We start from the raw sequence: 144,179 nt of genomic DNA on the forward strand, positions 1-144,179 counted from the left end.
ATCCATGGGATACCCTTGACAGTGCCTGGATCACATGGGCTCACATTATCAGCTGACCTCAGACATGGGTTAGAGACCAATGTCTGAAACAAGCGAGGCAGGAGAGTCAGCTGCATGACGTCCATGGTTTGGCGGGGATGTGGTCTCCAATGCAAAAACACACCTTTTCATTTGCAGAGCGGTGAAGCTTCTTGTTGCAAAGCAAATGAAATTGATTCCCGATCATCTGGGCCCCATTCAGAAGCAATTTACTGTATGGGAGGCATCGCGAATGCATTGCAGGACTGATTTGCGGTTGTGCAGTAATGTATATGAAGTACCTATTAATACTCTGTGCAGCTCTTTGAAATGCCTAGGGGGAGGAGTAAAAGAGGCGCTTAGTGCTTTAACCAGTTTTCTCTGCACACTGAGTGGGTTCTAGGACAGTTCCCAGATCTGTGGCTCAGGAGAGTCTGTGGCTGGTCTGGGAACGTGGATCTTGGGTGGAGCAGTCAAGGCCACGGAGCTGTGGGATCAGAAGCACTATATAGGTGAATGCTGGGTCAGCTCTGTGTGCTAGGTGTTTCTACACGCAGAGGCTACAAGAGGTGGCGTGGCAGTTGTCCTGGAGGGCTTGGGAGGGAGTACTGAGTCAGCCAGCTGGCTCATCCAATGAAGGTGTATATGGTACACGTTCCTGCACATTGCCAGGTCCTAGAGTTCTAGTGGAACAGGATAGGCATGGCTTGGGTCTCACTGAGCCAATGGAGGCCAGGAAGAACAATATATGAGTCTTGTGATGGCTTCCTTCAGGGTAGAAGATGCTCCAAGAACATGAGCATGTTTACAAACACTCCTTTCCACCCCAACACACAAACACAAAGAAAGACAGAGACAGAAATATGCACGTAATAATTTATAATATTGTTTAATTTAGCCGTTCCATACTTATCAACCAAGTAGACAATTAGTGCAATCACAGTGGGTGGTACTTTAGGGTGGGTCAGTTTGTCCCAGGAATGTTATTATAAAACGCTGCCATGCATGTTGCTACCATAGGGTGGCAGCACTGAGGCGTGAAGCCATAGTGCCCTAGGGCAGAAATACTTGCTGGGTCCTAGAGGATGAGAAATAATAGGTACAGGGTAGATGATGCTGGTGAGCCAAATGGGACATGGTGCACTGCCCACGGCGACGAAAGGAAGGGGCACCAGGGCACGTGCTTCCAGGGAAGCCCCTGTACTGTCTATAACCCACCTGTCTTCCACTCTCCACAGGCAAGATGTCCTTCGAGGGAGCCAGGCTCAGCATGCGGAGCCGCAGGAACGGGGCTCTGGGCAGCACCCGGACTCTGTACTCCAGTGTGTCTCGGAGCACAAACGTGTCCTACAGTGACAGTGTAAGTCCACACTGAGGCCACTTGATGCGACCAGGGTTATTTAGTGACCAGTTTGCTTTCTGTAAAAACGTCGTCTCTCATGTCCTGATTGGTTTGTGTTTTATGAGTCATTTTTGGTAGAATGTAGAAGCATGTTCATTACTGTATTGTGTTTCGAGCATTTCTCTTTTAAGATGACAGTCATTTTAATAAGTCATTAGGAAAAATTTAAACACTATGTTCCTTAAATCATTTTTTCTGGTAAGATTTGAGGATTTCATATGAATACACTATATTTATATCATCAGCAACCCCTCTCTTTTCCCTCCAATTCCTCCTGTGTCCCCACCCACAAGCCCTTATTGAATTTAGACCTCTTTTTCTATATTGATTTGTGTGTATGTGTGTGTATGTGTGTGTATGTGTGTATGTGTGTGTATGTGTGTGTCTCTGTGTGTGTATGTGTGTGTGTCTGTGTGTGTATGTGTGTGTATGTTTGTGTGTGTCTGTGTGTGTGTCTGTGTGTGTCTGTGTGTGTGTCTGTGTGTCTGTGTGTGTATGTGTGTGTGTATGTTTGTGTGTGTCTGTGTGTGTGTCTGTGTGTGTCTGTGTGTATATGTGTGTGTCTGTGTGTGTCTGTGTGTGTCTGTGTGTGTCTGTGTGTGTCTGTGTGTGTGTCTGTGTGTGTCTGTGTGTGTCTGTGTGTGTCTGTGTGTGTATGTGTGTGTATGTTTGTGTGTCTGTGTGTGTGTCTGTGTGTGTATGTGTGTATATGTGTGTGTATGTGTGTGTGTGTATGTGTGTGTATGAAACCTACCGAGTCTCATTAGTGTTAACGCCCTATTTGCATGGCTCGCTCTCTCCCAAGCAGCCAAGGACTCCCTGGAGATCTTCATCTCCAGGTGGGGTTTTATGAAATTTTCCTCCATCCCTATTGGCATGTCAGTTACTGTGGACTTCGCAGGTCTTGTGCAGGCAGCCGTGTTGCCGAGAGTTCATGGGAGCAACATCTCCATCCTGCTCAGAAGACATTATCAAGCATCAGACATCCCAGACTTCTGGGTCCTACAACCTCTCCCCTCCCCGTTCTGGGACGTCCCCCAAGTGTTAGCTGTAGGGGTTGTATTGCAGATGCCCCATCTGGGGCTGGGCAGTCAGGAGTCACTCATTCCCTTCAATTTTTTAAAATCATGTTTTTAGTGTTGATTTCACTACCCATGATTGATGCTCTCGTTCTCACCTTGTGGCTTCAGGACTGAGTTGTGACGTCCATTCCTCGACTCGGTTCGGTTGCTCTTGCCTTCTGGCTGCTTCCTCTGGCCCATCCAGGAGAGGAGTCCCACCTTTTGTAGCACATGTCCGGCTGACTCTGCTGTAGGGGATAAGAAGTTAGGGCTGGTTTCAGAGCCTGCCTTGTGAGGTCACCAGTGAGGGAAGTGGTCTGAGGACATCAGCAGCCAGCACCTGATGACTTGCAATTGACCAGGAATCCTGTGGAAGGGAAGCTCCTAGGAGCCACACTGCATCAGGGCTGGACATTTTTGAGGATGGAGTTGCATGGATTGAGAGAGTACAGGTGGCTCTTGGGAAACCATTCTCTACATAGGTCCTTGGAGAAATGACTTCATGTGCAATAGTCCTGAGTGGGGAGTGTGAGGTCCTTAGCCTTCCTCCTCATCTCCAGTGGCTGTCAACTGTCATTTTGATTTAAGTTTTGTTGATCTGGTAGGTAGGTGTAAAGTGGTAGAGCTTTTATATATTTTATGTTTGTATGACTTTCCTGTGGGCTCCTTTTTCCCATATCTTCTCTGTCTCTTGCTGTTTTTCCTTTGGACCATCTGCTGTGTTTTGGCTGATTGACAGTCTTTCTGTATCTTGGTCACTATACATAACTATTGATTGCAAACTCTCTCCTTGTGAGGAATATGAGTGTTTTCAGATGTCTTTCTCTGTCAACGTAAGAGACATCTTTGGTTTCTAAAGGCCTGGGATGGTTCTTAGGACTAGTTCCCAGTTACACCTAACCACCTTGCCCAGAGTGGAGCGGCATTTTGGAAAACATCTCTTTTTTAAAAAAATCAGGCAGAAGAGGGCTGAAAATATGCATAGATAGCTTTTTTCTAATCCCAAACTATCATCCCTCACTTCTGTTCCCTGGTAACTGTGAATAGAGAAAAACATTGTGAGTGTGTGATGCCAATTTATACACAAGACAACGCTAAGCAACTTTTGGAAACATTTTCATTTAGTTAAACAGTTTGATGTATGTGTCATTAAAAATAAACTCAGAATACTCTGAAAGAAACAAAAGGAGCGCCATGACAACCTCCGGAGGAAGGCTAGGACATAGATAGTATTCGCTAATCCCAGCAGATCTGAGAGAACACACGAGTAACGCATTACTCCATATTTTTTTTCTTTACAGGATTTGGTGGATTTTATTCAGGCAAATTTTAAAAAGCGAGAGTGCGTCTTCTTCACCAGAGACTCCAAGGCCATGTAAGCTGCAGCTTTTGTCCACATTGGCTTCTGTGTTTCCGAGCACAGTCAGCAACTGTCGGCACAGTGAGCCCCTGAGTTCGTTACTGGAGATGGTTGCCTCTCTAAAGTCCTCAATGGCCTGTGATTAAGATGGCTCTGACACGCCTGCAGAATTTCCTGCTTCCGCTCTTCTCTCTTGTCTCTTAGCTCCAGCAATATCGCACTTGGTAAAGTCACTGAGAGAGACTGTCACTCCCTTCAGGGCTCCCATGAGCCTGGAGTCTGCCCTGTCGCCTAACCCTTTGCAGTCAGTTCTACACATAGGCTCCTGTACTACCTGAATGCCCCTTCCTCACGGCTGTGGTCCTGGTCACTTCCCTTTCTAAATAGGTGCTCCACTACATCAAGTCTTCTGTGTTTGGGGGTTCAGCTGCCTGCAGGAGAGGCCCCACAAACCCAACACACAGAGGTCTTTCATGATGTTAATGAGCAGAAAGGAAAATGAATGGGTTTGATCCTGTCTGTTACAAGACTAGGGACTCTAAGTGGTAAGAAACACTGACACCCCTCCCTATTTTGTTGTTACTGGACAAGCTAGATGACACAGGACAAAGATCACTGCTGAGACCCTGGGGTTGCCATGTGTGTGCTAAGCCCAGGTGGACCTTCGCTTTCATCCCTAGTGGATGTCTGTTTCTTGGGTGGTCCCTGGGGGAGGATGCTGGAACTTCTCCGCTAGGCACCTTTGAGACATTGTGTAGCCCAGAAGCTATCTGCTGCCACTCTCAAGGTGGGATTCCCATGGGTCCGAACTGTTCTCTTTGGCTCTCACTTCTTGGTCTGTGTTGAGTCCTGTGTAGAAACAGGAGGGACACTGTCCACAATCATAGCTCTTTGCAACAAAACTCTCTGTGTATCGGAGCTGTCAACATGGCAATGCCATGTGATTATTGATCCTTTGAAATGTGGCTAGGGTCATCAAGGAACTGAATTACCAGCTTTAATTATTTTTTGTTTAACTACAAAATTAAATACCCATGCATGGTTCATGGTCGCAATAAAGATGTGTGTGGCTCTGTGGGATTCGGAACTATGGTTCTGAAGATGCGAATTAGGATGCCAGTGCCCCCCACCCCACCCCACAGCTCTTTCCGGCTCTCCTCTCTGCTATCCCTGACCCTCCTCCACGTGTCTATACTCCCAATTCTTTTCTGGTAAGGCCCTTTCCCTGTTTCTAAACAATTCATGCAGATTGGTTCTTGGAGGGCTACCAGCCCATAAAGGAGCCAGACAACTTCTTTGATCAAAGGATCATTTAATATGTACCCCTATCCTTGGCAGGGAAAGGGGCTCAAGAGTCTACCTTCAGCTGTAGCAAGGACAAGTGGGCCATCTGCCACCCTACCGTGAGCTTGACTGGCTGGGGACATGTCCCAAAGGGTAGTGGATTGGCAGACAGCAGTGACAGGGAAGAGAGGAGCATGGGAAGCAGCCTTGTCTCGGGAAGTCCCCCAGGAGAAAGGGTTATGGAAATGGCTCAGTCCCAGCAGGCTCTTGTTTTCTTGGCTAAGCTGAGTGAAGCCCCTTGGGAGCTGTGCAAACAGAGGCAAAGACCCTCAATGGCACAGGATCAAGCTAGTCTGTAGCTTGATTTTTTTTAATAATTTTAGAAAAATGTTTATTATTTTCTCCGATACTTTGAACCAGGACAGTTTTCACACTCTGCAGTCATTAGGGGTTCTGTTATAGAGTTCAACGAGTTGAAATGAAAAGAGGGAGCTTGCTTTGAGGAGATAGGAATGAATGCCATCTAAAAGCAGGCAGTGGCCAGGTCCCTTGAGTAGTTAGAAACCATGACTAGGTTTGTGGGGACTCCAGAAGTCCTGTCTGTCCTTTTCTCCGCTCCTCCTTAGTACCCACAGAACTTTCGTGCGGCCTGGAAAGAGATGAGAACAGAATCTCTGCTTCCATTTCTGATTTTCTTCCCAAATTTCCAAGAAAGGAACACCAATGTCAAAACTGTCCCCGGGCCTGGTGACTGTGGGTAGCTGCTCAGGATTCTGGTGCATAAGCAGGGTCAACCCCATACAACTGTACAGATGGTGTTGGGGAGCAACGGCAGTCTCTTCAGGACCCAGGTCAAGTGTGTGCTCCCCAGGAGGGACCTAAAAGAGGAGGCAACAGCAACAATTTCCTGGACAGGAGCCGCTGCTGGTGAGGATTCCTGAGGATCCCTTTGCTCCTCATTCCTGTTTGCTCCTCATGGTAGCCTCTCCCTTGCAGGGCTTTGGTGCCTAGTCTGGCCTCAGTACTTCACATGGAGGGCTTAACAGAGAAGCCTTGGGCCCCTGAGACGCAGCTGAGGTCACCGCTTCCCGGCAGTAGAAACAGGTGGTTTGGTTGGGCCACAGATCATTGACTTCTGCAGTGCTCACGACCCTTGCCTGCTGAGCTGTGAGCTGCTTCTGCTGAGTGTTTAGAAGAAGTCACAGAAACGCAAGTCACCCTTATCCCCTCATAAATGAAAATTCGACTGCTATAGGTAGGGCTTGCCCTACATTTTGCTTTATGCCAGGCAAACTCAGTGGTGGTGAAGACCTTGAAAGACAGCGCCTCTTGTGGTCTGTGATAGTGGTGTGTATGCATCCTTGTATCCAAGAAGGAAATTAAAGTATCTACTTCACACAAATCGTTGAGAACGGTTGCAGATATAAATTATTTATAAGAAGACCAATCAATTTTGAGCCTGTTTGCTCATCCATTCACACAGTGTTTGCCAGAGGTCATTATATTTTTGGATCGTGAATATAAAGTATAGAATCCAGCCAGAAACAACCTTAACAAGATCTTCTCAATTGACATATCTTTATCTGGCTCTGACTGTTGTGGGAAATTTTGCTGCAGTTGACTGAGTATGTAGGGTACAAAGATGCTAGAAGTGGGTGCACCTTCTACACTGTCCCCATGCCCTGGAATAAGTCCACATCTTGGGCCATATACTTTATTGTGAGGATGGAGACACTGATAACAGTGGATATTGGTCTCTTAGCCTTGGGCCAAGGATATAAAATAGGACATTGCGCTTTTGGCTATCCGTGATGATGTTGGATAACATTGTCTGGCTCCATTGTTCCCTTGCTCTGTCCTTTTGGACTGTTGTACTGGTCAAACATTTACCATGTATCTTTAAACCTCTTTCAGCTTCCCATCGTGCATGTGTGCCCCCTAGTGGACAGTTAGTATTGAGTTCTGTGTACTTTCAGTGGGAAGACCTAATGCTCACAACTGCAGTTTTCCTTGTCTAGATTGAGCTGTTACTGGCCCAAAGTCATCTAAGCAGTTAATATCTGGTAGAGAATGGTGGTTTCTAAGCTCTGGAGAACTTTGGACCCTTGCCAGACATGAGTATAGCTCATGGGAAGAACTTACCTCTCCTCAGAAGAGCGGACTTGCTGGGCATCCGGTGGGGTTGGCACTGAAGCATTAATGTCTGCATGTTCCTGGGTCGCTGTGAGTTAGCTCAGACTCATGTGAGAAGCTGAGTTCTGGTTCCCAGATACCTGAGTTCCACCTCTTACCAGTTTCATGGCTTCTCACAGTTAATGGAGGACAGGAGTCCTCTGCCTCTCTGCTCCCAGCACAGGGCAAGCTCATTGACAGACAGATAATTAGCAATGGGAACAAACCACGAAACTCTTTTCTAGACAATCAGCCAAGATGAGGGAAATAGTCTGGGAATAAGAGACAAGGATAGAATTTCTTGTTGTGCTGGTTGAATTTTATAGCGCGTATTTTATGCTAAGATGTGACAAGTCATTTAAGCAGACAAAAATCCGTTCCTTCCCCAGGGAGAGCATTTGCAAGTGTGGCTATGCCCAGAACCAGCACATCGACGACACCCAGATCAACGAAAATGAGAAATGGAACTACAAGAAACATACCAAGGAGTTTCCGACGGACGCCTTTGGTGACATTCAGTTTGAGACTCTGGGGAAGAAAGGCAAGGTAAGCCCCCATGTTCTGCTTTAGTATATGGACTAAGAGCTTGGGCTGCCTTAGCTACCTTAGTTATTCAGTAGCATGGAGGTGGGGGATGGGTGATTGTCAACAAACACTGCAGGAAAAGTCAAGTTGACAATGTCTAGACTGTACTCGGTCCGAAAACTCAGTAGCTAAGGGCGGCATCATGGCTGGAGCTGTGGCTGACCCATGTCATGGGTCCCTGTGACATCCCTGAGCCTGTTAGAGGAAGGGAGAATACTTTTGTGAGTAGTCCCTTTAGCTTTGGGCAGCATCCCTAAGCATATACTGTAGCTCCAACGAAGGCGACATTTCTATATATCCATGAGTTTTGCAAGGGTCTTTCCATTAGAAACTGCTCTTCCCCAAGGGTTCCCATATTCTGTTTCAATGATAGCCTGTCAATCCACAGGCTGGATGTCTGGACCTTGACCCCATGAGTCCGCATCTCTGTCTTGATAGTCCCTGAGCACACGCAGCTCCACCCACTATCTGGGGCTCTGCCTCATGATGGGTCAGTGAGTCTTCCCACAGGCTGCCCATCTCCTCCTTGGCTCATCCAGGTGTGCCAAGATGGCAGCTTGAGGACCCTTCATCATCTCTTGTCTACCCAGCTTCCAATACCTCAAGGGCCAGGTAAAGATTCAGGGTCTCCATCCGGCTTGTGGAACCATTCGGGGTCACTCTTCCCCCATGTCTTCCTTCCACTTTCCGGTGAGGCCCTGGCAGCAGCCCTGCCTAGGACACCCTATCCCGTGCCCCAGGTGCAGTCACCCACCCAACACCCCAGGGGCAGAGTACACAAACCTGGCGCTTTTATCCTGCCCCCACAGTATATCCGCTTGTCCTGCGACACAGACTCGGAAACCCTGTACGAACTGCTGACCCAGCACTGGCACCTCAAAACACCCAACCTGGTCATTTCAGTGACTGGTGGTGCCAAAAACTTCGCCCTGAAGCCACGCATGCGCAAGATCTTCAGCCGGCTGATTTACATCGCACAGTCTAAAGGTACGCTAGCACTGAGAATATCCCGGGATCATTATTCCTAGGCCACTCTGTATTTTGGCTGCAAAGGACAAACTTTGCACATGCTACTGACCCGCAGAACCCAGACAGTCCTAGAACTATGGAAGTCTCTGTGGGTATGTGCCTGTGAGTGCAGGTACCAGCAGAGGCCAGAGGAGGGCGTTGGAGCATGAGATGCAGGCAGTTGTGTGCAGCTCTTTGGGTACTGGGTATTGAACTGGAGCCGTCTACAAGTGCAATACGCACTCGTAATAGCTGAGGCATCTCTCCAACCCAGAGAAATATAGTTGTCATTTTATTATTATAAATACAATTCTCAGGCGGATGGAAAGATAAAATTATCTGGCTGGCAGATTTACAGAGTAACTCTCAGTTGGGGTTAAGGTGTTAAACCTTGATTACAAAAAGAATAGTTCCCAGTAGTTTTATTTTATTATTTGCACATATAAATTTTAGTCAGAATATTCTAGTAAATAAAATAAGGCATTTTAATTAGATTTTTCTTTAATCTTGGAGATCATTGGTGTGCTTTTGGGAACAGAGGCTGCAGGCTGCATCACTGTGAACACTGTGTAGTTGTGTGACCCAGATAATGGTAGCTTTGACTTCATATGCTCAACTTAGCATGCTCTCTCTTTTACTTTTTTAATTTTAAAAACTTTCAAGCGTTACAGAAATATTTCAAGAATAATATGATGAACATAAGTGTATGTGTCTAGACTTACTGATGGCTGGTATTTCCTGCATTTGTCTTCTATAAATATGCCTTTCTGAGTTATTCTTTTATGAATTTTATTCCATGACTATTTTATGAATATTTGTGTTCTAGGGTTTGGGACAAAATGATTTGAGAGTGGGTTGCAGACATCATGACTCCTAGCCCCCCAATTCATTGGCCTGCATCTTCGAAGAGAAGGGAAGTCCCTTTACATATTCCAGTGCAATTTCCCAGCCTGGGACAGGGACCGTTTACATTCCCTGACACTGGTAGTTGATTGTGCCTCTTTAATGGCCTTTCTAAGTAAGACTTTTTTTTTTCTTCGTTTGGGTTCCAAATACCCTTAACTTTGCATAGCCTTCTGTTTTCCTCCGTCAGCACTGGCTCTCAGCCTCCGCCCATCGCCACACTTCCATGAGAGCACACCAATAGCTTTGTAGATTGAGTCTCAACTTGGGTTTGGTTGATGGTTTTCTCATTAAGTGAGTTCAGTTTACCTGGACATTTTTGAAACTTCTTTTGCAAAGAAGCATTGATTGACAGAACTGAGGAAACACACTTTATCTTAGATAGGAATTTTCCAGTGTCTGTCCAGAGCGACAGTAGGACCTGGGAATAGAGTAGAAGAAAACACACGAAAGTCCCTGGCCCTGGATCAGCACGACGGCTGAGCAGGTGAAGGAGCTTATGACAAGACTGACAGTCTGAGTCTGACACTGGAGCCCACAGATAGGAAAGAACTGACTGGAAGTTGTATTCTGACCTACAACTGTGCTGTAGCAGAGATGCTCAAGCACACGTACACACACACACACAGATATACACATATCACACACACATATACGCATATTACACAGATATACACATACACACATATCACACACACACACAAATACACCCACATATACACATATTACACAAACAGATACACACATATCACACACACAAATATACACACATCCACACATATTACATAAACAAATACATACAAACATCACACACAGAGATACACCCACATATACACATATTACACAGATACACACACATATACACATATTACACAAACAGATACATACATACACACATATCACACACACACACACACACACACACACAATGTGAACAGAATAAATGGCCTTGGCCTTGAAGACAACTCATTTCTAACTAAATTACAAAGTTGACTCTGTTAGTTTAGTCAGAGCAAAAAAAGCAATATTTCCTGAGTCCTTGGTGTTGGTCATGTTCAGTTACCATATTTTAAGAAGGAACACTGAGAACTAGCTTAGGAATTCGGCATGAACCTTCTAAGGGCTACAAGGCGCTTACGGATTATCAGGTCTTTGATGTGGGAGGTGACCGATAACCTAGTTCTTCCTTGTCAAATATGGCAGGGAAACTAGACAATGGAGACAGACAGCAAATGAAAGGACTTTCTAACAACTAGAGAAGAGGGCTGCCTCAGGACTCTGAAGACTTCTATTGCTAGAGCTGATAAAGGGTCTCTGGAGGTGGTAGAGTACACGTGTACACACACACACACACAGTGGAAGGTTAACTGAAGGGGAAGTTGTCATCCATGCTAGATTGAGACTTTCAGTTAGGGTAATGGAGCTGCTTTGGGGTCATCCATGCTCCTGTAATCAATGAGCTCATTGGACCCAATGGTTCCTTTGGTCTGTCATTGGCATTCTGTCTATACAGCTATTTGTGTCTCTCCAGGAAAAGTTCATACAGCAGGCACATGGCTGCCCTAAGGCTAGTGTCCTCAAAGTGGAAACTTCCCTAAGGATGGAGAATGTCTCCAAGGTGGGGATTGCCCTATGGATGGAGACAGTGTTCAAGATAGGGGCTATCCTAAGCATGGAGACAGTGTTCAATGTGGGGACTGCCCTAAAAGATGGAGGTTGTCTTCAAGATAGGGGCTGCCCTAAGGATGGATGGAGACTGTGTTCAAGATGGGGACTTCCAAAAGATGCAGAGTGCCTTCAAGGTAGGGTCTGCCTTTAGAGTGAGGACTGCTTAGGCAACAAGTTACACGATAGTCATTTCCATTATATTAAATAATTTTTCTGTTGTCTGGTGCTGGGATCTGAACCCATGGTCTGGCATGTGCTAGTGAAATACTGTCTCTGAGCTACAGCTCAAACCTGTAGGTCTTTTGTTTCTTTTATTTTCCATTAAAATCCAGAAAAGTGCTTGACATTGCGAAGATCATCAGATATAAACCTTGAATAAAAATATACACAATTATGTAAAGCAAAGCAGAATTGCTGGGGCTACGAAGGGCCACCCTGTTCTGACCAGCATGAGGTCTGGAGAGAGAGCACACTGCCCTCTATGGTTGCACTGCCCAGCTCACTTACTGTCATGCCAGGCATTCGCTGTTCATGAAAACAATCCCCTGGAGACTCATGAGTGCACCTTCTGTGGAGTTGAGAATGCATATCTCGAATGGGGCACTGAACCTGTGCTGTCTAGCACATGCCCCTCAGGAACCCCCAGTGACCTGGGATTCTCTTCCTGTTCACCATGTGGTCCCATTCCACAGTCCGGCTCTCAATGTAGCATCTTGGAGCTCATGGCAGGAAGGTTCCCTCAGGAATCTAGAAACACAGGACCGAAACCTTACTCAGCACCTGGTCTCCACCTTCCCTCATCCACAGGTGCTTGGATTCTCACGGGAGGCACTCACTACGGTCTGATGAAGTACATAGGTGAAGTGGTGAGAGATAACACCATCAGCAGGAATTCAGAAGAGAACATTGTGGCCATTGGCATCGCAGCATGGGGCATGGTCTCCAACAGGGACACCCTCATCCGGAACTGCGATGATGAGGTATCTGTGGGGCAGGGAGGCCTGTGAGGTTCTGTGGGAGAAAGACCAGGGCAATGGCTATGACCTGAATGCTGGGGCTCTGTAGTGGAGCCAGATGGTGGGAAAGCCTGTCTTATGAGAACAACCTATAGACTACGGCCATTAAAGACAAGGGGGAGGGGGTATTCTTAAGGAATTCTGAAGCAGGAACTAATAGTGGAGGCATTTTGCCATTAAAATCTGTCCCCAGAAAGCTCTTGTTAGATCTGGGTGCACTGTTTTTATGATTTACGATCCAAATCCATCTCAAAAGAGTTCACCTGTGGGTATAATCCTGCACTACTATGCCGGATTCTTAGGAATTCAGATTTATTATTGTTCTCCAACCTTAACCCAGTGTGGAGAAGGCTGAGACCCACACCACCAAATGTTTCCAGAGAACTGATTTAGAAAGTAGCAGACCTCCCTCAAATTATGTCCAGAATGCACTATAGATATATGATATCTACTGATATATGTGTCAGGTGTGATGTTTTGGAAACAGTGAGAAGCTACCCAAGTCCTACTCAGGAGATTTGGGCTAAATGTTCAGAAATCTATATTTAATGCAATCTTATTCCATCTGTGGCTCACTAGGTATTTAGATGGTAAATGTTAAGGGCTTAGTTTTTCTTAAAAAAAAAAAAACATCGTTCACTTTCTTGTCTCTGTAGCCATTCTAGAGACTAATAAGGGGTACAGGAACCTAAAAGTCAAATCTGTGGTCTCCACAGAGCTATGTCAGGAGTATGAAAACTGTTTTTGGAAGGTGCCAACAGTTACATTAATAAATTCATCCTAGAGAATTTAATATTAGGGCAAAGATTTCATTAAAGCATTTTGTAATGCCCAAGAATTGGCATAAATCTAAATATCCAGCAACACTTGGGACTCGGTGTTTATTATTAGATATTATAATCTAGTAATATTTATCATTAAAGAGGGAAGCCCAGACAGATCACCACAGAAAAATGAAGAATAACCACGGAGGTAGGAAAATACTCCTTCTGAGGATGTTTTGACAGTATGGAAATGCTTACCAGTGTGAAATTATGAAGTGCACAGATAATAACTAAATGCACATAAAATCTTGATGACAACAACCCACGCCTCTTAGAATTAAGTATAATTTACATTTTCATTTATATGCTACAGTCTTCATTTCTGTAGAAAACATAGTTTTCTAGAGGCTTAAATTATACTGCTAGTTTTTATCCCTTTTTTACTTCTGATGACAGTCTTCCATGACAGCATGATTTTGCAGCAAACTCTTATGATATTGCACTTGGCTTCCTGGTTTCTCTAATATTTTCCTGGGCGACAGTGTTTGGTCTTTTGTATAAAACAAAACGTTGATAACAATCTCATTGGCCACATCTTCTGACACAGGCTCACGGGGCTCATTGTAGCGCTCACTGTTATGGGTGGTACAGGACGGAGGCTCAGCCAACCTGAAACAAGGCCACTGTTTGAAAAACTTATGCCATCCCTCATTTTAGATCTGTTTCAGAGAATTTTCTTAGTTTTCATCATCTTTTATTTTTTTAAGTGTTTGATCTGTATTCTACTTTTGAGTCATGAGAACATTATGTACGTATGCACAAGACAGCAAATTTCTCTCTCGTTCTTGGTTTACAGTCTACCCTAGGCTGTGTGTGACCATACTTTTTCTACTGCAATTTTGGTGCTCTTTGTCAGTACAGTCACAAGAGGTCACATGCAGCCAACACAAGTTCTCTCGCTTCAGTAGGGTCATCATGATGCCACCCTGCATCCCGAAGACAAGTGTCCTTGTGCTTTCCAGGGATATTTCTCTGCTCAGTACATCATGGATGACTTCAAGAGAGACCCTCTTTACATCCTCGACAACAATCACACCCACTTGCTGCTAGTGGACAACGGATGTCATGGACACCCCACAGTGGAAGCCAAGCTGCGAAATCAGCTGGAGAAGTACATCTCCGAGAGGACCAGTCAAGGTCAGCCGTTAGGAACTGGGTGGCCAGCGTTCATGGTGACAGTTGGAGGCCAGCTATGCATGCATGGCTGTTGTGGTTGCAGCTGGTGCTGCATGGCTAGCCCTCTTGATCCTCTGTCTTCGCTGCTAAAGAGGAGTTTGTATTTCTCCTCTTTCTTCAGTATCCCAGGAGTGTCTCTACAGGGGTCATTGACATGTCCTTCAGCGTGCTGAAGGCAGTGACAGATGCCTTCTTTGCCTTCTTATACTCTTGCTTATTCATTTAGGAAGCCTGCTGGCTTTTTTTTCCCTATAGGCATTTGTAAAAAGTGAAGCCCCTAATGGAAAAATACGTATTTAAGAAGCAATGCAGTTAGGTAGATTGTTGAGGACCGGCCTCGACAAAAATACTTCTTACCAGGGTAGGGGTGTGGGAATTGGAGAAATATAAGTAAAGAATATGAAGACGCATAAAAGATAACAGAACAGAAACCATAGAAAGTATTGGGAGGGCATACCAGGGACTGAAATCCTGAAATTCACCCATGCTTATTAAAAAAGGAGCAGAAGTACATTTGCATATCCTGACCACCTGTCAGGATGGCATGGACTTACTAGAATGAAACTTAATCTCAAAAGAACCAAGCAATCTTCTTCTGAATTAGGATATGTCACTATGCCTATCAAATCTCCAAACTCTCTGACTGTCAGACAAGGTGGAAACGGGCCTGCATTTTTTGGCCTCCATGGTAGATGAATAAGAAAAAGAATAAAAGGAAATAAAAAGGACATGACAGTTCCTAGGAATGGTGGAGGACAAAGTTTATTATAGATATGCAGGAGAACATAGCCCAGAGGCAGAGACATCTGGGAGAGTCCAGAGTAGACATAACCAGACAGAGCTTGGCCATGTGGAGAGAAGGGGAGTGGGAAGGGAGAGAGGGAAAGAGAAGAAGGAAGTGTAGCAGCCATGAGGGTAGAGGAACAAAAGGACAGGTAACCACAATGACTGCATTATATAGGGAAGAGCCTCTGGGAGAAGGGCAGCCCAGTTCCTGCGCTAGAGAGTTCAGGGTAGAGGGATGGATATGCCAGTCATACCCTGTAACAGGTAGGGCCTGAGGGATGCTGGGAGAACCTGCCAGCCAGTGTCAGCATTGATATATTAAATAGGCAACTCAGCCATTTGACCTGGGCTTGAGACTCAGTAGTAGGACAGAGATGTTAAGATTGTCACAACTGGAAGGCTATTTAATATTTTAACTTTGGCTCCTTCTTTGGATTACCAGAATAGAATCACCTAAAACACTAGTTTTGCAGAAACTGAGTGCAAAACCTTATCTGATAAGCTGTGTGTGTCTTCTTTTCCTGTGGACAGGGTGCTGAGAGGCATCCTGCTTGGGAGCAAGGTTGTCCTGTGGTTTAGTGACAGACTGCCTCACAGGACAGAGTCTCAGTTGTTTCTGCTTCAATGAAGACACAGCTTAGGAAGTTATTTATAGACTCACTAAACTCCATTGAGAAAATGCCTCATTATGCAAATTTGTCACCTACTCAGGAAAGCATGGGATTATACAAATGAGGGAGAGAATAGGAATAAACTTCAGCCCAGTCTAATCAAATCCACAAATGTGAATGAAGCGACAGCTCTAGCATTTTGAAAAGCAGTGACATATGACAGTATTACCCATGCCACACTGTTGATGGTCTGATGCACAGAGATTCCTTCATTGTGATGGATCATTTCAGGGCCAAGGTCAAATCCAAGCAGTTATTGCCCAGGCCATGAGCTCTCAGAGCCGATGCTCCTCTGACATGGGACGTCCTTCTGTATAAGTGTTGCTTTATTCATCGATGAATAAAGTTATTTTGGCCAATGTCTTAGCAGAGTAAAGTCAGGCAGGAAATTTAAACAGAGATAGAGAGAGAGTAGGCAGAGTCAAGGAAACACCATGTAGCTGCCAAAGGAGAAAGATGCCAGAATCTACCGGTAGGCCACAACCTTATGGTGATACATAGATTAATAGAAATGGGTTAATTTAAGATGTAAGAGCTAGCTAGGAATACACCTGAGCCATTGGCCAAACAGTGTTGTAATTAATACAGTTTCTGTGTGGTTATTTGGGTCTGAGTGGTCGGGAACCCAATATGCTCCCACTTCCTGCCACAACCCACTTCCTGCCACACCCAGCCCTCAAGCTGAAGTCCCAAACAGACTCTTTGTTCTTCTTTTACAGATTCCAACTATGGTGGTAAGATCCCCATCGTGTGTTTTGCTCAAGGAGGTGGAAGAGAGACTTTGAAAGTGAGTTTTGGCTTGGTTTTCTGAAAGGCTGGTCTACAGGCTTACCCAATAGAAGCACCCTCCCCCTACTACTGCCCCAGTTTTTGCGTTTCTCTAATCTTTTCAAACTAAATTTCCAGTTGGTGTATAAAGTGGGCCTCATTGTGACCTGTTCATAGATGGCTTTCCTTGTACTTTCCTCATGCTCAGTATTCTGTCCTCTTTCCCCACTTCTTTAGTCTCTTTCCTTCCCCCACATAGTCCCTTCTCCCTTCGTGATGTGTGTGTGTGTTTGTGTGTGTGTGTGTGTGCGTGTGTGTATGTGAAGTCTAGATTCTGCATGCAAGAGGAAACAAGGTGATTGTCTTTTCTTTTCTTATTAAACATTATTATCCACAGTTTCACCCATTTCTCTACAAATGACAAGACTTCATCCTCTATGACTGACTAAAACCCCATTGTGTATACAACCAATACTTTATCCACTATCTCTTGGGTGGCTAGTCTGGTTATATATCTTAGCCATTGTGAACAGTACCTTAGAGGACATGGGAGTGCCAGAGTCTCAAGTACTGCTGACTTAGATTCCTTTGGGTGTGTGCTCATGAGTGGTATACTGGGTCGTATGGTTGTTCTAGTTTTATTTATATTTTGAGTTACCTCTATATTAATCTCTATAGTCACTTATTAAAATTTGTAAGGATTGCTTTTCCTTGGCCCCTTCATTAGTGTCTCATTGATCATTTCTTGATGTTGGTCAGTCTGACAGTGGTGAGATAGACTCTCAAGGTAGTTCTGGTTTGTGTTTTCCTGATGCCTAAGGATGTTAAATATATTTTCATTTTCTTTGTTGGACATTTGTATCTCTTCTTTTGAGGGCCATCTGTTGAATTTAGTTGCCCATTTGCTGATTGTGCACTTGGAGTTTTGGTGCTTAACTTTTTGAGTTTATAGGTTCTAGATATTAATATTATGTCAGTTATAAAGATAGCAAAGATTTCTCTCCCATTCTGTGAGCTGTCTCTCCTCTTTGTTAATTGTTAACTTTGCTATGAAGGAGATTTTTAAATTTTATGCAATCCCATTTCTCAATTCTTGTTGCCATTGCCTGACCCATTGGAATCCTTTCCAGCAGGTACTTGCCTACATAAAAATTTTTGAAATGTTCTACTCGTGTTATTTGGCTCCAGTTCAAAGTTCCAGGTCATGTATTAAGGTCTTCAATCCATTTTGTGTTGATTTTGGTACCAGGCGAGAGATAAACATCTCTTTATCCTTCTTCAACTTTAAGAGATAACTTTTCGAGGTATGCTAATCTTTTTGGCAGTTTTTTTTTTTTAAACTTGAAGTATGTCGTTTCTGACTTTCCTGACTTGGGGTTTCTGCCAAGGTGTCCGATAATTCTAACGGGATAGCCTTTGTGAGTCGGCGTCTTTCCCTTCAACTTATTGTTTCTTTGTGAATTTGCGTTTCAGTTGTAATTTGCAGTGGTAAGATTTTTCCTGGCCATATGCATTTAGGGTTTAAAAGACATCTTGGATGTCCCTTCCTTTCCCTAGTTGAATTTTTTTTTGTTTTTTTTTTTTGGTTTTTTTTTTGCTATAATGTTCTGAGATGGATGCACTTAAGTTTTAACTGTAGCTCCTTCTTCTCTCCTGCAGATTCACAGATTTGGTTCTTTATGATGTCCCAAATCCTTGAAAGCCACGTTCATGAGCTCTCTTGACTTTGTTCTCTATATATCCTAAGGTCTTTCCTGAAGTAAGCAATGTCTTCTCATCAGGTCTTGTTCTTTTACTAGACACAGGCTGCTCCTCAGCTGAGAGAGCTAGGGAGCTGCACTCAGAATGGCAGAAGTAGCTTCTGGGGACTCCGGACTCCACATTCAGGAATCTCACACCTAAGTCATGCTGCCAACACAGAGCTCCTGGATGACTCTGCCCCTGTGACACTGAGCATATTGGCAAAGACTCCATTTCCCCACTCACATCACGGGCTCTGTTGTTACTGTTGCACCTGCCTGAATTTAGGCCTCTGGCTCCTTAGAAATGAGCATCAGTGACTACAGTGTAGCTAGTGTTTGGATACAGTGTTTCCAGCGATCTTTGTTATTGTTGTTATTAGGAATAAGATCTTATAAGAAAATAATGTTCAACTTCTCTCTTTATTATTTCCATGCCCACCCCCTTTCCTGGCTTTAATTTAAAACTGGGGTTAGAATAAGCAGACCTATACACACTAACCGTCTCTGGCCTAGTGACCAGAACACACTGGAATTTTTAGTCCTTGCTAGCAAAAATTTTCTAGAATTGTAGAAAATTTGGTCTTTTATTTTTTTTGATGTGACTTTTAGTTTATTCACTCAACAGATATTTATGAGATGTTTTGAGAACTGCTTTTGAGACTGCTGTTGGAGAAAAAAAGAAGCCATTCATGAGTCTTTGAAAAAAAATGTTTTTAAAGGAATTTCAGAGAACAAGTAAAATTGATCATTTTCTTTTTCAGTGAAACGATCACTGGATAAATGTGGACAAAGCAGCCGTATAAAGAGGAGGTGGGGAGAGAGGGTGTGAGATTGACATCCCACTTAGGGCTGAGCCGTCTGCTGTCTCTCATCCTCTGCTCTTTGCCCAGCTATAGATGGACTTGTCTCTGTGTTAATCACCATCCTCTGCAAAAAGGCGCTTCTTCGATAAGGCTTGACTGACGCGCTAATCTCTAGGTATAGCAGCGAGTCCTTAGCAGTCAGTGTAATCCTATGCTCAGATAGCAGAGTGACAGTCACAGGTTCTCTGCTAGGGCCTGGGTATCTCCTCACAGATTCCTGTCCCCAAAGACAGGATGTGGTTTCATCCTGTGGCGTAGGTCTTACCTCCAATCAGAAAGGGATTGCTAACTCCAATGACATTCATGCCTCTATTGCACCAGTGGGCCTGTCTTGCCAGGTCAGTTGCTATTGTAGCCCCCAGGATACATAGCTGGGTAAAACAAATGGTTACTTTTCTGCTCTGGTTGTGTGTGCAGTACTTCCCTGCAGTATGAGTGTTAGTCAGTAGAGATGAGGCTTCCGGGTCAGCATTAGCTTGGTTTCTCCTTGTTCCATAGCTCGTGTGGGTGGTGTCTTTAGCAATAGGCTTACTGTCAAGTACAATACCCAGTAGTGTTTGGGGGTCTGTGGAACCTCACTGGCCAACAACTCCCTAAAAGGTAATCCATTTCCATCCCTGGACTTTTAATTTATTAGCCTGTGGTGACTTGTAAGGCCTTTGTTGCTCACTTATTGGTTGGACAGAGAAACAGGGAATGACCTAGGGCGAGCTGGAGGAAGGGAGTGACCATAGTCAAAACGCACTGTCTGAAATTCTCTAAGCACCGATAAATGAGAAAAAAATAAAGAGGAGACAGAGAGTGGTAGCAGGTTAAAGAGGTAGAGAGAGATGGTAGATGAGAGAGACGGATTGGGAGCTGGCTGCATGCCTATTCTTTCTCTGAAACTTAAGATTTGGAAAGAAGATTTGTCCTAGAGTGAAGGCAAGATGTTTCTTTCGCCGCTGCAACTTAATGGTGGGGGTCTCCCCGTATCAACTGCGAAGAGTTGCGCCGTTTTTTCCCATTCCTCGGAAGCAGGGGCAGGAGATCGGGATGCTAAGAAACATCAAACCAATGTTTCTTGGGCTCCTCGGTCCTACATCTTTTAGCTGCCACCCAGCACTTGCGCTTCTGTTCCTCTTGAGTTCAGACTCAGAGTCTGGGGACGGACTGCCAGGCTGCTCCTCACACTCATAGCTCCATGCTCTTGGCACAACGGGCTGTGTCTTCTCCGTGGACAACTTTCAGCCTCGAAAGAAGGGGACTTCCAGGTTCTTCTGTGCCCATGTGTAGCTTGATCCTTTGATCTTGAAGTCTGAGCCCCTCTTCCACCTGCCGAAGTTCTTGCAAAGAACACATTGGGGCGAGAGGAGTTTGTGCAGAGAGAAAGTCTCTTTCGCTTTCTTGCAGTAAGTGAAGGGGGAAGGATGGAGCCGACACACTAACTGCTGACTGCTTTTAAAGTGTTCCCAGGGCACTGATAGCTTCCTTTAGATAAGTTATCGATACAACTGTGTGGGATCAAGTCTTCACAGTTGTCACTGATGTGTTACACCAGTTTGGGGAGTAAACAATTCTGTACGTAAAGCTATTTTCAAAGTATCCCTGAATGGAAGGTGTGAATTATTGCAGGGGTCCTTGTTGTAGAACATTTGGTTAACTGGGCAAAGAGGTGTTACATTGGTTTATGCTACATTTGTTTAACTATGTAAAGATGTGTTGCATTTGCGTTAACTAAATAAAATTAACCTGAGCTCAGAGAGGCGGGGTAAGCAACTAGTTTACAGGAAGGAGCAGAGAGGAGTACAGTATGTTTTGTTTTTTTTTTAATTTATTTAAGTTGGGGTGGTGTGGAAGGAGAGAGGTTTCTGGAGACAACAGCTAAGAAAGAAAGTTAGTTTGTTGCTACTCTCTCTACTCTAAGCTTTGACTTTCTAATTTTACTAGAATAGACTAGAATTCCCCTCCAGGCTACAGTCTGAGCAGTTGGGCCACTAGTAATAATAGTAGACTTTCATTTTCTCGGGATGTCAATCAACTGGCTCACCTCTCCCATTCATAAAGCCGCTGCAGTTGGTTCAGTGCCGGTTTGAAATCAAAGCTGCGGAGAGAAAAGCCGTAAGAGGCGTCAAAGCATCTTGTGATTTAAAGCCTCGGTCCTGAGCTGGACTGTGTTGTTCATTGCCAGCCCTTCGTGTGGCCAACTCTTTCTCCCTCTCATAGGCCATCAACACCTCCATCAAAAGTAAGATCCCCTGCGTGGTGGTGGAAGGCTCGGGGCAGATTGCCGACGTGATTGCCAGCCTGGTGGAGGTGGAGGATGTTCTGACCTCTTCCATGGTCAAAGAGAAGCTGGTGCGATTTTTACCACGCACTGTGTCCAGGCTGCCCGAAGAGGAGATTGAGAGCTGGATCAGATCTGTGAGTTTGGGGAAGATGCTGGGGGTTCCTGGGATGGAAGAATGTCTCGTGTTCTGTTGCTAGGCACTCTTTACTAATTCCCACAGAGCGGGACCTTAATGGCCTCCTTTAATTTATCTGAGAGGGTGGCTCGCATTGTAAACCTGATGGGATGGTGGGATCCAAGATGGTCAGAAAACAAGCCCTTTCTAGATTAAGCTCCATTGTCTAAAATTTGGAGCCTAGAAATATGGTTGAATTTCATCTCTACAGCTGAGAGACAGCACCTGCGCTGGACTAGGCCTTGACTAGCAATGGTTTGTACGATCTCCCTACTGAGACATTGCGTTTTTTAGATTTTTACACCAAAAGGTAAAACTGGTGGTTTTGGAAGAAATTTCTTGCAGGGATTTTTTTTTAAGTAACATCTAAGTCTATCACAGAATCAGGTGAATGGAGATGAAGATTGTAATTTATGGAAGGTGAAGGTAAAGTTGAACAAAGAGGCTGAGAGGCGTCCAGCCATTGGCATCCTTCCTTGTGCTGAGTCCCAGAGTGCGCTGGTTGAGCCCACACATCACGGTCAGTATGTGATAAACACTGGCCTCCTTGCAGCAGAGCATCATGCTCTGCAAACAACCGATATCAGTGAAGATAACTATCAAAGATTCGGTTCAGGAAGGTCAAACCTGCGGTCTATCTGGAGACAGTGAAGAGGTGGGGAGTGGCCAGGTCACTCATCCCTTGATAATCTTTCCACATGGAAATCCATAGGCAAGGGTGCTCTCTCTCTGAAGTGGAAATACTGTATACCTGGATAGTTTTAGTTAATTTGTTGCATGTTTATTGCCCCTCCCTATTTCCTGAGGTGGATAAAAATAATTCAGTAGCCACTATAAGGATACCCAGAGAGGTATAGAGAACTATTAGTTTGTTTACCTAGCACAGACCTGGGTCCATTCCAGTAGGTTTCCTTTTTAACCCTTCTACAAGTTGACACCTGTCGTCTGGTTCATGTTACATCCAAAACCCAGGACGGTCCTAATGGTTCCTCCATTCTTTGTGAGGGATTTGGATTTCTACTTCAAGGAAACCATCACAGGCATTTCGTCTTAAGCTAAATGTCAGGCTAATTTGGCTGCCTTTGATTATATTATCATTCCTGTGATTCATATCTAATTTATATTCACATCTAATTAAATATATTTATTTCTAATCATGTCAACCAGAAGACATACATAAAAATGGAAATTACTCTGGCATTTTAGCTATGTATTCATATGGAGTTGTGAAATTGGTACAGATTTCCCAAAAGACCAAACTTGAGAGTAGGATTATTAAATAATAAATATGTAAATCAGTGAACTATATAAGCAGCCTACCAATGTAGTCTTGAGTGACCACGTTAGTCATGTGGATGACTGATCACCAAAGCTGAACTCAATGTTTCTCTGTCTCTCCAAGAAATCCCTCTCCTCCTGGGAGGTCCCCTTCTCCCCAACAGCTTCTCACACTGTTTCCACACACATACTCTGAGCCCACCAAGACCTTGACTTTCCATAGTATCTGAATATTAGCCACGCCATATACCATCCATTCAAACATCAAAAGCTATTTCGTCTTCTGTTAATTAGATAGCTTCTTACTGTGTGTATGTCATGTGCTAGGTTTGGTTTGGTCACACCAAGAATTGTGTGTATGTCAGAAATAGTCTATGTCCTCACATAGGGAATGTAAGTTGAAAAATACTTTGTGTGAAGTTATTATAAAAAAATCATTATATTATTTCCCACTGGAACAGGTGTGCATCAGTTGCTGTTCTCTTTGCTGTGAACAGTGCCTGGCAAGGAATAACTTAAAAGAAGGATGGATCTATTTTAGCTCACAGTCATAGGGGCTACAGTCCATCGCAGCAGCGAAAGCATGGTGGCAAAAGCATGAGACAGCTGATCACATTGCCTCTGTAGTTAAGATGAGAGAGAGAGAGAGAGAGAGAGAGAGAGAGAGAGAGAGAGAGAAAGAGAGAGAGAGAGAGAGAGAGAGAGAGAGAGAGAGAGAGAGAGAGAAATGCCAATACTCAGCTCTTATTCTTCTTTTTATCCAGCCCTGGACCCCAGCTCATGGAATGATACCATCCACATTTAGGCTGTGTCTTCTCACCTTAACCCAAACTAAACAGTTCCTTATAGATTTGCCTAGAGGTTTGTTTTCTAGGGCGTTCTAGATTCTGTCAAGTGGACCACCATTATAAGCCAGCACGGGGTATTCTGAAGAAAGATGGCATGGATAGAGATGGATGTGTTATGGTGTGGGGCTTTGTGAAAGGCTCTCAGATGAAGTGATGTGGGAACCAGTATCTGAAAGATGAAAATGGTGGAGAGTGAATGGGGGGGTGAGGGTGGGCAGCACGATGGTGGGAACTGCATGTACAAGGGTCCTGAGGTGAGAAACTGACACATAGGAAGAACTGAGTGATGGCAGAGGGGGTACAATTGTGAGCAGAAGCTGAAGTGCTTACGAGAGTCCAGAACAGGCAACTCTCTGAGCACTGTTTTCAAGTTTGGGTCTTGATCAACTGTCATGAGATTTCACTGAAAGCCCAGAAAAAAGGAGAAAATAAGATCTGGCTTACATCCAGGAGCTCTCACGCTGGTTGCAGCAGGCTCAGAGAGGGGGAGGGAATCCAGTTAGAGAGTCCTTGGAACCCTCTCCAGGTCTGCTTCTGAGCTTTGTATCCATGGTTGTTTTCTTCTCTTTCCATTGCAAAGCCCAAGATGTCTTACCTCCATGGAGTTGCCCACTTCACATGTGCTCCATATCCCTGGGCCCTAGATCTGCCCCCTCGCCAATCATTTGTCTCTGGATTCCTTTCCTTTGGCTTGAGCAAAGGTTGCATGCATGGTGAAGAATCTTTCCTTCTTTGCTCATCTGTTTCTCTCTCTCAAAAGTCCTCATGGTTGCTGTTTGGTTGAAACTCTGGTTTATCTCCCTCCAACCACCAGGTGCATGTCTTCTGAACCCAAATCTTCATCATCACTCTTCTCAAGGAACAGAGGCCTTAAAAGTTCACCTCCTGATAACCAGACCCAAGAACTTTCTCAACCCCTTGCTACCTTCTTATAGCAAGACCCCAAGACCCCTGGCTTTTGCCCAGCCGAGATCCAGAAGGTCCAGCTCTAAATTTTGCTAGGGAAATTATTATCATCTATAACTGAAGCTAACCAAAGCAGACCTGACCCTCCCATAGAAGTTCTTCCAGGTAGAAGTTCATCCTTGCCGGTACCTGGACCCTTGAAATTAGATGCTTTTTCAAAGAATCTTTTTCAATTTTAAACACTACAGAAAAATCACAAATGATAATATATTTGTCTCTCAAAAAGGATAATTTAAGCTATTGATATCTCTAGTTCCAAGTCCTCCTGCTTCTTGTTTGTCATTAAACTATTCCTTCCTCCCTTTTCAGACTTTATGACCAACCACACTTAGGATTCCACAGTCTTCTGTTGTCTGTTCTGCATTCACTTACCAGGAAATTGGTATCTTTTGTGTGTTAGGCTTGGCTTTTTTTATTCACATATGCACATGTATATGCACATGTACACACACATACATACATACATACATACACACATACACAAATTTCAAAGTAGTAGAAGGGAGGTCTGTTGGGAAGAAGGAAGGGTTTAGAGAGAGAGGAAGGGAACAAGAGAGGGTAATAGGGGGTCAGGATCAAAGTATATTGAAAAGGTTCATTAAAAAGTATATTAAAAAGGTTCATACTCATAGTGCTCAAGACCAGTTGGTTGACAATATTCTTTCTGACATATTACCAGCTCAAAGAAATTCTTGAGTGTCCCCACCTACTCACAGTTATCAAGATGGAAGAGGCCGGAGACGAGGTTGTGAGCAACGCCATTTCCTACGCTCTGTACAAAGGTAAGTGGAGTCAGTTTCCTGGGAGTACAGCCTTGGAGGGTAAGATGACTTCTCTCTAAGGTGAATTTCACAGAAGAAGAAATTTTATGTCATTAAAAGGCTGATCAAGTGTAACCAGGTCCTCTGCAAATGCTGTTTCTAGCAGTGGTTTAAAGGACTTTTGGAGTCTCAGACACCTTTAAATATGTTGTAAAGACTTTGCACCTACAGGAGTATGTGCATACATGCTTCACATGCACACATGCTCATGTGCCACACACACACACACACACACACACACACACACACACACACACTCTAACTCGTGATTCAACCTCAGGGACTCACATATCTCCTGAAGCTAATAACTGGCCACCAGGAAAAACAATTCTTTTTGGTCATTGCTGTCTTAGAATTCTATCAAAGTGAGCTAGGCATGATGGTGCATGTCTTGAACCCCAGCTTCCACAAGGCAGAGGCAGGTGGATTTCTGTGAGTTTGAGGCCAGTCTGGTCTACATAGGACTATAGGTCTGTCTTCCAGGAAAGCCAGAGCTACATAGTGAGACCCTTTCTCAAAAAAGAACTCCACCAAAGTGTAATTACCTGCAGTAAATAGCAAAGCCTTTCCTTCTGGATTAAAATACGTAACCAATAAATGCAAAGTTTACAGAGAAGATAGATAGATAGATAGATAGATAGATAGATAGATAGAAAAGAAATAGAAGAAGATAGTAGCTAGCTAGCTAGATAGAAGAGAGATAGAAAGTAGTAGATAGATAGATAGATAGATAGATAGATAGATAGGTAGATAGGTAGAAGATAGACAGATAAATACATAGATATATAGAAGATTATAGATAGATGATAGATAGAAAGAAGATAGAAATATAGATAATAGATAGATTGAAAAGAGATAGAAGATAGTAACTAGCTAGATAGATAGATGAGAGATAGAAGGTAGTAGATAGGTAGATAGATAGATAGATAGATAGATAGAAGATATACAGATTAATACAGAGATATATAGAAGATAGTAGATAGATAGATGATAGATAGAAAGTAGATAGAAAGATAGATGAGAAGAAAAAGAGTGGGGGAGAGAAGGGAAAAGAAAGAGACTAAGTTGGAAATTGGGCCTCTTAAGATCTGTCTCCCTTTGACCCACTTCCTCAAACTAAGCCATGACTCCTAAAGGTTCCACAGCTTCTCAGAACAGTGCCAGCTATAGACCAAGTGTTCAAGTCCAGGATCCTAGGGGGGACATTTTACATACAAATCATAACAAATACATTAATACAATATAATTCATTATTTTGTAGATTTAAATATAGGATAAGTCAGATACAACTTCAGAATATAATACTTATGGAGCCTCAATCTATAGAAATATCAATATATCCTAGTTATACTATGTTCATAGGTAACAAAGATATTATGATCAGGGGTGATGACTATAGGCTTCAGGGCATGTGCAATGCAGATAAGAATGAATGAAAATAGAGAGAGATTACAGTTTCCTCTGATTCCAAGAGACCTGCTTTGACAAGTGGCCTGGCTTCCTTATGTGTGGCTATGGTTTTCTCCCTGCCCACTTTCAGCCTTCAGCACTAATGAGCAAGACAAGGACAATTGGAACGGACAACTGAAGCTTCTACTGGAGTGGAACCAATTAGACCTTGCCAGTGATGAGATCTTCACCAACGACCGCCGATGGGAGGTAACAAAGCCTCTGGGAATATTCCTGGATTAGCATGGACATTGGTCTCAACAGTAGATGGTCTGTGTCCAACAAGGTCTTCAATCTAGAATCTTGTTAATGATTAATGATTGTTTTCTTCTAGCAGATCAGTGGTGTCCAGCATCCCTTTCCTTGATTGTAGGATGGGATAATGATGTTGACTTAGTAGGTTTCTTGCAAACAGATAATATAGCCAAAGACTCTAAATGTAAATCATCCTAAATGTATAATCCTGTTGCCAGGAGAAGAGAGAAGGTCATCTGGTTTAGAGCTATGGGTCTGCTGTCAGGAGTAGATGGGTGGAGGTATGGGGACTAGAGACGTGGGATTATTGATCTGGCTTCACTAGAAAGATCAAGACAGCAACTTTCTTTTGCCCCCTCCACACTCAGCCAAATTATGATAACAGATTTGTCGGGGGTGGGAGGTATGAGGGAAAGGTGGAATAACTTTTCTGAAGATATCCACCAGTGTCTTAGAGTGAGGCACCAGGAACTCCCTGCGTCAAATAAGTACCTCCAATACAGAAGTTACATGAGTAGTTAAAATCTATAATTTCCAGCAGATCACTTTTCTATATTTTCATGTTTTAAGACCCCATTTATAGGATACTGCTTGCACGCATCTAAAGTTCAATCAATCAGCCATGGAGGCTCTGTTCAGAAGCAACAGTTAAACCATCAGACAGAGATTTACAAGAGTGCATCTTTGTGATCAACTCTTCTCAATTAGTTGAAGTCATTATGGGCAGTGAGGTTATATTTGACTGTACATGTGTATGGATGGATTTGAAGGCTGACATAACTCAGCTGCCATCTCCAGCAGCCAGCTTCAGAAAGCGCCCTCACACAAACCACTGTATCATCAAAGACCAAGATTTGATTTACATTAACATATGATCAATTTTAATGAGAGTACTGAAAGTAGTAATGGCTCATGAATTTTTGAGTTATTCATCCCTTTAGCAAACATTGCCTTGCGTTTGGTCTTTGCACCATAATGAACCTTATTACACATCACAAGGCTTTCGTTAATGGAGGGCAAGGAGAGCTGCAAGTGCATTAATTAATTGGTTCATAAATAAATCCCTCTGTGTACATTGTTCTATTTAAATAAGGTCAGGTGGTAAATAAATAAACTCAGACACATAATAGCATTATACATTTAATTTTATTAACTCAGCTGAAGGTGGTTAGGATAAAGGACACAGTGGTTAAGAGTTTGAGTGCCATATTGGCTGTCTGTGTGTCCTTGGGCAAGGTTCTCAACTATACACTGGCTCAGTTCCCTTTTACAGTGCTATGCTGAAGCCAACTCATACTGGCTTGCAAAAATTAGCTGCTAAATTTTTCAGAGATTTGCGGGAAGTTACTTGTTGAATATAGTCATTATTAAAAATCAAACCGTTTAAGTTTACAATTTGAATAAATCTCATGAAAGCCCAAGGTAAGAAATAACCAAGCAAATAGCTTTTTGTAGAGCTAGAACATACATTCACTCTGAAAGCATGAAGCCCTGAGTTTAAATCACCAACAGTCACATAAAAATCTGGGCATGGCTGTGTGTGTCTGCAAAATCAGCATTGAGGGACGGAGACTGGTAGATTGCAAGAGCTCTCTGTCTAGACAAGCAAGCTAATGAGACAAGCTTCATGTTTAGAAAAAGGTCCAGACTCAGGACCATAAAGAGGTTAGTAACAGAAGAAGAGATGTGATGTCTTGCTCTGATCGTTGCATGAGCACAAACAGGGAGCACGCCTGCACATGCACACACATGTACCACGCACATACAAAGCTCCCTCCCCATGACTTCTTGGTTATTTTGCTGTACTTAGGAATTATGTTCGGGGTTACTTTTGTTGCTGCCACCTGCATTATATAGTGGTGTGATCCTCCATTATCTATTCCCAGTTTTGCATTCTGCTGTGTCTCAGTGATAGCTGAAAATACACTATGGCAGGAGTATGTGCACACTGGGGGTCAGCAGACACTACAACAGGGTCTGTGTTTTGCTCAGACAGCTATTGTTAAATATTTGTCAGGCTCACCCGAAAACAAAGGGAATTGCTGAAGTACCTACCTTCCCTTTTGTGTTGTTGCACTGATTGAATTAGATGGTATTTCTAGAGGACTTAGAACATTGGCTCCTTCTAAGCTCTGTACTCGTATCCACTTAACAGTCAATTTTACGACGACGTCACGCAGCCCTTTACAACGCACGCAGCAGTTTCCTGGCCACTTGCATCAACCCACAGCAGAGATGATCTCGTTTTGTTGACAAACGAATCAGAGCACCATGGATGTTAAAGGATGGGGGTTCCCGGTGGTGTCTGGAGGGCTACTCTGGAAGAGCATGGGGGACCTGGGTTGCTTCATTTCGTCTTCAACAAGCAGAACAAAACAAACTGAGGCTGAGATACAAAAATCTTGTCTGCCTCTTTGAGCTAGAGAATGGTAGGATCAAGATCTGGAAACAGAGGTGTGTCCGTCTGCCAAGCCTCTCCTTTCCCATATGCAAGTGGTTCTCAGTGTGGTCCTAGGACGAGTGACAGTGTTAGTGGTGTAAACTGCTGGGTGGTTTCTAACTCAAGCACACACACACACACACACACACACACACACACACACACACACACACTTAGAATGCTTTGAGTACAGCGGAGAAGATGCTATGTTCCCCAGGTGAGCCCTGCTCTGTTAATCCCAGAGAGATCTAAAGAGTGGAAGAATCCAAGGAACACTTAACAATTTTCCCTAAGCAATGAAAGTGAGTCTATGAAAACAGCCTAAAGACAGACACAAAACCCACCAATGCTGCCATTAAAATGAGGGCCAACCAAGGAACTGAGGGAGTTAAGCAGGCTGTCTTTAGGGTGGAATCACAGAGTCAGTGGGAACCAGGCCTGGGCTCCTGAGAATAGACATCATAGGCTTCCGCTGGAGGTTTTTATGTTGTCAGACTTTGTACCTTCCTCTTTAATTGCCAAAAATAGGATCTTAAAGGCCCTTTGAATCTGTGAGTATTGGCAATGAAGCTAACTCATAATAAATATCATGGCAATCATGTAATACACTTAAGAGCTGACACAATGAGCACCCCTGGATTGTGGCTGAAGTGAGCACTGATCTTTCTTTAAACTCTTAGCAAGGCTAGGCAGCATGGCTCCTGCCTGTCATCTCAGCATTGGGGAAGCTATGAATCCAAAGCCAGCATGGATTATGTAGTGAGTTCAGGCCAGCTTGGGATACCACACTAAGACGCTGTCAAAAATAAATAAGAAAAAAAAAAGGATTTCTGGAAAAGCTCTGTAGGATAATTTTTACCAAGGACTAAGAAAGTATTGACCCAGGGTCCAGTGACTCACTGCTGTGTCACAGGCCAGACCATTACTAGGCAGTATGTGGTTTGATGGGTTCTGTTTTGACAATTGCACTGGGAACTCTGTCACTGTAGAGAAGGTCAGAGTTCACCTAGGGAGGGCAGCAGATCCCACAGTGTGTACTGTTGCACCGGTAGTTGGTTCACAGTCAGTATCTACTGTAGATACCCACCGTTGGCTTCTGCTCCCGGATGCTTTTCATGCCGCGTGCCTGCGTCAGCACCTGGCCCGTGTTGCGCTTCAGTGGGCATGCTATCTCCACCTAAAAAAGAGCCCAGGTCACATTCGAAGGCTCCACCTTGGTGTTCTCCCACCTAGAGGCAGAAAAGTGAATTTTATTGTCAAAGCAGGATGGAGAGAGAAGCTGGAGGTCCTAGGACTCTGTGGCTGAAATACAGGAACACCTTGTGTTTTCTTTATCGATCTCACGGTACCTGCTCTCTCCTGCTCTTTCTCTTCAGTCTGCTGACCTGCAGGAAGTCATGTTCACGGCCCTCATAAAGGACAGGCCCAAGTTTGTCCGCCTCTTCCTGGAGAACGGTCTGAACCTGCAGAAGTTTCTCACCAACGACGTCCTCACGGAGCTCTTCTCCGCCCACTTCAGCACCCTCGTGTACCGGAACCTGCAGATCGCCAAGAACTCCTACAACGACGCGCTCCTCACCTTCGTCTGGAAGCTGGTGGCAAACTTCCGTAGAAGCTTCTGGAAGGAAGACAGAAGCAGCCGGGAGGACTTGGATGTGGAACTCCATGTACGTAATGGTGGAAACAGTGAAGCTGCCTGAATTCAGTTTTTCCGCTTCCATATTTCCGTTCCCCAGAATTCCGTTCTCTGCCTCCATCTTTCCCGTTCTCTTCCTGATTGCCGTAAAGCAGCTAGTAGGGTGGCATGCATTTTCTCTACCATCTTTTCTAAAAAAATAAAGTCACTGGTAAGTTTTCTAACGTCTCGCTCTAGTCCCTGGCTCTGTTGAGTTCCATCATTTCTAGATCACAGGGCTTGGGTGACACACTTTCCGAGGCTATTTGATGGGGAACAGGGACAAACAGATGGCTTTCCGCTCGTGGTTCAGCTCCCTGTTGCCCAGGTGAAAGAATGAAGGCCTGCCAGTCGTTCTGTGGATAAATGGAGCTGTGGAAATTTCAGCTAGAGCAGATGTGAATGCCCCGGGATTCCTTTCTGCGAATGGGCAGGTCCAGTTCCAGAACAGTCATTGCCAACATTTGCTCTGATCAGTGTTCCTGTGCTAGTGAGCGCCCCGATTGCCTCTCACCTAAAGGGGACCATTTGGGAGCATAGTGCAGAGAGCTGCTAGCAACACAGCCACGGCTGCCTGCTTGGCCCTGTGCCTTCTATTGGCCTCTTTCTTTCCTGACTTCATTTCCTCACTCTCTAAATAAAAAAACTTTGCTTAAATTCTTATCTCAGGATTGCTTCTGGGGAAACCTAAACTAGATTGTTACCATTTGTAGCTCTGAGATTTGTGTCATTAGCATTCGTAGCTGAGATTTTTAAGTGTGTGTGTGTGTGTGTGTGTAAATGAGCTCGCTGTGTGTTTGAATTGAAAGTGTACATCTTCTGTTTGACAGTATTTATGTTAAAATCTTGAAACACAGTACAAAACTGGGCCTCACATGTACAGTGTAGAGTTTAGTCAAATCAAGAGGGGAGCCGTAGGAGGGGACACACACACTTTCCATCGGAAAACATTCCTTGAAGATACAGAATCTTAAATATGAGCTAGACCTCCAATCTTTGAACGACAGCCCAAAGAAATGAGCACATTTTACTTGGTGACAATTGGATACAAGGCACAGGAAAGTTGGATTTTATCTGACCGCTTCTCTTTCCCCTCTGTCTGAGAAACTGATCTGTGGCATGGAGAAGAATCGCTCTTCTCTATGGTGCATCAGAAGTCATTTAGTCTCTGAATTGCTCTCGGCACTCCTCCCCCGCTTTTACCTTCCCATACAGTTGTACTTTGTCTTTGATGCTGGATGAACGATTTTGTGTCAAATCATACCATAGCCTGCTGAGCGACAGTGAGCAATGAGAATCGCACCACTGTGCTGCTAAAACAGACTCAGCCCCAAGCCCCAGAGGTCTCCGAGCAGAGGGCCTGTTTCTCATGCTTTCTGACCACCCCATTTTATTATTAAAACAGTGTACCGAAAGTGGGTTACATTTGCATGTGGTGACCCCATGTTCTCACCCCTCTCAGGATGCATCTCTCACCACCCGGCACCCTCTGCAAGCTCTTTTCATCTGGGCCATCCTCCAGAACAAGAAGGAACTCTCCAAGGTCATTTGGGAGCAGGTAAATGTTCAGGTCCACACTGAATTGATGCCAAATGCATGCTGTGTCCTAGGAGTCTGGTCTAACCTACACTCATGTCTAGTTTAAAATTTGGAGCATCTGGTGCCCAGGACCATGCCTGTGCCTCTGTTTGCACGTCCTTGGAGGTGTGCCTAGGATGGGTGGTCCCCGGAAAGGAGTCAGGTAGGGCCCTCCAGTCCACTCCTGCTCCCCAGGGGCCTCTGCATTATTTTTTCCCAAGTATAAGAAGTCCTGAAATTTAACTTAAGAAATTAATTTCTGATCCCCAAAACAATGTATACATACTATTGCCATTGCCCTTGGTTACTTCCCAGAGGTTGAAACTACCACATACCTATTGCTGAAGAAACTGCATACTTTGGACATAGGACCTGGAAGACTTGAGGTGGATGTGATGTGGAAACCTACTTCTATAGGTCTAGCTTCCATAGTGTCTGAAGGTGCTAGACAAGCGCCAAGGGAGGGGAGCAATCAACAGCTCTCCCCAGCTGTTATGCCCTTGAAACACAACCACGGGCAGAATGGCAAGATATATCCCTCAAGGTGCAATGGTGGTGCTAAGAACTTAGTGATAACCAGCATCTGTCTAATTGGACAGAAGGCCTTTACAACAGGAGGTCAAAACATGCCTGGCACTATAAACATAGCCAGCTGCCTAGGGGCTAAGTCATGGGTCTCGGAGGAGAGCCTCATACCCTGGTTTTCATAAACCAGTATAATTCCTAACTGCATTGTAAGTCCTTACCCTTCGACCCACAGAGAAGTGCACCCCTCATCAACGAAACTTTTCTTTCCAAATCTTACTTTGTTTTTACTAAATCATTTATCTGTAAATTTATTCACAATATTAAGACAAAAAAATTAAGCAAATCACATGGTCAATAGTTAAAATTCAGGTCTGGTCAGTTATTATAGAATATAGAATTTTTGGATCCTCGGTGATTTAACAAAAACGTCTAATGCTTTTAACAACACAGGCTTGCAGGAATTAGAATTCTATTGCAATGATTTGGAAATTTTAGAAGGTTATCAACTATGGTAAGAGACAACAACCTCAACCAAATTGAGATGGCATATTTCAAACTTTAATTAAGTACTACCCAGTTAAATATTCAATTCACATCTGAACTACATATACAATTTAAAAGGTTCCCTATATACATTAAATTAAAATTTATTTACTGATTAAAAAAATTAATTTCTTAGCCCTTACCTCACACGCACAAGGCCTTAGGCTTCCCCAGCACTAAGTAATAATAAGATTAAAATAAAAACAATGATCTCTTGCTTAATTCCATTATGAACCAGGAGGTAGGACCTATAAAAATTCTGCTTGAAGTATTTATGGAGACTTTTCTTTGTGGTTTGGTATGTCACGGTTTCTATAAATATGGATACTTGTGCTTCCGTATGCACTTCTGTCCTTGGCTGCTGAATTCAGACACAACCTTCAGTTACATGGCGCAGGTCTTCAATGTTCTTATTTTCCCTCCCTGCATCCTGGCTGTTATAGCATGATAACATCGAGATAAGGGGTCAGTCAGGCTTGCTGTCATCAGAGTCTGAATGCCCCCCAATACTTATCCAGGTATTTTCTTTTTAGACGCTGATTCTACCTCCAAGACCACTGATAGTTTACTGAGGTCCAAGTCTGTTCCAAGCTCATCTCAGACTTGACTTGAAATCACAATGCGTAGTTGACTTTGCCATCTCCTGCTTGTCTATACTTTTCAAAAGTTAATGTCAATGCTTCAAGAGACTATGCATTAACCAACATTTCCCCATCCCTGTCACCCCCACCCCCTGCGTGCCTCCAAAAGACCAAAGGCTGTACTCTGGCAGCCTTGGGAGCCAGCAAGCTTCTGAAGACCCTGGCTAAAGTCAAGAATGATATCAACGCTGCTGGGGAATCAGAGGAACTGGCCAATGAATATGAAACCCGGGCTGTGGGTGAGTAGCCCATAGCGTCTGCCAAGATGTCTCACCCAGAAGGCTTGGGAGGGAAATGGAAGTGGGGAGGGGCTGTTTTAGGTAAGGAGGGATAGAGGATCCTGAGGCCTTCCCAGAGAGCAAGACCCTTTCTGCCTGTGTCCAGAACCCGTCAGAGAGGGTCCTCCCTAGGTGGTGGAGGCAGCTGAATTCCATAGGCATGTAACAACACCCTCTGCATTAAAGAGCCCTGCCGACTATGTTGTGTCTGAAGAAAACACCCATGTAGCAAGGGTGACATTTGGTTAGCTTTCTCTCTGCCTTCTGTATGCCTGGGTCCTCATGCCCCATCTGTTCAGGGTTTGATGGGGGCCAGGCAGGCCAGGTTCCATGTCCACCAGCTGAGCCCAGCCCTCTTCTCCGTGACGATGCAGAGCTGTTCACCGAGTGCTACAGCAATGACGAAGACCTGGCAGAGCAGCTGCTGGTCTACTCCTGTGAAGCCTGGGGCGGGAGCAACTGCCTGGAGCTGGCGGTGGAGGCCACAGACCAGCATTTCATCGCGCAGCCTGGGGTCCAGGTAAGCGAAAGCCGGGCCTTGAAAACTGTGCCCAGGAATAAGTCTGACATCACATGCTACCAGTAGCATCAAGGACATGGCATTAGGAGTCCACCTTCCTCATCCTGTGTAAAAAAAAAACGTTGAGGGGTTCCCTGGGTGACAATGTGGAAGATGTGAAGACGTGTGCTTTTATGAAAAGCCTCACCTCAGGAGATGGCACAGGAATGCACTGGTCAACTCTCCACCACTGTAGCGAAATGCCCGAGGTGATTACCTTATAAAAAGCAGAGGTTTACTTTGGTTCACAGGGTTTGGAGGTTTTAGTTCATGTTTGGCTGTGCCATTGCTTCTGAATACATCATGAGACAGGGCATTATGGCCAGAGCTATGATAGAGGTACACACTCACCTCATGGCAGCTAGCAAGCAAGGAGGTGGGGGGCAGAGGAGGAACCAAAGTCTCTTCAAAGGTATAACTCCCAAGAGCCTAAGACATCCCCCTAGGTCCCATCTTCTTAAAAATCGGACCACCTTCCCAAATGTCACACTGGAAACGATGCCTTTAGGGATGGACCTTAGGAAAACATCTAAGACCCAAATCACAGTGTGGTGCCTAGCTTTAATCGTCAACTTGACATACTGTAGAATCATCCAGAAAGAGTCTCAGGAAGGCATTGTCTAGATAGGTTGGTCAGTAGGTGTATCTTTGTGTGTGTGTTGCCTTGATAGCCTTAGTTGATGTGGGAAGACCCTGCCCACTATGGGTGGTACTATTTCCTAGTTTTGAATCCTGGACCTTAGATGAATAAAGAAATCTAGGAGAATACTAAGTATATATTGATTTCTCTCTGCTTTTGATTGTGGATGTGATTGTGCTTCAAGTTCCTGCCTCAAGTTCTCTAAAATGATGGACTGTAATGTGGGACTGTGTGCTAAAATAAACCCTGTCTTCCCAAAGGTGCTTTTTCTTAGTTTTTTTGTTTGTTGGTATGTATTATTTTTACTTTTTTAATCACAGCAACAGAAATGAAGCTAAGACACATGGCAAGGAGGAAGAATTCTTTGGGCTTCCACAAAGCAAATAGTACAACATTGTAATGATGAGCTGTCTCTGGGTCCGCCTGCCTGGGTCTTAGCCCACTAAAGCAGATGTGAGATGATGGATCCCAGTTTCTATCTGTGAAATGGGCACAGTCATGCATATTAGGTATGTCTCTGTGACAGAATGCGTGACAGAGGCAACTTCAACGAGCACAGACATATTTGGGCTCACAGTTCCAACCCAGTGCAGCAGAGATCATGGTGCTGATGCTGCATTCCTGTGGATTAGAGGACACAGGGACTGGAAACTGGCTTAGGGGTAACTCTGCAAGTCCCTCCCTCCGTGGCCCACCCCACCAGCCAGACCTGAGAGCCTGTGGGGGATTTCTTATCCAAACAGCAGCAGCTGCGGTTGTCAGAGAGTTGCTATGGTGATGCCATGAAATTCTGTATGAAAGGGAAGGTCGGCCGTGTCAGCTGCTGCCACTGTGGTCATCACGAGTGATGGAGGAATCATGAGACGGGCGGGGCTGGTCCTGAGGCAAGTTAAGCAGGCAGCAGGTTAACTGTGCCCACAGTTGCCCAGGAACACTGTAGGTCTGATCAGGCAGGGATGGGAGGGAGAACCATGCCTGTACCATGTTTCATCTACACCATGCTTGTGGTGGTGGGCGTAATTCATTTTATTTTGAGGACTCAGGGCTCAGAGAGGTCCTGGAATATTTCCCATGCTTGCTTGCTAGGAAGCAGTGGCACTGGGATTTAATCCTCCGTGGATTGCCTCCAACTTCAGACTTTGCTTTACCCCAAGTGGCTGGTAAAGAGACAGACGAGGCTTTCAGTGAAGTGGTTTGCTCTGGAGGTGATTAGCAGGCAGTGAGTGGAGGGAGAAAGAAGCAGACATGATGCATTCAGAAGGAAGGTGGCCCTTGGAGCTCTTGGGAACCTTTGGGTCCCCTGTAGAACCTGGTGAAATTCTCAGGGCGTTTACAACTGCAACGTGCTGCTTGTTTGATGCTCTTTCTGGGGCTCTAGCTTGGCCCCTCCTCAGCCAAGCACATATCTGTGGAGTAGCCCCAAGAGGACATGGTAGGGAGCATAAGAGAAGCCCTGTCCTCTACCCAGTAGGAGAGCAGATGCAGGATTATGGCCATAGCACACCATTCCCAGCCCTCTTAGTGGCAATGAGTGGGCCCCAGTTTTCCTTTGCTCTGCCCTCTATATGCTAGGCCCTGCCTGGTTGGCTTGTTTTGTTTTTCCAGCTGTGGGCTTCTTTGATGTGGTCCGGTCCCTTATCCCCCACCTATCTTTTGGTGGTATTATGGGTTTCCAGTTTCCACTATCGTGGAAGCTCTTCCTGCCCCACCTTCAGGGGCTGGCACAGTGGTCAGGGGAATGTGTCTCCATGCATACCACCTCGACTCTATCAGTCTTTCCTTTCCCAACTTCCTTTTAGCTTCAGAATAAAAGCATCCATCTGCCTCCAGCCAGAAATCTCTGGGGACTCTACAGACTGCGTTGGCCCTGGCTTTGAACTTAGCAGTCACTGAAGACTCATACTTGTTTAAGCTTACACAAATAAGAATCATAGTAGTTAAAAATTCATAAGCTTAGTGAGTTTCACTCATGTAACACTCTCTTTTAAAGCCCATAGAATTGAATTTAGAAAAAAGACTTGAAAATCAAACAGAATTTTAAGTTGCTGCTTCACGCCTTAGGATCCAGATAACATTTTAAAATTAAAGACGTTAATATAGGGGTAAATATTTCTGGAATATGCAGAGATGGGGACTGTGTCCTGTCCTTCCTATACTTAAATCATCAAGGACTGTATTCTCTGTCTCTGTTTCTCTCTAGAATTTTCTTTCTAAGCAATGGTATGGAGAGATTTCCCGAGACACGAAGAACTGGAAGATCATCCTGTGTCTATTTGTCATCCCCCTGGTGGGCTGTGGCCTCGTATCATTCAGGTGTGGACTGGGGCATCTAATCGTGTGTGTGTGTGTGTGTGTGTGTGTGTGTGTGTCTGTGTGTCTGTGTGTGTGTGTTTGAGCATTTGCGCAAATGGCTGTAAGCCTAGAACTTAGAACATCCATTATGGCATCTGTGTGTGTGGTCTGGCTTCTTCCCTGGATTTTTCTGGGTTGGATTTCAAGCAGGTGGACCTGCTTTGGTATCTGAGGCTGAACTTGAATTTTCTGATCAACTAAAAAAGAAACAAAAACAAACAAAACAAAACAAAACAAACAAAAATAAGGGTTGAGTTTTGGCTGGGTCAGCATTTTGATCCAGTTTTCCCTGTTTGTTCCTTGTCTGTGGTGGGTAGTACTGGTGTTTGTGTGTGTGTGTGTGTGTGTGTGTGTGTGTGTGTGTGTATGTGTGAGTGACTGTACCATTGTATCTGAGTATATGTGAGTGTGTGAGAGAACGTGTGTATGTTACGTGTATCAGTAGGTGTGTGTGTGTGCGGATGGTGATTCTGCCCCACCTCTGGCTTGGTTCAGGAAGAAGCCCATTGACAAGCACAAAAAGCTGCTCTGGTACTACGTGGCCTTCTTCACCTCGCCCTTCGTGGTCTTCTCATGGAACGTGGTCTTCTACATCGCCTTCCTCCTGCTGTTTGCCTACGTGCTGCTCATGGACTTCCACTCTGTGCCGCACACGCCCGAGCTGATCCTCTATGCCCTGGTGTTCGTCCTCTTCTGTGATGAAGTGAGGCAGGTGGGCAAGGGTTGCGTCGCTCTCCCCAGGGAGGTGTGAGTACATGTCTGCTCACCCCAGATAAGACACTGACAGCACACCAAAGAGATGGTTCCACGCGTCTAGTGTAAGGAACCGGTGAGCTTACTGGGGTAACTGACGAGAGAGTGGCTGACTGAAAGGCAGCCACAGCATCAAAAGTCCACCCAGACAACTCACGAAAGCTGCAAATAAATTCTTCCTGGGTGACGGTCTATGGACCTGAAGGTGATTTTCAAATTCTGAGCACCGCAGTGGGATCTCTTAGCATTGAATTCACGCTATGTCCCGAACTAGTGTTTTAACTGATGGACAAGGCTCAGCCAGGGAAGGTGCCTTACTTAGCTTTGATTGCCATCTTGACGCAGCCTAAGATCACCTGAAGGGAGCCGCAACAGAGCAACCATCTAGATAAGACTGGCAGGTGAATATGTCTGTGGGAGGATTGTCTTGATAGCTAGTTGATGTAGGAGATCCCAGCCCACTGTGGGCAGCACCGTCCCTAGGCAGGAGGTCCTGGGCTGGATAAGAAAGCCAGCTGGGTATGAGCTTATAAAGAAGCAGTGTTCCTCCATGGTCCTGCTCCTACCTTAGTTTCCCTCAGTAATGGAGTGTGACCTGGAAGTATAAGTCAAACAAATCTTTCCTCCCCCCTCCCCCCCAAGTTGCCTTTGGTTAGAATGTTTTATCAGAGCAACAGAAATGAGCAAGGACAGAGGAGGGGGTTGGTTGAGAGACCTTGGCCTGAGTTCTTCCATCATCGGGAACCTTCTGTGTACTCACCTTCTCCACCACCAGGGGCAGCTTGCTGAGCAGCTGGGGACCTGGAGGCCTGACCATCTTGAACACCCTAATGCCTAGCAGTAAATCTTGCCACAATCCCTGTGGGTTCTTTATGGTCCATGTGTGTAGTTTCTTGGCATGTGTACGTTTTGGGGTCCTTGTTCCACCACTGAATCCAAACGACCCCAGGCCCCAAGGAGCAGGGACTTACTGAGGTAGCAGATGTTGAAGAAATTCATGTTGCTGGGAAGATGGCAATGTCCTGACCCACGATGGAAACCGGTCTCAGAAAGTTCTCTCAGATTCTGCTGTCATTCTGTTGTCTCTTCTGGATCTGAACCCTAAGGTTAAAATACATTCCATGGAGCAAGCATGTGCTAGGTATGCAGCTTGTGGGGTACTGACAGTTTGCAAAGCAGAAGGCCTGGTGGTGGAAGAGATTTGAAAGGGCAGCATTGCTGCTCTTTCCCTGGTAGGGCCCCCACTAGTCTAAGAACACTATGTTGACTTACATTCCCATGCCAACTCTCTCAGATAGATCTTTATGTGCATTCTCCAGGACTCCTGGGTTGCGAGGGATTCTGGGGGCCTGTTTATATATTCTCAGCATGGGTATGTCTTGATCAATTAGTGATTATGGGTGTGGGAGCTGGGAGGGGTCCTGGCACTGGTGCCCATGTGTACCTGTCTTCTTGACTAGTTGGTAAGCAGTGTGGAGGTGGAGGAAGAAAACCCCAAGACACACAAGATGGATTGGGTAGCAGTGTACTGTCTATAGTTCTGGAGGGTTAAAGACCAAGATGAGGGTATAGGACAGGTGGTCCCACTTAGTACTACGAAGAAAACAGCTCTGTTCTTTCCCCTAGCTTCTGGAAGCTTTCTGGCCGTCTTTGCCATTCTGTGCCTCGTGGATGTGACACTTTGACCCCTGGCGTCATGTCCATATGGTGTCCCCCCCCATATGTGCAGGTGTGCCCTAATTTCTCCACTTCCTGGGGACAACAGTCATGTTGGATCAGGATTCCATCTTGACCTGTCCAGTTCCATCTGCAGTGACCTAATTTCCAGACAAGGTCACATTCCCAGGTAGAGGGTTGAGGACTTCAGTCTGCGGGTGTCGTTCAGCCCACAACCCTTCCGTGTGGACTCTGTCTCTGCGGCCAGCCTTGACTCCCCGGTTCGGCTTCTGCTGTGTCACCAGCAGAGAGGGGCTGAGGGGTTCTGTGTGGAGATCAGCAGTTAGAGAAGAGCCTCCTGGGTTAGAGGGTCAGTTGACTTATGGTGAATAGGGAATTAAGTCATGAGGATTGGGTGGGACAGAGAATTAAAGGGTAAGGGAGAGTTACAAATAGATTGTAAGTGATGTATAGTAATTTGGCTTTTGGCGTCTTAGTTCTGCCCTTTTTTGGGAGGTGCATTTCCTGCTGAAGAAACTCCTGAGAGAAGCAGAAGCATGAATCGGGGTGTCTTCTCTTGTACTGACCCCATCAGGGAGACCTCTGAGTGCCCCGGGTCCTAATACACGCTTCCATGGTCCCCAGAACAGCATCAAGTGGGGTGGTCCACTTTAGACTTTAATTTGCTGTGTGTCTCTGAAGTCAGAACCGGTATCTTCTTGTTGCTGAGACTATTGTGTTAATACAGGAAGGGACATGCAGGGTGCCCCTAAGTCACTCCTGAAGGTCACCTGGTCGGCTACTGAAGCCAGAGAGGAGGGTTTATCTATACAGAGGGGGCCCAGTCCTCTCTCCCGTTTGTGCAGAGAAACCCAGGTGGCCTTTTTTTGGAATGGTTGATGAATGGTTGATCAATGGTCTGCCAGTCTACAGACCACTGCTGTAAAGCTTTGTCACTAGAGGGCGCTGTTTCCCTTCCTTTCTGCAGAACCTCGTCTTTGGATCCCTAAACTGGGTTGGTTTTCAAGGAAGAGGTCTGCAGACCTGTGCAGTCTTACCAGGCAAGAGTCACAGTTGTTAGGGAAGGCCCCCTAGACAGGACATTGTCTGTTTTAGATTGTATCTGGGCCTCAGATACCCAGTACTTTCTGGTGACGAGTGATGTCCCTGGCCCAGGGGAGGGTGCTCACACTAAGTGGGGATTTCTAACCTAGAGAGCCAACAGTGCACACACAGTTAACTCACTCCTAGCAGAGCTAAACAGCATGGTGGATGTTTGATTAAACGGTGGTAAGCTCTACCCCACCTTCTCTGAAAGTTCCTGTAGTTCTGAAGCCGCCACAGCGTGGAGGAGATGATGAACACATCCTGGGATTTCATGAGCGCAGCTTAGCCTTGCACTTACCGGAAATCTTTTTTCCCTGTAGTGGTATTCTAGTGGCCCAGGGTTCATGTAGCTATCATTCCTGCAATACGGGTCAGGCTTCTGGAATCCCTCAGGCGAGGAAGGGCTGGGGCAGTGCGGATCAGCATGTACCAGCCTACCAGCAGGGATGACAAGGAGAGCAGGTGGGCAGGGCCGGTGCCAACCACTCTCATCTTAGCAGGCCTAGAGTAGCCAATGGCTGTTGGTACCCCGAGGGTCAGCACGGCACCGACAAATGGATGCTCCTGTGTCCTCCCAGGCTCCTAACCTTGAACCAGTCTCCCCACAGTAGAGCATGGTCTGACCCAGGCTGTGCAGGCATGGGGGAGGTTATCATTCCATTATGATCTATAGTGATCCCTTCCTTTGTCCACTCAAAATGTGTGTCCTGCCTCCCTCTGCATCTCAGCTTGGGGGATATTGGTGGATCCTAGAAGCCCTTCACTCACAGGATGGGTACCTTAGCCACTTCGTCTAGGTGTTAGGGTCAGGGACCAAGTAGGAAATAGGATATCCAAGTCCCAGATAGACCCAGATGGATGAGTTCATGGGAACACACGAGTACTCATCTTTTATGGGAATCGGTACCATACCTCACTGAATCCACTGTTCCCTGTTTTGAGCCATCCCCAGGGTCTGGTCCTCAGGCCCCTAGTAGCCAGATTCTGAATAGGCAGGCAAACAGAAGGGTTACACAGCTAGGCCGAAGTTCTTCAGACCTACTTTATGCAGTCCAATTAATAATCTTTCCTCCATGTACACATTTTAAAGGTCTCACTAATCAAGCTGTTCTACTGTGTGTGCTCTGTTAAATTTTTTACAATAAACACACAAATTCATGAGAGTCAGGAAGACACTCGGTAACTGCACAGTCTGCACTGCTGTCCATGGACACCTGGCCGGTTCACACAGGTCACACTCATTCTCTGCGGCTTCATTTGAGAGGAAAGAACACACCTCCTTTTCTTGACTCTGAGAGCTGGCTCTCTGGTGCCCTGGGAACATGGGGTTCTGGTAGTGGGGTTCTTGACACCAACAGCCTCCAGAGTGCCAGGGAGAAGCTGCGTGGATATTCACGGGTCTACAAGCCTGGTGTCCCAGATGCCCATTCTTTTGTCTGCCCTCTCCTGTCACAGTGGTACATGAATGGAGTGAATTATTTCACTGATCTGTGGAACGTCATGGACACCCTGGGGCTCTTCTACTTCATAGCGGGGATCGTGTTCCGGTGAGTGGTTCCTCCCCCCTCCTACCTTCAGGGATTTTGGCACAAAAGATGGAGAAAAAAAATCTTGGACATCTCAAGTCTGTGGATGGACCAGCCCCACCAGAGATGACCACAAGAGGGTGTTGCTCCTGTCCAGTGGAGACACAAGTTGGCCAACATAAATTGCTTCTTCCTCCCCATCTGGGGGTTTTAACAATTTTCCTTTTGTTTTTCAAATAGGCTTTGGGGGCCACAATTAGAATTCAAGGAAAGGGTCCTGGGGATGCTGAGTGTCTTCCAATGTTGACTTACTTTCGCCCACTTAGCTTATGGCGCATGTGACTGGTCCTGCAGTCCCCCAGGTATCAGTGCATCCCTCCAGCCTCACAGCTAGAGTACGTGGGAAGACAGCTAAATCTCAAATGATGATCCAAGGCCCTACACTGAGCTGGGGAGACGGCTCAGTCAGCAACGTGCCTGCCATTCAAGTGTGAGGACTGTGTTTGGACCCACAGAACCTGTGTAAAAGCTGAGAATGACAGTACCCACCTGTAACTGGAACCAAGGCTGGGCAAGATTGGCAGGCCTGGGAGCCAATCAGTGAGTTCCAGGTTCCGTGTGAGACCCTGTCTCGAAAACCATGACAGAAAGCAACAGAGTGAGACACCCGATGTGCACACACACAAGACATACCACACACGCGACACACCACACACATGACACACCACATACACATGACACACCACACACACATGACACACCACACACACATGACACACCACAGTAAACTTTGAGACGCTATGCCATGCAACACAAATTCTCTTTTTCTCTCCACAGACTCCACTCTTCTAATAAAAGCTCTTTGTATTCCGGGAGAGTCATTTTCTGTCTGGATTACATTATATTCACTCTAAGGCTCATCCACATCTTCACCGTTAGCAGGAACTTAGGACCCAAGATCATAATGCTACAGCGGATGGTAAGAGCCAGCAGCACCAGTGGGCATCCTTGTCTTACCCACCGCGGAGTCCATGGCTGATGGGCGGAGCTTGTTCACAGTATAGGTTGCCTTCACAGTGGCTAGAAAGCCACTGGGGTTTCCCGACGGGTTCCATCCACTTTGCATCTCACTTCCATCGGAGTCTGAACAGCTCACTCAGAATATACATACAGAAGGGCTTTTATGCCGTTTTTACCATTTTTACAGATAGGCTGTTCTAGTTCAAAGAGGCAAACACCTTTCCCTAGAGATAAATGGTGAGCTAGACCCACACTCTGTGGGTGAAAGGCCATAGGCTTGCTTTACATCCACAACGGGACCACGTGGCAGGCTGGGGATGTTGCTTCCCGGGGCTGATTCTGTCTGGAAATCAGATGGGCCACCCACCGGATGAGCTCATGTGGACATCCCTTTCCAATGCTGAGGCTGAGTGTGCGGGTTTTTAACTCAAAGCACCTCGGAGGCATCCAGTCACCATGACGTCATGCTGTGTGTGCAAAACACAGCAGGAGAAAAAAGTCAATTGTTCCCGTCTCACAGGGGCTGCTTTTGTTTTCCAAAGAAGTAATTCTGCAAAACCAATTTGGGGGTTGAAAAAGAATGCAAATGCTGCCAGGTGTGGCTGGAGCCAGCTCCTCCAAAGCACAGGCCCTTTTGTGTTTGAGCTGGGCCTTCACTCTCAAAGCACCGAATCAAAGCTGTTTGGAGGTCAGCAAGCAATAGTGCAGGACTTGGGTGTCATTCAGGAAACATCTCCAGACCTAAAGGTGATGGTGTTTTATTTTTAGGTTAGTGGCTAAGGGTTGGGGACCGCAGCCCAGTGATAGAGCATATTTAACAGTTAACTCAGTCAATTGGTGTGAGATAAATAAGTGGCCAGGCAATTTGATAACTTGAATTTTCTGGGTCCTTGAGCCTCCCTCTGCCGGTCTCTGTGGCTGACTGGGAATGGCCAGGCTTCATAACCACCATGGGCACAGTTCTGACTATTCTGATCTCCTCCCTTGGCAGCTGATCGACGTTTTCTTCTTCCTGTTTCTCTTTGCCGTGTGGATGGTGGCCTTTGGCGTGGCCAGGCAGGGGATCCTTAGACTGAATGAACAGCGCTGGAGGTGGATCTTCCGCTCTGTCATCTATGAGCCCTACCTGGCCATGTTTGGTCAGGTTCCCAGTGATGTGGATGGTAAGCCCGGCTCTGCATGGACAGAGGTGGAGCTGGGGGTGACATCCTGTACCCGTCCCTAACCCTTTCACCTCTTCTCTTTGCTCCTGAATAAGAGCTTACCTTGTTCTCATGAAAATTTTTAAGTCTTTCTATTTCTTAATATTTTTTGAGACAAGATCCCTAGCCTAGGTTGTCTTTGAATTCCCTTCGTAGCCCAGGATGACCTTGAATTCCTGATCCTTCCTTCCCCTCACCCCATCCCACTGAAATTACAGACGTGTCCCATCATGCCTGGTTAGTGCTATGCTGGGGATTGAACCCAGGACTTCATGCATGATAGGCAAGCGTTCTACCCACCGAGCCCGCACACTCACATTTTTAAAAATCACGGCATTTCTCAGTTCCCAGGGTACAGCGGGACAGTCCTTGCTGACTCAGACAGGAGTGTTGTCAACTGTACCTCCCTGTATGCCACAGTGTCCAGGTTTCCATTTAGGCCTAAAGAGCACGTGGAAGATTGACGTTAGAACCTTGGGTTGAAGCTTTCATCCTTAGCTCACTGCTCAGAAGATGGAATGAGGCTGACGTTGGCACGGTGGCTTTATTGTGCCCACACTCAGACTGTCAATGTCAGGTATGGGGCATACGCAAATTTGTGTTTTGTATGGACTGTGTAGAGGGGCCTCTTGGATGCTGACAGTAACCCTGACTTATCATCCCCCCACCCTGCCAGCATGATCTACACTGATGGACTGTTTCCTTGAGCCAGGGCTGGACCTGGCTGGTGACCTTTCTCAGTACCCCTAGTTTCTCCTTTCTCCTATAGAAGTCTTTGTTCCTCAGCCAAAACCTCTTTTGACTGTGAGAAGCAAGTCTCTTCCGTGCAGGGGTGGAAGGGCTCTTGGGACTCTCTAGTTGGCACAGTGACACAGTTTGTCTGGAGGGGAGCTCTTCTTGCCGCTGGGTTGGGTTCTACCGAGGAACAGCACTTAGGGGACAGGCCAGGGCAGGTATGTGCGCTGTGTGCACATTTCAGTCTCTGAGTTCTGTCAGTGGCTGTCTGGCACACTGACACCTTCCTACACTGTGTGTGTGCCCAGGCTGTCAGGGCTAAGGACAGGTCTCTGGCGGGTTGCTCCTCCTCAGAACCAGAGTCTGTGGTCTTTCTGAACTCACACAGACCCATAGTGGCTAGTTCAAAGGAAAGGTCCCGACCTTCGTGGCAGAGCAGGCCTTCCTCCAAGGTCCGTGCTGGTCTCTTTCCCACCAAGACACAGTGGTGTATGTCAGAGCCCTTTTGTGACATTCCGCTCCTCTGCTGTACTAACTAGGGAAGTGTTCCACCACCGAGCTATATCCCCTACCAGTGATATGTCAGGTCGTTGATGTCCTTAGCAGACCTGTGCTACCATCTCTTGTCACTGTGACAAAATACCCAACAGAAACAATGTAAGGAAGAAAAGGGTTATCTTGACTTACAGTTCGAGGGTGCACAGTCAGTCCATCATGGCAGGGGAAGCGTGGTGGCAGGAGAGTGAGGTGGCTTGTCTCATCACATCCACATTCAGGAAGCAGAGAGGGGGAGGAAGGGGAAGAGATGGAGGAAGAGAGAGAGAGAGAGAGAGAGAGAGAGAGAGAGAGAGAGAGAGAAAGCGCATTCACTTCCTCCTTTTTATTTAGTTCAGGACCCCAGTCCATGGGAAGGAACTGCCCATGCTGAGGGTTGAAGTCTCTGGAAACGCCTTCATGCACATGCCCAGAGTCACATCTTTTAGGGGGCTCCAAATAGCGTCAAGTACCTGCTCTGACACTGTTGCTAGATGTTAGTGCTCAGCCGGCTTAGTTGATTTCACGATCCCACAGCGCCCCCATACAGAATGTTCTGATCCCCGTGCTCTGGCATCTGTGCAAGCTTTCCTCGTGTCCTCTGGATCTTTCTGATATGTGCGGCAGTCAGAGCAGCCCTTTGGTAGAGAATTGCTTCTATTACCGTCCTCTAACTGTGCCCATGGCTTTCATTATGAGCATGGTGAGCCAGCAACGCAGCCTTGCCAAGTTTCCTCTCCCAGGCCTCTGTCTCACTTACCTTAGCTTGTGCTGTTGCCACTGCTTTGGGTACCTGTCCCTTCCCATTTAGTCACACGGTTGTCGCTCACTCATCCTTGTGTTCATTTCAGAGATGGTTTCTCTGTGGGAAGCTGTTTCGGCGTCATCCGATTCAGAGTATGGTCCCGTTACATCTTGCCTTCCTTCTTTTGGGACTTTGTGCAGGTTGAATCTTTAAACTGACTGAAGAACTGGGGAGCTTGGATGCTTCTTGGAGCACAGAACATGGTCACACTCCCTGTTCTTGTTTCTGTTGCTGTGATGCAACATGCTGACCGAAGGCCATGTTTCCACTCCATAATTCCTCACCACGGGAAGTCAGGGCAGGAACTCGAGGCAGGAACCTGCAGGCAGGACCCATAGAGGGATGCTACTTGCTAGCTATCTCATTGGTTAATGCTTAGCTAGCCTTCTAATTCTTCTTAGGTTGTACATCTACTCTTCTTCCAGCTGCCTCGAGATGGTACTTGTCACAGTGGGCCGGGCCTTCCCACATCTAGACAGTCTCTCAGACATGGCCATACTGACCTTGGCAACCCCTCAACTGGGACTCCCTGAGATACTCCAGTCTGTGTCAAGTTGACAACTGCAGCTAACTAGGATACCTCCTTCCTTTAATCTTGGTCTTAATGAAGTCACGATTTCCCAGTGGCTGCTCAGTAGGCTGTCTGGTGGGCATGAGGCTCTGAAGCTTGTTCCCAAGACATCAGATGACTCTGATCCCACATCTCCCGGCCTGCCACCATCCTTGCTTCTCCAGAGGAACATCACTGACTTCTTGGTTCTGTGCCCACAGGTACCACATATGATTTTTCCCACTGCACCTTCTCGGGCAATGAGTCCAAGCCACTGTGTGTGGAGATGGATGAGAACAACCTGCCTCGCTTCCCTGAGTGGATCACCATCCCTCTGGTGTGCATCTACATGCTCTCCACCAACATCCTGCTCGTCAACCTTCTGGTCGCCATGTTTGGGTATGTCTGTGTCACACATTCAGGGGCTTCCTCTATGGGCTGTGCCTACGCCAGGCAGGCAGGACGAGTGTGGGCAGAGGTAATATCTACCTTGAGGAGCAGAGAGAAGAGGCCATTGGGAGCCTGGTGGTCTTTGGTGTTTGGGGGCCTTAAAGGGACCGTATTAAAAACAAAACAAAACAGGGTGCTCTGTAGACCGTTCTTTGACTGATTTGACACACCAGACAAGCAATGTGATCAACTCCCTTAAATCTAGGCAATGATTAGCATCACATCGTTCCCGGAGAGCAACTGAACCAACGACTGTTCTTGTTGCTGTGACAAATCACCTAACACAGGCAACGAGAGGGCAGATGGGCTTGTTTTGGCTTATGGTTTGAGGGTACAGCCTGTTGTGGTAGGAAGTCACGGAAGTCGGGGTGGGAGACAGGCAGTCACATTGAGTCTACTGACCGTCTTCCTTTGTATCTGCCAAATACCCCAACCCATGAACTAGTGCTACCTGTGTTCAGAGTGGGTCTTCTTCCCATGAAACCTCTCTTTAAGCACGCTCATAGACACTGCTAGAGATGTGTCTCCTAGGCGATTCCAAGTCCAGGCAAGTTGACTGCATTAGCACAATAGCTGCAGCACAAATCACCTCCAAGGTTCCTGGTATATGTTTTCTAAGTAAGACAAACTTATGCAAACCAATACCCAGCTACCAATGATACCTCGGATGTATAATCCAAAAGTTAAAGGTCCCAGGAGCGCCATTCATCCTGAACTTGGAAGGTGTAGCTATCAGAGGTTACTTGTGACACAGTTTGGTTTTAGCCTCCACTGGGGAACACTTGCCAAGATGCTCACAAGGCCTCGCATACAGGCTTGCTTCCATGGGTTTGTAGAGCTTCGTTTTGTCCAAGCCCCACATTGTTTAGCTATAAGTTTCTCACTTTCATAGAGTTTCTCAGAAGCACGAGAGATACTTGGAGGGGCATCTAGAACAAACCGAACTGATAGTTCTGCTGTCCCTCAATTGGTATATAATCTGCCTACCTGTTCCACAACTTACGTATCTGGCCACAACCCATATCAGCTGTTGTAATTTAAAGTTTGCCTTAGAATGGCGACGAATGATGGGACAAATCCACAATACACAGACTGTTGTTCTGGTTCTGATGGCCAGTTACGGTGCGGTATCTTTCTGAATGTTGGTTCTGGGGCATCTGCAAGGGACACCAAGTGTTCCTGTCACAACCCGAGTCAATTGATTTCCTTCAAGAATAATGTTTCTTATGACTCTTAGTGTAAAGGTACCCAGGGTAGAAACTTCAGAAGATTCTAGAAGAGGCATAACTGTTTTCCTAGCCATTTTAATGCAGGCCTTTGGATCCTCTGAAAGGTGGGAAATGGTCGAGTGGTTCTCTGCTAAAGCTTCCAAATCATTGTGATATAGGAGACAGTTAAATTAGGAACACTTATCTCCATGGCATCTAACATAGACGCAGATTTCTCGTGAAAAGAAAATCAGAGGTTAGAAGATGTCGAAGTCATGTTGCCTAAGCAACCACATGCTAAAAATGACATCTGGAGTCAAAGAGCCAACACTGAGTTAACAGCACCACACTTGATAGCCAAGTCTCAGAAACTATCCTGTCTCCTGCAGTGTTTCTAAGATTACATATAGTGTGCCCACTGGTGTGAGCATGTGTAACACTGGGCAGCTCTGGGGAAACTGACCACCAGGCAAATCGGCAGAGGTTGTGGTTCAAATGTGAGCTGTCCTCCACAGGCACACATGTTTGGACACTCGGTCCCCAGAGGGTGGCGCTGTTTTGTGAAACAACAGAACATTTAGTAAGGCCTGGCGAAAAGAAGTGAGTCTTTTGGGTCAAATCTCAGCTCTGCTTCTGGTGCCAGTTCCTTATTCTCCCTTGTACCCTCATTTCCACCTTCGCCCTATTTTTGGTCCTCTGAGATGTGAGCAAGTTGCCCGGCAGTTCCAGCTGCTCACACTGCTATGCCTTCTCTATCGTGATGAGCTGGACTGTGTTCCTTCAAACCATGAGTCAGAGTGACTCTTTCCTCTCTCAACTTACTTCCTGTCAAACCGCAGTGGTCAGAACAAGGGCCAGCGGCAGCCAGTGCCTCAGCACGGAGTGGCTGGAAGTCTTGGGATCTTTTGTGTTATGAGCTGTCATGGCAGCTGCCTGCCTAGAAGGCCCTCGTCTTTACTCTCTGACACCTGCGCTGCGGTCAGGAAATGAGGGAATCAGAGCTGTGCTGGAACTTTCCTGCTAAAGAGATACAGGTCACGGAGACCTGCACCTGTGTTCATGGCCGTGCGTGTTCAGCTTGCATCAGTGTCTTCCTGGAGGAGTCATTGCACCCCACCCAGCTGTCACTTCACTCAGGACGTCAGTGTGATGGCCCTTGTCACCTTCTCCTGGGTCCTCACCTCCTCTCAGTGACCCCTGGCTATGAGTGTGAGGGCACCGGGCCCTGCTGTGTTCTGTGAGTCGGTTGCTCACATGCCGTTTCTAATGAGCGCTAAGCTGTCTGGGGCTCCCTCCCTGAGCAGGTGGCCCCAGGATGTGTCATGCCTGTGTGAAACCACATCAAGGTATTTAGTGAAAAGCAACGGGGACCTCATCAGCTGCATTGCAAATATGTCCTTAGGGATGGTCCTGGGGTGCTGGGGACTGCCTAGACGGTGTTCCAGAGAAAAGCAAGAGGCACTAACAAATTTGTGATTCGTTTGCACAGCAGTCGTCCATGTTGGCATCTGGAAGGGAATGACTCAGGGAATAATGCAGACACATGCAGGTGCCAGGCCCCAAGGATGGCAGCCAGCTCTGGCAAGGACTCACGGAACATGCACATTTGGGCAGCTTCTAAGAGCCATCTTCTTACACCCTAGGACACTGCACGTCTGTTACCACTGTGTAGTAAAGCAGGCAGAAAAGAGTGCTCCCCCGGCACAAACGGAAAGTTTGTGTGACATCAGTGGTCTGAGGGAAGCGATGGAAAGACAGCAGGTAACTGTAATGATATTAGCAAACATTTATGGAGCTTTGCCTTCCAAGTGCCTTGTATGGGCCCCTTCACTTCATTACCAGACCTTGTCGGGGTGCAGCTTTCCGGTGACTTCACAGGGAAGAGGCAGGGCCAGGTCAAGTGTTTGCTGTGAGTGGAAGAAATAATTGTCAATATTTAATATGGTGGCACGTAGTATAATAAAATAGAAAGTGGTCATCAGGCCTTGCAGTACGGATCTGGAAGCCCAGCTACTTGGGAGGCTGAGGCAGGAGGATTTCAAGTCCTGTGTTTGGTTCAGTCTAGGTTGCATTGCTCTATGGCAGCGCTATGTACTAAACCAAATTGCTGATTGAAAGGCAGGTAAATGGAATCACTTGTGTCTTTCTCCCATCGGTTTTCAGTTCTGTGGTTGCTTCTCCCCACATCTCCCACGTCATGATTATTACAATTACTGTCTTTTATTTTGTCAGTGGCATCTAATCAGATCTTCTATGATCTATTCCAAATCCCCCTTCGCTCTTTCACATACCTCTTACAAAATAACAGGGCAAAGAGCTACCATTACTTTATTTTAGCTGAATGGCAATTCAGTTGCTTAATGGATGTTATTCTGGTCCAGACTGGCACATAGCACTATGCCTGCTTATGCCCATGGTGTGATGTTGAATGCACATGTTCAATGAGTAACGATTGAATGAGAAGTTGTGTCTCCTTCTCCTCAGACCACTATCATCTCTTTGTGCTGGAAACTTTGGGCCTCCTCTTTATTTTATTTTAAATAATGTATATGTGCATATGTCTGGTATGTGTGCGCTCAGGGGGAATGGTATGTGCACGTGAGTGGAGGAACCCACAGAGGCCAGAAGAGGGTATCTAATCCCCTGGAGCTGGAGTTACAAGCAGTGTTATGGGCTTCCTAATGTGGGTGATGAGAAGCGATTGTGGGTCCTCTCTAAGGCAGTATTTGCTCGTAAGCACCGAGCCTTCTCTTCATCCAAATCTTCTAGTTGTTTTGAAGTATATGAGTGAAAGGGTACTAGGATACAGCAAACATGTCAACATATATGCTGGGCAGACACAGAGCCCATGAGCCAGGGCTATCTCTAGGAATGAAAAAATTCTGATTAGACATTACTGGTCTGCTTGGAACGGAGGGGCCGTTAGTCCTCTGTGACACACTGAAGGAGCTGCTTGTTGGGTGAAAGTCTATCTGAGGGCCTGAGAGATGGCTCAGCACCAGAGTGTTCACTGCTTTTGCAGAGAACCAGGTTTCAGTTCCCATCCCCCACATGGTGGCTCACACCTGTGTCTAGCGCCAGGGCTAGGGACTCCAACGCCCTCTTCTGGCCACTGTGGGATCCTACACATACGTGGTACACATAAACTCATGCAGACTCCCACATATACACTTAGAATAAAAATAAATCTTTGAGAAAGGAATCTAGCTGAGAAGCCGATTTGGATTTTAATTTATTCTAAAACCTGCTGTTGTTTTCACATCCAGTTTTTCTTTATAATTTTCTTCAGACTGTGCATTCTGATTTGATCACTCTTTCTATTTTGGTTTTTACTACCAAATGGTTTTCATTACTGAAGATTTTTTTAAAGTCATTAAAACATCTGTTGCATAAGTCCTTCCCTCATTATTCTTACTCAAATCTCCCCCTAGCTTTTCGTGCATATTTAATTGTACAAAGAAGCCCAGCACTCATCTTGTGAGTTTCTTCTTTCTTCTTTTGAGAAAAAGATTCTTGTGACTCTTTGTGGAATTACTTAGGAGAAACTGGATTCATAATCCCCAGAAACAGCTTTATATTCACAGTGTTCAAGTATCTGTAGCTGTCAGTACACCTCTGTGGTTCTGTTTGCATGGGCCTTGCAGGCTCTTTGTCATTTCAGCCATTTAGGGATGTGAGCAAATGTTTCCTGGATTTTTTTTCCTATGATTTTGATTTCAGTGACTACTTTTTGCTATATCGAAAGGCTTTTTAAAGAGTCACTTATTCAAGTGTAATAAGTCTCCTTTGTTAACTGTCTCCCTTCTTTTTATTACCTCGTGGATGGTGGTTCCCTCCTCCCCCTCAACTCCTTATCTGTCATGTCAGCTCCTTCTTCTCTGTCTCCCTTTCTAACCAGAAAAAGATGTTCTGTGTTTCAGAAGGCTCTCCTTTAAGTATTGAAAGACTTCCCTTTTGATCTGGCGTTACGATGCATCATACAAACGATGGATTAGAGCAATATTGTTGGCATTCCACCATCCTTCTGCTCTGTGGTCATGGCATATCACCCCTTTAATGTGCGTCTGGATTTCATCTGTGCACCAGGCTCTCTGAGCTCCAAACATCTGCCAAAGGCTAGCAACATCTCCAATCTCAGCGAGTGTCTCCCTCCAAGGGGTTTCTGCTTCCTCTTCTCTCCTGCCCTGCTCCGCAGAGGGTATTCAGTTGGTCCTATGAGGTGACTTTCACTGTCACTACCCACCTCCAGCCCACTGAGATATTGACAGGGACGGCACCTTCCTAACAGGGTATCGGAGAAGTGGTGAGGAGGGGCAGGTTTTAGGGTCTCTTGAGGAAGATGCAGATGACCTGTGACGGCCCGGAAGATGTTGAGCTTTGTCTGAGTTGGTGCCTGAGGCTCGCCCCAGGTCACTCTGATGCTTGTGTCACTGAGAGCCATTTTCACACATCAGCCATAGAAGGCCTGCCTTTGTAGAATCTAACTTCTCTACAGATGTTAAAACTAACTTCTAAAGACTATTAAAAAAAATCAGAGAGCCGTGGTGGTAGCTCAACTGGTAACATAGTGCCTGCTATGTAGGCCTGAAGACCTGAGTTCAAGGTCCGTAACCTTCATTAAAAGCCAGGCATGGCAATACACTTGTCAATCCTGGTGCTGGAGAGGCAGAGACATGCAGATCTCAGGGCCTGGCTACTCAGCCAACCTCGTGAGTTCCTGAGTTGCAGGTCAGTCAAAGTTACTGTCGTAACAAAACGAAAAGTTGACAGTACTGAAAGAACACCTGAACTTGGCCTATCTTTTACACACACACACACACACACACACACACACACACACACACACACACACAAATACATGTAAATAATACAAAAATTATTATCTTGGTAAAGCAATTTGATACCATTGTCAGTTATCAGCCTTCCATGGAGGACTCCCATGTTGGTTTGACTGAATCTGGAGTGGACGTAAAAGAAAAAGAAAAAACCTAGAAGCTGCTGCCATCCAGGGAAGGTAGACCTCAGCTTTTAGGTGCTCATCTGGCTCCCTTATTATAGGTAAACGCGGGTTTTCTTCATTTCCCAGAAGCGCTGTTCCCAGGGTTTATCTTGCCCACGAGGCGCAGAAGAAATTGCCATTCTGACAGGAAGGCCCTTGACGTTTGGTTCTCCAGAGGAAGAAATGAAACAGTGAAGAGCAGGCTTCTTGAGGTGGAGAATGATAGCACAAAAGCAAAGATGTGATTGGCAGGCCCTCCTGCCTCCCTCAGAGGTAGGGATTGCAGAGCTTCCCCAGAAGGGCTTGGGCCTAATGGACACAAAGAAAAAGTGATGCCCGAGGCTTGTCCCTGCCTGGACTTCTCTGCTCTTCCCCGTCTTTCTCAGGCTGTGCAGAAACAAGCGAAGGGTTGCAAATGGCTTCAGTCTGTCAGTTCCTGCCCTACGTGATCTGCAGAACATAAAATGTGCTTCATTGAGTCTGAATGGCCAGTTCAGCCACGGCACAAATCTCGTTCCCAGAGGGCCATTCTTCAGCTTTTCTCTCGGAGCTCCCAGAGTGAGGACAAGAGGGGAGGCACTTGTGCTTCTTGACGTGCAGCGAGCATTGTAAAGCTCCTCCCTCCACCCAGACACAGCAGTGTCTTTTGTAGGAAACATCCAACAACAACATTTGATGCCTCGCAGTAGATGCAGTGGCTTTTGTTTTAGTTTTTGAGTTTGGAGCAATCGGGATCCATTTGGGAATGGCCGCGTGAAATCGTGAGGTGCTCTTAGAGCTAATGGTTAGAATAAAGATGGTTGTTCTGGCAGAAGGCAGAGGGCTGTGACTTCTGGCAGGTTCTTAGACCGAGTGTCACTAATCTGGGGTGCTTCTGTGGATCTGAGCCACTGCTGTGGCAGATGAGGCCTGTGTTCTTTGTAGAGAACAGAGCCAGCTGAGGGCCAAGGAAGATGATAATGACAGCAGGCGGAGCATTAGCCTCCCAGCAACCTGCCCTGCTTTGGGAAGGAACACCAGGCGAGCTATTAGATCCGTCTTCTGGATCCACAGTCCTGTTTGCTTTGTACCTAAAACTTCTACTACGAAACATAGATGAAAGGGTCAGGCAGGCAGCTCCTGGCATGCCTTAGGGAGCTTATGCATTCGGGTAGTCAATAAGCGTGGGTTTCTAATCTTCAGAGGCTTCATTGTGCTCAAAATGCACACTGCCCAAGTTGTCAAATACTTTGTAGTTAACCCAAAATGACAAGTCATTCAATTAAAACCCTTGAAACAGAGGAGAGCTATCATAACACCACACATTTTGCTCAACTGATGTAGGATAGATCTGGGGATAGATTGTTAGACCAAACCCCAGTTTCAAGGCTTCAATTTGCCGGCTCTTGCTGTGCCTCAGTTTTCCAATCTGTTTCTCATAGATGATAGCAGGACTTAGAGTTATTTACATATTAAATTAATCAGCATAAATAGGCTGCCTAGAATAGCATCCTATAGGAGCTGGGGATGAAGCCCAGATGGTAGAGTGCTTGCCTAGCATGTATGAAGCTCTGTGTTGGATCTGAAGCATCACAAAAGCCAGGTGTTTGTGGCTTATGCCAGCAATCAAGCCCTGAGAGATAGAGGCAGGAGAATGAAAAGTTCAGGATCATCCTCAGCTATGCAGTGAGCTGGAGGTGCTTGAACTATAGGAGAGCCCAGATAGATCAATAGACCGGTCCCCGGCGTATTGAAAAGTGTTTTCTATTTTATAGCCTGGGTGTTTTGAGAGCTTGAAAGTCATTACTATAAAGAGTTACAGGCAGAACGCAAAATTGAGATCATAATAATTACGTGCAGCACTCAGACTTCTTATGTGATGCTTGGGAAGTGGAAGGTCAGGAGGAGCAAGCCCGGCCGGGAGGCTGGAGATGCCACTCCTCCACGGAGTCATGATTTACGTGGGGAGACTGTCCCCAAAGTATGAGTTTGAGCCTCGTTGTTTCCACTTAACGTAGACAATTTTTCCAAAGCAGAAAAATTATCTATAAACATGATTTCAGCGGCTGCATAATGGAATCACACTCATCATCCATACCCAGGAGGTGTGCTCTCGGTGTTGAATGTGCAGGTTGTTCCCTTCTCGTAGGTAAGGGGCACAGGTGTCTCTCCCTACAGTGTATGAGGAGCCACATGTGTGTGTCTATTTCTGTGTATTTTTTTTCTACCTCCTTTTCCCTAGCTTGAACTCCCAGGAGTGAAGTCACTGGGTCAAAATGATGAAATTTTTTAAGGCTCCTTTAAAAAAATAAACTTTCATGTTAAGCAAAAAACGTTGCAGGCTGGTAATCAGCTGCTACACCCTCTTCCCGGCACTGTCCTGCTATTGCTGAGTTCAACATGGGGAAAGAAACAGAGATCAAAGTGAGTTTCTCAGTGCTCAGCAAAATTCAAAGAAATGGGAAAATGTATTTCTGGTTAGAAAATTGAGAGTCCGTGTCTCCGTTAAGAGACAATTTTTTTTTTTTTTTTTGGAAATGTTTTCCTTTTCTCTTTTCAAAACTGTGCCTTTCAGATTCTTCTAGGCTGTCGTGTTGTGTTTTTCACAGAGCTCACAGTTCCTGTAAATCTGTGGAGTCTGGCAGAGAGTTCCAACCAGCTTTCTGATGCCTTATCAAGAGTAAGAAGAGGGGTGTGAATTCTTGTCTGGTTAGTTCCCACAATGCAGCTGTTGAACGCCACCCCACCCCAAGTAGTATGTACTTTGCCCAAAGACACATGATCCCGAGCTGACTTGCTCAGATGAAACGCTTGTATGACGTTTCTAAACTGTGGATGAACTCATAAGTGGCCACCTTGTTCTCAGCTCCGTTAACTCCAACGGCGGCAGAGAAAGCTGCGTGCCACCAACCAATTGGCTTGTAATCTTCATAGTCAACGAGACAGCGTTGCTCCTTGGGTGGAGAGAGACAGCTCTTTCTCATCTTGGTTTCCAGAAATTGCGCATCTGTTAATTTCCGCATGTTCACCGAAGGGAAAAGGATCGACTCAGGACCCCCAGAGGGACAAAGGACAGGAATAAGGGACAAAGACAGGAGATGGACGATGAGAAAAAAGGGGAAGGGGACAAGGGAGAGGGGGAAGCAGTATTTGTCCTGGAAGGCAAAGAATTGTCTGGGGATAGAGAGGAAACAGACATGGCACATAGGAAAATGGCAGCTTATAGAGGTACAAGGGGAAGCCCACATTAAGATGATGTATTTAATTTTAATTAGACATGTTAATAAGGTGAATCAAAGGGGGATTTTAATTGATAGATCTTGGTAGTCAACCTCAGAAGGAAGGATTGACCAAATAAGGGAAATGACCTTTAGCAAGGCAGCGGGAGCTGGGGAGAAGGGCAAGGCCTGCCAGAGCGCGTGCTTGAGTGGGCCAGTGTCCCTTCATCTGCAGTTCACAGAGTCAGATCTGCCCTTCTGGACACACCACAGGGCAATCCTCAACATTCCTTTCCAAATATGACTGTGTATGTCTGTAACTAGAATCTGTACAGCTCCCAGATGACAGTCCCTGGTGACAGCTCTTCCTAGAGGCCTTCTCTCCTCCTCCTGCCGAATCTTGTTCCCCAGCCTTCCCTAGCCATGAGGGGCATGCATCCTAGGGGCAGCCATTGGACATCCTAAGGACAGCCATTTTGGCCTTTTGTCGGAGGCTCTTGAGAAATGCTAACAAGCTTTCTCCAGACTGTTTCAATTAGACACATAATGGTGATAAAATATTTCTGAGGGAATCACCTTCACTGGCCTCTTTGTAACTAGCACAATAACGGATTGATGAGCAAAGGTTATCATTGAAAGGTTTGTAAATCAAGATCACCTCGAAGCTCCCTGGACATTTTTCTTGCGATCAAAAGCAAAAAAGAAAAAGAGAACCAAAGCTAGATTCCCCACTGAGGTCAGCAGGTGGCTTGCACCAAGTTGTCTTGGCTGTGGTATCAACATGGATGCCTCCCACCTGCCTGGCCTAGGCCAGCACATGGCTGGCTGCCCAGTCGTGTTACCACCATAGGCCAGTGGTTTGATGGACAGTGCAGATCGCTAAGCTGTGTCTTCCCTCTCCCCTGCCAGCTACACGGTGGGCACCGTGCAGGAGAACAACGATCAAGTCTGGAAGTTCCAGCGCTACTTCCTGGTGCAGGAGTACTGCAACCGCCTCAACATCCCCTTCCCCTTTGTCGTCTTCGCTTACTTCTACATGGTGGTGAAGAAGTGTTTCAAATGCTGCTGCAAAGAGAAGAACATGGAGTCTTCCGCCTGCTGTGAGTGAGTTGCCTGGTTGGCACTGTGGTTCATTTCTGGCTGGGCTTGGGTTCTGGAGCGGTGGCTTATTTTGGCTGGGCTCAGCTTCTAGAGCAGTAGTTCATTAATGGTTGGGCTCGGGTTCTGTAGTGGTGGTTTATTTCCGACTGGGCTTGGGTTCTGGAGCAGTGGCTCATTTCAGGAACGTGTGGTCTGTGTCACTACAGTCAGTTCACTGTGTGGCTCTGAAGATCAGGTGTCAGGCGAGCCAATGTGTGCCTCAAGGGACAGGGTGGAGTAGGAAGCTCTCCAGGGCTGCTGGGTATGGCTTTGGGACAAATGTAATAATAACAACATAAATAAGGTATTTCCCCAGTAGGATTCATAGATAGTGTGAAGCTAGGAATTTGGTTTTAGAATTTCCTTCCTTCCTTCCTTCTTTCCTTCCTTCCTCCTTCCCTCCCTCCCTCCCCCCTTTCTCCCTCCCTTCCTTCTTCCCTCTCTCCATCCCTTTTTTCTTTTTCTTTTTTGTCCCCTACTACTTCTGGGAACTTATTTTGGGGGGGAAGTTTAGCCAGACTGCCAACAGGATGTAAGACTTTTGGGGTTGCTTTTATTAGTCAGCTCTCTATCACTATAATGAACCAGCTCAGATAATTAACCTATAAAGAACAAAGGTTCACTTGGCTCGGGTGCTGGGGATTCCAGCTCAAGGCTGGGTGGCTCACTCCGTTGCCTTGGGCCTGGCGGAGATTATGGAGAATACGTGACAGAGCAGATCACTTCTATCACTAGCCAGGAAGCTGTGGGCGACTCAGAAATGGGTCACAATATCGCCTTTAAGAGCATTCCTTTAATACCCCTTCTCTTGAAGGTGTCACCACCAACACCCCACAATGTCATCTTGGAGGGCAATCCTTTAACACATGGGAATTGAGGGGAAAACTCACCCAACTGGTATCATTCTACTTCTGGCCCCCAAATATTCATGTCTGTCTCACAATGCAAGACACGTTTCTTTCATTCTTCTGATCCCTGAAATCTTAACTATTATTCCAGTATTGTTCAAACATCCAAACTCAAACGGCTCATCTAAGACTCCACGAAAACTCAGGTCTGAGTCTTTGCAAGTACCAAAGTCACAGACTGCTAAGGGCCAGTGATGGGGACAGACACAGATAAGTATTTCTACCCCGGGAAGGAAGAAAGGATAGAAATCGGAAGGAGAGAGCAGCTCAAGGCAGATGAAAGCCCAGAAGGACTAATTCCAAATACCCAGGCTCCATGCCTGGTATCTGGGGAACACCAGAGCAGTGTGATCTCCCAAAGGGCTGCCCTGCCCCTGTCGTTTCACTGGTGGCAGTCCACCATGCAACTCTCCAGAGAAGGTTCCGTTTGCGCTTGTGGTCTCCAGTACATTGTTGGCATCTCTGTATTCCTGGGTCTCCATCACAGCACCTCTCTCACGGCTCTGTGCCATTCTGGTGCCTGTCCTTTGACGATGCTTGACTGTGTCTCTGGTCATTTGCCATAAGGTGTGTGATGAAATGGATATGAACTTCTACTGCCATATTTACGTGTCATGTTGGGCTGACCACTTCTCTTTGATGCAATTCCAAATATTATGACTCCGAATGTAAAAATGTCATTTTGCTAGATATGGTAGTCAGTGTTAATTATGGCAGATTTTAAGTGCAGAGAGCCATCATCTGATCCTTCACATCAAACTGGAGGCAAGATACTCATGGCTGACCTCCAGTTCTACCCTGAGACCTGACCTGCAACCTAACTTCCAGTATATATAGGCACCTCCAGTTCTCAAACAGCCTGCAGCAGGAAGGACCTTGACACTTAGCTTCAACAGTATCATCCCAAGACATTAAATGACACTTTGGGGGTGTCATTAACCATTGCACATGTGTGGCTGTCTTTCTTGATGGAAGTATTTTGACAGTTTGGATAAGTGGCTGTCTTCCTCCCCATCGTTTGGCCTTGGAAAACAAACGGAGCCATTACTAACTGAAAGAGTGGAAATCTTCGTGTTCAGGGTGGGAACTGCAAGTGCAGGTCTAGACGCTGAATGTCCTCCAAAACCACATCTGAATATCAGAGGCATCTAATGGCATGCCCAGGTCTCGGTTTGGCTCCTCCCTGAGAGCATGTAGACGAGAGTGTCTACAGGATCTGGGGGAAGGCTGAGGGGCAAATCCAAGCCTTAGAGAGGCTTACACATTTTTTTTTGTTCTTTGGACAATGAATAAAAGTCATAATCAGGAAGAGGAGCCAGAGAGATGGCTCCATTGACAAAAGCCTTGCCTCCCAAGTGAAAGTACTTGAGTTCAAATCTCTGGCACACATGTAAAAGGTCAGACATGGTGGTGCGTGCCTGTAATTCCATTGCTGGAGGCAGAGACAGGAGGGTTCCTATAGCTTGCTTGCCAGATATAACCCATCAGTGGGCTCCAGGTTCACGGAGAGACACTGTCTCAAACAAAAACTGGACAGTGGTTGAGGAAATCACCCAATGCTTGCCCGTTGGTCTCTACACACATGTGCATAGGTACACAGGTTATGTACACATAGCCTATATGAGCACATGAACATGCACACACACACATACACACACACACACACACACACTTGTATTTGTTGCAATGAGGATGACTTCGACTCAGGATAAAGACGAAAGCAGAGTCTAACATTCATTATTTTCTGGAATTGGAATGAATGTTCTACAGAACTGTTCATCACATTGACTCTGGTTGGGCATGGACTGTTGGGGACTAGATGAAATAAAGGTCCATTCTCTCGGGATCTAGTACACTAAGCCTGGGATCTCAGTGTCAGGAAGGGAGATCAACTCCTGGCTTCAGACTCGGCTTGAGGAGGAGGACAAAATGCATCACATGAGGCAAGTTAAGAACATCAGCTGGAAACAGACCCCCCCTCCCCCAACTAGCCAGCCAATAGGAAGGAGTTTCAGCTTCAGGAAGCAAACAGGTGTGTCACAAATGCTTGTTATTTATCCATCTCCCCAGGGAGACACTGGGAGAGAGATGCTCTATGGACAGTTGGAAGAAGCAATGGTACCTGTCCTCTTCCCACAGATCTTACTCCCAGGAGGACACTAAGAAACAGAAGGGCAAGGCCCCTCTCCTTAGTGGTGCTGATGCTGGAGAGGGAGCCAGAGCCCCGTTCCAGCCCACTGAGTCACTTCATGCTCCCTTGCTGCCTCTTGCAGAGGACTGATTCTAGAGACCACAGCGCTCTGCCTCTCCCAGGGACTCTGGCTGGCAGCCCATTCCTGAAGTGTATTTTGTGCTTGCTTCGAAGTGATGGGGAGGGCATTAATTCTGAAATTGCCCTTCTTTAGAGGAAAGACTATAAGATTTTTTTTCAAATAATTCTTAGAATGTCAGACTCCAAACTTTCTTTCTTTTTTGTCCCCCCTTGTTTGACAATACCTTCAAGTCGAAAAAATATATGCTGCTTGGTAATTGCATTTTTAGAAAATTTATTGTTTCTTTTCTTATTTGGAAGGCAATATATACTCTTTATATAACATTTGAAAGATACAGGAAAGCACAGGTAAGAATTGAGGGCAGATATGACCAGCATCCAGAGATAAATATCAATAGTTATCCTTGATTTCTGTGGGAATGTGTATTGCCTGAAGTATATAGTATGCAAAAAATTCATAGAATAATTGGTTCCTTTATACAGCTGATAATGCATCATAGACATGTTTATACGTATAAACAAATAATGTCTATGCTAAGAATTTTTAACTATGAGATATTCTAGTGTATGGATATACCATAGTTAACTTAACCAAGCCCTTATTGTTAAATATGTAGTTGGGTTAGGCTCTTCAAGAAAGATTTATTTTTAATTTTTAATTACACACACACACACACACATATATATATATATGTCTCCATTTGAGTATGTGCATATATGTGCAGGTGCCTGCAGAGGGCCCCTGGAGCTAGAGTGATAGGCGGTTGTGAGCTGCCTGACATGGATGTTTGGAACTGAACTCAGATCCTCTGGAAGAGCAGCTAACATTCACAGCCACTGAGTTGTCTCTCCCAGTCCTAGTTTGATTCTTAGTAATATATGAGGTTGTGATAAAAAGTGGTATATGTGCATTTTTGAGAACATGAATCATTTTCATGTTAATTCTAGAAGAAAATGTCTAGATAAAGAATATGTATTATCTCTCATTCCTTGGGTAATATCTCCCACAACCTTCTCATCCTCTCTTAAGTTGTAATAATGGATGGGCTTTTCCTATAAGATGGGTGGGTGCTTCTACATATTTTTGCTGGCACAGATATGTACTTTAGAGCCTGCTAATTTTTCAGTATACTTGGTGAAAATGCCAGACCACCATTTCATCTAGCCTCTCCCTCGCTGTTAAGGAAGCTGGCCATTTTTCTTGGCTGTTTGTCATTTTTGTTCTGGCTGTTGGTGTCCAGGAGCTTCAATCTTGTATTGTTGAGCTCTAAGATTTACTCTGAAGGAAAGATGTTGGAAACTACTCCAAAATGCACTTGAAAGGAAATAGGTTAGGAACTTCTTTGAAAAGTAATAACAGCCGTTTAAAGATAAAGGCATATTTGATTTTGAAATTTTCTCAAATCCAGTCACTCACGTATTACTCTGATCTCCAATTATTTTTTTTTTAGTCCAGTAAGGCATTAGAGTTTATAGACTCTAACATGAGAACGCACACATTTAAATGGGAAGTTAAGGGTAAAACCCACACAAATTACTGCGCTTCGTGGTGCATTAATTCCTGCACTCCGGAGGCAGAAGCAGGCTGATCTCAGTGAATCTGAGGCCAGTCTGTTCTACTAAGTGAGTTCCAGGATAGCCAGGGCAGTTACAGAGAAACCCTGTCTTAGAAGAAAGAAAGAAAGAAAGAAAGAAAGAAAGAAAGAAAGAAAGAAAGAAAGAAAGAAAGAAAGAAAGAAAGAGCGAAATAACAAAAGACAGACAAACAGAAAGAATGAATGATCAAAATAAGGAAAGAAACCTGACCAAACAAACAAACCACAAATCTATTTCAATTATTGTGTGACCACTTACACAAACATCTCTTTCCTGTTCCCATAAATTCCTGGAGTTTGGTATCCATTGCAAACATTAATTATCTTGATGATGTGGTTTCTCATTTGGCCTCCATCTGAAAGGCCCAGACACCATAGGAAATTGAAGTAAGAATCTCCATGGAGCAGGTCCCAGGCTAGTTTGTATAGTTGGCCCTGGCTTAGAGAAAAGGGGAAGAATGGAGGTAAGGCTTTCTTCACGGTCCACTCCCAGACCACCTGTCTCAGAGTAGAACCAATGTCATCAGATTGCCCTCCTCTGTAAATCTCCTGACTTTAGATTGGGAGTTCGAAAACCTATAGTAAGCATCCAACCAAATGGCTTAGTGTTTCCGTGTCATTAAAACAGAGGAGTAGTTCTCACCAAGCGTGGGCTCCCAAATCATTAGTGGACTGATCTAAGTCTCAAAAGACACAGGTAAGTTTCAAATGGATCTCTTTTTAGAATAAAAATTGCATTCTTAGTTTACACAGGCAGCGCCCACCCTCATTCTTGCTGAGAAGTCCATTAATATTCCATCGCTCTGCTTCTGTCACTGGTAAGAGACGGTAGTCTACTGCTGGAGATGAATCTGACTGTCTTAGTCCCAGAGTCTCTCAGATGCCTGGCAGGCGTTGGTTCAGGAAATGGAGGCAAACAAGACAACCTGAATGCTTTTCTTTTCTCATTCTTTCAGGTTTCAGAAATGAGGACAATGAGACATTGGCATGGGAGGGTGTCATGAAGGAGAATTACCTTGTCAAGATCAACACGAAAGCCAACGACAGCTCAGAGGAGTACGTCAGTCACTCACTTCTGTAACAAGGCACCCTTTGTATATATAAACTGGAAGGACAGAGATAGCTTATCTGAGCATGCTCAGTAAGGCGTGTTTCCATTGGCAAGTGACAGTACTACTGAAGCAATTGTAGATGATAAATACTTAGACATATGCCAGCCACAACTTCAACACAGGCAGAGACCACACCTCAGTTAATCTGATTGTTCCCCCTAAAGAACATGGGAAAGAAAGGGGTCCCAAGAGGCTATATCTTTCTCTTGGGACAGTGAGATGTCCTGTGTTCAAGGCACTGAGATCCGAGCTAAGCATTTAATGGCTGAGTTGGGTGGTAGTGCATGCCCTGAATCCTAGCACTCAGGAGGCAGAGGCGGGCAGATCTCTGAGTTCAAAGCCAACTAGGTTTACAGAGTGAGCTCCAAGACAGCCAGGTTTACACAGAGAAATTCTGTCTTAAAAAAAAATCAAGTAATCAAACAAAAGAAGATGAGGAGAAAGAAGGATAGGTATTAGCACCCATAGAGCCAAGAAACAAGAGCCACAGTTGCAGAAGGGAGTTCCAGGAAGACCCGGAGGTCATGGGTAATTGTATTATCTTGCAGGAGTGAGCTACCAGCACGTTTGTCTCTACAGTGTTGAACCACAGAGGTAGAAGGGGACTTATTACAAGCTATCTCTGGGAAGTGCTGACTATTATTTTTAAATTGTGTGGGACTTTCATCAATCCCTATGTGACCTAGTGACCTTTTATAAATCTCCATGTTGCACTTTTTCTAAGAGTTTAACACACCTCAAAATCTACTCTAACCAGTAGAAGTAAATGAGTACAACTAATCTCTTTGCTAGAATCCACACAACTACCAAAGCGTACAGCCTGCTCTTTTTCTTGAGACAGCGTAGATGCCTGTATTCTAGACTTCCCGTATTCTGGATATGGAGGAAGGCAGAGCCTCTGAGTCAGCTTTCACCACTCCCGTCAGCAGACATGCATGACTTTTCCGTCTGTCTAATTGGGCTGAGAAAGGAATTCTGCTTTGCTTGGAGGTGGGGAAGACAGAGAGGTCAGTGCAGCTGATGCTGGTCTGAGCCCAAACTGGAGACTGTATACAATCTGCCTTCTGTCCTTTGAAAGATAGAAGCAGGGCCAAAGAGCCTTCCCCAGACTCTTTCTCTTAGTTTATTTTCTGATTTCCTTGCAGGATGAGGCATCGGTTTAGACAACTGGATACAAAGGTATGACTCGGAGTTCCAGAAGCATTTATTGTATCTTTAAGATTTTAGCTATAGGGTGGTCAGAAAACAAAAGAAGACATTCATTGTTTTAAAAAAAATTAGACATGGTTCTGTTCAGCTGTCTGCACAACTCATCTAAGAGCTGGGGACTGGGGCAGAATTGCTTCTTAATCTCCCAGTCCCCTTGTAGAAGAGCCCAGAAGTGCCACTTCTGTTAGGTTTAACTGTCAACCTGACACAATCTAAAATCACCTTGGAAGAGGGTCTCAGTGGGTAACTGTCTAGATCAGGTTATCCTTTGGGCACGTCTGTAAGGGACTGTCTTAATTACATTAGTGGCTATAGGAAGACCCAGTCCACTGTGGGTGGCACCATTCCCTGGGTTTGGGTCCTAAACTGTATAAGAATAGAGAAAATGAGCTGAGGTTATGTGTGCATGCATTTTCCCTGCTCTTCCTGTGGATGTGGTGTGACGAGCTCCCTCCAGCTTCTGCCACTGTGAATATACTTAAGGTATACAGTCAGGTGTTTCGATGCATGTGTACATTGTAAAATGATTGCCACAATTCAGCATTGGAAGCCCTTTCCACATAGTGCAGAACCTCCCACATCCCACGGGCTGTCTCGCTGCCTCTACCTCCCTTTCTGTCACCTTCTCTGTCTTCCCACTCTGAACAACCCAAATTCCTTCCTTTCCACTCACAGAATTCTGGGGATCATGTTCTGAATTTTTGTTTCTAGAACAAGAATTTAGCATACTTTTGCCTTCCTTTTAAATTGACTTTATTTTTGAACAGCTCCATTGAGGTATCATTGACACAAATTCAATATATTTGAGGTATACAGTTAGATATTTTGATTCATGTATACACTGCAAAATTACCACCACAATTCAGCCCAGCTAATTTACATACTTGCATAGTTACTATCTGCATGTGTCCTAGGATTCACTGTAAGACCTATGATCTCAGCACATCTCATGTATATAGACGATATTAATGTCTAGATGGGTATTAAGATATGAATAATAGCAGTCGTTCTCACCTCCGTGTACAGTAGATCCTTTCGCATTCCTCCCTTCCCTAACCCTTTTGACTATTTTAGACTGACCATGCAAGTGAAATCACATGGGAGGGGTTACCCGTCTGTGCCTCGCTTATTTTACTCAGCACAGTGCCATCTGGACCACCTGTGTCCCTGCAGATGTAGGGTTTCCTTCCTTCCTTTAAGGTGAAAGTATTCTCCACTGTGTCCATGAACCACATTTTTCCTTACCTGCCAATCTGTCACCTGGCACTTGGGTTGTTTCTGTGTCTGTAGCTAGCGCTGCAGTGAACAGGTCAACGTGGGCTCATGCCTCAACATGGGCTGCCTCATGCTCCTGACTTCAGCTCTTCAGCTGGGTATCGGGAGTGGGGTAGCGAGGCCACTTTTAATGTTTCCAGGAACTTCTGTATTGTTTTCCATAACAGGAATACCAATTTTAACAAATTCGTTCCATTGTTTGTTTGGTTTTTTTCAGAAAAGGTTTTTGGTGAAGTCTTTGTTATAAGACATTACTTAACACCCCATGCAAACAGATCTAGATAGCTTTTACTTCCTTTTCTTACCTGATCACATGGGCTACAACTCCCAATACCGGTTAGAATAACAGTGGCGAGGGTTAGCAGTCTTGTCTGAAGATACTAGAGATGGTGGAGTATTGGAGAGGGTGATAGGATTCTTTCTCCAAAGTCTTTATTGTGTCTAAGAGTTCTTATTTTCTTAAGTTTCTATTGTGAAACAGATCTAGAGTTTTCTGCTGATTTTTCTACCTTCAATGCACGGATCATGTTGACTCTGTCCTCCATTTTGTTCATTTAGCTTACCACACCCATTGGTTTTCGTTTGCTGAACCATCTTTTTATATGTCTGTCTCTTTGTTTCTCAAGACAGGGTTTGTCTTTGAAGCCCAGGCTGTCCTGTGACTCACTATGTAGACCAAGCTGGTCTTGAACTCACAGAGATCTGCCTGCCTCTGCCTCCTGAGTGCTGGGATTAAAGGTGTACGCCACCACTACTTGGCATGCAAAGTCAGTCTCATATCCCAGGGATCAATTTCACTTAGTTGTGGTGCGTGGTCATTCTGATGTGCTCTTGAATTGAGTTCCTACTATTTTATTGATGTTTTTGCATCTTTATTTACTGGGATGTTGGCCTGGAGTTCTCTTCGTTGTCTTTATCAGACTTTGGAGCCAGGGTAAGGTTGGCCTCATACATGGAGTCTGAAAGCAGTTCCTCTTCTGTTCTGTGGAGAGTCTAAACGGGATTGGTATTTGTTCACCTTTAAATGTTGGATGGTAGATATTCTCTCGTGAAGTCACCTTCCTGCTCCTGAGCTGTTCTTTGTTAGGAAGGTTTTGAGGCCGATTCTGTCTACTTGTTTGCTCCTAGTTTGAGCTTTGTAGTCTTTAAAAATAATGATTCCATTTTAATTGTATGTGTATGTGTGCATTTTAAGTGTGTGTGTGTGTGTGTGTGTGTGTGTGTGTGTGTGTGCACATGCAGGTGGGTGCACATGCCACACTGTGGTGTGGAGGTCAGAGAACAACTCTTACGATCTGGTTCTCTCCTTCAACTATGTAGGCCTGGGGGATCAAGCTCAGGTCACCAGGCTAAGTGTCAGGTGCCTTTACCCGCTGAACCATCTTGTAGGCCCTGGGTTCTGTGATTTCTATTCAGACTCCTTAGGTTGTATGTATCTAGAGAAGCCCCTGGCTAAGTAAGGTTCCAGAACCACAGTGGCTAGCAAGCTGCCCTTGTGGGAAATGAAGAGGACTGGATGGAGGTGCTTATTTCATGAGGTACCTGTTTTATCTGGCATGTGCCTGATGGCCTGTGTCCAACCTGTCCCTGGAGCAGGAATTTTGTATCTACTGGCAGGTGCCTTTGTGGCCTTTGGCTAGCTAGGGGCAGCTAATACCGGTCTGCCCTTCACTCTTGTTGCGGGAGCCTGTTAGACTGTGTTCTCCCACATCTGAGGAAAATTCAGGCCTGAGCAGCCCCTGGTTCTTTAAATTCACATACGGCTACAACAGACACAGCTTTTCTTGCGGTCTAGCTAAAGATCTGTTGGTTCTGTTTACCTTTTCACAAAACTGACTCTTACTTTGGCTTATTTCCCTTTTGCTTCTCTGGGTCACTTCTTTTGCTCAGAGAGTCTTGTGCTCTCCTTGAAGTGGCTTATTATTGCCATTTTATTGGTAACAAAATCCCCTGGGGGAAAAACAGAACCCTTTTCCATCTCATTATAACCGAAAACAAAGTTATTCACAACTGACCTGAAGCCTAGAAGTGGCCACTCACTGCGCCGTTTTCAATGAGGCCGCCGTTAGCCACCACGGCTTCTCTTTGTTCTTCCTTCTTCTTTTTTTCTTTTAATTAAAGGAAGAGGCTCGCACTGGAAACGGGCCCAACCTCAGCACACATCCCACCCCCACCCCAGTAAGCTGGGAGCCGACTCCACAGGAATTAGAACTTGCCCATGCACTTTTATAAGGACATCAAGGTGGCTCGTGACTTAAAATGAGGCCACAGACCTCATATAATATGCAGAGTAAACTTATGAATCATTTATGTAAGTTGTATTTTGGAGCTTACCGTTTATGTGTTAGGAGGCATATGTCATAGCTTACTAGTATCTTCAAATTTTTATTAGCACTATATTTTTATATAGCAAAACTTCCTTCATATCTACTAGCAGTGTCTGTGCCCATTTGCATACATTCCTCCTGTTCTGTCATAGTTTGTTGGGTCTAGGAGGAAAGAAACCCTTTTGGGTGTGCATTTCATGAAGCTGATGTTGGTTTGTTTGGTAACCACTGACTATAAGTTAGCAATAGGCAGGGTCCACCTGCCTTCTGTGGGTTGCCTTTACTGGTGAACAGACTTGTCATTTCAAATGGAATGTTGGAAATCTGTCCTAAGACTGCGTTCTGTGTCTCTCCCTTCCCAAGCTTAACGATCTCAAAGGTCTTCTGAAAGAGATTGCTAACAAAATCAAATAAGCTGGGTGAACGAACGCTCATGGAGCGAAATCAAGGCGTGACAAGGTGAGTTGGCTAACGTCTTTCTTCTTTGCTCTAAAAATTTCGGTGTTTTAAGGATAGTTTTCAAATTGTGGTGGTTTTCCCACTTGTTTTATTGTCATATGTTATCAGCTTTTGACAATAAAGCATTGTACAAAACAAACCAAAAAAGTTAACAGTTTAGAGACATGGAAGTTCCTCCTCATGTCCCCCCCAGAGGGTGGCTCTAGAGCACAGATAGCCTACAGGGTCTGTGTAACACTTGCCAGCCTTGTAGCCATTTTCACATATTGGAATGAGGTCATACTGACCTAATATTTGCTATTTTTTCTTCCTTAATGCTTTATCATAGAAATTTTTGTGGAAATGTGCCTCAAATGTTCCTTAGTCTCATGGTTTCTTTTGTCTAATAGACAATAGCAATGCTGTGGGGTAGGTAGGCTGATCACCTTTTTGCTGATGAAAATGGTTCCAGTGAGACCTGGGAGGGTTGTAACAACAGCTCATTTGCACCGTAACGTGAAACTCAATTCATTGGCAAAATTGAACTCAAGGCTTTGCTCCAGCCTCTCGCCATTTGCTTTAATCATGTTTTCCCAGAACCGGTCCAAATCCTAGGCCAAATGATGAAAATTTTAGGAGCATGGGGAGGAGGGGAGAGAGGCACACAATTATGGATGTTCCATTAGTCTACATACAAGTAAATTGTAAGGAATAGAGAGACGTCGAGGAATTGCCTTCTCCATTAGTATTGACAGAGTGTGGCAGAAGGGTCAGAACTGCGATGTGCTAGCCCCTTGTGCTGGCCCTTAATGTTGACCTCTCGCATTCATGTCTAGCATCGGCGCCCTCATGTGGAGCCCTCACACTGACCCTTGTGCTGGCCCCTTGTACTGCCTCTCACACTGGCCCTTCAAGCTCATCCCTTGTACTGTTCTTTGGCACTGGTCTCCCGTGTCGCCCTTTGCCCTGACCCTTACTTATGTGCGGTAAGTACTTGGACTGTAGGGTTCCCCTCTGCAGAGAGGTCATGCTGCGGGGAGATCCTGATGTCTTTGGCCATTCATTGGTGTTACTGGGGTCCTGGCAGTCACAGCTCATATCTACAGACCTCCAGTATGGAAGACCCATACCTGACAGGATCTGAAAGCTGAGTGCCTCTTCCTGAATGTGCTGAAGAATTCAGCCTTGAGTACTCAGGGGGAATCCATTTCGACACCTTCACAATGATGTTTAATTTAAAAAGTTGAAGTTTAAAACTGTAGCATGATCAATAAAAATGCAGAGACAGATATTGGGGTTCAACCTGAAGGTCAGAAAAGCAAAATAGCCAGCCACTGGCTCTTACCTCTACCTCAATTTGAAATGGTAATCTAGCCTCTAGGAATCTCAGAATGAGACAATGTCTGAGAGCTGTTTCCTTCCATTTTATATTCCTCGCTAGAGCTGGGATTAAAGGCCTGCACCACTACCACCTGGTTTCTGTGGCAAACTAGTGTGGCTACTGGGATTGAGGTTGTGTGTCACCACTGCCTGGTCTGTAAGATTGACCGATAGGGTTGTTTTACTCTCTGATCCGAAGGCAAGTTTAATTTATTAAAATACAAATGAAATATCACTACATTACACTTTGGATTTTGAAACAGTTTTTTTCTTAATGTATGAACTGAAAAAAAACAGGAAGGAGCAGACAAAACAGTTCAAATGATAAAATAAATCTAAATGTGATTAAAGAGTTGAAATAATCCCCAAAAGTTCAAATCTGTACTAGTACCCATCCCCAGAAAGCTCTAATCTCAGTCTGCCTTTCAGCCCTTTGGTTGTGAGATGGGCAAACAGACTGCCTCCCACCCATCTACCCTGCACTTAGCTTTGGCCTTTGTTAATATGATCAGAACTAATGAAAGGGTGGATAAAAATGACCTTTGAGGGTGTGACATTTACTCTTGTATGTGTGTACCATGTGCTGGTGTGTGCAGCCTATGCACTGATACACATATTGAAATACACCAATATACATGAACACCCACACTGATACATATACTGATATACTAGCATATACTAACACACACAATAACATACTAACATACATTGACAAACATACTAACATATGAATACACATACTAACGGGCATTAACATCCACACACAGAATAACATACACTCATCCATACACTCACACAGGCAGAAAAGGAAACATATATCCCATGACTTTCACCTGGTGACATCTTTTGAAACAATGAATTTGTCAAATGCCATCTTTGTATTCTTTTTACTTCTAGGTAAGTTCTTTCTTGATATTCATAACCTTAAGAAAGAGTTTAACTGAGTGCCAGCCCTAAGTGTCTCAGACAAGTCTCTCAGTGCTTCTTTATCTAGACGGCTCAGGATCATTACCTTTCCCTGGGACAATATGACAGGGCAGAGAAAGTCAGTCTCAGGGTGAGAGCTGGGATGGGTGGGGTTGGGCAGGCAGACAGGTGCCTAGCACTTCTATCTTCATCCTGTGTCAGCCTTTGGTCCAATCTCTTGTGCCTGTTTTTTCGTTCTCCTACACTATGGCTAGAAGATTCCAGAGCAAGACTCAAGTAAGGCAGCCTCTCTCACCGGGGTGGGGAGCAGAGCGGGGAAGGGGGTAGGTCCTTGGGGGAGGTCCTGTTTTCCAAAGAATGGGCTCCTGACTGCATCATTTCCTTTCTTCTTGAAAAAGAAAGCAAGCTTTTGATGATCCTTTGCAAGTCATTTGAAAACTGCATTTTGATAAATGTTCTAGTTTTCAACTTGGCTATTCTATATTTTTGAGTTAATGGAGCAAGAGCTAAGCTAATAAAGTCCTTATTGGTTCTCTGAGACTTCACTTAGAGGGGATGAGTTGGATCTTACTCAGTGAACCTCCCATAGCTCACAGGGTCAGACTCCCAAACACAACTAGTGTCACAAGCCAACCTCTTGGTTGTGCTGGCGTGCTCACACCTCTTCCCAGTCCATTTTGAAACAGCCTAGGCTGTCAGAGAGCGGAGCCATGAAACTTCTTCAGAGTTCACCGTCTTCTTGTTTTCACAGGTGAAATCAGTCCTCTGGATTGGGAGGCTCACGGGACACTGATGGGCAGTGCTGCTATTGACCTCTGAAGGAGAACTTTCCAGGTTCCTGGGCCGATGACTCATTGTCACCCTCGAGGGCAGACATCAGGGAGCAAAGTGTGTGGAGGACTTTGGACGTGAAGAGGGTTGTAAAGGATCACGTGTTCCTCCGTGAGGGTGCCTGCACCTTCTTCATGTTAGAACTCGTGCTGGCATTGAGTATTCACGTGTTTGCACACCTTGAAGCTCCCCACCTTCGTCCCACGCATCTCCCATGACAGCCATCCTGGCCCTGATGTTACACCTGCACCGCTGTTATTTCCTGCTTTCCTCTTTCCTGCATTGTCTGAACTTATCGACTTATTGGTAAAAGGTCCTACCCCCACTCCAATCAGGCCGGCTTCTAAAATACTCTAGGGCAACTTCTCCTCACACACATTACAAAGGGCCACTATGGCAGTGACTTCCTCTTGGGTTCACCAGGACTTGGGTGATCATCTATTCTTACCAGGGTGAAAAGTCACCTAAGAGGAGTTCTTGCTTGTTTTGTTTTCGTTGGGTGTGCCCCTCCTCCACTCTTATTATTTCCCCATTAAAAATAGCAAATAGATAGTACAGGGAATTAGATGGCATAAATGCACATAAGAAATCTCCTACTCCCTCGTGTAATTATTGCTCACACTTCTGTGTGTTTGCTCAAGACTAGCTTTTTTCTATGCATGGTATACTTCACTTATAGAAATCTTAATCATCATCTACATATACAGTTTTATATAGGCCTTCTCAACAACGATTTTATCAAAGATGTTTCACAGTCTTCACAAGCAGTATCAGTAAGTCAGTAATATTCAAACCTCTAGCAATTTTCTTAACGTAGGTCATTGATAGCTGATTCCACTTGGCCATCGAAATGAACATTTTTGAGCATGAGTCTCCTTTCCGAATTAAGACCATCAAGAGACTTCCTATCTAGGATACTAGCTTTGGAATATTTGTTGATTATCAAATCGTTTACAAGGCTTTTTTTTCATCAGTGTATAGCGAAATAGAAATTATTAACTTACTTATAAGGCATAAGATATGTGGAGCTCTCTCTATTAAGACATAGTATTATATTTAACCCTACTTCAGGAAGATGCCAGCATTCTTGTTCAGGCATTGTGGAGTATGTGGGTGTTGGTAGAGACTTCCAGTGGTTATCTCAATGAGCGCTCTACTCTTAGCCGTCTTGAACCGTGGTCCCTGTGCTCCAAAGAGATGTGCTGGGAGAGCATAGGGCACTTTAGCATTTGTAGTTAGCTTTCCAGCTTTTCATAGACCATTCACTTAGCAACTGAAGGAGCGACCCTCAGCAGGAAGTCATTAAATGAATATTTAGATAGAAGAATGACGGAAGCATTAATCCAGATAGATGTATTTATTTTTGTTTGGTCTGGCTGGCTATTCACAATGTTAGCAGAGATTGGAGGAATAAAGCATGCCTATTACTTAAACCCATTCTGGCCTTACAGGGCTCCCACTCATCAGAGTTTCAGAAGCAGGGAGTAGATGGGATAAATTTACGTAATGAAAATGGCCAATGGAAAGCTGAACATTTCTCTGTTGGCGGGAGCAGTCCACATCCATTTCACCCCGATGAACAAAGTGCTTGCCTTGGCTGAAACCAACACGAGAAAGGGTCCATCCTCTCCATAGGGATTCTATAACAACACACAGACGGTGTGGACATTAAGTTCCAGGCCCTTACCTGCAACTCAAGCAACAAACCAGAATAAAAGAAGTAAATGAAACTTAAAATGCCCTGTAAGACCAATTAGCCTAATCTATCTGCCAATCCTCACTTAGTGAATGTGTCCGCGTGCTCATAGTTCCATGCCATGTCTCACTTGGCTTCAGACAGCAGTCTTTGCACATATTATGCTCCTGTTGACCCTAAAGAAGATTAGGCAATGCTCAGAGTCTTCTCTCATTCATTGTGGAACTATCAAGCCTCTGGGGTCTCCAATGGTTACTCTGAGGATGCGTGCTCATGCAACATTATTATTTCTGCTGTATCTCATGAAAATATCACATGTTGGCTATTTGTCAAATCAAAGGTGCTAGCTACATCCTTTCGGTCTGGTACTAACTGTAGACTTGCGCACAACTCCAGAGCATCCTACAACATGGCTTCGACCAGTGTGTGGGAGTATTAAACCATGGAGGAATTGTCCTGATCATGTGTGTGTGTGTGTTTGTGTGTTTGTGTGTGTGTGTGTGTGTGTGTGTGTGTGTGTGTGTCATTCTAGCGAGAGTGAAAAATAAAAGTCATTCCCTGAGTTACAGTCATTCCTAAAGGGATTGGGTGCGGAGACCCAGGGCTGATAACTGGGCCACTCTGGGTGCCAACAGAAGCAAGTGTGCTGCGGCTGCACTTGCCACCAGGAGATTTAGGTCCTGCGGTCCACAGTTTGGTAAGTGTATTAACTGCTTCTCCATTGCTGTGATAAAGCACCATGACCAAAAACAACTTGTAGAGGCGTTTATTTGGGTTATGGTTCTAGAGGGATAAGAGTCCATCATGGCTGTGGGCAGCGGGCATGGTGGCAGGAGTAGAAAGCTGAGAGCTCACATCTTGAACCATACACACAAATCAGAGAGAACAAGCTAGAAGTGGAGAGAGAATTTCAATCTCAAAGCTGGCCCATACCTTCTTCAGCAGCACACCTCCTGAACCTCCCCCAAATAACATCACCAGCTGGGGATCAGCTGATCAAAGCCACTAGTAGGTTTTGCTTAGCACACATCTGTAACCTAAGGGTCTCGAGCTTCACTGAACCAGAGGAACTCCATTGTGTTTCCGGTGTTTTATGAGGTCACAGGGCTTTAGATGTAGGCTTGCCAGCAGACTGACAGATTACCCTGGGCTAACATGGAGTCTTTCACCCACAATAGAGCCACCTGTGCCCAATATGGGACTAGGGTTGCTTGATATAGTTACGTCCCTGCCAGTGTTCCCGAGTCCTCCTGCTCCAAGGGCACAAGTTTGTCTCCAGGAGGAGTCAGGAAAATGCATCCTTCCCCCCTCCTGCTTCTCTGTGGTCCACAGGAGACTGATCATGTGGTTGTCATGGAAATGGTTGCTGCCTAAAGCCTCTGTCTTAAAAACAAGCTGCTCAGAACTCAGGCCCTTGGTCTGTGCTGGAACTGGGCATCCTTCTTCACCCTCTGCTCCAAGCGTGAGGACATGGGCCTTTATTCTCCCGAAGACAAACGTTTCAGTGTCTGGTGGCCTACCCCAGTTTTCTGAGCAGACACCTCTGAAGTTCAGCTAGTTAGGGTCCTGCTGGGCTATGCACAAAACATCCACATGGACAGCGCCAGTGCATTTGATCAGGTTGTGTTTTCCCCTGCAGAAGTCTTGTTTGTCAAGTTCCCCTCGCTCCTCATACATGAACATGTTTTTAAATGTCTCCTGTGAACACTTGCTTGGAAAGAGAATGACTTAAAATAATTGGGAGGAATTGGCAGGCTCTGCTTCTACCATTTTATAACCTTCTCGGGTAGAAGAAGTGAATCTAAGACAGAGTCAGCACTACCAATAGGTGGACTACTAATTAAATGCAGGGGTGGGGTTGAGCACCGAGGGACTCGGAATGAGGGTGGAAGATGAAAGAGGTCTCTCAGGATGCAGCCTGGCTGTAGCAATGAGACTGGCTTCCTCTGACCTCCCCTCAAGGGGATCATCTGGTGTTGGCAATGTAGAGATGCCTCGAGAAATAGGGTGGGTGGGGACAGGACATGTGTGAGGGATGATGAGTAGTGATGGCTAGGTGTCAGACAGCAGTGGGGCATTTGACATTGTCGGGGAATATTGTGAATGCAGGGAGAAGAGAGAGCTGCTGAAAGGAATAAGACAGAGGAATGTGTTGAGTGGAGCATGTTTAGGACCCCTTAAATTTGTGTGACAGTACAAATCTTTTTAGAAGATGTATATAGATCTCGGCTGACCTACGACTCAGGGGAGGGCACTTGTCCAATATGCATGAGGTCCTGGGTTTGTCCCCTAGCATCGTATTTGCATATTCATACATGCACGACACACACAGTGTAAAGTGGTCCATCAGATCAAAAAGTCACACGGAATCTTCTAGAACATGGGGCACATTATGCCAGGCTCTGAGGTCCTAGGTCTCCATCATGCTGAGAGACATATTCCTGGGATTCAGGGTGGGACCTCCCTTCTCTCTCAAACCTTCAGTGATCCCTCACTGACTGTCCTGCCATGTGTTCTAATAAATGGGGACTCAGCAGCCCTGCCTGATCTCTGTAGGCTCATTGTGTGACAGCTCATGACTATCTCACACCAAGCCAATTGTCTGGACATAATATCATGGTAGTTGCCGAAGAGTCTCTTCCCTTGTGCTTAGTGGCTTGTCTTCCCAGCAGGAACTGACCACTGGCCACACAAGCACTCCATCATCAAGATCAAACAGCTAGTATTGAGTTTATTCTTCATAGATTTTCCCCTCCTAGGTTTCCACCTCAGTAGATCTTCTAGAAGAAGCTGTAAACTCACTCAGTGACGGGAGAAGTTGTGTTCACTGGAAGCTTCTGTGCCCAAGGAAATCATATAAGCGCTATATCTTGATTTGCTTGTCTGTAGAATGGCCTCCTTTCCTCAGAGGGGTGAGAGGATTTGATGAGGTAGCTGGGAGGTTCTGAGTCTTGGAATGACATTTTGTTACAGCTTCTGTCAGCTTTCCTTACTTCCACCATTCTCAACTCTACCTCTTACTCAAAGTCTCTTCACCTTTTTTTCCCCTCTTATAAACTCTTAAGCTTATGTTAGATCCCAACTGTTGACAGAGGTTTCTGTCTTGCCAGGTTCCACAGCCACTCAGTTCCAAATAAACACACAGAGGTCTACAATAATCATAAACTGGTTGGTCTAGTAGCTCAGACTTCTTATTAACTTCTATAACTTATATTAACCCATTATTCTTGTCTGTGTTAGCCACATGGCTTGGTACCTTTTGCAGCGAAGCAGTCACATCTTGCTTCCTCTGTATCTGGGTGATGACTGCAAACTGAACCTTTCCTCTTTCCAGAATTCTACTCTGGTCGCTCTGCCTATACTTACTGCCTGATTGCCCCACCTATATTCCTGCCTGGCTACTGGCCCAACAGAGTTTTAAAAACAATACAAGAGACAAATCTTTACAAAGTACAAGACCATTGTCCCACAACACCCAACTTGAAAGACACCACCTCCAGATAGCCTGCCTTGAGAATCTCAACCCCCAGAGCAGTCTCTGGCATTTCTGTCCTGTGGAGCCTTCCTGACTCTTCCACTCAGGTATCCACTGGACACTCATGTTAGGTGAAAACTTCAGCACCTTGACAGACCTTTAACCTATTCCGCATCTGCCATCCTTGTTGGATGCTGTGGTTATTGGTCTCCAACAGAGTCTTCTTAGAATGCCTCCAGTGGGGATGGAGAGTTCTTGAGGGAGAGACATTGTCCAGCTTGTCTGTCTCATTCATTCTGTATGGACAGTGCGAGAGCCCAGGGAGGGCTGTGTGTTTGAACAGCACCATTCTTCAGCATGTCATGAGATGCTCTCCAGGCTCTTGTTCCTTCTCTTTTCTTGCTTGGTTGAACTATTTCTCAGTCTTATCTAAGCACACCCTATTTCCTCATGTTCACAGCCTACCCGTTTTTCTTCACATCAGGATAGAAGCCAGTCTATGGATTTGAAGACAACCCTGGCAGCCTGTCTGTGAGATATTGTGGTCACTGTGAGAATCTTGTGATAGGGTTCTCTAGGGCCAATGAAAGGTATCTGCAGAATGGGGTTTACTAGGCAGCTGGGAAGTCCCATAATCCACCATCCGTGGTGATTTGAAGCTCCTCCCTAAGTCCTGTCTTATGAATCAGGGATGAGAAGATTCACGTCCCAGTCCAGGGGCCAGGAAAGGTCGGCGATGCAGCTCACGAGCCAGAGAGGAAGTGCAACCTTTCCCTGTTCCTGCTATGTCCAAGTCTTCTGGGGATAGATAATACCTTCCACCCTGGTGAAGGAGATGTCTCTACTGATTACAGCAATGCATACACTAATCCTATCCTGCAATACACTCCCAGACACCCAGAGATAACACCCAGTCAACTGGAAACAGAAAACTCACCATCTCAGGTCTTTCTCCCCTGGATCAGGAGCTTTGACAAGATAAAGACTTGGGCTTTTTCATTTATATATTAATCCGCACACTTGACTTGTGAGTTGTACGTGTCATTGTGGTTGGATACAGCCCCGAATCTGTACTGAAGAGCGGTCTACCACAACTGTTATCCAGTTGTGAGATATGATGGGGCTTTAGTGAAAGGGACGTGGAAGCAAAGAGGAGGCTCCCAATTAGCTCTGAGGAAGAAGGCAGGGAGACATCCAGGACCTATGATAGGCAGAATGGAGTTTACTGACAAGGAAGGATTGAAGAACAGAGAACACGGGCTGGCTAGTGGTTGAGAAGTCAAGTTGTCATTGCCTCCCCTGGGCTCAAACTCCATCTCCGGAATGCTATGTAGCCCAGTCTTTTGCTATTTGGTATTGGAGCTCTCGGGTCCCTGGCAGTCTTTGCATGTGTGTGTGTGTTCTTGGAAGATGTTTCATGATGTGAGCCTGTGCAATCAGCCTTTACCTTTCATGGATGGGTAACGGAATGAAATTAACTGCTCAGGAACTGTCTAGGACATGAGGGGCCTGCGGGGCACCGAGGGCTGTCCAAGTGTGTGGGTACTGAAGCCCAACTTTTAACTCTCAGCCCCGAATGCGCTCTTCATGCAACAGAATGCTTCATTAGTATTTTCAAAATGACGAAACTTCAGTCCTCTACATTAAGAAAGGGTCCAGGAGCACTTTTAACTCAGATCGCCAGGAATAGCAAACGTAATGATTCTATGCAAATAGAAGTAAAATCCCACACGCTCTGGGTATGCACTAGGTCCTCTACATACATACTACATACATACTACATACATACTACATACATTTCGTGTGGGGTCTTTGTGAGACTCCTACCAGTCAGAGTGGGGGTGTCTCTGACTCTTACCTGCGCTTGGGACCCCTCTCCCCCCACCAGGTTGCCTATTTCAGCCTTATGTGAGGGTTTGTGTCTAGTCTTATCACATCTTGTTTTGCTGTGTTTGGTTGATGTTACTGGGAGACCTGTGACTTTTTCGAGCAAAATGGGAGAGCAGTGGACCTGGGGAAGAGAGGAAAGGGGAGAACATGGAGGAGTGGGGGGGGAAGGGTGGGCTACAGTCGGAACCTACAGTGTAAGAGAAGAATAAAGAGAAAAAAATTCCACACGCTCACTTGGCCCATTGCTTTCAAGTAAAATCTACGACTACTAGTAACAACCACAACAATAATGCTAATCAATGTTTCCTAATTGCTTGCGCCTCGGTGGTGAGATATTCCCGTCCCTGTTGACCATGGTCCTCTCCCAGCCTCCACTTTTATCCTCCTTTCTTTTAACTTCAGTGCTAGCAAATGCCTGTAACGCCTCATTCATGTTTTTTACATGAGTGAGGCATAGGGCAGCAATCATCCTTCTAAATGGATAAAAAGTCTTGAGCCTTACCGCTTTCAGCCCGATACGTCTCCTTATAGAGGCAAAACCACTGCCCAGTGCAATTTCCCTGGGACTTTCTTGATTTTTTTTTTGTGATGACTATCCTTGGTTGTCAGCTTGATTATATCTAGAATGAACTCAATAATGGCTGCGCACCCCTGTGAGGGATCTTGGCTTAATGATTTGAAGTGAGAAGGTCCACTTCTAATACAGATCTTTGAGGTGGGACCACACACATTTACTTCATAGCTTTCGAACTGGGAAAGCCCCACCTCTAATCTGGGCTACACATTCTGTTGAAAGCCTATATAGAGGACATGAAAGAAGGAAGCCTTCTCTCTTTGCCTGCTTCTTCGAAGGCTTGCTGGAAAGTGCATTCCTTCACTGGTATTAGAGCCTATTGCTTCAGGATTCTGGTGTATACTGAAGACCAGCCGAGACATCCAGTCTGGTGGTCTGACTAACTGCTGGATTCTCGAAACTTCCATTCATAAGCAACCATTGTTGGATTAGCTGTATCACAGCTTGTAAGTCATTGTAAGTCCTTCTAATAAATCTCTATATATGTATGAGTTTTATGTATATGTATGTTTATATGTGTGTGTGTGTGTGTGTGTGTGTGTGTGTGTGTGTGTATTCATTCTATAAGCTGTCACTCTAGAGAACCCTGACTAAAACGCCCTGAGACTGCAGATCTCCAGCATCCTTCTGGAAATGGGAAAGGGACATCCTAGGCAGCCAGCTGTCAGTTGCCAGATGCGTTCGGCAATGCCTACATGTTCTATTCTGAGTGAGCACCCTTACTCACCTGGAAATGATGAGACTCTGGAGTTCCTGGCCTGTGGACAGGAGATGAAAGGGACTTCCGTGTCCCAATGGTCTACCCTAAGGAAGAACCCTGGGGCAATAGTACACAATAACAGCTCGTGTTCTCTGCAGAGCCCCTGCCCTTCATGTTCCCCAGGTCAAAGTTCAGATGAGCTCCTGGCTCTGACCCTTGCTGTTCTTTGGCATCTCTGGAGGTTGCATAGCTCTCTCTCCAATTGTGGACCATTTCCATGTCAGGAAACAATTTCTCTCTGGCTCCTGAGAGCCTCTGCCTTCTAGCTCTGAAATCCTGAAGTCAGTTTTTTGGGAGGGGGTGGGGGTTAGGTTTGCTCTTCAGATCCTTCTGTAATTAAGTGGCACAGTTCATCAGCCTATTAGAAGCCAGGAGACTTTCATTACCAGAGCAGAAGTGCACATGGCTTGAACTTGGAGAGGTAGGTGAGTTCATTTCCATCGGTTTGATCGAGCACCCACCGCGTGCCTGGGCCTTAGATGGGTCTAGATTAATTCCCTGATATTTCCTGGTCTCCAGGATGTAAGGTCCCTTCTGTTGGGTTGGATTGTGATACCTCCTGGGGTTTGAGCTACCTCATTAGAAAAAGGAAGCCTTGAACGAAATAATCACTCAGGCTGTTCCCTCTCTGGGACACTAGAGTCTCATCTCTGGACGGAGGGAAAGGAGGAAGCCTTTGGTGAGAACATCCATCCTTTTTTTTTTTTCTTCCTGGTCACTGAGTCTTTCTGAGTTATTTTTGTAAACGAGGCCAACATTAGATGAGACAGACAGGAAATCCTTCTCCTCCCACCTGTACCCCTTCAGTCTGAGAGCAGGCATTCTTGCTCCACTAGTCAGCCATCTTTGGGGGTGTCGGGGGGAAGGAGTCGCTGCTGGTGGGAAAACGATGGGATTGTAGATGCTGGTGGCCAGGTGGACAGAGAGAGAAGGAGGTCAAACTGGCTGGATCTGGAGTTGAATAGATGGGTTTGAGAAGGGACGGGTGGAAGAACCTGACCCCGCTCTCAGGGTGTGCATGTATTCTCCGACCCTTAGCTCCAGCCTCGATTTCCACGTGAACTCTGACTGAGCTTACCCAGATGGTTGTCTGGACTGTTTAGATTGTAATGCTTTGACCAACTGGCTGGCTCTAGGGAGACATTGTCACTGTGTTCTCTATGTGTGTGCCCTTCAGGATGTACCTGACAATGCCTTTAAGATCCAAGCACCTCTCTTTTTTCTCTGATGCAATCTTTCTTGTTCACCTTGCACTGTTATCTTGGCTCGAACAGAGCAGCAGCAACTTTATCCCCACCCCCAAAGATGGATAAATAACAGAGTAAGGGTCCCTGCTCTCAGACAGCAGGGGGAAAGGCCTGAGGGGAAGGCGGGAAGTATTCCCAGGTTCTCTCTTTATAAAAGTAACACCAAGTCTCAAGTAGCAGCCTCTGAAAAGCCCTGGTGCTTATTCCCTCCGCTTTGAACGTCTCTGTAGTTGAGGCCAATAAAAATCTGACCAAATAGTGTTCATGTTTAAGACCCTTTAATAACTTCCTGTTGAATGGTCAGGGTTGTTGTAAAAAGTCGGTGGTTTGGCATGTTCCTGTTCACTTTCCCAGCCTTATCTGGTACAGGGCCCTGCCTCATCCTGAATGCCCAGTCTCTCAGTGTCTCACGAGACACTATTGAAAGGGCTTGGGATGCTATTGCTGACTACCCTAGAGCAACAGACATATGTCAGAACTCGCTTAGGCAAACTGCGTGACTCTGTCTAGGGCTCAGGATGCTATTAACGATTACTCTAGAGCAATAACAAGGCATTACTTTGGACAAACTGTGTGACTCTGTCTCTGGGGTGACGTACTTGTGTCTGTCCCAGAGCTCCTACTTCCTCTAGTCTGTCTGTCTGTCTGGGACTCTCTTGCCCTGCTTTTTTTTTTTCTCTCATTCATTCTGAATCATCCTTTAGTTCCTATATCAATACTTGCTTTTCCAAAGAGACTTTCCTAACTATCTCAAGTCCTATTTAATAATGATAACACCTTCTGGAGAAGGAAAGGCGAGTGTGCTGGATTTAAATGCTTTGGGCTCTGAGAGATCAATGTTCAGTAACACAATTGGCTGCAGACCTGGGTACAATGTAGAACTTTTGCATGTTATTCATGTTTAATGCAAAACCAGCAGAAACTCCAGCTGTGAGGGAACCACCTGTCCTTCATCCTGGAGTGTGTGTCTGCCAGCATCCATGCCACAGGAAGGAGAGGCCTCAAACCTGTCTCAGGTCTTGACATGAATTAATTGGGTTTAATTATTCTGTATCGTTTGGAGTTCAGTAACAAGGTGCACAGAAATGAACCACATGGGCAGGCCCCAGATGATTTTTGTGCCAGACAAGAGCCCCATTCCTGGACCACCTCTGTGATAATCTGAAGCGAGTAACAGCCTCTCCACACCTCCCCCTCCCTTTCTCCTCACTCTTTTACCTCATGTAGGTCAGACTGGCCTTACATACACTATGTAGCTAAACACGGCTTTGATTTCCCATCCTTTTGTCTCCATCCCCTGAGTCCTGGGATCACAGAGTACACTATCATAATTGGTCAATGTGGGGCTGGGAATTAGACCCAGAGTTTTCTATATGCCTTCTGTGACCATCTTTCTTTATTGTCTGTCTGTCTGTTTGTCTGTCTGTCTGTCTGGCTGGCTGGCTGGCTGTGTGTGTTCTCTTTTCTCCATTTCTGGTTTTTATCATTTTTCTTTCTCTGTCTTTACATTCTATTCCTTTTAAGACATCTACACTAATTTCTCCCATGATGTTAGCTGACTTTTATGGAGGACACAGTTCCAAACAGAAATACCCCCAAGGCTTAGAAAAGTATAGTAGAAAAAGAGCCATAATATTTAGATATGTACCAGTGCATCTCATGTGATACTGAGCAGGTCAAGAGACCCTCGTGTCATTATCGGAATTCATTTATTCATCCATTCAAAATTCATTTACTTAATTGCTGGTAATAAATCATGTCATTGCTGCCTCCAATGGACTCACGATCTGGGGAGGATGACAAATCCAAGGATCTCAAAGAGTGAGCAAGTCACAACACCAGAAGTGGTTGCTGTGGCCATGTCAGGCTGGTGGGGCAGGCAGAGGCGCAGGGGACAATCAGAGCAGCTGTGCATCGGATCTGGAGTCGGAGATGAACAGAGCAAGAGGCGGATCTGGCCTGAAGAAGGCAAGGTGAGAAGTTTTAGTGAATACAAGGAGAAAGCTCTTTGTGGCTCCTGTTGAGGTTTTCCTCATCTTTGCCCACATGACCGGCTCTGCTTCCGTGCTCAGGTTTACCACATCTGGAATGGTGGTCCTAGGAAGCTATGCTTCTGTGCTCAGGTTTACCACATCTGGATGGTGAACCTAGGGAGTTAAGCTTCCGTGCTCAGGTTAATCACATCTGGATGGTGAACCTAGGGAGCTATGCTTCCTTGCTCAGGTTAACCACATCTGGAATGGTGGTCCTAGGGAGCTATGCTTCCTTGCTCAGGTTTTCCACATCTGGAATGGTGGTCCTAGGAAGCTATGCTTCTGTGCTCAATTTTACCACATCTGGATGGTGAACCTAGAGAGTTAAGCTTCCATGCTCAGGTTAACCACATCTGGATGGTGAACCTAGGGAACTATGCTTCTGTGCTCAGGTTAACCACATCTGGAATGGTGGTCCTAGGAAGCTATGCTTCCTTGCTCAGGTTTTCCACATCTGGAATGGTGGACCTATGGCACTATGCTTCTGTGCTCAAGTCTCCCACATCTGGAATGGTGAACCTAGGGAAGAGTCTCTACCACTAATACTCACACTGGGAGCAGACACTGTAAGAGTTGACAAGAGGAGCCAGGTATCTGCCTTTCTGAGAAGCCTCCTTGTTGGTCCCAAGCAGACCACATCAGGACTGCCCTATAGGGCAACTGGGATGATGGGAGTGCTCAGTACAGCCCTTAACCCATAGGAGCCAGGTGGCTGCATTTAGACTAAGGGAGTAAGAATGGGTTCAGTGATAACACATGTAAGTCCAGTATTTGGGAAGCTGAGGCAGGAGGATTGTGAGTTTGAGGCCAGCATTGTATATACAGTACGTTCCAGAATGAGCCTCCTGGTTGGTTATTAAACAAAAAATGATCAGGTCTGGAATCAGACATACACTACAAAAAAAAAAAAGAAAGAAAAGAAAAAAAGAAAAAAAAGAAAAAAATGGATTCGGCAGGTCACACTTACATATTTGTGCACACACATACATTATGTAACAATAATAACCAAAGAAAAAGGCTATCAGTTTGAGAGTGAAGGAGTTATGGGAGGATCTGGAGGGTGAAAAGGAAGCAGAAAGTGATGTAATTATATTTTAATTAAAATGTATATGAAACAACTTAAACTAAAAACAAAAATAGCTTTCTGAAACCTCGCCACCCACATTGGTCTCTGATGGTGTTGCTCAACAACCTAAATTTGACAAAAACCCCAAAATAAAATAAGGAGGTAACTTTGAGGCCACCAACTATTGAAGATTGAATACCGTCACTGTAGAGAGCTAGACTGTTGCGGATCAAAGCCATATTATCTTGGGCTTCCTTTAGCTTCTTAATTGTCATAGCTTCCCCATCTCCGTATCCCACTGAACACCCTTGTGCCTGTCAGGTAAGCCATTTCAGAATGTTAACAGACGAGGCCCAGAGCAGATTCCTCTGCTTCACTATAACCTTGTCAACCCTATGCCTCCACTAAGGTATTTTTTTAAAAAAATCCTTTGATTTATGTCTTTCTTTTGTTCTGTAACTATAAAAACTTCACGACACGTTTCCACGTTGGGATGTGTTACTTGGGCGACTCGAATCGGCGTTCCTGGGAAATGGCCATTCGTATTTGTCTCCAGAATAAACTGTTTCTTATTCTCTTTGAGAACTGGGTTTTGCAACAAGACGTGTGACCTTTTGATGCACCGGGGGTTGACCTGGCACCGGACATGGTTACTGAAAGTGTCTAGGCTGCAGAGTGTCTTCAGATGGAAATCATTCAGCTCCTTATTTCCTTGGCCCTGACCCAGTGTGCTGGCGTGCTTGCTGACAGTGAAGATGGAGCCACACAGGGGACTTATTTTGTCGTCCAGTCTGCAGCTGCATGAAAGATCGGAACGGAAGGGTCGGTGGGCCATTTCACCACATCCTTTCCCCTTCTCCCCCGAAGTATTTGTAGCAGATGGAGGGTGTGTAGATTCCATACTGGAGGCTGGAGTCAGTACGCACACATCACCAGCTAAGCACCAGCACTGTGAATGGTGTGTTTGTTTTGACTTAACCCTCCTCCATCCCAGATGCCCCTGGAGGAGAACAAATTGATATCAGCGTACATTAACCAGACTCAGCAATTTGGGAAGTGCCTGAGCCCACGCATCCAAAGAATGGGGAGGATTGAGAAGAGTGATAACGCGAGCTAGACATCACAAGTCTCGGAGACACAACTGGATCAGAGGGCTGAGACTGAGCTCTGGGATGCCTAGCTGCCTCTGCTTCTCCAGGCTCCTGATTCTCCCTGTATAATCCACTGGCTGATGAGCTGGAAGACAGGATTTTTTTTTTTAGGGTGTTAATCCACTGCCTTCTCAGATTGCCAGGTCTCTAAATAAAACACAGTTGAAAGATTGAATTTCTGGTTCTGCTCACTGGCATTTGTGGCTATCGGATTCCGTATGCCAGTTGCAGAATGACGCATGGTACTATTGGGCATTTTAAAGAGAAAGAGATCATCTATAGTAAATATCTGGGGTATTTATCCTAGTCTTGGGACATTCAGCTTGTTTGTTTTTTCTTTTTCACAGCAGTATTTGAGGTGATCTTATGAGTTCATTATACACATGCCTTTTTCTCTCCCTCTTTTAATGCTCATACTTAAATTCCATATTTAAGCCAAACTTTTGTTTCATAAAAGAAACAGTATTTGACCTGTTTTAGAAAACCAAGAATATGTGGCTATTTTTGTTTTGTTTTGTTGTTGTTGTTGTTTTTGTTTTTCAGGAAAGGGTTTCTCTGTGTAGCCCTGGCTGTCCCGGAACTTGCTCTGTAGAGCAGACTGGGCCTAACAGAGATGCACTTGCTTCTGCCTCTTGAGTACTAATATTAAAGGTGTGTGCCAGCACCGTCTGACAGACATGGAGCTTATTAAAAAAGTAGTAATCCTTGCCTACCACATGTTAGCTGAGAGCGGAAGACATCATTCATGACTTTTGAAAAATAAACCTTTTGGCTTGTTTTTACCAACACCCTGATCTTTCTTTATTTTCATATTTCAAAGAGTAGGCCTCTCCTATTATTTCTTGAATCTTCAGATCTTCGGTGTCTGACTGTAGAGAATGGACACTTGGCTCTTTTCTGTCCCAACCCCAAACTCGCCTCTGTTCAGCTAAATTTCTCCATCTCTTCATCCTCCCAGGAAAGCCACATTGCAGTTTTCCCATCTGTTCCACAGCCATAGAGGTGTGGTCTGTGTGATCCTGACCACACTGTGCATGGCACAGCACATGCCCTTCCTTGCACAGTTGTCACCAGTGATCTGTGACTCACATTTGGTCATCTACTGTCTTAGTCAGTGTTCCGCTGCTGTGAAGAGACACCATGACCACAGCCACTCTCATAAAAAAAAAAAAAAAAAAAAAAAAAAAAAGCATTCAGCTGGTGCTTGCTTACAGTTTCAGACATGGCAGGGACCACGGCTGCACCCAGATCCAGGCAGACATGGTGCTAAGGAAGTACTTGCGAGATCTACATCTGAATCTACAGGCAGGAGAGAGAGAGAGAGAGAGAGAGAGAGAGAGAGAGAGAGAGAACAAAAGAGAGCGAGCCACACTGTGGGCTGCCACTGGAAAACAGCAAGCTGACAAGCCTTCAGCTTGCCCATCTAAAGGATTCAAAAAACGAAGCAAAGCCAGACATGCGGATTGTTGATGCCGAAACAATACCCGGGTGAAAGGATACCCGACCACCAATCACGAGGGAGATGCAAATTGAAGGCAGAGTGAAGCTCCCCTCCTCTTTGTTAGGATGCCTATTATCCGAAGAAGGGAAAAGAACAAACGTTGGTTACCATTTGTGGACCCCAGACCCTCAGAACATGATTCACAGGGAGGTAAAAATGGCGCAACTGCTGTGTAAACCAACAGCAGGAAGTTTTCTCAAAATCTTAATTTCCTTAAGAGCTGAATTGCTTATGGTCCATCAGAACATGGTGGCAGGGGGGTCATGGAGGCACAAAGTTGTCCCTGTCAAGGGGGCCAGAAGCCAAGAGAGCTAAAGAGAAAGGGGAAGGAATGTTCCTTGGGGCCCACCTCCTGTGAGGTACTTCCTTTGTGTATACCCCACCTCTTGAACCAATAGCACCGCCAACTGAGGTAGCCTGTAACACAAGGATCGTGTGTGTGTGTGTGTGTGTGTGTGTGTGTGTGTGTGTGTGTACGCGCTCATGCGCGCGCACACATGCGCTCAAATGCATGTGCATGTGCGGGATGGTGGTGGGGGTTTCGTATTCAAGCCATACATGCACTCACATGAACAAAGTCCCCTGGCTGAGGATCTCTGTTCTGTATTAGCATTTCTCAGACATGAGTGTAGACCTGAACCACACAGGGGGAGGGAGGTTATATGGGGTGGGGATGGGGGGTCTGTCAAATAAAGGGGGGGCTGTTTCTGTATCTGGAGTCTCTTGGCTGCTTCTGGGTGGGTCTGGAAGGTGTACGTTTTCAGCAAAATCCTAGGTGGTTCTAAAGCTCCTGACTTTGCTTCTGCAGTATGATGACCCTCCCGACCGCACTGTTGACATTTCCCGAACACAGAAATACCGAGATGAGGCCAGCCAGCAGAATCTTGGTTGTGGCGTTCAGTTTAGAAACCATGATGCTGTAAGAAATTAGAAGGCAGCTGCGAAATTCGTGGTTTGGGGGATCAGTCGCAGATTCCATTTTTACATTTGTTCTGAATTTAGTGATCCACCCTCTTTCCCTCCCCCCACAGCTCCCAACCCCCGTGCAAGTCATATAACAGCAAAGATGAGAAAAAGGAGATGACCTTGTGGAAAAAACAGAGGGTAATCTTCACTTAGGATGCAGCCACCCGCCCACTGGTCCGCGCTCAGTGTGTTTCCTGGGCCTCCTGCTAAATGGTCCGTGATGTGCTTTATACGGTTTCCTGGGAACTGTGTGCAGAAAGCTCCACGATGCTTCCCTGGCTGCCACCTGACTTTGAACACCTTGGACCAACTATCTGGGGTTGGAAGAGCAGAAAATTGCAGGGATGAATGTGGCACACATTCCTGCAGATTGGAGGCAGGACGAGAAATCACCGTAGCATGAGTGTGTCTGGATGGCTTACATTTAATCTTCTGGGTTTACAAGACATGATGGAATTCTGCAGGGCCTTTTAAAATCATTGCCTTTTTGCTCTCCTCAGAGCCCGTCCTGCACGCCTGGTGCTAACACTTAATTATAGCCAAGAGAATGTGAGGAGCCCAGCGCTCCCTCCTCACCCCGGCGAGCATCAAACAAAATCAATAGCCCGGTGCTGGCAGCCATTGTCTCCTGCATCTCCTTCGCTCATCTGTGATTGCTTTTATTACTGCAGTTCGTTTAATGAGACCAGAGTGTTTGGAGCCAGATGGTGACGTTAGTTCAATCTGGAAGACTCTAATGGAATTGAGTTCAAACCAGGTTAAAAGTAATGGAATTACAAATTTCAGTGGTCATTGTCTCATAGCAGCACGCTCCGGGTCCTTGTTAGACACCAGGAGTTAGTGCCCGCTTCAGATGAAAGATCTGAAATGCAGTTCAGGGAGACCTGGTGTGTTCATCTGCTCGCTCATTCAACACGCACTTCGTTATGCTCTGTGCCACCCGTACCACCATTGTTGTTTCTGAATCATGGCCCCTGTCATGTACTGGAGGTGGCAGGCCGAGCTAAGCAGGCCGGCGAAATTACTCTGTGTGTGTACGGTCTCTAGGAAGGGAGGAACCTGGCACCGAGAGTGTAGGGTTTTGAGGACCATGTAAGGAATAAATACACGACAGCTTTAAATTCACCATTTTGTTGAGGTTACAGTTTTATCCCCTCCCCCCAGAGAATGAAATGCAAAGAGAGAAAGCAAATATCCCACACGGAGACCCAAGCTTCTCTGGATGTCTCCTGGTGTGGGCTAAAGTCCATTGGAAAGGTCCAAACTTCAAAAGTGGCCTCAACCTGGAACTTTTCCATAGGAAAAGTCACCAGTAAATATTGACACCAGAGTCAGTCATCTCTGCTGAAGTTCCGGGCTGCTCCGACCAGCCAGGACAGCCAGGTCACAGGTGACAAGGATAAGAACTGTCATCCTGAAGCTGTAGAGCGGCCATCTCCCTGGCTCTGGGTCACAGCTCTCAGGATGGAGCAGGCAATGCTGCAGATGCTTGTTCTGTTGGCGCTGGGAATGCACTACCAGTGTGCCTCAGGTGAAGGACACACTTAGCCACCTGCTCAAGGTGATCGATCGCTGCCCTCTCAGAGTTCCACCGCCTCTCACTGTGGCCTGTGTTCTTGCTGTCCAGGTTTCCCGGTATACGACTTCGACCCTTCCTCCCTGCAGGAGGCCCTCAAGGCCTCGGTGGCTAAGGTGAACTCGCAGTCCCTGAGTCCTTACCTCTTTCAGGCGACCCGGAACTCCTTGAAAAGAGTAAGTGAATGGGGACACCTTTCCTACCTTCTCCACCATCCCTGCCTTGTCTTTGCTTACTTTGTTGAATCAATTGTTTTTATTTTTCTGTTTGCAAAGATCACAGCCGGTCCTTTTTCTTGCTGACTGCTTCAAAGAAGAGATTTTAATTACAGTTTTTGCCCTGGGGTTCTCAAAGCTTCTTGGGACATCTGATTCTTCCTTCTGTGTTTTCCCTCTGACCTTGGCTTCTCTCTGTGCGTGTCCTGGTTTGGGGTGAAGAGTCTTAAAGCCCTCCTGGCTCCTAGGAAACATTCTAGGGATGCTGTTGGCCTCCCAGCTTTTATAGGAAGGAAACACTGGCTCCGGAGACAAAGAAACCCACCCAACTTTGTCAACTTCATAGTGCTATTTCCTGATCACCAGAGAACTGGGTGAACATTATCTTGGGTTTGCTGGGACTCAGTGGAGCACAAAATGAGGGGGAAATGGAGCAGTATCATAGAGAAGCCCTTCTCCTTCCTGCCCCTTGAGGACTTCACTATCTTTTTATCAGCTTAATGGGGTTCAGAAGAAGGTAGGGACAGAAAGGCACCCCAAGCAATTGATGTTCATGCCAAAGATGAGGAAGAAATAGAGCAGCCAGCCTCATGGAGTCAAGAGTGGACCCACGTGGCCACGTGGTCAGGCAGCCACTACCACCACATAGAGGCCACACTACCGTCACAGTCTCTACGGCTTTCTCTCTTCTCCACCCTATTCTAGATCCACAACCTTTGCCATTTAGCTGCTCCTCTGCTGTTCAACAGAAGTACACTTTGCTCTCCCAGCTTGCCTTCATGTAAAAAAAGTCCCTTTGCCCCCCGCCCCAACCTTCTGACACTGGTTCCTTGTTTTCTTTTCCAAATACAAAGCAAATTCATTGAACAGCTTCAGCCGTCTCTTCTAACTGGGTATGGTCATGAAGATGTGGGCTGAGCTATTGTGAGGCACCAACCCTAGGATCTGACTGTCAAGGTTGGCACTGAACACTATTATGGGGCAGTACTTACTTAGAGAGTAGGCAGCTACCAGGCAAAGGCCAGGCTGCTTCTGGGAGAAAGCCACATCAAAGTGCAGCTGCCTCTGTCGCCAACCCTGCTTTTGCTGGCACCCAGGCCATGTTTCATTGGCACTGGATGTAATTCTCTTAGAGTGCTGTAGAACCCGCGCCCTCTTGTCAAACTTGCAGATCAACAATTTAAATTCACTTGAAATTTAAATTCAGCTAGGGCTCACTATGGAACAAAGCGATTCATTAGATGGGAGCACGGGGACAGATCCAGAGAGAACTAAGTGGGGACACCATGGACAGGTAGCCAGTGCAACATGCCTAAGCCAGAATATACTGACACATGGCCATCTTGCTATAGACATGGAGGCCTGACCCCAGGTCCACAGACCTAAAGATAAGCCACTGACAGATGACTTATGTGGATTCTAACAGATACTTAACGCATCTTATCCCAGGGTGTTGCTCTCCCACCCCGTGCTTGACTGCCTGTTCCTGCTCCCTTGCTCTCCCTATCGCCTGAGTATATTAGTCAAGTGACCTTCTCCATCACCTCTCCTTGAGTTCCGCATCCCACGATGTCACAGGAAATGTACACAGGACCAGCAAAGTTTCTGTAAAACGAAGAGATGGCCTTTACACCTCCCCCTCAGCATCATGTTCCTCATCTGTGAGGGAGACCTCCGCGGGCTCCCTGCTAGTCAGATGGCCTTTCCTCTCTGCACCCCCTTACAACGGCATCAAGAAACTAAGGCGTCTGATGGAAGGAACAGCGTGCAGCCAAGTGCCAAAGGCTTATAGTCAAATGGGAGGAAAACTAATTAGTATAAAGACAGGGTTTGTAATTCTAAGAGAAGCTGAATACAAGGTCCTGGAAAACCAGCCCTCTAGCCTGGTTGTGGGAAGAATTAAAAAGTCTGTTCGAGAGAAAATCCTAAGGGTATGACCAAGTGGATGTTGGCAACAGAAATTACTGTGGGTGGACAGAGGAGCCCGGGTTACCTCTTTACTCTGTAAAGACTTCCCATGGCTGACGAGACTACAATTTGTCTGACATTCATCATCTCTCCAGCATCGCTTGTCTTCATTCTTTAGCACCAATTTCCCAAGTTGTCTTGCTTAATTTTTTTTTTTTTTGGTAAACATTTGTGGGATGGTACTCACTCTGGAATCACAGCTGCCTGACATCTTTACTGCCTCAGGCGTGCAGTGTACGGGGCAGTGGCGGGGGGCTTGGTGTATCAAAATATCCTCTGTCCTCAGTCACCCAGGTTCTTCAGGAAGTTTGAAAGGTACCCTGGTCATCTTGGTGGCAAGATTAGAAAATGATATAGATTTAGTCATAGGTCAGAAGTGCTCAACCACGAGATAGCCTGAGGCTTATTTACTTAATTTAGGAACTGGTGGACGTGCATGGTGCCTCCATTAAGAAAATGTCACTTTGAGCCAAGTGGTGGTGTTGCACACCTTTAATCCCAGCACTTGGGAGGCAGAGGCAGGCGGATCTCTGTGAGTTCAAGACCAGCCTGGTCTACAAGAGTTAGTTCTAGGACAGGCTCCAAAGCTACAGAGAAACCCTGTCTCAAAAAACAAAAACAAAAAAATTCACTTCAAGTTTATGCAGTCTATTGCTGTGTTCTAGACTGAACTAGAAAAGACTAGATCATTGCTCCTAAGAGAGATTAGGAGTGAGGTTCCCAAGAACTTTGGGGCACAATACTTTCATTGACACATTCAATATGTAACCTTATTTTTGTGAGTTTTTTGAGCTTATTGGTTCCTAATATAATATACAATGTAGGTTCATTAACATTGAACCCACTCCCCAGGAACCTGGAATTCCCACCCAAAGAAGTCTTGCTGAATGCGTGTGTTTTCTACATAAGGCACACCACGGCCTCTTACTCTTGATGCCGTACAGTCTCTCACACTAGCTTGGGGACTGAGACGACCCAAAGAAAGCACCAAAATGCCAGTCGCAAGTCTCCCAACAGAATGCTAGCACCGTGTTCACAGTGCACAGGCTGGAACGAGAAGGCAGAGTGCCTCGTGTGTCCTTAAACAAAAGCTAGGTGAGTCACTTAGGAGTTACAAAGAGGTGACTAGGTGAGTTCACGAGCATCGACTTTTGTGGAAAAGGAATTTGCCAATGTAAATCTTTAGAAGCAATGTTGGCCTTGGAGTGAAGGTAAACATTCTACATCCTACTTCCCTTCCTCCCTCCCTCCCTCCCTCCCTCTCTTCCTCCCTTCTATTTACTATTGTTTTAGGACAAGATCTCTCTCTATAGGTTAGGTTGATCTCAAGCTTGAAACCTCCTGCCTCGGCCTTCTGAGTGCTGGGATTCAAGGGGTACCCGCCACACTCAGCTTCTTTGGTTCCACGGTTGTCAGTGTTGCGTGGCTTTTCTCTATGGGCTTCAGTGTGAGTGCCTGTTGTGGCACGGATGCTAAGATATCCCATAGCTTTTCCAGTGAGTACGTGATTCTGTCAACATTTTCTCACTGGGCAGAAAGAATCATACCAGCACCACGAATCTCAGAAACCTGCCTATTGTAAATCCATGCTTTGCTTTTGTGAAGGTCAATGTCCTGGATGAAGACACCGTGGTCATGAACTTGGAGTTCAGTGTTCAGGAAACGACATGCCTGAGAGATTCTGGCGATCCCTCCTCCTGTACATTCCGAAGGGGCTACTATGTGGTAAGTGACCCAGGAAGTAATGTGAGGGAGACCCTCACTACTTTCATGACTAGGAGTGGGTCAGAGGTCACCAAAGGAGCTTGGCTGGCTGCTGCCTGCCTGGCACTCAGCCAGACACTGGGTCGCCACAGCATTTCCTGCCATGGACTGTGTGCTCCGTGCTTGAGGGAGTGAGCTCTTGAGTCTGGAATCTGCAGTCTTGGTGATATTGGTCAATTCTTTAACCATTACTGCCCCAGTGTCCTATTCTCTAAGGTCCAGATGTAATCTCCAGTATGTGTTATATCCTCACATGGTGAGGATGCTTTGCATCAGATGGCGTAGTGATGCAAAGAGGCCTACAGCAAAGAGAAGTACCAGCACATCTGAAACTCTGCTTGACATGGATGATCGTGAGCCTCACTTTGGTACACTGTCCATGACTGAGTGTTGTCCACAGTGTGTCTCCCCTTCTCATTCAGGTTACATGGCCTATTTATGTCTACGTTCCCTGTGACCAGAATCATCAGCTGTTGTATGATGGAACCCTCTCTGATCAGAATGAAACCATCAGTCCAGACCCAAAATATTTCAGTCAAATGAGTGACTTCTTGAGATCTCATTACAGAGAGGAAATTATTTCACTATTTATCTCATGAAACTTCAATGGGGTTCTGTCTTATAGAGGACTGTCACATGCATTCACTTCTAATTAAATCTTAGGGCCACGTCACTTATCCATATCCATATATATATGACATATACATACACACAGAGACATAGACATGTATGTATATGTGTACTTATGTATGTATGTATATGCCACATAGTCAAATATATGGCATCTCTACTACATTTCTGTTAAAGCAAGAAGAGATTCCAATCAGACTTTTATACTCACGAGGAAATGTAGGTTTTTCTCAGAGACTGGTATTAAACTCATGGAGATATTTAAACATCCCTTTTAAGCTGTTTAGTTCTGCAGAGTATTCTTTTTTTTTTTTTTTTTAGTAAATTTTATTAAATTATAAAAGTTTCCATTTCCACCCCCCCTCCCAACACCCTCCCACTCCCCCTACTCCCCCTCCTCCTCCCTCTTCGTCCCCTAGGGCGGTCAGGGTTTCCTGCCCTGTGGGAAGTTCCAGTTCCTTCCCCCTCCCTCCAGGTCCAGGAAGGTGAGTGTACAAACAGACTGGATCCCCAAAATCCATTATATGTAGAGGAAACAGGTCCCAGTGTCATAGTCAATGGCTTTTCAGAAAGACTTCGGGTCAGCCACAGTCAGAGAATCCGGCCAAATTCGGAGAGTCTGGTTAGATCACGTCCTCTTTCAGTCCCAGTCCAACTGGCCTTGGTAAACTCTCATCAGATCCGTTCCCTTGTATCAGTGGGTGATGGCATCCCTCGCAGTACTGACTTCGTTTTTCATGTTCTTCCTCCTTCTGCTCCTCATTTGGACCTCGGGGGGCTCAGTCCCGTGCTGCAATGTGGGTTTCCGACTGTATCGCCATCCTTCGTCAGATGCAGGATCTATGGTGATAAGCAAAATATACATCAGTATGGACATGGGCCACGGCCGATTCAGGCACCCACTCCTCTGTCCAGAGAGCAATCTGGGGGATCTCTCCTTGGACCTGGGATCCCATATATACTCAAGTCTCCTGTAAACCCTAAAATGGGTCCCTTAGTTGAAATATAATCTTCCCTGATCCCTTGTTCATCCTTCCTCCCTCCCCCCCCATCCCAGGCCACCAAGCTTTCCCCTTTCTTCCCCTACTCCCTTCTCTCTAACCTTCTCCCCTTCCATCGACCCTCCCTCCCCCCCATGCACCCGAGGTTACCTGGGACTCTTGTCTATTTCCTACCTCCTGGTGGATAGCTAAATAATCTTCATCAGGTTCATCTTCTTATTTAGCTTCTCTAGGATCACGAATAATAGGCTCAAAGACCTTTAATTATGGTTAGAATCCACTTATGAGTGAATACATACCGTGTTCCTCTTTTTGGGTCTGGCTTACCTCACTCAGTAAAGCGTTTTCTATTTCCATCCATTTGCATGCAAAATTCAAGATGTCATTGTTTTTTACCGCTGAGTAAAACTCTAATGTTTATATGTTCCACACCTTTTTTAACCATTCTTCTATTGAGGGGCACCTAGGCTGTTTCCAGGTTCTGGCTATTACAAATAGTGCTGCTATGAACATAGTAGAACAAATGCTTTTGTAGTATGATCGGGAATCTTTAGGGTATATTCCCAAGAGTGGAATTGCTGGGTCCTGAGGGAGGTTGACTCCCAGTTTCCTGAGAAACCGCCACACTGATTTCCACAGTGGCTGCACGAGTTTGCATTCCCACCAACAATGGATGAGTGTTCCCCTCACCCCACATCCTCTCCAGCATAGGATATCATTGGTGTTTTTGACTTTAGCTATTCTGACAGGTGTAAGATGGTATCTCAAAGTGGTTTTGATTTGCATTTCCCTGATCGCTAAGGAGGTTGAGCATGACCTTAAGTGTCTTCTGGCCATTCGAAGTTCATCTGTTGTGAATTCTCTGTTAAGTTCAGTACCCCATTTTTTAATTGGGTTAATTAGAGTTTTAGTGCCTAGTTTCTTGAGTTCTTTGTATATTTTGGAGATCAGACCTTTGTCTGATGAGGGGTTGGTGAAGATCTTCTCCCAGTCAGAAGGCAGCCTTTTTGTCCTACTGACAGTGTCCTTTGCTTTACAGAAGCTTCCCAGTTTCAGTAGATCCCATTTATTCATTGTTTCTCTTATTGTCTGTGCTGCATAGTTTACATAAGTGACCCCAAAAACTCTACCAAAGAACTCCTACAGCTGATAAACACCTTTAGTAACGTGGCAGGATACAAGATCAACTCCAAAAAATCAGTGGCCCTCCTATACACAAAGGATAAAGAAGCAGAGAGGGAAATCAGAGAAGCATCACCTTTCATGATAGCCACAAATAGCATAAAATATCTTGGGGTTACTCTAACCAAGGAAGTGAAAGACCTATTTGACAAAAACTTTAAGTCTTTGAAGAAAGAAATTGAGGAGGATACCAGAAAATGGAAAGACCTCCCCTGCTCTTGGATTGGGAGAATCAACATAGTAAAAATGGCAATTCTACCAAAAGCAATCTATAGATTCAATGCAATCCCCATCAAAATCCCATCAAACTTCTTCACAGACCTTGAGAGAACAATAATCAAGTTTATATGGCAAAACAAAAAACCCAGGATAGCCAAAACAATCTTATATAATAAAAGAACTTCTGGAGGCATTACCATCCCTGACTTCAAACTCTATTATAGAGCTACAGTATTGAAAACAGCTTGGTATTGGCATAAGAACAGAGAAGTCGACCTATGGAATCGAATAGAAGACCCAGATATTAACCCACAAACTTATGAACACCTAATTTTCGACAAGGGAGCTAAAGGTATACAATGGAAGAAGGACAGCATCTTTAACAAATTTTGCTGGCATAACTGGATGTCAACCTGTAAAAAAATGAAAGTAGATCCATATCTATCACCATGCACAAAAATCAAGTCCAAATGGATTAAAGACATCAACATTAATCCGTCCACTTTGAACCTGATAGAAGAGAAAGTGGGAAGTAGTCTACAAGATTTAGGCACAGAGTATTCTTTGGATAACTGAACCACCTCTGTGAATTTCTCCTTTCGGCCGCATTTTGCAAACCCTGCCGTATTTCCCAGTTTATGGTCCAGAGGCTAACCCCTCCCACAGGGCCCTGAAGAAACAACTCATGACTCTGTCTTTGTCAGCCAACAGCTGCTTGCCGGAGCACCGTGCAGATGTCCCAGGGGCAGGTGCAGGATGTGTGGGTTCACTGTCGCTGGGCCTCCGCATCCGAGTCCAACAGCAGTGAAGAGGTATGATGGGGGCCGGTCTCCTTCCAGCTGGGTCGGGGACGGTCTGCGAAAGCTGAGCGGTTTGATGGGATAGGTGGGCCTTCATGCAGCCGTCAGTAGACAGAACTCTTCTCACACAGCTAGATTCTCCCTTGAACAACTGGCCCATTTTCCATAATCCGTATTTCTTCCCACCACACTCCCCCAACGCAAAATACAGCAATGCAGCTCTTACCTCAAAGGGAATAAGAGGCAGTTCATTTGGGAGCTAACTATAAGTGACCCTGACCTGGGAGCACAGATTCAGTGGGCCCCAAATGCTATGTTTCCTGTGTGGTAGTTTGCTTCTGATTTCATGGTTTTATAGGAGCAGAACAATTAAAGTACAAAAATCAATGGATTTCAAATACGTCTGTGGAAATTTCACGTAGTTGGATTACAGCAAAGAGGGGAACGTGTTAGAGGCCTCGGATGTATCTGATGTCACTTTTAGCTTTGGGGTTGCTGGGAGCTAGGGATCTGTACATTCCCAAAAGGATTTAAGTTGATGATCACAAGGTTGTTAGACCATACACAGGGGTGAGCGATAAAAGGCTGCTGGGGGCAAAGACGGCCCAAGAGAGTTTGATCTAAACCTGAAACTCTCTAGCTCTCCACAATCACCAAAATCCAACCAGAGGAACAGGACTGATAATTCTCTCTCTCTCTCTCTCTCTCTCTCTCTTTCTCTCTTCCTCTTTTTTCTTTTAACCTCCTGCTCTTTCACTTTCTCTACCTGAGATTTGGGACTTGATTTCAGAGCATTAGTTACCAAATTTCAAAGTTTGACCCCCAAGTCTGTAGCTCACTGGAGAGCACATGGGCATCTTTGTTGGACCAGTGTTCCAAGTATTGGATCTGCGACTCTAGGTCAGGATTCCCCGCCCTCTTTGGTTTTTCAAGACAAGGCTTCTCTGTGTAGCCCTAGCTATCCTGGAACTCACTCTGTAGACCAGGCTGACCTTGAACTCATAGAGATCCACCTGCCTCTGCTTCCTGAGTGCTGGGATTAAAGGCCTGCACCACCACCACCCAGCTAGATCAGGATTCTTGACCTTTATTTAACCTCCATGGTCTGCAACTTCTTCTCCTGTTAAATGCTGAATAATACAGACATCAGCTGCTACCAGAGACTTTAGGAAAAAGGCCTGGGCTACAGTTTCAATAGGCAAGGTGAGGCAACCTATTCCAATAAGCCAGTGAAAGAAATAGTAAAAAGCAGAGAGACATTTTTTTTAATGGGGTCAATAGATAAAAGGGTCCAGTGACCTTCATGTGCACCTTTGGAGACATAAGTCTAGATTTAGAGAAAAAAATTGGAGCAGAAGGTTAGTGGCTTATGCATGACTAAACAATTCTCACCACTGACTCATCATTATTCCAGCCCCAATCTGTCCTCCAATCCAGTCAAATAAACTGGTAACCACTGTCTTTGCCCATGGGAACCAGCCTCAGTCCTACATGTGGTGACTCTATTCCAGGGTGCAGCCTCTCCTTCATGAGGATAGTTGCTCTGCAGGGTAGCCTGCGAAGATTCTTCAAAGTTTTCATCCCCTGGAATCGAAAGCGACCTCAGGTTTAGGATATTGACTTGTCTCTGTGCCTTCAGCCTTGAAGAGGAATGGGATAGGTTAGATAAACACTCCCAGAGGGATTGGCAAGCTAATCCGTAGCGTAAGCAGGTACCAGGAGAAGTCTTAGCGCCCGTCTTCCTCCTTGGAAGTTACCTGTGGGTAACTCCAAAGGAGGAGTCAGTGGATGTGAAAGATCAGATCTACGGTCTGATAATATGCTAGATGCTGAGTTAGTGGCAGAAGTGGCCTTTTTGTCCCTAATTGCCTTGGACACATGTATTAGTTACCTTACTGGTCGTTGTGGCAAAAGCAACTTAAGGCTCACCGTTTGAAGGATCACCCCATGCAGCCAAAGCATGGCAGCGAGGACAGCTTTAGCCGCAGCAGCAGGCGTGTGAGGTACTGGTCACATTGTGTCTGCAGTCAGGAAGCAGAGGTGTGTGTGTCGGAGGGGGGGTTACTGGTCCTTAACTGGCTTTCTTCTTTTCCCCTTTTCACTCATCCTAAGACCCCAGCCTGTGCTATTGGCACCACTTGGTAGGTCTTTACTCTTAAACCTATTCATAGACTCCACAAGAGGTGTTTCTCCTACGTAATTTCAAAACCCACCAAGTTACCAATCAACATTGGCCATGGCAAAGTGGTTCGCACTATTACTTTGAAATCAGTGACACACATTTATGACTTGACCTCACATTACTTCCTTGACAACTCTCTCTACTAGACTGAATCTCCTGAGCCTGAGGGATGTTAGTTTTCATCAGCCTCATTTAAACTTGATGCCAGATAGGTGTTCAGTAAACACTTGTTGAAAGAATACAAGAAAACTGGGGGGAAATTGTCAGGAATACAGCACAAAAAAATCACCTTCTGTATTCCAAAGGTGTGATTAATATCACAGTTACATCTTTCATGTAATTTGCTCATTCGTAGTGGGGTAAAGTTCTTGACTGGTGTTTAAATCTTTCCCACTATTGTTCAGCTATAGAATAACTTTCTCTACATCTTCTATTTTTGTTCAGTTTTATGAGATAGAGCTCTATTATGAATATTATATTAAAAAGTGCATAAAGCTCTAACTTCAAGAATTGAACACGAGCATTCACACCCTCTGTGGAGCTGACATCCCTGCCCCTTGGTTGTTTAATAATGAAATGCATTTTAGAATTAGGAAGGTATAAAACCAATGACCAGAGACCTCAGAGTCACATGGGAACATCTTTCCAGTACAGAGAAGAAACACATTGTTGGCCGATCTCAGTCACACTGCCAACTTCTGAGGGTCAACCTCCCAGGTCATTTCTGGGCGTCTCCTGGAGCTGTAGTTTGAGGATTTTCTTTTCTTGATGCTAACTAAGTACCAAGGGTCCCCTTTACTTAACTCTCAGAGTTAAACTCTTTGACAAACCTGTGACACATGGTCCAGCGAACTCGAGAATGACAGTGATCAAACATAGCTTCCAGGGCAATTCATTTACTACTGATTTTGTGGTTTGTATGTGGGAACCAGAGGGGAACTATATGAGGTTGGAGATAACAACACTGCCCAGTTCTAGTTGACCCTGGGGATTGGACTCGGGGTTTCATGCCTGCTGGGTAAGCATTCTACTGACTAAGCTACACTCCAGCCCCGACTTCTTCATATCATGAAGCAAAACTACAGCTACAGACTCACATCCTTGGTACTTGGAGGCAAAGGGAATCCTTATTTCTAGCTTGAGTTAGAGAAATCATCTACCATTGCACTCCTTGGCCTGACTAATGTCATATGCCTCTCCTATAGATACTGTCTTACTATTTATTTTTACATATATTTTCTCTGTACACTGCGTTTATTATTTTTTGTGTGTGATGCTGGGGGTGACATGCAAGGCCTCCTATATAAAATGTTTGCTTTACTACCAAGCTACATCCTTAGCCCCTAATGTAATGTCTTTTCTTTCATTTTTTAAGTAACACCATTAAGCTATAATTCACATGTGGATACAATCTGCCTTTTAAAAAGATTCTGTTTAGTGGTTTGGGGTATATTTGGGTACAGTTCAGTGGGTTTGGGTATATTTGCATGATGGTGGTCAAGTTCCCACCACCATCCAAATTCAGAATCTGCTCATCATCTGGAGAGGGGGTTCCTGAGAAGAGCCCGTCTCTAGTTTACAGTCTCCCACCCTTCCTTCCTTCCTTCCTTCCTTCCTTCCTTCCTTCCTTCCTTCCTTCCTTCTTCCTCCCTCTCCCCCCCTCTTTCATTTCTTACTTCCTTTCTCCTCCTCCCTTTCCTTTCTTTTTATTGAGATAGGCTCTTACTATGTAACCCAGGTTGGCCTTGAACTCACAGTGATCCACCTGTCTCAGCCTCCCAAGTGTTAGGATTGAAGGCTTACACTACCATAGCTGGCTGAGAGCTTCTGTTTCTACACCTTCTTGCCAACATTTGCTACTGCCTGTCTATACTTTAGCCATGTGCTATGTATTAAGAGGTATTTTGTTATGGTTTAATTTGCATTTTCCTCATGACTGTCCATTTGTATAGCTTAGGGAAAATGTTAATTCCAGTGTTCTAGTTATCTTTTTATTATGGACTTCTTAGTGAACATTTCCTCTCACTTTTCGTGCCGCCCCTGCTATGATGACCTTTGCTACATCCAATTTCTTTCTCTTTTATTGTTTCTGAAGACTTACAAACATGTAGATCTTTTATTGATGATCTGCTCTGATTTAGTTTTTATGCATAGTTTGGGGAAATGGTTCAGTACCGCTCTTTTGTATGTGGTTTCTGGTTGTCCTAACATTGCTTACTGCCTTGTGTTGCTAAGTCCTCACCCCTTGATCTGTCCCCATGACGGGAGCCAGAGCCTCACGGTGGCTGCCAAGGATGGAGACATAGCCGCCAGGCAGAAAGATGGGATAGACTTCCTTGACTATTGTATGGATCTGGGCATTTTCTACAAACTGCTTGGAGTTCTTTTGATCTCATGAATGTAAATTGGAATTGTCATAGAGACATTTCCTCTAAGCTTGTACATTTTGACCTGAACTTGGTCTAATTACAAAGTTCCGTTTTGTGCTGCAGGGTCCAGAGGCACATACTGGCCCAGTGGAAGCTTTGGCTTCGACTTAACCTTTGTATAACTTACTATTCTCCATGTGATCTCCTGCTCCCTTTCTCCTTTCTCTTGCCTTCCTTTCTTGTGTCTGTCCTTTCCTTTCTTTGTGGGCAGGGCAAGGCCTCACTCTACAGCCTAGGGTTGTCTTGAACTTACGATCTTCCAGTCTTCGCCACTTGTCTGCTTGGATTCAGGCGTGCATCATCCCACCTATTTTTCCCGAGTTATCTTCCTTTAAACTTGTTTTAATTAATTAGTTAACTAACTTACTTAATTAGTTAACTGTTGAGCCATCTTTCCAGCCTCTTACTGTGCTCTCTTGAATGTACACATTAGAGCTAGCCTCTTTCCACTGAGTGCACTATACATCCAAATCCTCTACGCAGCATTTGCATTTTCTCTTTCATACTGATATTTAAACTTTTTTAGATGATTTTTGGGGACATGCCAAGATCCTATAGACGGAGAAATGATTATCTGCTGGGTAAGTTGAGACCTATGACCTTTGGTATTATTTGTTTTTCCTTCCTAAACTTCCAATCACAGTTCTCTGTGAATCATTTAACGCTAGACATGTCTAGTTTTTCTACAGATAACCTTTGAACAATTAAAGTCATTACAAAAAGCAAACACCTGGCTTTACTTTTGCTCCTTTCTTATCTCGCTGGGTAATGATGCAACCATTGGCTTAAGTATTGCTACAGAGTTCCCCATATAGGATGGCATTCAGTGGTCCGACACCTCTGCAGACCGGTAGGGCCAATGTCAGTTTTTCTTGTTATAATCCTGTTTCTGTTGCTGGGATAAAATGTCACAACCAAAAGAAGCTTGGGGAAGGAAAGCACTTATTTTTGGCTTACACATCTCAATCATGGTCCATCATAAAGGGAACTCAAGGCAGGAACCCGAAGGCAGGAACTGAAGCCGAGGCCATGGAGAAGTGTTATGTACTGGCTTGCTCTCTATAGCTTGCTCAGCCTGCTTCCTAATACAACCCGAGACCACCTTCCCAGGGGTAGCACTCCCCACAGTGGGCTGAGCCCTCCCACATCAGTCATCAGTTGATAAAATGCCCCCCAATACAGACCTGCCCACTGGCCAATCTGGTAGGGGCATTTCCTCAGTCAAGATTTTCTCTCCTAAGATGACTTAGTTTATTGACAAAAACCCTAACCAGCATACACATCAAGAGGGCCTCACACTTGGTCATGCTTGCTCCCCTTCACACAGCATCCACACTGTAGGATCTAATATGTGCTATGTTCCTAGTCAGGGTAGACTCAGGCATTTCCAGTCATGTGACTGGCATCCATGCCACTGTCTCTCAAGGTGTCATGGTTGGGTGATAGAACGGTCTTCATTTCCCCGCCATATGCAATATTTTATTGTAAATGGCATCAGGTTCTTCTCTACCACTTAGAAGCCATTTTTCATGTTTTTGATGAGTTTCCCTATTGGCGTCAATGTCAGTAAAACTCTGCTGCCGTCCGCTGCTCCTCTGTTTATGGGGCATATTCCCGGGCTCAGCTCTGCAATTACATCACTCTCTGCAAGTGGGTGGGGAGGTCTGGCCTGACGGTTGTTAATGTGTTACAGGTTTTCTTACGGATGAATTCAGAAATGAACGAGTCCAGGACCGGTCACTTGGTAAGTGGTCTGTTTCCTTCTGTCAGATCTCCCTAGAAACTGCTCATCAGGAGGGCCACGCTGAAGCCATTGTACAAAGAAAGGACAGACCCTGAAATAGGAAATGATTTCCACAAACGAGAACATTTATGTATGAACTTGCTTGGTAAGCCGTGAGAAGGTAACTTTGAGGCACTAGATTCCATAAAAGATGCCAGAAATGAAATGTTAGGTCAACTTGGGAGGTCATCACTAGCCTTTCTCCTTGTCCCACCCATAACATTTTCTGGGTCACCCTCCCTATGACTATCTCCCTCATTTCCCAGTCTTGACCAGACTTCTTGGTAAATGGAAAAGCCTGGAGCTTTAATCCTTGCCCATACAGTCAGTTTCCTTCTTCAGTATTCGGGGTGGCTTTGCCAGCTCTGTGTCCTCCACTTAAATCCAGAGGAGCGGAGTATTGAAAACACTGGGTGTTAATTGGCAAAGGCGGAGTGCATACCCCGCACTTACTGCTTACCAGGGCTTCCCCCTTTGACTCTCACACTCAGACTGTGGCTGCACCGTGTTCTCGCCCTCCTTGGAGGCTTTGGTATGGTAATTCTCTCTATTTCTACAGATCTTTTTCCGTTCAATGGTCCCCAATATTTCTGCAGGCAGGAGGGAAAAGGTTCCTTCTTAAGAGTGTCCCGTACATGTACACACTTATTGTCCCTGTGTATGTTATCTGAGTTATAGAGTCCCCTGTGTGGCCGTGCTCCCCTCGAAGAGTCAACTCATCTATGTTGTTAGGGTGGACTCTGTCGTCCCCAGGCAAGTGGCTAGCACAGGGGCCAGGACTTTGATCCTATCTGTCTAACAGGTCTGTGCATTCTCCACACTTCTCTCTAACATTGCGCAACCCACCCTGTGTCCAGAACCCTGTTAGAATAAATGACACTGACATTCGCAGGTTAGGGAGCTCTGTCTTCATGTTCCAATTGATGCTGAGTGCTAGAAATTCAACCTGAAACTTTTTTAAAGCCCCCAGGGTTTGCCTCTTGGGAGAACACACACACACACACACACACACACACACACACAGAGAGAGAGAGAGAGAGAGAGAGAGAGAGAGAGAGAGAGAGAGAGAGAGAGCGCCATGACTACTGCTCAAGTGTTCTTTTGGACATTTCTTACAGAACTTCTTCAGAATCTATGGCCTATTCCTTGAATGCCTGCCACAGTAGGAACTGTTAGCTCTTGGGATCTGATTCTGGAAATGATCAAAAACAGGAAATAAATCCGATGAATCAGATTAATAATCTACTTGCGGGCTTCATTACCAATTGCTACATACATACCAATGTATTCCCAAATTCAGCAACTCTGACAGCAAACCGTGATTATCTTGTAGTTTCTGGGGTTAGGAACACACACACACACACATACACACACACACATACACACACACACACACACACACACACGAAGGGGGTGGTGTAAAGAGAGAACAAGAGATAAAAATATAGTACAGACGTAAACTCGTGTGACCTGTCCTCTTGTGTGTGTCAGAAAGCTTCTCCAAGCCAACACTTAACCACATTTGGGCCTTGGAGCATCATTAATGCAGATGTACAGCTGTCTCGGAGATGCCTTTGAACAGAACGGTTTAATGGAATTCCGCAAATGTGTGTGACAAGCATGGGGTAGTTTCCACGGAGGGCTGAAAAAGAGATGTGACAGTTCCTGCCCTTGAGGGCTTGCAGCTAAGGCCGAGGATGTCACATGAGCTAAAGAGTGAGAAGTCAGCTCTGGGTGCCGCTGTGACATGAGAGGGCCCGAGGCTTGTTGGGGAAGGCGAGAGATGGGTGCATTGGGTGTTGTGTGGGCAGTGACAGCTTCAGTTCTGCTTGGCTTGTTCTCAATAATTTATGCCTGACAGAGTGTTTCTCCCTTCCATCTTTAGAGAGAGTGAGAAGGGGACATCTTCCTTCACATAGAAGGTTCCAAAATCTCCATCATAGAGCAAGAGTAAACTTTGGCTTTGAGTGACATCCTGGAGGTAAGGGACGACACTCACACTATGATCATTTAAAGGCAGAAGGAACTTGGAGTAAATGCCACGGCTTTGGAGGGCTCCAGCTCTCCTCCTCATGCTCCTTGGTGTGACTTTCTGTTACCTCCTGCCTCCTCCATCCATTATGCTTCCATCTTGTGGCCCCTGTCTTTCCCCCGTGACATCTGCTGTTACTGACATGACCGAGTTCCTCCATTTTACAAGCCACAAAGAGAAGGGTCCCTGCTTTACCCAGCCTTTCTTCCAATATTTCCCTCCTGACATTCTTCCTTCCTAGGAGGCTCCATAACATTTTTCATGGAATTGTCTTTGACTTCTCTTTCTCTGTCATTTCAGCACTGCTGGCCGTGTTTACTACCTCAGCCCAGGTCTTTCTCTCTTCTGTAGATTACTCTGTCATCTCTTCCTCTTACTTGTCCATCATTGCCATTGATGGGTAGGCTACCTTCAAATGTGTCACACTCTCCCAAGATCTGGGTCCTTATGTCAACTGCCTGCTGGAAGCATTGGCCGTGGGTATACTGTGAGATCCAGAAGATCTGCTAGCCTCATTTCTTTTTAATGCCCTTTTACCCACCAAATTTTCCTAACTTAAAGATGTGGGAGCATCACTGAAAAGTCTTCTCTGTCCTTCATCATCTCCTGGTTTCTGTGGGATGTTGGTTGTCTAGACACATTTATCTAACTTCAGCCTGCCCTCTCTTTCCCTCACTACTTACGGAACAGGCTGCATTCCGGGCTCAGGGCCTCGTTCCACACTGCTTGCCTTGCCTGCTGGCCTTGGGTTTATCCGGAAAGATGAGAAGACTTTGATCTTCCACTGCTGCCCTCTGATGTTGACTTCACTTGTGGGTTAAAGCAAAGACACTGAGGAAAAACAGAACAATGGCTTTTACATTCTCCCCAGTGCTTTGGGGGAACTGTAGACTGAATCCTGGTCTATGAAACTGCCACCCAGCGTGGTGGAGTCTCACAATTACACGTATTCTCAATCACCAGGCATGAGAGCAAGCAGAATAAGAATTCTGAAAACTCACAAGTATCAAAGGGTCCCCATGAAGGATGGAGTTAAAAGGAAGCTTAAGATAACAATTGCAGAGGCTGGACAGATGGCTCAGTGGTTAAGAGTGCTGGTTGCTCTTACAGAGGACATGGATTTGATTTCCAGAACCTGCAAGGTGGTTCACAACCATGTGTCACTCCAGTTCCAGAGAACCCAGCCCCCTCTACTGACCTCTGTGGGTACTGCACACACGTGTGGTACACATACATGCATACAGGCATTCATACACATAACAATAAATCCTAATAATTAAAATTAAATAGAAACTTGGAATCACAAGTGTGAATTTGAGGGCAGCCATGTTTACAGGAACACACACAAATTACAAACAAAGCCTTAGAATTTATGCACTTGACATTTTTAATGAAAGCATTTACTTATTTTATGTGGATGAATGCTTGCCTGTACGTATGCATATGCACCATGTGTATGCCTGGTGCCCTCACTGCCGGGAACTGAACCTGGATTTCCTTCAAGAGCAGCAAGTGCTCTTAACTGCTGGGCCATCTCTGCAGTTGTCTGTTCCACTTCATATTGTGGACAACACCGCACACTTCCAGACATGACCTGAATTCCTCGATGGCCCACAGCAGCTTTACTGCTTCAGCCCCACACCGCTGGCTTTGTCTTTCCCCCACACACCACACTCCTGAGCTCCCATGATGCCCAGGTTCAGTTCCCAGCCCTGGAATGGTAGTTCACAACCATCTGTAACTCCAGTTTCAGGGGATCCAATACCCTCTTCTGGTCTCTGAGGGCACAAGGCAAACACATTACGGTGCATATACGTACATGCAGGAAGCTTCCTGAGCATTCATCCCAGACCCCTGTAATCCGTCCATGACACCCGATATGTCCACCCTCAGTCGGTGTCTTTGGAGTGGATGCTGGGGTCTTTCCGATCATGCTCTTGAGAGGCTTCTGCCTGAAAGGCAGCTAAACATGGCATAATTAATCCTAACGACTTACAATTTGAAAGAAGTCAACTGACATTTTACTAAAATAGAGAGAAAATTCACTATGGATGAGAGATGCAAGTGGCAGATTTTCTTTTTCATCTAAAAATAAAAAAAGGCTTCTTCTTGAGATCAAGAAACTATTCATCATGAAGAAAGAGACTCATTGAATTCTTTACATGCATACAAAAACTGCCCCAGTATACACCATCTGGAGCGAGGGCAGGGTGGGAGGGTAGAATTGTCAGTGGGTCGGCTGTGCTTTGCTTACTAATGATATGATTACCACTGGTGTGTATGCATGCGTGTGTCGCAATAAAGTTGCATCATCTAGCATCTGCAGAGACACGAATCACCAAAACACATGTCATTAAATGCAGACTGAAGACCAAATGCAGCAGCCTTGGCCTGTGTGTTGATTTTTGCTAGTGTCCCAGTTGCATCTCTGCCCTCATGTGACCTTTAGCAGGGCAGGTTTTGAAACAGCCCACCATGTTGCCTAGAGTCATAAAATGAAGCTAGTAGCAGTCACATGGTGGGTCTAGTGAGGAGACAGCCCCAGTGGGCTCTGGGCTCCGCTGGTCTCTTCCTAAACCTGCACCATGCCATCCGACAGGCATCCAGTCCTGAGAGGAGGGTTCAGCACCTCCAAGGCTGTTTCTTTTTCTTTGCGTTAGATGAACTCTTTGCAGATGAACCTAGCCATTCTTATTAGTTTAGTTCGATGACTACTGAAGATGTCCCTTAATGTCTATATACAATTATTAATAAAAATGTCCTTTATTCATTTCATTAGATACCCAGGATAGAATGAGTGGATGATTGACTATTAATGAGATTGCTATTTTAAAATTGTGAATCGCATTTCCCCCACTTTATCACAAGTCTGCCCTAGTCCCTGAATTAAAATAGAAAGTGAGAAAATGTGTCTATAATTTAGTAAATACTGTTCTAGGCTTCTTTAAGGTTGCCAGGAACAATTTAATACACGAGTATAGAGTGAAATGTACTGTGTAATAAAAGAACCATGACATTGTTTGTTAGTGGGACTCTAAAATAGGGCGTTTGGAAAACCAGAGCACAATGCTCATGTTGAAAGGGTCTACTTGAAATTCCTACATTTTCTTAACCTTTGTAGCCGGGACGGTTCTGTGTTGTCAACTGTGGGGTGACAGAAGGATGTGAGCCGGACATTTTCTTTATGCTGTCCTATGGCTGTCTGTAGGACTGTTGACGTGTACCCAAGAGCAGCGGCAGAGGCAGGTCTGATGGTTTTTCTTCATAAGTCAATAGCAGAAAGATTTGTCCCATGAGTTTTCTACTCATTCCTTCCGCCACTGTTGGTCAGATGTCCTCTTTGCACCCAGTCTCTGCATCCAGGAAGACCAGCCCTCACAAGTATGCTTACTCCCTCTGTTATATAGCGATCTGTTTCTTAGAGAAGGGGGCAAGGTGCTCAGAGAAGTCCCACTCACACAGATGGTGTGGAGGTTGGGGTTTATCTTCTCATGTCTGCTTGCTACACCTCTGGTCTTCCCCTTGTGATACACCTCTTCGTGAAATTTCAAAGTCTGAGATCCATTTATCCTGTGCTAAGAGGCTCTGGATGTGTTCTTGCTAACTAGACATAACTTTCCAAGTGTGAATAGCGTGTCTACCATCAAAAGTCAGGTGGGGGCACTGTTCCCCAACACCTGAGGCACCTTGGCCTCTTGGGAGGGATTTCCTTGTTCAGGTTTCGGACTCACTAGTGAGAATGTCTTGTTATGATCTCCAGAACATACTCACCCACCGAAGGGAGTCAGAACCCACAGAAGGGGGGCGCAGTGGGGAGTGCCACTAAGGCCCAAGAAGCAAGAACCTGATTCCTCTCCACTCTCCACTGCCCTCTAACTCTCATTCCTGCACACTGCATCTCTTAACAATGGTTTTACCAGGTATTGTGAGCTCCCATGATCTGCATGAGTTAATGTTCTACATGTGAGAACATGGAATTACTAAACAACTGTATCTATGAGAATCATAAGGTTAGGTGTCTCGGAGCTGTGTTCCTGACATGTAACATTGTTCATGCGTGTTTCTGATTAGATGCCTTATTGAATGCATTTTGCTCATTCTCCTTTTTTTTTAAAAAAAAACAAAACAAAACAAAACAAAAACCATTAAATGCATACCCAATGTGTTGTAACCCAGGCTAAAGAAGAGCACATCCAAGCAGAGGCTGGTGGTGCGGGCAGCAATCCCAGCTACACAAGAGACTGAGGCAGGAGGATCACAAGTTCAAGACATTCCGGGGTTACAGAGAGAGTTCAAAGCCAGTCTGAGCAACTTTAGTGGGACTTTTCTCAGAATAAAAAAATAACTATCAGAAAGACTGTGGCTGTGGCTCAGAGGCAGAGTGCTTGCATAGCATCTGAGAGACCAGGATTCAATCACCCCCACACAACACAACACATCACACACACACACACACACACACACACACACACACACACACACACACACAGAACCACATATAACATATAGATTTGCCTGTAAAGTCTACCTCAGCCTTCTTTGACCTAGGATACTACAAAGCACTGCATTGGCAAGAAATTTTAAAGAGTAACTCATCAACACAAAGCTAAAACATGGAAAAAAGTCCACAACATCAGATAAATTTCAAGAAGGACACTTGTATAGAACATGTGAATTGATACAAAAAAGACTGGAAGTTTCCTCACTGGACCTCAGAGGGCAACACATGGACAGGATGTCTCAAGGTTTGGGCCACTCTAAGCTTGCACATGAGTGAACAAGAGACCATGAGAACTGAATTGGGGGTACAAGCAAATATTAGTGAGCAGGTGAACCCACAGCAAAATCTGAGACTAAGGACGGACTATGTAATGGCCCCTGTAAGCTAGTGGCTCCTCTTGGCTCCTCTTGAACAGCTCTTGCTCTCTGTCTCATCCTACCCTCTTAAAACTACAGCCCATATTATCCATGAACTTCATACACTCCCTCCTCACCCTGACATCTCCCCCCTCACTCGGGGCATCTACCTCCTTCCTCACTGAACCCCATGACTGTTTTGGATAGTGGGGACCACTCTTGTCCTGAGACCCCTTGCTGCTGAGACTTTCTGCTTTCCCTGGCTCCCCTCGCTGGCCAGAACTCCCTGTTCTTCATGGAACACTCTTCTTCCTGCTCCTAAATGATCACTTTCCCTATGGTCTGGACCTCAGTCCTTCCTCTACTCGCTGCCTCCCCTTCTGGTGGTTCCAGGCATCCTCGGTGCCTTGATGTGCTTGTCTGGGATTGATCCATTCCTCTTTGTTGAACTCTGGGTTTAGGAAGCAACAACATGCCACCCACTTCCTGCAAATTTCACCCACTTACTCCACTGCAAATTCAAACCAAAATCCTTCCTTAGAGACCTGCTCTTCTCCCTCATCGCCTTGGCTAGCATGCCAGAGACATGAAGTTCAGGGGTCTTCCCTTCCTCACCCAAGGTGTGATGAGTTTGGCCAGCCCTTCCTCTGCAATGCGCCCTGGCTCTGCCTCTCTCCCTGTTCTTTGCTCCTCTTCCTTTGTAGCCAAATGTGTACTAAATCTTTCTGACAGTTTCTACCTGCTGCCCTCAAAGGCTCAGCCACTGAGGCCCCCTAACACAAGTTCAGAAGGGCCCTACTAGCCCGAGTACCATGGCGTATGGACAAGGCCCCAGTAGTGTGGGCCTTGTCTGCATCCCTTGTTGGCATCCTGGTTTTCTCTGCTTCCTGCCTCACACAGAAGTCTCACACAGTGGGCAATTCTCCCTGGGCCCTGGGTTTGACCTCCATCCCACCAGAGGGCACATCGCTCCTTGCCCTCTCTGGGAGCTGATTGCCTTGGGTCTATATTGTCAGGCATCTGAACCCTCAGTGACATCCACCTTCCCCTCTAGTTTATGACTTTAAATGTTTTAGGATGTCAATACGGTGTCTTTTTTGATCTTTTCAGTCCTAAAAACATGTTTCATGCATTCTTGCTTACTGAGCAGATTAACTGATGAATGAATGAGTGGGTGGGTTTGGGAAAATTTGGTCTCCAGCCCCATTTCCTTAGATTACCGCCAACTCGGACCAGCTACGTCTTTGCTTGGCTCCTCCATCTCCCATTCATAGGCCAGTGCCTGGCTGGAGCCTCTGCAAGGAGTCTCTCTGGTTCTTCCTGCTGAGAAATAAACTCCCTTTTTGAGGCTGTGCCCCTGTCCCCTGATCAGACTACCTCATCTTTCTGTGTTGTCTCTCATTCTGTCTTTGGCCAAAGCAGGATGTTTTGTGTGGCTGTTCAGGTCTTCTGTGTCATTTGGATCACTTTTAAAGCAATTCCCAGGAATCCCAGGCCAGGCCTCCAATGTAGAGATGCTGTTGGTGGTCCAACCTGCCCCTCCTTCTCGGGGATGCAGATGCACACCATGGTAGTCTAACCTGCCTCTCCTTCTCAGGGATGCAGATGCACACCATGGTGGTCCAACCTGCCCCTCTTTCTCAGGGATGCAGATGCATACCATGGTGGTCTAACCTGCCCTTCCTTCTCTCTTGAATAGGCTCTGTGAAAGGAAGAGAAGCCAAAGCGGCAATGAAGAAAGATGTGGCGAATTGTGTCACTTTCTCTTTGATAAGCTCCACTATGCAATAAACGTCTTTTCCTTCCCACAAGACTCTCTCATTGTCTGGTTTGGAAAAGAGAGTGTATCATTAACTATCCAATTTTAGATGCGAAACTAATATCAAGAGAAGGATGCTAGGGATGGAGACTCAGAAAGTAGGTGTGTTTCACGTGTTTTCAGCCAACAGTTGTAAATGCCTTGTTACTCAAAGCAAGGAGGCTTAATCAGCCTGTTGTCTTTCCTTTTAAGTCACAGTGGCAACTTTTAGGGCAGTAAAACTCTCCCATATGATACTGCCAAGGTGGCACATGACACCATTTTCTCTTTAATTCCCAGAGAATGAATGAGGCAGCAAATACCCATGCAGTGGGTTGTAGTGGACAGAGCAGTCCGGGTCAGCAAGTGGAGCAAACACTAACAGTAATACAAGCTGTGGTGCAGGAGAATTGTCTGCATTCTGTCAATCATGTTTAAATAAATGCTGATTGGTCAGGCAAGAAGTATAGGCGGGTCAACCAGACAGGAAGTAGAGGTGGGGCAATGAGAACAAGAGAATTCTAGGAAGAAGGAAGCCCATTCCTCCCACTCCTGCTCAGATCACCGAAGAAGCAGGATATGACCTGCCTTGCTGAAAAAGGTACTGAGCCACATGGCTAACATAGATCAGAATAATGGGTTAATATAAGCTACAAGAGCTAATAAGAAGCCTGAGCTAACGGGCCAATCAGTTTTATAACTTTTGTAGACCTTCTGAGTGATTCTTTGGGACCTAAAGACTGTGGGAACTGGGCAGGACAGAAACCCCAACAAGCAGCCCCTCATGTTACAAAGCTGCTGGTAACAGAGAACAGTCTTTGGTGTGAGAGCAGGTTACTTTGTGTCCTGTGTTTCTGCAGGCCCAAACCGCTTGAAGAATGAAGTTTAGTAGGCCGTAGAGATGGCTCAGTGGGTAAGACTGCCCAATGTCTAAGCATGGGAACCTGAGTTTGGATCCCCAGATCCCATCTATTAAAACAAAAAATCAAGGCCGGATATGGCCATGTGTGCCTGTAACCTGTTTTGATGAGCACCCTTGGTCCTCATTGGTCACACTTGCTGAAATGGGGAGTTTTGGGTTCAACAAAAGATGTTGTCTCAAGGAAATGAGGCAGAGAGTGAGGGGCCTGGACACCTGGCATCCTTCTTTGGCTTCTGCACACACATATTTTTACTAATAAAAAAAATCCATCCGGGGTTTAAGGCGTAACAAGTATTGTAGTCAACCACTGTCCCTACTGGAGCACACACACACACACACACACACACACACACACACACACACACACACACACTACTGCTTTTCCTTTTGATTTCTTATCTAATAAATCAGCTGCGGAATGAAATATTTTTAAAGCAGGCATCCCAAGAATCCCACTCCCAAGGAACCACTCAGGGAATGGGGCTATACCAAAGCCACCTGTTCTGGATACCATTCACAGTTTGCTGTGTGCTTGTGTGTGTGCTACATATGTGTGTGTGTGCGCGCGTGCACGCGTGCGTGTGTATTTGTAATCATGAAATGGCATCCATTCCACCATTAAGAGTTAGTATGCTAAATACAGTAGTGCTTGCCCATGATGCTTCAGAAACCGAAACAAGAGATTCATAAGTTTGAAACCAGCTTAGGCTTCACAGTGAGACCTTGTCTCAAACAAAGATGGAGTTGTTTGTGCCCGCCTTCCAACAACAGAAAGTCAAGACATTATAAAGAAGTGGTTGTTACACACAGCTGCCTGTCACAAATGGAATGTGCATTAACCTTGGCCCCTACATGTATTCTGTTCATGACATTTGCTCAGATACAGACATATTATACTTCTAGACTGAAGAATTAAAACAAGGTGTTGGGGGAATGGAACTGGTCCGGCAAGGATGAAGGTATTCTAAAGAGACAACTGTGAAACCAGGAACTCCAAAGAATTAGAGCTTCTTCTAGGAATCTCACACTGGGAAAGGGAAAAGGCTGAATCCAGAAACCAGCCCAAAAGAAGCTACTTTCTGGGAAAGAGATTTCACACCTTTGTGGTGTGGGAAGTCCTTCTGTGTATGTGTTGCTTTTATTGGTTAATAAATAAAGCTACTTTGCCTATGATAGGGCAGAAGAAAGCAAGGCAGGAATTCCAATTACATAGCAGAGAAAAGAAGGCAGAGTCAGAGAGATGCCACATAGCTGCCGAAGGAGAAAGACTTCTACTGGTAGGGCACAGCCTTGTGGTGATATATATAGATTAATAGAAATGGGTTAATTTAGGATATAATAGTTAGCCAGGAATATGTCTAAGTCAGTGGCCAAGCAGTGTTGTAATTAATATAGTTTCTGTGTGTTTATTTCGGGTCTAGGCAGCTGGGAAACGGATGAGCAGTTTTCCTCCTACACCTTTACATTCTTGGACCGCCTCCATAGTCAGTCACATTTCTGTGTGGTTTCGTTGTTGGTTTGGGTTTCATCATCTCCCCAATGAGGAAAACTGGGCTTACCCCCCTTTTTAGTTAAAACAGATTTTTCTTTTGTGGATTTATATTATATTCACATTTATATTATATTCACATCTTTGCCTCCTTCCTCTTTCCTCTCTTCAACTCTTCCCAGGTCCTCTCTAATTCCTTTCAAGTTCATATCGTCCTCTTGATTTATTATTGTTATCTACGCCATTTAGTGTTACTCCCTTGTGTATGTGTTTAGGGCTGATCAGTTGGTACTGAAAACCTATCAGGGGGCTAATTCTTGTCTTTTCTAGTACTAATTCTCTGTCTGTCTGTCTCTCTCTGTCCATGGCACTTCATCTGGGTGGGGTGCCCTATTAGATTTCCCCTCCACACTGACACAGCAACTTGTATTGTCATTGTGCACCTCTTGTTTCGGTGACCATATCCTCATGATTTCCTGGGTGCAGCTTCTCTGTCCCATAAAGAAGACACCATCTCATAGCAACCATCCTGGTCCACCGACTCTTATGATTGGCCCATTCCTCTTCAGCTGTGCTTCCTGAGCCTTAGATGCAGGGGTCGGGTTGTAGATGTATCAGTCAGGGTTGGGCACTCCACAGCCTGTTGTTCTTGGCATTTTGATTACTTATGACTTTTTATAATAATTTCCATCCAGCTATAAAAGGAAGCTTCTTTGATGAAGGAGGGAGCTATACTTGCCTGTGTGTATGAGGACGGTTTTAGAATGGAGGCAGAGATTATACATGCGCTCCTGCTTCACTTACAAGGTTCACCCCAGCGTTCATAAATCATAAACTCTCTCCCGCCTCTAAAGTCGAACCCAGTCACTCCCTCAACCTCAATAAGCTGCTGCACTCTGGATCAACCAAACATCTTACCCGTACACACCTAAGCAGGGCATGAGCAATTTCAGTCATGGTCAAGTAGGATAAAAGCTACACACAATGTAGTTATTAATTTATATATTTTTGTAATTTGCTAATCGTTAAATTCCCTACACATTTCTCCCGCATCCCTCTGGAGAGGACAGCAATAAAGACACATGGTTGTGAAATGGCTGGTCCTTTCTCAGCAATTATCATTGGTTCTGGAGAAAGCTGGGGGCAGGGCTGTGAGGAGTATTTGTAGGCGGAACTGTTAGACCCCTGGGAGCAGGTGCCTTGGGAGAGTGAGAGCCAACAGCCCCATTGAGCGCACCTAAATACATAGCCGAGTATTTCAGGCCTTCTTAAAGGATAGCTGGCATCCATTTAAATGGGAAGCATTCCAGTTAAAAACACCAGCCTTTTAGCTGCTCTTAGGGGAGGGGTTGAGGAATGTGGTCAGTGCTGGAATTCTCTCTTGGCTCTGGCCTCAGTCGAAACCACAGTGCAAGACAGTGACAACCATCTCCCCCAAAATGTTATTGTTCCACCCTAAGACTTGCCGCAGAGAAACTCTGGCATTTCTCTAGAGGCAAGGGTGATGGAAGTCACCTGCCAAAAGTGACTGGTTTTTTTTTTTTTTTTTTAGATTACAGAATCAACAGTCGCATCAGGTGTGACACTCTTGCATTCTTTGGAGGTCCTGGGAACACGCACACGACTTTGTAGAGAGTGTTTACTCCTTTGTCAGTTCACATCTGGGAATTACAAGTTGCCCAGAGTTCAAATGTTTAGTGCTTTTCTTGTGTTTCCTGCCTGGAATGTCTCAGTATGGCCTGTTGACAACCTGCCATGGATCAGTGTCCCTCTGTCACCTGGGTTCCTCCTGTGGGGAGAGCTGGCTATCAGCCCCCAGCCTTTATAAGGTTCCTCAGCCTGGATATCAGTCAAGGTCTTGCGTTTGGAAGGGTCTTCCTCAGACTTTCTGTTGTAGGTCATTTTCCTCTCCAGACTTGCCGTAAGCAATGGAATTCTGATCATGTGAATAATTCGTGCGTGTCTTATAATAAGGGGTCTCATTTCTTCAGTGGTTATGGGCTGTTGGTAGCAGTAGAGAATGCATGTAAGGGAAATGGGAACATCTTAAGGTAAGAATTACTCTGCGGGTTGCTGCCTACTGCAGATGGGGTCCAGGTCTAGTCTAGCCCTTCAAAGTGAAACTAGGGTTAAATCTGAAAACTAGGGTTTAAAGTGACTGGTTCTGAGTTTTCAAGACTACATGTAGTTTCCCCTCCCCTCTTTTCCCTCCCCTCCCCTTCCCTTCTTCTCTTGTTTTTCCCAGCATGCCTACCACAATAGATGCTTTAGAAAACAGAGGAGAATCTGAGTGAGGGTGTGGTGTTTGCGCAGAGCCCACTGACCTTTGAAGTCTAAGCGCAGCCTGCAAGAGGTTGCAGTGTGGTCAAGGGCCCAGCCGTGGTTGCTATGGTAACAGCTGCAGCCACCAGTCCAAGTAGCACATGATCTCTTGTTGGAGTGCATCCCAGGGGCTTACAGAATGACTCAGGGATAGGGGAGAACCAGAAATATCTTCGTCTGTCTGGGCGGCTATAACCAGATACCACAGACTGAGTGGCTTAAGTAATAGAAATTTATTTTTGTGGGTCTAGGTTTGGGAAGTCCAAGATCATGGTGCCAACAGTTCCTGGTGAATGCTCTCTTCAGGGCTTGCAGATGGCTCCACACAGTGGAGAGCAAGCCCTTCCTCCACTTCTCCTTCTTAGAAGGACACCAGTCTGGCCCTCATGACGTCATTTAAGACTGCTCACCTCCCAAATATCATATGGAGAATTAGCATCGCATGGGAGGAACACAGACATTCATTTCAAAACAGACAATCATGGGGCTAGAGGGATGGCCCAATGGCTAAGAGCACTGACTGCTCTTTAAGAAGACTCGGGTTCAATTCCCAGCACTTGCTGGTGGTTCACAACCTTCTGTAACTGGAGTTCCAAGGGATCTAAGGCCCTCTTCTGGCCTCTGTGGTACAAGGAACATTGTGGTGTACAACTAAACATGTGTACAAAACACCCAAACATACAATATGAAACAATAAGACAAAACTGAAAAGCAAAACCAAAAACCAAAACAAAGCAACCAACAAAACAACAGAAACGAGCCCTCATGCAACAGTAGACTAATCAGATGCCAGGAGCTCCGAGTGCAGTCACCACCTACTCCACCCCAGTCCCTGCCCTGTGCTATCTCATCCCCACAACAGGGGACACAAGCCAGTTACATTTCTGGCTTCACAGTGGCTGCCATATTGATGCCACTTTTCAGCTCACACTGCAAATGAATAGTTCCCTCCTGTCCTCCTGAAGATGTTACAACAGAAAAGAAGCAAAGCCGTTCAAACCAGCTCGTTCTGGTGACTTGCCTATTACCTGCACAGAATAGTGGGACAGTGGAAGGCGTCCATTCTGGGACCCCAGGCTTCTCAAATGAACGTACTTGGGTTGCATATTCACCAAAACCCCACGTCTGCCCTAGTCCTTCTAACTCTGCTCTCACCTCCTCCCTCCACATCCGGCATCTCCACGCCACCCCTGAGTGTGCCCCTAACAGCTGACTTCCCTTTGCCTGGCTGAGGTTTGTTTTTCTCTGTCCGCTCTCGCGTTCTCCCAGCATGGAATGAGGTGTGGGTCCTGATATCTGTTTGGGTTTCCAGGCTTTACTTCCTTGATGGCATTGTCCTCTAGTGAGTCAACACCTCCAAGCACCAGAAAGTCACTTCTGCTCTCTGAAGTCAGTGTTAATACACCAGGCTTTCTCCTCGCTGTTCCGTTCTGTTTGTTATGCTGGCCTCTCTCATGGCCCCACTCATTTCTAAAATAGCATTTAAGCATGGCCTCTCATCACCAATAGTAGACAGCTATGCAATCAATGTGTGGTTGCTAATGGGTCTACACTGGCCAGGAGGAAATGCCTTTTTTTTTTAAGAGCCTTTGTTTTTCTAGTCTAGCAATGTAAGGGTCTTAGAAAACCCTCTGCTGTCCTTAAAAAAACAATGAAAAGCCAAACAGACCCCAAATCAACAACTGCCCTTAGATTTGTGTCAGAAGAGCACACGGGAACAAATGGATGTCTCCGAAGTTGGAGGGACAGACAGATACAGAGAACCCCAACTTCACCAGATAGAAATCCAGGGTGAAACCGTTTTGAGGTAGAAAAACCTGAACTGTAATCAACAAATTTCTAGAGGATTGAAGTAGTCAAGTCTGAGAATCCAAAACTCCATGGGGACCCATCATAGGCACGGGCACATTATAAATATCTCCCCTGCAGACCTTCTATAAGTCCACACCATGAGCACATCTCCACCAATACTCATGTCTATCTTACAGCACAATTTATAAAGTATGAAAGAGATCACACAGTGTTGTGGGAGTAACTTCCGCTGCCTCAACCAATAATCACTGAAGCAGGAGCCCACAGTGCAGCGGGGAGCGACTTCCGCTCTGTCAGCCAATAGCTGCTGAAATACCAGCCCACTGGGGCGTGGTATATTTCTCTTTTAAAAAGAGAAGCAGTTCCAGATAAAGCTCTCTTAGTTCCGGCTCTTGGTTCCGGTGCTTGCTCCTGGCTCCTGCTCCCGGCTCCTGCGACTTGGCTCCCTTCCTGACGGTTTATGGTGTATGTAAGTTTTACCCCCCAAAATAAATAACCCCTTAAAACATAACTGGTGTGGGATTGATTCGCTAATAATTGGCGCCCAACGTGGAGAATGGTGACAGATCTTAGAGCTATCAACAAGGTTATTCAACCTATGGGCCCTCTGCAATCTGGAATTCCTCTGCCCTCCCTATTACCAAAGGGATGGCCTCTTATAGTTATTGATCTGAAAGATTGTTTCTTCACTATACCATTACAAGAAAAAGATAGAGAAAAGTTTGCCTTCACAATGCCTACCTATAATAACTCTCAGCCTGCAAGGAGATACCAATGGACCGTCCTCCCACAGGGAATGTTGAACTCTCCCACCCTGTGCCAATATTTTGTAAGCCAACCATTGAAAATTATACGCAAACAATTTCCTAAGTCCATAATATACCACTATATGGATGATATCCTGATATCTGATCAAAACAAAGATACCTTAGAAAGGCTGTTTAAAGGAATAAAACTAATATTACCTAAATGGGGATTGCAAATTGCTCCTGAAAAAATTCAGAGAGGAGATTCTGTTAATTATTTAGGTTATAAAATAGGCTTACAAAGAATTAAGACTCAAAAGGCACAAATCAGGAGAGACCGGTTACGAACGCTTAACGACTTTCAAAGATTATTAGGAGACATTTCCAGTCTACGACCAGCTGTTGGGATAACACCTGATCTAATAATTCATTTAAACAAAACCTTAGATGATGACAAAGATTTGAATAGTCCCAGAGAGTTAACAGCTGAAGCAGAAAAGGAACTGATGATGGTTGAGGAAAAATTACAGGAGGCACATGTAGATAGGGTGGATCCAAATCTTAGTTGTGTTCTAGTTATATTGCCTTCCAGAATTTCTCCTACAGGAATTTTAATGCAGAGGGAAGATACTATTTTAGAATGGATTTTTTTACCACACAAACCAAGTAAAAAATTAAAAACTTATGTGGAAAAAGTCTCTGAATTGATTATAAAAGGAAAATTGAGACTTCGTCAATTAGCAGGTATAGACCCATCAGAAATTATAATGCCTTTCACTGCTGATGAGATAAAAAAGTTGTGGGAAGACAATGAACCATGGCAAAGAGCTTGTGCTAATTTTTTGGGAGAAATAAATAACAATTACCCAAAAAGCAAGAGACTTAACTTTATAAAGAGAACTTCTTGGATCCTCCCCCGAATTGTCCATGATGCTCCAATAACCAGAGCCCATACATTTTATACCGATGCTAATAAATCAGAGAAATCAGGTTACAAATCAGAATAATTGAGTAAAATGGAACAAAGTCCTTATGATTCTGTCCAGAAAGCAGAATTATATGCCATCCTTATGGTGCTTAGGGATTTTAAAGAACCTCTTAATATAATTACTGACTCACAATATGCAGAAAGAGTTATTTTGCATATTGAAACTGCTGAATTTATACCTGATGATACAGAACTGACCTCATTGTTTATCCAGGTACAAGACATGATCAGAAACAGGCTCTGCCCTATGTATATAACGCATATCCGATCCCATACAGGTCTGCCAGGTCCTCTAGCACAAGGTAATGCAGATATTGATCAATTATTGATTGGTAGTGTACTGGAGGCATCTGAATTTCATAAAAAACATCATGTCAATAGCAAAGGCTTGAAAACGAGTTTTCTATTACATGGCAACAAACTAAGGAGATTGTAAAGAAATGCCCTACTTGCTCTTTTTATAACCAAACACCATTGCCTGCAGGGACTAATCCAAAGGATATTAAAAGGAATGAAATTTGGCAGATGGATGTGTTTCACTTTCCAGAATTTGGCAAGTTAAAATATGTACATCACACCATTGACACTTATTCAGGCTTTCAATGGGCAACCGCTTTAAGCTCAGAAAAAGCTGACTCAGTAATCACACATTTATTAGAAGTTATGGCCATTATGGGTATACCTGCACAAATAAAAACAGATAATGGTCCAGCTTATGTATCTAGGAAAATGAAACGATTTTTTGCTTATTATAATATTAAGCATGTTACAGGTATACCATACAATCCTACTGGTCAAGCAGTTATAGAAAGATCAAATCGTACTATAAAGGATATGCTAAACAAACAGAAAGGGACAAAAGATACCCCCAGAAATAGATTGCATAATGCTTTATTAACCTTGAATTTTCTTAATGCTAATGAGAAAGGAACAACAGCAGCAGAGAGGCACTGGATAATGGAAAAAACTTCTGAACTAAACCAACCTGTTTATTTCAAAGACGTACTGACCTCTCAATGGAGGCCAGGAGATATGCTACGTTGGGGAAGGGGTTTTGCTCTTGTTTCCACAGGAGAAGAAAAATTGTGGATACCATCAAAATTGATAAAGGTTCGATTTGAAGAGGAGAAACCTCTTGGAAAGGAGAAATGACAGCTCATCCACAATGATGATATTCATACAGTTGGTAAGAAAAACATATAGAATGGGGGCAGGGTTCTGTTCTTATCTCCACAGGAAAACACTGATTTTTGAAAAGTTCAAGGGACCCTGGATATCTGAATACTGACAGATGGAAAATAATGGCCCAATAAGGACTATCAAGAAAACTGAATAGGTTCTGTAAGTAAATTATACTAAATCATATTTCTAAATTTATAGAGCTGGTTTTAGAGTTGGACTCTGGCTCAGTCCCTCTCTAATTCCAAGCCTGTTGTTAAAAGAAAAACCCAGAGTTTCTGGAGTCTCTGTCTCATGTCAAGAGCCATGATATGGGACAGAAAGGAATATGAGTTTAGAAAATATCTTTACTTTTCTTCATATCTATCATACCTTTCATTAAATATATCTATCATGTCTTTTATTGAATATATGTATGTCTGTATATGTCTATATGATTAATATATGATTATATATTATTATAATCATATAATATATGATATTAATATATGATTAATATATATGATTAATGTTTAAGTTTTCCACAATGAACAATAAGTTTTTCCTGCAGTGACATTTGAAGTTTCCAGGAAGAATATGGGGCCCCATAACAACTCCACCTGGTTGATATGACATCATGATACTGATAGCGCTACTACAAGACCTGTTTTGGGTACCAGCTGCACAAGACGATTCCAACGTGGTTAGCTGAAATGATGCACATCTTGTACAACATTCTGGCCAGTCCTCCACAAAATACTCAGAGACTATTTGCAATTTTAAAAGACATTGATCTTGAAATTTAACCATCATTTTGCTTTCACAGGATCCCCCAGAAAGAACGTCGCCCCCATGACAGCTGGAAGTAATTCTAGAGAACGACGTCCCCTCTCCCAGTAAAGTTTGTCCTTGGGTTTAGGGACATCATTTAGGGGTTGGTTATAATTAGTATAGGGTTGAGGGTTGGGGGAGGAATTTTATAAGTGCAGGAATCTAAAAAAAAAAGGGGGATAATTGGATTATGGGATAATAGCTTTGTACTTGTGAGTTATTGTTTTTGACAAATGTATTGGTATTGATTCTTATATATTGATACAAAGTTAAATTATGTTGACTATTTTATGCATACATGCTTCTACCTCTGTTTAAAACATTTTTATGTATTGACATATATATATTGTATTGATATATGTATATTTTACCATATTACATTGTACACTTCTACCTTTGATTAAGATACTTATATATTGTTTATGTATTGATATATATATTTACCATATTGCAATGTATACTGGCACATTGTTTATATTTGGAGGTCATATTGTCCCCATTTATTGCACAGTTGTTTACTATTTCAGTCTTTAAGTTAGATAGATATTGAGAATAATATAGATCAATAGTCATCTAAGTTTGTCATTTATAATTAGACTAATCAGGTTCTTTAGATACATAGACATTATATTCAGTATAGATAGATAATCTTCAACCTCTTCAAAGAGCTGTAGAAAATGGCCTTTAATCTAACTCAGAGTTCTGTGGTAGGGAGACACAATCGCTCCTGGCAACACTGATCTATTCCCGAGAGAATGTTGAGCACCAAAGACACTCCACCTGGAGCATTTCTTCTTGGCAGAACTGGCCTTTGGGTAAAGAAATGCCCATACCTCAACTACTGACAGAGTTACAGAGTATCCGTAAATGGATAAAACAGGACTGTCATATCCTACCAAGACAGGATAAGATAGTTTTGAAAAGTTCCTTGCCTTTGAAAATGGTATGTCAGTTACGTTAGGCCTGAGCCAAAGTTGGTTGCTTCAACGCTGCAAACGTGATTTTGGGTGTTTGCCCAGGTAGCCAGTTGTCTCTGTGATTTGTTACATGTTCTGGAAGTTTGATTGCACTTCCTAATTACTCAGGTAACATTATTTCCCTTCTCAGATCTTTGATGGGATTGAAGATTATATAAACGTAGTTACTTTCCTTTTATGACGTGGCCAAGTTATTTCTTATACAAGACTTAAGCTAGTTAGAATAGGATATTTGCATTTATTGTATATAATTGTGTAGGTTTGTACTTACTGTATATAATTTCATAGTAGGCTTAGAACTCTCTTACTTAAACAAAAGGGGGAGGTGTTGTGGGAGTAACTTCCGCTGCCTCAACCAATAATCACTGAAGCAGGAGCCCACAGTGCAGCGGGGAGCGACTTCCGCTCCGTCAGCCAATAGCTGCTGAAATACCAGCCCACTGGGGCGTGGTATATTTCTCTTTTAAAAAGAGAAGCAGTTCCGGATAAAGCTCTCTTAGTTCCGGCTCTTGGTTCCGGTGCTTGCTCCTGGCTCCTGCTCCCGGCTCCTGCGACTTGGCTCCCTTCCTGACGGTTTATGGTGTATGTAAGTTTTACCCCCCAAAATAAATAACCCCTTAAAACATAACTGGTATGGGATTGATTCGCTAATAACACAGAGAGAGGGAGGCAGAGACAGACACACAGAGAGACCGAGACAGAGATACACAGACACAGACACCCACCCACATACACACACAAGCAGTTTGAAGAGACGAAACAAGCATCTAAGCCACAGTCAAATATAGCAGGAATGTATGAATTGTCACATTCGTGTCTGAGTGTCTTAGTTTTATGTATCCTTAACAGAACATCCCAGACTGGATGAAGTATGAGCGATAGAATTTGCGTTGGTTTGTGTTTCTGGAAGCTGGGTAGTCTAAGATTACAAGGCTGCCTCTCGTGAGGGCCCTCTCTCTGTGTTATGGCATATTAGTAGGCCTCCCATGGCAAGGATGCACATGAGAGAGAGGGAAAGAGCTCACACCAACTAACTCCCAGGCTAAGGGATTCCATCCCACAACTGTGGTCTTTTTCCACTCATGAGCAATATGTTTCTACGGCCTGCTCATGGATGCCATCAAAATGACAATTAAATTTTGACCTGAGTTTAGATAGGGGCATTCAAACTACAGCAACCACGGATTTCAAAGTTGAACATATTATTAATATATCAAAGCCTTTAGTAGAAAAATTAGGTAACATGCAAGACCCGACAGATGTTGTAACCAGAGAGATGGAAACTCTAAGGAGAGAAAAAGGGAAATATTAAGAACCAAAAACATCAAAACTGGAATGAAGGATGTATTTGGGAGCCTCCACGTTCTGTAGACAGACTCCCTGAGGCTGAAGACGAATGCACAGATGTTTCTTTTTTCCCTTTCTTTCTCCATCTTGGAGACAGAGTTTCTCTGTGTAGCCATGGCTGTCCTGGAACGCCATCAAGCTGGCCTCGAACTCTGAGATTCGCCTGCCTCTGCCCACTGAGTGCTGGGATTAATGGTGTGTGCCACCATCTCCCGGCTCAAGCAAGGTGTTTCTCAAGCAAGGAGGAACCGGGCAAACACAAGAGAGAATAGAACATCTGAAAATTTTAGGCCAACTATACAAAGGAGTAACCTGTGTGTGAAGAGAAAGCTAGAAGGAAGGAAAAAGAATGAGAGAGTAAACTGAACATCCATGTACCCCAAGATAACAGCAGACACCAAGCCACGGGGCCAGGAAGGAAGAATACAAAACCAAATACAGGGATGCATGTCATAGCCAAATTCAGGAGGTGGATAGCTCTAGAAGTTACATCAGAAATGCCCTGGTCCCAAAGCCCATGTTGACATCTTGTTTCTCAGCCTGGGCCATTATTGGAAGTGGGGGGACGGGGCTTGAAAAGTGGAGTCTTGTGGGGGAAGCTTAACTTATTGGAAGGAAGTCAAGTGACAAGTGGGCCCCAGACACTTCCTCTTCCTCTTTGGCCTCCCAGCCAAGAAGCCAACGACTTTGTTCTGCCATGAGTTCCAGCCACAATGTGCTTCCTCACAGAGGCCCCGAGCAATGGAATCTGAACACTGTGGCTGGGAACCTGCACTTGACAGAACCTGGGATGGAGGGTCTTGCTTTCCTTGGAGAAGAACAGAGGTCAGAGCTATGATTGACTTTCCCTCAGTAAACATGCAGGGAATTAGAGAAGAAAATCTACATCAACCTAAACTCTACATCCTATGAAATTATTCTTAAAAATTCGAACAGAAATAAAGGCTTTCTTTAACAAAAATTGACGGAGTCTTCTTCCAGCAGATCTGCCTTGTAGAATGGTAAAAGGCCTTTAGAGAGAAGAAAATGACACCGGCCCACAGCTTGGCTCTGCTTAAGCAAATGAATATCACTGGAGATAGAAACACATGAATAGGAAGCTAAACTTACAGTTTTTCTTATTCTCTGTTGTTTTAATGCATAGCAGTGTGCTAGAAATAATAATAAAGATGTATGTTTCTAAAAGGCTTCCTTTTGGTTTTATTCATAGCTGTGTCTGTCACTTGTGTGTAGGTGCTCATAGAGGCCAGAAGGGGGCAGTGGATCCCCTCCAACTGGAGTTAGGGGGCAGTGGTGAGCACACGGGGTCAGAGTCCTTCTCTCCCCTGATCGTGTGGCTCCAGGGATTAAACTCAGTCTGTCAAGCTTAGTGGCAAGCACCCTCAATTTATTTTTAATTATTTTGAAGAAGGTCCTAAACCAGTGTGGGAGATGGCATGACTGAACCAGAGGATTTGCGGGATGTATGATTATATTGGTTTTCGGTTGGTGCTAAATGCAGACAGTGTGTTGCCATAGCACAGACTTATCCCCCTTACATTTCTGGATTATAGAGGTCTGACATAGGACTTGCTGTGTGAAAAACTCAGTGCTGGCAGGGCAGTTTCTACATGGAATGTTCCAGGGGAGACTCCACGGCACCTGCGTTCAGGATGTCATGGACTTCCTCCACCTATACAACGCCGACTCCAGCCTCTGCCTCTGTCCCCTACAGCCTCCTTTCTCTCACTAGCCATCTCCTCTCCCTCTTATGAGAACCTCAGTATCCCATCAGGCCGCCTGAATCACCCAGAGAAATTCTACCTCAAGATCTTTAACGTCCCTGAAAATCCCGTTTATCATATGAGGTAACTGTCACAGACAGGATTGTATTCTGGCTAAAACTCCTACATGAAAATCTTAGTTTCTCAGAATAGGGATGAACTTGTTATGGTCTTTGAAGGAGCAATGATGTCAAAATGATATCATACAGGTAGGTCCTTAATATAGAAGGACCAGTGTCTTTATATGAGAAGGAGGTTAAGGTACAGACGCACAAGGAGGACCTTGTGAAGGCACAAGGAGAGGGCAACTGCCTGCATGCCAAGAAGTTCTAGCAAAACCACTACTTACTAACACCCCGGCCCTGGACTTCTAGTCTTCGGCTCTATAATAAGATGGGTTGCTATGGTCTGAGCCACAGTCTGTGGTGTTGTTATGGCAGCCCTTGTTTGCGGTATCAGGGCTGAACACATGGATATCTCGGAGTGTTGGGGGACAGCTATTTAGCTACCACAAGAACTGTAGTGAACCCACCCAGACAGCTCAGTTTATTAAAAGCTGCATGCCAGAGGAACACTTCATAGCAAGCCACTCTATTCTTCTTCCTTTGTGAGAAAAGGTTTCATGCATCCTAGGCTGGCCTCTGATGCTGGACATGGGTTTGGGTTCCTGATCCTCTCACCTCACTCTTGAGTGTTGGAATTTTGAGCATGTACCACCAGGCACGGTTTAGACAGCGCTAGGGAGTCACATACGCATGGTGTCTTAGAGACAGTTTAACAGAAAACATTTAACTAGGGACTTGCTTACAGTTTCAGAGGGTTACTATATGACCACCATGGCAGAGAGCAGCAGGCAGGCAGGCATGGTGCTGGGGCAGTAGCTGATAGCTTACATCCTGGCCCACAAACTGGAGGCAAAGAGAGAGAGACTGGTCCTGGCGTGGTAATGCAAAGTGCACCCTCAGTGGCACACCTCCTCCAATGTGGCCAAACCTCCTCCAACATGGCCACACCTCCTCCAACATGACCACACCCCCTCCAACATGGCCACACCTCCTCCAATAAGGCCACACCTCCTCCAAAAAGGCCACACCTCCTCCAACATGGCCACACCTCCTCCAATAAGGCCACACCTTCTCCAACAAGGTCACACCTCCTCCAATGTGGTCACACCTCCTCCAATGTGGTCACACCTCCTCCAGCAAGGCCACACCTTTTCCAACATGGCTACACCTCCTAATCCTTCCCAAAGAGTCCACAACTGGGAACAAAAAGTCAAACATATGAGCTTTGGGTACCATTCTCATTGAAACCACCACTCTGGGCAATCACTCTACCCACTGCTCTATATCCTCAGCCATACATACCATTTCTTTATTAAAATAATTATACAAAACAGCAAGCATCACCAGTGAGGTAGCCTTAGAAAAGCACTTGTCTTTATAGTAAGAGAAGAAACAGGGACAATGCCTTAGGCATCTATAGTGTGTCTTCCTTTATCTCAATAAAGAAAGGGGGAGGGCAGGTAGGCTTCATAGCTTAGTGGTTAAGGACATCCACTGCTCAGGCAGAGTCTGGTTCTCAGGACCCGTGACAGGTGGCTCACAGATGCCTGTAACCCCAGCTCTAGGGGATCTGTCACCCTCTTTGGCTTCTGCAAGTCCTCTACTCCAGTGTATACATTCCCACAGACACACAGATATGTATACAGAATTAAAAATAAATACTTTAACAGCGATAGTGACAGTGGGATTGAGACAAGAGCCTCTCTGAGGACTGGATACGCCTCTCTGGCCATCAGGTCTTTCTGTGTCCACTTCTTCAAAGCCTGCAGGTCCACCTGGCGTCCTGCACACGCCCCACCCCAGTGGATGTGCACTGAGAGACTCCCGCAGCCAACCCAGTCACCTTGGTCCCCTACAATCACCATAGCAGCACTCTGCAGGAGGGGTGGGGACCTATGCCCTTAAAGGACCCTGTTAAACCTCACTGCTTTGTTTGCTTTTTGCTAATGGGAAGGCCTGTGGTTTTCAGTCTCTAACATTAGACACAGAGTCGGGAGACCTCCAGGTATTCCTCTGCCCATGACCCGGGCATTTTTCTGCTCTCCAAACAGACACTCCCTTGGCTCCCACTCAACAAAGAACTGGCACCCCAGAGGCCAAATAGTCTCGTCTCTGAAGGGCAAACAAAACCAAGACAGGTAGGAAACCTGAACCTTGTCTGTCTCTGAACAGGGTGCTATGGGGGTAATGGCCCTGTGAGTCACCTGGAAAAGGGGACACCAGGCTGATGCCTATGGACTGCTCCCTGGCCACCCTGGGGCCTGCTCAGTCTACGACTCTGTGTGGCAGGATTTGCTGCCTGGGACCTGGATGTGTGGGAGTGGCGGGTAGGGCTTGATGTTTACAGTGGATTCTGTTAACTAGGCCATGGTTAAACTGGAAAGTGTGTGTAGTTCTAGGGGCAAACGCGTCAGGGTTGACAGTACCTCTAAACAGCTCTACCAGCGAGTCCCACCCCCAGATCCATCCCGACTGTTCTATGCCGTTCGGGTCAGGGTGATTTGTTACAACAGGAAGCTAATAACTCTAATTATGTCATAACTATTTTCCCTCACAGCAGCATATCACTCTATGGTAGAAAGAAGCCAGCAACCTTCTCTCATAAACCATTTAATGTTTGCAAATGGAGCTACAATAAATAGGAATTAAGTACACTTAAGCACATATTTGGAGAGTCTGTTCTGAGAGTGGAATTCCTGGAACAAAGGCCACACCCTTCCCTTCAGCACAGTGTATGCCACTCTTGCATGAAGTCGAGTGCTCAAAAGACTGTAATTTCTGTAAATATTATTTTATACGAGTTGGTGCAAGACGTAATGACTCTGTGACTCATTCATGGAGCAGCGATGACAAGAGCCTTCCTTGTGAGTGTAAAAATGGGTCCTCTGTCAGTCAGGCACAACCCAGTACTTTGGCCATCTGGGGTGTCCTCCCTATGGGTGTCAGTCATCATGGGCTCACATCTGTCACATCTGGTTTGGGGGCCAGGTGTTTTTTCTTTTATTGATCTGACCTCTCAATGCAAATACTGAGACAGAGAAGCCAATTCCTAAACACTTGGGACAGGTGTTGTGGTGACCTCACTCTCAGATTTTAACAAATTGGTAAAGCAGTGGTTCTCAACCTCGGGTCGGGATTTCTAGGGTCAGATGACCCCTTTGCATGGGTCACATATCAGATATCCTGTATATCCAATATTTGCACTGCAGTTCACAACAGTGGCGACACTACAGTTACGAAGTAGCAACAAAATGAGTTTAAATGGTTAAGGGTCACCACAACATGAGGAGCTGTATCAAAGGGTCACAGTATTAGGAAAGTTAAGAGCAACCGTGGGAAGGTCAAAAGGTCTCTGATGGCCATTCCGAAAGCCTACGCGGACTTCCAGCCCCTCCATCCTGAAGAAATCAGTGAGAAAGACCAGGAAACTGTCTGTTACCGCTGGTTTTGTGTGTCAACTTGACACAAGCTAGGGTCATCAGAGAGAAAGGAGCCTCAGTTGAGGAAATGCCTCCATGAGATGCAGGTGAAAGGCATTATCTTAATTAGTGATCAGTGGGAGAGAGCTCAGTTCATAGTGGGTGATGCCATCTCTAGGCTGGTGGTCCTGGGTTCTATAAAAAAGCAGGCTGAGCAAGCCATGGGATGCAAGCCATGAGGAGCAAGCCAGTAAGTAGCACCCCTCAATGGCCTCTGCATCAGCTCCTGCCTCCAGGATCCTGCCCTGTTTGAGTTCCTGTCCTGAGTTCCTTCGATGGTGAACAGCAATGCTGAAGTGTAAGCCAGATAAACCCTCTCCTCCCCAGCTTGCTTTGTGGTCATGGTGTTTCATCACAGCTATAGAAACCCTACTAAGACACTGTCCATCTGGTGTCTGGGGATCTGGGCTTTGATGTGCATTTGACTGACATGTAATTATATTTTCCTTGTGAATATTTGTGTCACTTAAGCTTGCTGACATATTGTCGGCAAAGATAGAGCACACTAAAGAGAGTCTAAGCATGTCTCAGTCCGCTGCTCATGCTGATGGTCAAAGCGCCCCATTGGAGACGTTTGTATGTTTCTTTCCAGAACTAGGCAATGTGCCCCATCTGCATCACTGGCCAAGTCTTTCTAACCACTGTATTCCAAGGTGGTCTCTGGAGTCAAGGTTCTTCCAAAGGACAATCCCAAGGCCTGTGATTATGATAAAACACATGCAATTGTCCCTGGGACATTTTCTTTTTGAGTTTTCTCATTTGTATAAAAGTTTTGAGAGACAGGTTAGAAAGGCATTTCAATGTGTGACATGCTTGCCTCCCAAGTGTGAGGAGTTGAGTTCAGATCCCTAGCACCTATGGGTAATAAAAGGTCAGGTGTGGCAGGGTGATACCTCTGTAATTCCAGCATGGGGCAGATCCCTATAACCGATTGACTAACCAGCCTAGACAAGCAGTGAGCTCCAATTTCATCAAGCGACCTTGTCTCAAAAGCTAAGGTGAGGTGGGGAGACCTCTGGAGACCTCCGATCTCCCCATGTACACATGTGCACATATACATACATATGCATCCCCTCACACAAATTATTTTTGGTTGTTACATGAACTATTATCTTCATGCACAAGATATAATTAGAAACAGTAAATAAAATCATAGAATTCATATTGAACTTGATAGTGTACAGAAGTGTAATCTCTGAATGGACAGCCCGTAAGACCTCCGTGGCCACTGGTAACTTTTAATACAAGTTTGCAATTTTGATATGAAGTCTGACAATGACTTTAAATGCTTAGTCTAGGAAGAAGTGATTACTATTACGACAGAGGAAGTTTGTTGTTACTTTGACCAACAGCTATGGAACAATGTCCTGGAAGCATAAGAGAAACGTAAACATACATGCACAAAACATATGTGTATATACACACATGTGTACATACAGGGTACACATGGGGCACACACATGCACACATGTACAGAAATGCACATGAACACACACAGATACATGCACATGCACACACACGCTGCACACATATGCACACACATGCACACATATGTACACACACAGGCACACATACGTACACACACATACACACACTGACAAGCATGAGACAAATGTAGATGAGCACTCTGCCTTCTCTCTGCATCTCTGTAACACGAGGGGCTGGCTTGTTGGGGTTTCCGTCCCGCCGGGTACCCCACAGCCCGCAAGCCCCAAAGAAAATTACACACAGGACTCCATAAGATTATAAACTGATTGGCTCATTAGGTCAGGCTACTTATTAGTTCTTATAACTTTTGTTACCCCATTATCCTTATCTACATTAGCCACATGGCTCAGTACCTTTCTCAGCTGGGCAAGTTACATGCTGCCTCTTCGGTGGTCTGTGCAGAAATGGAGGAAGAGCTTCCTTCTTCCTAGAAGAAATACTCTTGTTCTCATCGCCCCGCCTCTACTTCCTGTCTGGTTGACCTGCCTATACTTCCTACCTGGCCAATCAGCATTTATTTAAAATACATGATTGACAGAATACAGACAATTCTTCTGCATCACATCTCCATGTGCTTAAGGCTCTTCTTTGGGAAGAGGCAACATTTTCTTTTTCTAGAGCAAGTCTTTTCTTGTCAGAAGAAAAATAGCATTGGCCTGGATGACCATTCAATCATAACATCCTTTAAATCTTTACAGAGATTAAAATGCTCAAGGATATTTTCGCTGAATTATTTTTATTTTTTAGTGCCTTTAGTTTGGTATCCTTAGCTTTCTGAGTTTCAATTTTTTTTAAAGAAAGTCTGTTTACTCATCAGAGTAAATCTTTAGAGAACCCTTGCAGTGGAGCACAGGTCTCTTCAGCCTCCTTGCCACCTCTCTCACAGTTGAATTCATGGTAGAAAGATCAACTCCTTCCCAGAAGCTTAGAAATAGATCCTTGAACCCCACCCCACCCCATGGTCAGAGTCAACAAGGAGGAGCTGCTGGAGGCCACTGCATTATTCCACACCTCCATGGCTTTTGTGTTATCTCCTTCCTTGCAAGGTTGAAAATGGAATTGGTTTGTGGCAGGAGGCAGAGCTAAGAGAACTGGACCTGCGAACTGGGTCCTGGCCTCCATTTACCCTGGAGTTTATCTGACATCTGTCCCTGCAGGGCCATTGTGGTCTTTATCCTTTCCTTCATTTGGGGATGGCTGCTGCTCATGTCATGGGTGTCGCCTCATGTCGAACACATCTCTTTTTATACAAAACAACAGCAACAAAAAACAGAGACTATCAAGCCAAAGCGAAGTAGAAATGACTTGCCTAAGACCCTGGGGTGTGTGAAATAAGATCAGAAGCCAGGACCCTGACTCCTGGTGACCAGGGCAGCGTTCTTTCTACCTCACAGTCCTTTGTGAGCATGGGTAGATGCTTCCCAGAGACTTTTAAAATTCGCTGTGCTTTTGGTGTCTTCTGAGCATCTTTAATGTTCAGAGAAAGTGAAGAAATCAATGAAGCAGTATTTGAGTGACTATATCTTATGACCTCTCTTACAAAGCTCCCTTTTTGTGCTTAAAGAGTCCCAAGATGGTAGCACATCTAAGGAGGTTGGTAGTGACCGTTGGGGTGAGCCATGATTCCTGTTCTCAAATTCGTTAACTTTTGAACTAAATGTTTTTGCTCATTGCTGTGGCACGCTTAGAAAGGACTTCCAGTTCTTGAGGTGCCCTTACACTCACTCATTCCTTCCTGCTCTAGCCGGAGGAATCAGGGAGACGGGGAAGTTCTAGGCCTCCCTATAGAACATAGCCTGCTTTTCATTCCATTTCTTCTCTTTGTGGCTTATATTATCCTTCCTCTGACCCCCTTCCCCTACATTCTAATTTCATCTCCTTTATTCTAATAAAATACTCTCTGATCAAAAACAACTTAGGTGAGGAAAGGAATTATATGGCTTCCAGGTCATAGTCCATCAGGATAAGAACGCAAGCAGAAACCATGAAGAAGCATTGCTCATTGGTTCATCCACAGGCTCACTCATACTCAGCTAGCTTCCTTATGCAGCCCAAGACTACTTGCCCAGGGGATGGTGCCTCCCACAGTGGGCTGGTCCCTCCTATATTATTTAACAATCATGGCGACCCCCTACAGACACACCCACAGGCCAATCTGATCTGGGTAATATGTCAACTGAGATGCTCTCCTAAGGTGACTCCAGGCTATGCCAAAATCACAGTTAAAGCCGATTAGGACCATCCATTAACACAATTTGATGGTTGCTTTTTCTGGGCACTATCTAAAGGCACATGGTACTAGGTCACAAACCAGAGAACTCATTTAACTCCTAGAACTAGCCTTGAGCAGAATAATGGGATCTGCCCAGGCTCTTGCTCACTTCCATGAGTCTGAAGCTCAAACCCCCTCGTTCCCCAGCAATACATTCCTTACTGGAGCTGTTCTGCTCCCCAAATTGTTCTGCATTCAGACCCCTAGCACAGATTAGGTGGCCTCTAATGTAAAAGGCATGGCATCAGGGAGGAAATCTAAATGTAAGGTCCCATTAGCATCATTAAAATACTCAACGGAAAACCACAGAAGTGTTATATTTCTTCCCAGACTTCTTGACAGCTTTCACACCCATAAAATCCCCAGATCTTCTATTATCACATTAGCGATACAGATAAAATGTCATCTCTCTCATGCTCTGCCTCTCCCCTCCCTCTGCCACTGAGCAATAACCATGCCAACCAGGAACGTTACTAGGTCGTCCGGCGGCAGCCTCTTCTCTACCGTTGTGCACTGTCGGGTTGGGAAGGTGCAAGCTAGCTGGGACAGCAACAGACATCTCTGCCACTTCTCAGTTCTCACTTTCTGGTTAATCCATCACACACAGAGCAGAGAGAACACAACACCTGGAAACTTCTACTGAAAACGTTGTGATAAAAAACATAATGAAGCTTGGACTGGGGAGATGCTTGAGCGGTTAAGATTGAGTGCTGCTCTTGTAGAGGATGGGAATTCAATTCCCAAGGTTGATGTCAGGCAGCTGATAACCAACTCTAACTCCACACCAGGGGATCTGACACCCCTTCTGGCCTCCTTGGGCACCGATACACACTCATCACACGCTCATATGAACATACACACATATATATAGTTAAAGCATCTGTGGTTTATGTCACGGGTTGAGTTTTTTATTTTTTTATCTTATCACTCCCTCATAAAAGATGTGGAAGATGCTAACCCCAAGTTCTTCAGAAGGTAGTTTTGTTTCAATGGAGGGTCACTGTTGATGTGCTTAGTTACTTGACAATACCTCACCCTGGTGCAGAATAGACCCTCGATTCTACAGGACTGTTGTCATATAAGATGACCTGTGAGGACAGACACACAGAACGACCCAGTGTGACAGCAGACACAGCTGGTAGCCTAGCTTATCAAGGGCCAAAGCTATGAACACAAAAGTCAAAAGAAGGAAGGTGGGGTCCTTGTAAGGTTTTGGAGCAAGTATGGCCTGTCTAAGAGACTTCGGGTTTTCAGTTATGAGATAGTGTCTTTCTAAACCCCCTGTGAGCCCACAGTATGACCCTGATGATCCTGTGATCTCGATGAGCGTTTCCACCCACAGCAGCGGCAGGGGGTAACATCTGTGTAGTCTGTGGATAGGGCCTGGAGACTGGGTAGTAAGAGATGGAGAGTCAGAGGGAAGCAGTCAGGCGAATAAGGGAATGAGAAATAGGGTGAAGTCTTGCCTGAGTTATTTCCCATTTACCTTCCAGGGATCCAGGAGCTCAGAGAAAACAAGCGACTCTTGTAGCCTTCCCTGTCTTGGTTCATCCATAGGGACATACCTTAACCTACTCTTGGCCATAGACTGGGGGACCCTGAGTTAAGTATGACTGCTATCTAAGAGCCCTGTTGTTTCAGATATGATATGCCCCCCATGGTTTCACGTGTTTGAATATTTGGTCCCCAGTGGTAGCAGTGTTTGGGGAGATAGAGGCTTGCTGGAGGAAGTGCGTCACAGGAGGCACATGTGTGAACACACATGTGTGGAGCAGAGGTCATCCTTGGATGTTGTTCCTCAGGCACCACCCAGATTACTTTTATCATTATTTTTTAATTTAAATTTTCTTTTAGATGTTTTTATGTGTGTATGGGTGCATATGTGTGTGCATAAGCATGTCAGAGTGTGTGTGAAGTTCAGAGTTCATAAGCATGTCACAGTGTGTGTGGAGTTCAGAGTTCATAAGCATGTCACAGTGTGTGTGGAGTTCAGAGTTCATAAGCATGTCATGGTGTGTGTGGAGTTCAGAGTTCATAAGCATGTCACAGTGTGTATGGAGTTCAGAGTTCATAAGCATGTCACGGTGTGTATGGAGTTCAGAGTTCATAAGCATGCCACAGTGTGTGTGGAGTTCAGAGTTCACAAGCATGTCACAGTGTGTGTGGAGTTCAGAGTTCATAAGCATGTCACAGTGTGTGTGGAGTTCAGAGTTCATAAGCATGTCACAGTGTGTGTGGAGTTCAGAGTTCACAAGCATATCACAGTGTGTATGGAGCTCAGAGTTCATAAGCATGTCACAGTGTGTGTGGAGTTCAGAGGACAACCTGTGGTAGTTTGTTCTCTCCTTTTCTACTGTGTGGGTCCTGGATATTGAACACAGGTTGTGAGACTTAGACACAAGTGACTTTACCCATCAAGTCATCTTGCTTGTTCCATCTTGTTTTTAGAGACAAGGTCTTTAACTTGGACCTGGGGTTCATAGATTCAGCTACATTGACTAGGCAGTGAGCCCCAGGAATCTATTTTTCTAGTCTCCCCAGAGTTGGGATTACAGGTGTATGCCACCATGCCCAACTTTTTAATATAGGTACTGGGTATCAAACTCAGGTCCTCATGGTTGCATAGCAAGCAAAATGCTGGCTGAACCATGTCCCCAGGCTCACACATTGCTTTTGCATGGCTTCTGTATTGCTTCTTTCTTGCTTAATACTTCTTTGTTAAAACATCATTCTCTTGGGAAAACTACATAAAGGGGCTTGGTGGTCCACGGCCCAAGAATGTGTCTGGGAGTTTTCTTCAGTGCCTTGTGGGGCTCTTGGTGGCTCCTGGTGACACAACTTGATTCAGGAGGCCTTTGCTAGGTTTGCGTTTCAGGTTGCCGGTGTCTATGGTTAGCAGCAGGCAGCAGTTAAAGGGTTGGCCTCAGTCTTCAAGCCCCCCTTGTCCTCTTACAGGCCAAGTTCTACATACATGCTTGCCCATGGGAATTCATTCAATGCCTAGCCAGTAGACTGAGTTTAAAGGTCAGCTTGCCACTCTGCATGTCCATGTTCACAGTTCTGAACAGGGCATGGAGAGTAAGCCTAACCCCTCAGTGGGGAAAGGGTGGACGGAGGAAGGTCAACACACATACATGAGCACACACACAACACACACACACACACACACACACAATATGTAAACAAACAGGAAATGGATAATGTAGATGAGGATGTCCCATGCACAATATGACTATCAATCTCACAACTTTGTGATCCAACCTATCACTAAGAATGAAAAAGAATCTTCATGAAGGAACGGAGGGCTTTGTAAAAAATTAAGTTACTTATAAAGGCAGAACTGACTGGTAAGTGTCCAGGGATGACAAGGGAAGATAAAAGAATGGGAGAAAGCGTGAACTGGGAGATGTCTTGAAAGGCATGGGTGAGAAACAAGCTGCTACAGGCACTACAGCTGGAGCCAGAAGCACACAGGGCAGAGATGCTATGAAAGGATTGCCAATACTGCGGGCAGCAGCACTGAGAATGATGGGCAAAATGAACTGAGCAGGGCAAAGAAATAGAGAGAAACAGAGAAGCAAGCCAGGCAGACAGCAGGATCGAATGCACGGAATGATTCCACCGAAGAGGTCAAAGAGTCAAAGAAACCATCATTAACTGCAAAGGTGATGACGGGGCTGGGGGCAAAGAATGAAAAGGGCGAGTAAGCTCAGAGATCTTAAATAACCTGGCAGTGGGGGTTAGCAATGCGTTATGTTCTTGGGAAATGCTGGGAGTCTATGTAAAGCTTCTTACCACAAATTTCTTAACCTAGCTATGATGTAATGCGTGCTAAATGTTCATCCTGTGATATATATCAAATACATAGCTAAGATAGCGTATGCATATCAAATACATAGTTAAGACAATTCCCGCAATGTTGTCAGTTCTGAAAATCCAACATTTCAGACTATGGAGCTAGTTCAGTTGGTAAAGTGTTTGCCCCGCAAGCAAGAAGACCTGAGAGTGATCCCCAGAACACATGTGGAAGGCACGGGCACTGCAGTACTCCTTTGTACCCCAGTGATGGGAAGGCAGAACCACGTGAATACCTGGGGCTCACTGGCCAGCTAAGCCAACCTGTGTGGTGAAGGTCATGCTAGTGAGAGACCCTGCCTCAAAGAAGGTCAGTGGCTCCTGAGGAGCAATACCCAAGGGTGACCTCTGAACCCCACATGCATATACACCCCCTCACAGACACATTATCTCTCTCTCAAATTTGCACACTTTCTCATGCAAATGCACACACACTCTCACATACTTACACACATAGTCTTTCACTCACACGCTCGAACACATAACTCCGATGCACACTTTGACATACCCTTTTTTACACAGACATACTCACAATCACTCTCTCACATACATTCACACACTCCTACACACTTCTCACACTCTGTGTCACAAACACTCCCTCATACACCAGCTCACACTCTTTTACACAGATTTACGCCTCTCTCACAAACACTCTCACACTTTAGAACTATCAGAGCAGTTCCTCATTCAGTGCCATTTTTAGTTATTAGGAACAACTACAAATACATTTTTTATATTGTTTGAAGCCACGTTTCTTAAATTAATTTCTAGAACAAAACTTTTCTATTAGAGAATGGTCTTAACCATTTTTTCAGAAATAAATATTTTGAAATTATTTTGGTGGAAATATTGAAATAAAGGTAGTTTATGGATGTTGACATCTCATAAGTTTTACCATCTGTTTCACACACACACAGAGAGAGAGAGAGAGAGAGAGAGAGAGAGAGAGAGAGAGAGCAGTCTTACAAAGCATAAACAGAGTGTAAAGCTGTTCTTGAATTCTGTATCCCAGAAGTAAACACTGCAGGTGTGCTTTCGATGTCACATCTAGGCGACACTATTTGGCAGTAGGCATCCTGAGCCCAAGCTCACACTCCCTCAGGAGCAGACTAGACCTGCCCCTTCTAAGACCTATATGGGAGACAAATGCGATCAAAATACATTTATGAAGCGCTCAAAGAATATGTCAAAAATTATATGAAACGAAGAAAAGTCCCACTTGGGAACTTCCCAGCATCCTGCTGTGGGACCGCTTGAGTGCCAGAGAAACCAGAGCCTGCCTGCAAGGAGCTGAAGTCGGGGGTCTCAGTCCTTCAAGGCACTTCAAGGTGCCTTAGAGTGTGTTACACAATGGTCCGGCTTGCTCTAGGCTGGCCTAGAACAGGGGAGTACTTCACAGACTGCCTTCCACAGAGCCTCAGCTCCTACAAACTTACAATTTCAATTAGGGCTGTCGTTTTCCTGTTTTGAGACAAGGTCTCTTGTTGCCTACCCTGACTTCGAACTCCCTAGTGGCTGAGAACGACCTTTAACTTTTGATCCTCTGGCTTTTGCTTCTGGAGTCCCGGCATGGCAGGTGTGTATCACCAATTCCTAGCCATGGTCAAGGGTTTTTAGTAGATCTTTTGTAGATAAAAAGATTCTATAGTCAAATATCTTTGGGAAACACTGGATTTTTTTTTTTTTTTTGGGAGACAGGGTTTCTCTGTATAGCTTTAGAGCCTGACCCGGAACTTGCTCTGTAGACCAGGCTGGCCTTGAACTGACAGAGATCCTTCTGCCTCTGCCTCCCAAGTGCTAGGATTAAAGGCTTGTGCCACCCAAGTCCGACTTTTCCCTCTTCAACATAACCGTTGATGGCCTGTAACTATTCTAGGAGTAGAGCCTAGAGGAATTTACCCTGTCCACACTAGCATGTCATCTGGTAATACTGTAAAGAAGGTCTCTTTCAGGCAACCATATTGTAGAGTTCATGGGCACATTTTCCCTGTCATGCCTAGGGGACACCTTCTAACAGCAGACATCTGATCCTCTGGCTCTTAAAACCCTTCTGCACCCTTTCTGAGATTTCATGTACACATTATATGGACCCCGTATGTGTATGAATAAATGTATATATGTAACTATAATAAAGAACAGGTCACAAATATGGGAAGTAGGAGGTTGGAAGGAGAAAGAAGGAACGGGACAATATAGATGCAATGCTCATGTATGACATCAAAAAAAATCATATGAATGAAGAAATAAGCCTAACATCGCCTCTACTGTAGAGCTTCTGTGAGGAATAATAAAGCAATATGAACTGGAAATTACAAAGGCAGAGAGAATTTGCAGTGGCTCCTATTTTAACTCGATCAGAGGCTTCCTTAGACCTCTTTTGTGACAAGCTTTCTGGGGGTGACTTGGGACACGCTTACCTAGAGTTAGACTTTAGAAAGTAAACTATAGGATCACTCCAAGTGCCCGATCTGACTTTCAGACTCGGGAACTATGTGTTCTTGGCATCTCACCTTAAAATTCAGGATGCATCATCTGCAGAACAAGGCAGACAGATGTGCTGGAACTATGATCATTAGAGCCGCCATTTGCACACATGCGGGTTAAACAAGATGTTGTGGGCTAGTCTGGGAACCAAACGACAAGAAATAAAGTTGGCACTCTTAATGGCAAGCTGCTCTCATGAGGAGCTCAGTCTGGGCTTAGCTGATGATCTGACTTGGTTAGAACTCTTGAAGTAAAGATTTCTTTCCTCTGGCTTGGGATCTGTGTCTACTTTCTGAATGAGTGAAGTATTATGAATGGTTTTTTTTTTTTTTTACCTGTTACCAATTTGTATGCCTCGAGACTCTGAGACAGCTTCCGTGTTGAACTTTACTTCAGGATTTAAAAAAAAAAAAGCCCCAAATAAATGTCTTAAATTATAATCAGCATCAATTGTGTGTTGCTATGGAGCTTTGCTTGGTTACAAATTCCTCATGTGTTGCTTCTAATCCTGCTCAAGTTTCAGCTACTCCAGGGCTGCTCTGACTCTAATGAGAGATAATACATCAATTTTTAAATAGTTTTCGCCTTTCCGCCAGCAACAGTGATTCAAGGAGTGCCAGGAAAATACGAAACAGGAGGGAGAGATAACTCACGAGCGTGCCAACACAAGCCTTAAAGAGGGAAGAGTTGCATGTTTTCGTTTTCCAGGATGGAAGTTTTGTCGTAACAGCTTGAGGCAAGAAACTCACTTATTTCTTTATTTTATTTTTTTATTTTTGTCAAAAGATTTCTCTTAAAGCTCCAGCCGTTCCCTGGGCAGCAGGCTCCTTTTGACAAATTTTATGCTCATTGATTCCCTCCCCCTCCCCCCGAAGGGGAAGGCAATGTGCGTTTAGTTAGCATTTGTCAGAACGCCTTTGATGACCTCGGTCTACATTTGAGGGAGAAAAACAAAAACCCATGTCAGGTTAAGTCAGGTGGACTGAACAAAATATTTTAAGAAGGTAGATAATGTATGAAGTGAGGGCAAATTGAGGCATGGTGGTATGTGCCTTTGTTCTTTAAGCTTACCGACACACAGCCTATGAAGACTGCACCCCTGTTACCCTTCGCTTCTCGGTGGATAGTTCTCTTGTTCAGAAAGGACCAGTTAGGGTTTTGGTGGTTTTGTTGTTGACGTCATTGCTTTTGTCAATTTTGACAGAAGCTAGAGTTGTCTGGGAAGAGGAATCTCGACTGAGGAAATGCCCCCACTGGATTGGCCTGTAGACTGCAAGTCTGTATTGCATTTTCATGATTGGTGAGTGATGTGAGAGGGTCTAGCTCACTGTGGGCAGCACCATCCCTGGTCTGGTGGTCTTCGGTTATAAGGAAGCAGGCTGAACAAGCCATGGCGAGCAAGAAGTACTCCTTCATGGTCTCTGTTTCAGTTCCTGCCTCTGAGTTCCTGTCTGGAGTTCCTGCCCTGACTTCCCTTTATGGGGGGACAGAACACTGTAAGGTAAAACAAGCCCTTTTCTCTTCTCCAGTCAAGGTGTTTCTTAGAGCAATAGACAGTAAAGGAAGGGGAGAGAACTTTTAGAGGCAAAGTGGCAGCAGAGTCTGTGCTTTTGAAGATTTCTTTACTGG

General features: G+C 45.2%; 2 protein-coding genes across 4 annotated transcripts; both read left to right on the forward strand.

Annotated features, from left to right (window-relative positions):
* Positions 1–1,185: 1,185 nt before the first annotated feature.
* Positions 1,186–74,089, forward strand: Trpm8 (transient receptor potential cation channel subfamily M member 8). Its single transcript, XM_048441774.3, has 25 exons — positions 1,186–1,378; positions 3,783–3,856; positions 7,687–7,843; positions 8,692–8,869; positions 12,269–12,441; positions 14,264–14,438; positions 16,654–16,721; positions 21,513–21,710; positions 25,523–25,625; positions 27,205–27,323; positions 31,185–31,475; positions 32,946–33,041; positions 34,883–35,012; positions 35,426–35,571; positions 38,451–38,563; positions 39,098–39,314; positions 43,574–43,665; positions 44,482–44,623; positions 45,656–45,827; positions 48,712–48,889; positions 59,254–59,444; positions 65,216–65,315; positions 66,517–66,550; positions 70,546–70,641; positions 73,679–74,089. Exons 1-24 carry the CDS (start codon positions 1,262–1,264, stop codon positions 70,594–70,596), a joined length of 3,315 nt encoding a protein of 1,104 aa, XP_048297731.2. The 5' UTR covers positions 1,186–1,261; the 3' UTR covers positions 70,597–70,641; positions 73,679–74,089.
* Positions 74,090–91,442: 17,353 nt separating this feature from the next.
* Spp2 (secreted phosphoprotein 2) lies at positions 91,443–118,655 on the forward strand. Of its 3 annotated transcripts, none has more exons than XM_048441776.3 (8): positions 91,446–91,648; positions 91,745–91,869; positions 95,482–95,601; positions 99,377–99,484; positions 104,610–104,664; positions 105,777–105,827; positions 107,752–107,847; positions 118,517–118,655. In XM_048441776.3, exons 1-7 carry the CDS (start codon positions 91,582–91,584, stop codon positions 107,835–107,837), a joined length of 612 nt encoding a protein of 203 aa, XP_048297733.3. In that variant the 5' UTR covers positions 91,446–91,581; the 3' UTR covers positions 107,838–107,847; positions 118,517–118,655. The 3 variants fall into 3 exon arrangements, with proteins under 3 accessions (XP_085552992.2, XP_048297733.3, XP_048297732.3); XM_048441775.3 differs by lacking the exon at positions 118,517–118,655 and adding an exon at positions 114,455–114,566 and having other exon boundaries at positions 91,454–91,648; XM_085696866.2 differs by lacking the exons at positions 99,377–99,484; positions 118,517–118,655 and adding an exon at positions 114,455–114,566 and having other exon boundaries at positions 91,443–91,648.
* The last annotated feature ends 25,524 nt before the right edge of the window (positions 118,656–144,179 follow it).

This window comes from Myodes glareolus, chromosome 1 (genome assembly GCF_982192425.1).
Source record: "Myodes glareolus chromosome 1, mMyoGla1.1, whole genome shotgun sequence".
Taxonomy (NCBI): Eukaryota; Metazoa; Chordata; class Mammalia; order Rodentia; family Cricetidae; genus Myodes; species Myodes glareolus.

Bases quoted from the DNA above. Each gene is read 5' to 3' on its own strand.
- Trpm8 (XM_048441774.3), top strand. From the start codon at position 1,262: ATGTCCTTCGAGGGAGCCAGGCTCAGCATGCGGAGCCGCAGGAACGGG. The intron at 27,324-31,184 runs GTAACAAAGCCT...CTTTCTCTTCAG, and splicing joins CCAACGACCGCCGATGGGAG to TCTGCTGACCTGCAGGAAGT. The intron at 38,564-39,097 runs GTGTGGACTGGG...GGCTTGGTTCAG, and splicing joins TGTGGCCTCGTATCATTCAG to GAAGAAGCCCATTGACAAGC.
- Spp2 (XM_048441776.3), top strand. From the start codon at position 91,582: ATGGAGCAGGCAATGCTGCAGATGCTTGTTCTGTTGGCGCTGGGAATG. The intron at 99,485-104,609 runs GTATGATGGGGG...AAACTTTTTTAG, and splicing joins AGTCCAACAGCAGTGAAGAG to ATGATTTTTGGGGACATGCC. The intron at 104,665-105,776 runs GTAAGTTGAGAC...AATGTGTTACAG, and splicing joins GAGAAATGATTATCTGCTGG to GTTTTCTTACGGATGAATTC.